Source organism: Hirundo rustica, chromosome 4 (genome assembly GCF_015227805.2).
Source record: "Hirundo rustica isolate bHirRus1 chromosome 4, bHirRus1.pri.v3, whole genome shotgun sequence".
Taxonomy (NCBI): domain Eukaryota; kingdom Metazoa; phylum Chordata; class Aves; order Passeriformes; family Hirundinidae; genus Hirundo; species Hirundo rustica.
Genome location: NC_053453.1, coordinates 29,922,218 through 30,066,396, shown reverse-complemented (window position 1 = coordinate 30,066,396; position 144,179 = coordinate 29,922,218). Strand labels below are relative to the sequence as shown.

General features: G+C 37.7%; 1 protein-coding gene across 1 annotated transcript; it reads left to right on the top strand.

The window, feature by feature from the left end:
* Positions 1–32,786: 32,786 nt before the first annotated feature.
* ADAMTS20 (ADAM metallopeptidase with thrombospondin type 1 motif 20) lies at positions 32,787–120,995 on the top strand. Its single transcript, XM_040063046.1, has 39 exons — positions 32,787–32,899; positions 33,191–33,537; positions 45,408–45,570; positions 48,749–49,008; positions 60,529–60,612; positions 61,322–61,446; positions 62,267–62,307; positions 62,619–62,724; positions 63,811–63,957; positions 64,710–64,851; positions 66,139–66,243; positions 73,169–73,314; positions 74,692–74,873; positions 74,970–75,106; positions 76,233–76,350; positions 79,906–80,001; positions 81,202–81,368; positions 81,477–81,606; positions 82,662–82,788; positions 83,475–83,685; positions 84,203–84,367; positions 85,040–85,204; positions 86,863–86,985; positions 87,852–87,959; positions 89,041–89,205; positions 89,431–89,721; positions 90,055–90,216; positions 91,664–91,840; positions 109,203–109,370; positions 110,577–110,750; positions 113,203–113,373; positions 113,992–114,192; positions 114,327–114,456; positions 114,611–114,705; positions 114,804–114,898; positions 115,304–115,437; positions 116,115–116,206; positions 118,746–118,850; positions 119,484–120,995. Exons 1-39 carry the CDS (start codon positions 32,809–32,811, stop codon positions 119,571–119,573), a joined length of 5,736 nt encoding a protein of 1,911 aa, XP_039918980.1. The 5' UTR covers positions 32,787–32,808; the 3' UTR covers positions 119,574–120,995.
* Positions 120,996–144,179: the final 23,184 nt, after the last annotated feature.

The following is a 144,179-nucleotide window of genomic DNA, read 5'->3' as shown; positions in this document are numbered from 1 at the left end:
CATGTTTAACTTTGTTTTTGTAAATGTTCCAGGTATGAAACAAACCAAACCAAACCAACAACCAACCAAAAACAAAAACCAAAAAACACACCACCACCACCACGACCCCTCTCCCCCCGCAAAAGCCCAATCCCGAAGAACTTAAAGAAGTCCCCCAAAACCCTGTCTTAAAAAGAAGGATAAAAAAATAACAATTTATTATTTCAACAAGTGAAAAATATTGGAAATCAATGAACCAACTCCGTTTTGAGTAATATTAACATTATTTTCTTCTGATACTGCTTTTAACTCTTGATATATCCTGCCTCTGAGGAAAAGTGATACTGCAGTCGCTAGTAGTAATTATTAGATAAAGGTTGCAAATGTGTGCTTACTTTCTTCCCCCCTCCCCAAAAAGGTCTGATTGTTAAAACATTCTCTGAAGAAGCTGTTTCAAGCTTTTCTGCTATGCTAGGCTTCATCTGTGGTGATTAGCAGCCTCTTTCCTTTGAAGATTTAGTGCAAGCAAACTATACTTCTGTGACCTTTCACTTATGTTCTGAACTCTGAAAATTCTTGCTTGGCACAAAAGAAGAAATGCATATGCCAGCCTGATAAAAGGGAAAGAGCCTTCTCAAACAGAAAGATATAAATCAGGAAGCAATTCCTTATCCTTGCCTATTTAGATATTCACTTTTTCTAGCCCAGGGAATATAATTTATCTTTAGAAATTGCCATTTAGAGTTTGCCCTCACAGTTGAGCTGTGGGCATGACACACCAGAAATTTGTTTTCAGTTTGTGGCTCTGATTTAGATGTGCTGTACAGCCTTGTCAAGTGACCAGTGACAAGACTAATTGGTCATAACAGAGATCAAAAGATTGGCTTTTAAATCTGAGTGAGTCACTGTCAGGATGCTAATTTGAACTGGACACTCTTTATAGGTACAAATTCATTTTCTCATTACACAGACAGCTAGAATAGATCAGATGAGTTGCCTTGTGACAGAGTTACTTTATCTACAGTCATATATTCCCTATGGAGGAGCTCCAAGGTGACAGGGTCCTTCTTAGCCTTGCCTCTTAAAAATAAACTTTTTGGTGAAGACTCCTGCTTAAAATCTCTCTGGTGCTATCAGAAAAAATTGTGGTAGTATCTTTCTATTCTTTGTTTGCTTTTTAAAATAGGACTGTATCGGTGAAAAAAGAATGCTTTATCATGTGAATTTGTGATGCCTACCATAGCTGGAGAGTGGAGAGGAAACACTGATTCAGAGAGGATTCTTACTTCTCCAAAAATACAAATAAAATGCCATGGGCACAGATTTTAATGGATATAACGTTTTTGAATATGATGCACCACAAGGGGTAAAGGGTACCAGGAAAGATTGCAATGCTCCAGAAAACAATTCTTGTGGCTGAGAACTTTACATAGTGGAACTTTGGGAGTGGTAAAAGTTCATCAGTAAAATCTGTGCCCCTTTGGTTTTCTGAAGTCAGAAAGTTGGCTTATCACCAAATACACCACTGGAGAGTGGTTGCTGAAATTAGATTTTTGTTTTCCAGCATGCAATTACTGGAAATGGGGGAGAATTACTTGGCTGAAATGAGCTTGCCTCTTGCCATAGGTAATCCATGTCCAGTTCTCTGAAAATGCACTACCACCTCTGATGGGTAACCAAAATAATTCAGTAATTATTTTCATTTTGGCAGAGCTTTCTTTATGGCAAAATATTTACAAATATCTACTTTACTTTTCTAAGGCCTTGTTCATGTGCCATAATATATATCGCATATATCGAATCCCTTTCTGGTGGGTTTGTACAGCTGTTAGTTGATATTTTTTTTCCATTAACCTGAATAAGTCTTGTTTCCAATGTTCAGTGTTGGAATGAATATAATTTTTCACAAGTACTTGTCAAAAAAATTTTATTTTCTATCCTTTCTGGTGATTTATAAATATTTCACAACTGCCTGGTGATATGCCTGTTGCTATCTACATTTTTCCTTATGGAGAATCAGAGGAATACTTCAGTTAATCAGTTTCCTTTGACACTATTCATAGATGGATAAATCGTATAAATTAATTCCATCTGACTGTCTCTCATGTAAGAGAGAGCATAAGGCATAAATCCAAATATTTCTAGACAATTAAGAGAGTGAAGTTATTCTTCCAAAAACACTTCTGCTGCTTGCCTCCATTACAGAATTGAGTTTAACTGGTCCAGGCCAGTCCTGGTAGAGCTAGTACGTGAGAACATGCAGTGAGGTTGGTTAGTGTGGTTTGATAGATAATATGCCTTCCTCTCAACAACAGACATTGTCCTTTCTTTCCTAAGACTTCACTCTCAAAAAGTAAAATGCTATGGAATAATAGCTCTGGTCCAGCAGGAAATGCTTGCTCATGACATTGCAGCAGAATCAGAAACAGTCATTATGACAAAAGAAGAGGTCTGGGAAAAAAATTTCACCTGGTAAGGTGGAAGAAGATTTTTTAATAAGTGAAAAAACAACGAGACGAAAAAGCATTTTTTTGAAACATTATTTTGAAAAAAACCCCCCAGAGATAGAGAGTACAGAGAAAAAAAATAACACTAATGTTCAGGAGTGGAGTGACATGGAAAAGAAAGGAACAAAGAGAACGAGCTAAAGGGAGAGCAGGGCATAAAAATTAATGTGTAAATGTTTTGAAAGGCTTTTCAGAGGAAAGACATGAAAAATAAAAATACAAATGAATAAAGGAGATTGAACCATGTGTTCTGACATATGTAGAGATCAGTTTCATTCAAAATATGATGAAAACTTTTATTTATAACAGCACATTCTGCCAATACTTAAATAAGTCTTAGCTAATTCCATTAACATAAGGAGCTTTCCATGTAACAATTTTCAAAATAAAAAGTCAGAAAAGTCAGATGACTCCCCTGGAATTCATGAGATATGCAGCCATACAAACTAAAAGAAGAATTCAGCGAGGTCAGTTGAGTCAGTGCTGCTAATAACAATTTTTGAATTGTGTCATAAAGACATGAGGTTTGTTCAAACTTTACTTTGTGGTGTTACTTTCCTAGTCCTAAGAGGTGTATTTTTGGGGTTTTTTTTGAAAAAAATTCTAAAAATACAAAAAAATGAACCCAAGTCTGACAATTTCTGTTAGTAATGTTAGTAAAGCAATCTAATACACACTTAGTAGATAAACATTTATTAATCAATTCTCACTCAGCTAGTAATGTACACTCACATTTGAATATATAAGCTACTTTTTTCTTCACATTTTTTTAAAAAATGCTACTCGTAAAATATTTTCATGTGTGCTTTTCCCATGTTTTCCTTTTGGGATCAATAGTTCCCTGAGGGTTACTATGCTCAATTTGTCTTTCTTGCTGGAGGTTGCTGCAGGTCCTAGAGACCATCCCTCTGAAGTGGGAACAAAGGCAACAGTTGAGCATATCCCTTCTAATTGAAGCAAAACAGTGGGAAAGAAAATTCCAGCCTCTGGGACTGGGGTGAGAGGCTGGATTGTAGAAAAAGTATTAACTTCTCTTTATACAGGGAACAGAGATAAATAAAGGGCAGCTATTGTCCCACAGATGTATGCTGAACTAAGCCTCTATCAATCCAATCATCATTGCATTGATGAAGTGGGATAAAGAGATTGCCCCGAAAAAAGTGACATAAGTCACTTTTCCCAGCTCCCTAATAATTTCCTTCCTTGGTTTTCTTTTATTGCAGTGCCCCTATTATTAGATGCCAAAAGGTCAGCGGATTTGGCAGACTGCTGCTATCATGTGGCAGCCCCCTTTGGTGCGCAGTAGATATGTTGTGGGTTTACATTGTGTATGTCCTTTCCACATGCTTGAATCAGAGGACCCTTTTTATCCCGTACAATGCTGAAACACTGCCACAAAACTGCAGCTGGAGCTGTAAAGAACACCATCAGCTTGAAGGCCAGCCCTCAGAGCAACTTTATTGGACAAAAGGCAAGATTTTTAAAAGAAAGGAACCAAAAAAGGCAACAACCATAGCAGGATTTTGATTCCATTTATTGAAAGTGGAGTTTTCCAGCAGGGCTGCAGATTTCACTTACCAGTGGACTTTACTATTTTGCCAATGGTAAGCACCTGAAGTACCTCAGATGTGACCATTAAAAGTTCTATTCAGTATATGTCAAATTCTATTACTGTTACGGAAGATGAAATCAGCTGTTCTCCAGACCATGCTTGGAGGGATGATTTGACTGTTTGCAGCGAAGGGACAGATCACATCCATTTACTGTAAGATCTTCAAGTGAGGGATCTTCCATCTTATATTATAGCTATTAAAAACAAAAACAACAACAAAAAAAAACCTAATAAAGTAGACCATTTGGAAAATGATAAAAACCTATTTTTATATTTAGTAATAGAAGTACTTAAAAAGCTGAGGGCAGCAGGGTACCCTCTGAAAGACAATGTATTTATACTTTAAATGTGGTTGGTAGACAAATCCATGTAATGGATAGATTTTTATTTATCCTATTATCAGCTAGAGAACAAGATAATTAATTTAATGTATGACTGGAATCCTCTATTTTTGTCTCTACAGTTATTATGAATTTAACCTTTCTTAAAATTAAAAATAATTCTGTTTGCAGCTTTGTTGTATGGAAAGAGGACTTTAGAAAAAGCGATTTTTACCTAAATTAAAGAGTTTCTTGTCCTTACCATGTCCTTACATCTCTTCAGTCTTGTTCTCATCATACCTGAGTAAATTCAGTTTCCCATAGGCACGAAATCTATTAATGAGTTGGCTGTAGCACAGTCAGGCAATTGCATTCTCTGAGTTCCTTTCTGTCTGGAAGAAACAGCAACTAAAGGCAGACTGCAAACTTGAGCACAGGCTGAAGGTGTGCAAAGTCAGATTCTAAAAGGGAAAAGTATAAATTAAAATACAATGCTATACTTGCTAAAATACAAATTATAACATGATGCTAAAAATGATTTCTGAACAGTCCCAGTGATTGAATTAATTTGAATCAGCAAAAATTTTAGTGTCACGAGCAAGCATTTGACACTGGCAAATATTTCCACAACAGGAGTTATTATGTCAGACCTATTTTTGACGTGTTCATGTCATAGGACTCAACTGCACCTCCGTAAGTGTTCTGTAAAGAAAATACCTGGGTAGGTGAATACTGAACAGACTTAATTCTGTCTGATTTTTTTTCTGAATCCTGTTTATGTTGAGGATGCACAGAATGTACTGCTTTACTAACTTTTACAAAATATTCAGTTTTAAATTCTATCACAGCTAAAGTATGGTCAAATTTTATGAGTAAATATTTCTCTTTTTCTTTTAAATAAAAACTAATTGAAGAGGCCATGCCTGCAATGTACTGGATAGCTTTCAACTCTCTCTGAAGTTGAGAGAAGTCTCACTTTGAAGGAGTGGAGTCAAAATAGCTGAATATAAGTTCTTGAAGAACAGTCTTAGAAGATGATGAGGTGGACTTTAACCTTCATTAAACCAGTGTTGTCCTTTACAGAGTCATGACTGAGATCAGAGTCTGACCTGCAGACTAAGGAAAACACCGTCTCTCATGGTGGGAGCTGCTTGGCTAGAGGCAAGTTGTCAACACTGGCAATAAAAGGCAAAAGGCCAAGAAAAAATGTAGTTGCCAGGATTAAAAGGATTTAAGAAAGGTCTAGAAAAGCCCATGGGGTAGAGAGATGCCAAGATAAAGCCAAAATGTGCCCCATTGTATCCTTCCATAGTGTGAGATAATGGGGGTCTAGAGTCTGACTAACGGTGTGCCTGAAGAAGCTGGACTTGAAACACTTATATTCACACAGTTGGAGAGGATCCCACCCAAGGAGAACTCCATGGGCTTTCCTTCATTCTCCTCATTTACCATAATAGAGATTCAAAGGATGATGTGACCCTTCTTCTCGTCACACTTAGAAGGACCTTTTGTTTGTGGTGGACATATAAGTGAAAGTGAATTTTCTTCTTCCTCTTCCTAGAGCAGATTTTGGATATATTCCAAGCTGATGAAAGAAATGCAGATTGTTATTTACACAAAACCTGAAGAACATCAGGGTATCGCCTGCAGAATACTGAACCACAAGAATGCTGTAAAAATGTTGAAGGAGATCTGGAGGCACTTTTCAAAGTGATCATCTTTTATTTTTCTTCTGCTTTAGGAAAAGAAAGAGCTTAAAACTCCAGGCTTCTACCTTCCCTCCTTTCAAGTCACTCTAAGACTCCCACTCTTGTGGCTAACCTGGACACCCTGTAGATAAAGAGGCCCAGGGTGGTAGAGTGGCCAGAACCAGTATGATATATTCAACAACTATGGATCATGGGGGGGGGGGGGGGGGGAATAAATAATAAAATTTTAAAAAATTAATTAAGATACAATGGAGGCTTAAGGACACCAGCAAGAACTATGGGTGCATGACCCAAAATGCTCCTTACCTTGACCCAAATCACCAACAGAACAGCACAGTTTATATTTGCAGCACTAACAGATACCAGTTGAAATTTTATCCTATAAAAATTTTTGTTCACCTTAAGAGTAAAATTAAACATAGAGAACTGCATTATGAAAGTCAAGAAAAAGACCACAAAATGATAGACTTTTTTGCTCTGTGAAGTGTACTGTAACAGATAAATAGGGGAATATCTGTGAATCTATCAAAGCCCTTCAAAGACCCCATAATAAAGAGCCTAAACAATTTCCATAAGTTGGAATTCCTTCTTATCGGACTTGTCTGACTCTACAGAAATTTAGCCAGAATAAAAGTAGATTCTGATGTTGTGATATTGTGTAGTGTTTCTTTGAGTTCACTATGAATTAATTTTTTACTTTCAATGCAAGCTCAGATGGTAATGTGAAACATATTGAAGGTAAAACCATGAACAGAACAAGCATAGGAGCTATCTAGAAGCTTGGAGCCCAGAATGAAAATCAAGTTCAGTACATCGTATATAATTTCCTTGATTTATTTGGACTCTATTGTTGTTATTGTTAAGATTACTTTTTTGAAAGTTTAACTGCGTGCTTGCTACTGCAGAAAATATAAAATGAATATTAAGCAGAGATGTGACACTGAAAATGAATTTCCTAATTACTTCCTGATGTTATGATTTTTGGTATTTGAAATAGTCATTATTTTTATGTCCTTGGAAAAGATATACCTCAGCAATACTACAAATAAGGAACTAATGTTTTGTTTGGCTGGTAATAACCATCCAATTTTCCATGGATGCTCACTGGTAATTGTAACATTGTGTATTCTGGCATCTCATTCACGAGGCTACTGTTTTTAAAATGCCAGATTACAGAAATGTGGATGCAAAAATTCCACTAATCATCTATTTATAGAAACATTAACAGACAATTAATTGGAAATAGAGATTTTCTGGACCTGAATGGTAGAAGGAAGAGTCTCGATTCTTGTGTGCTGGAATAAGGGAGTTTGGGAACAAACTGTGAGGCAGAACCAGTAGTTGAGGATGAAATAAAGGAGATGAAGGAGTGGGAGGAAGACTGGAGAAGGAATTTCTCAGAGCAAAGCTGGAAGGAAGATAGTTGGAATAGTAGAAAATTACTGGGAATCTTGGTTTTGTTCTCCAGTCAGCCCTTCAGCAGAGTGGTCCCAATAAACAAATAAACAAATAAATAAACAAATAAACAATCATTAAATTAAAATAATTAAATAAATAAAGCCCGTCATGATGATCAACAAGAGGTAGACACAGGAGATTTCCAACCAAACGAAATCTCCCTCCAGCTGGATGCTCTAAGTAACAGGTGTGTTCCAGAGTGATCCTCAGGCTGGATCTTGTTTGTTCATTTTGTGTCAAAATCCAGTCTGACCCCTTTTAATTCACCAGGACATTTCTGCCTTCAGGATTTGAAGACACTGAGTGAAAACAGCAATTGTTTTGGATTTTTCTCGGGCACTGTTTGGCACAGAGATAATCCGAAAGAAGACTATTTTGTTTGGTGATCTTGTCAGAGCTGCACCCTTGGGTTCACTCACCCTCCTCTTCACAGCTGGCCTTGATCGCCCCTCTAGGAGTGGGGAGCTTGTGGAATGTGGCAGCCAAATGCACACAGAGCACAACATATGCAGAGACATGTAATTCCTCAGCGTAACCTCCCTGAAAAAATGTAGTAATGTCTGTACTAGTAAATATTTTAGGTCAAATCCTAGCCTTGCTGAAAAGACAAAATCCCTGGTGAATTCATGAAAACAGAATTTTCATCTTTGTGTTCTCTCATGGGTGCATTTTATAAGGAGAATTAATTAACTGCCATAGAGTTCAGAGTTAGTGTAATTTGAGTTAAAATTATTGAAAGAAAGGGAAAGGAAATATTCCTTTATTTTTCCTCTTACATTTTTAACTGATATGGCAATTTAATAAGCTATATCATTTTGATTTAAGAAAATAACCTGCTTTAAATAAGAGCTTGTCTCATTTTTTAATAATGGGGTAATTTACCAACTGAAGACACTAAAAATACACTGCAAAGTCTGTCAAATGGAATGAGCCTCCAGAATTCTGGTAACTGTTGTTAGCATGCAAAGCTGTGTTCGTGAAAGAATTTTTTCATACTTGCCTGGAGTTTTAGTATATCATCCGTGCAACAATAAAGAATTTAGTTAACAATTTGTTAAATTGAAACAACGTGTACTTAAAAAAACCAACTTGCTCACTCAGTCACCAAGAAATACAACCATCCACTTTCAAAAAACTTGCATTTCAGTCATATCTGGAGTTTAAAGTTTGGAAGCTGTTTCAGGCATCTTATCTGCAATGCCATTCTTCACTAATAGTTTGGCTCTGTTTCACTGTAGCAGATCTGCTCAGGGTGAAGAACTGATTTGCACCGATTTACATTACCTATAGTAAAGGTGAAGCAAGAGGGTGCTGAATGTGAACAGCTTTGAGCAGAATCGGATCAGTATTTGAAAGCCAACTAGGGTTAAATGCATGGAAACTTTTGTTACTGTGTGGACCACATTTTGCCATTTCATTGTAGTCAGCTGTACATTCCTCTTCACTTTTCTTTGAAAGACTTGGTATAAAATACAAATAAAAAAACCCATCTCTGATTAAAAAAAATAAGGCCTTGAAACAGAATAATTAAAAGACACCTGAGAACATAAAAGGGTAAAAAGAAAGTTGTCAGGGTAGATCAAACTTTGTTGCATTTTGCTTCATGTAAAAGATCTGTATCCTGTTCAGGGAGCTGCTGCCTTTCAAGCCCGCTGTTATCCTATCCACAGGGAAACATTAATAATACATAATCTCTCACTGTCAATGGCACTTGCTAGCTTGCTATCTCATTGACTCTGGCCTATAATGATATTTACATATATTTCTCCATAGTGTAAGAGAATATCGAACAAATGAGAAAAGTGAATACCTCAAAAAGATCTGTACATCTGACCTGAAAGACATGGTCATTTGCTTCTGCCATACCATCATCTCCCATGCTTTAAAATCTTTTACAGAAAGATTTTTTTTTCCTCCACAAAAATATAATGATAACACTGACATCAAGAAATTGGAATTCTGGTGATATACTCTTGGCTCACCTTTTCTGTATCTTTTGATGACAATAAAGTCTTGCAGTAGAAGCATAGATAGAGTTGGTGACCTTCTTTACATATGCTGTTAGGGCTGAATAATTTCAGACAAGAAAGATGAAGAGGAATGAAGGCTGAGCTGTCAAAACTGAATGACATGACAGCTGTGAAGTTCAGTAAGCACCATGAAAATAAACTGTTCTCAGGGAGTCTACTAAATACTGTTTTCAGAAATTAGTAGTATTATACTACACCAACATACCAATCTAAATTCTTTTAGGTCATGAATAAAAAGAGACTCTAGAATAAATCAAAATAATGCTAGCAGAACTAAAACTGATGCCACCACAAGCAGAGTTGCCTGGATTTCTTAGAAACTGCAGAGATTAGTGAAAGCTGGGGATGAAAAAGACAGTTTCTTGGAAATGGCAACAGTAAAGACAGCTATAGTCAAGAGTCAGATTGGGTAACCTATCAGAAAAGGGACTTTGCTCTGCCCCCTGATTTTCTTTGCAAACTGGATTGCAGGGTAATGGATCAAAGTGTCTGTTGCACTGTAGCTTCACTCAACCAGAAACATGAAGGGCACTTCTATGCCAGTACAAATCCCAGCTACTGCAGAGCCAGGAGCTGCTCTTCAGCCTGACATCTTCCAAAAGCTTTTCAGGAGCAAGGCTGGCTGCAGCAAAACATGCCTTCTTCTATGTGGAACAGTGCATGTCCAGCTGTGTGATCAAGCTCAGACTGCAATTCAGTAAGTTAAATAAAGTTTGGAAAGGGCATCAATTTTTCTGAGCATCCAGACAGCTCTACTACACTAAAATATTGCCCTAGTGAATGAGTGAACACAGAGGAATGATGGAAGGAAACACTTCCTTCAGCACACAAATGCCTCTCGTATCAAAAGAGATAAGCCCATTTTTTTTCACTTCTGTACAGCCTAGGTTTCCACAGTTTCTCCACTACAGCTTTAAATATTATACACATTTTAAGCATTTTCACCTAGAGAGTTAAAAAATGTTTTCACTTTTCTGCTGTAACTCTATTAGCATATACAAGTTTTTTTGATAGTTCTGAAGAATGAATTCTGATCACCTCCAGAACAGGTACAGCACACTCAGAAATGACGCATTTTTTTTCCACATTGCTGTACCAATAAGTTTCAGCTGCTGTTCAGAGTACTTCTAGGAACAAAAGGACAGTTTAATCTCCATGTTCATTCAGTTTTTGGCCTCTGTAAAGAGACTGCCAAAAAAGTTGCCAATTAGTGCTAATTGTGGAGAAGGTTTTTGTGATGCGTGATGTGTGATGTGCACCCTTCTCCACTGAAAATTGGATCACAACCATCAAACTCATTTCTATGCTGCTGATATATTTTATTTAGGTCATCAGCATTTCTGCCGTTAGCCTTTTTAAAAGTAGTGCCTGATCAGACACAAAGAGAACAGAGGTTGAAAACTCATCCTTGTATCTAATTCTTTTTTCTCTCAATGTATTAGATGCATTTGTGGAGATTATGTTAGTTGAATATTCTTAACCACAATACACAAAAACCAAATAAGACTTCAAGAGCCTTTTGGTTCTCATGTGGTTATGTAATAATACATTCATGTAAAGGATTTCCATTTTTAGACATCAAGCCCCTGACAGATGTTTTTGGATCTAGTTGCATTTAGTTGGTCTTCATTATTATGGCACACTTTGATCTGGAGAATTCCTTGTCTGTGATCAAATGTAAAATGAATTTAGATTCATTCCCTTTCATCTCATGTGAGCAAGACGTGTGAACCATTTACTTAGCCCTGCAACTCTGTATGATGAGTATTGTCTTTTTCACTAGTTCCTGGTGAGATTTTTTTCTTTTTCTGGTAGATGAACCAGCTCCTTTATATGATCTTACAAAAGACACAGGCAAAATGTCACTTCACATTTGTCAAGAGCAAACTCCACAATCTCTTTAACAAATGATGTTTTACAATGTCTTGCAGGAGATTTTTACAAACTGATGTTAATTAGCCCAGAAAAAAAAAAGATAGCAATTAAGGCATCAAAACTGTCTTTGGAAAATCTGAAAGGTTTTACTCAACCTTGGAGAGGTAGATATTATGAGGGCTAACAATACAAAAGACCCTTTAACTCATCTCCTTATAACTAAGCATTGTAGTAATTAGGCAAGAAAGTTTACCCTTGTTTAGGAGCCTCTGCTGCCACTATTAAGTCTCCACAGAGTGCGCTGAAAGAGTTTTTCAGTAATATTAGTTTATTTGTTTTCACAGGTTTGCACCACGTCATTATCATAGCTGTGTGCATTTCCTATACCTAAATGTTGCTATTACAAGGAATATGGAAAGGGAAAACAGGTGGAACAAAAATACTTTTCCCCACTTTTACCATCGGTAGTTTAAAATAAGTTTTGCTATATATATTGGACATTATATGTCAACCATTTAAATTCTGAACTCTCAATTCACTCATAGTATTATCTTTAACATATTAGAAAAACTAATGCTCACAGAAGCTTTGCAGAAAATGTTCTTACATATTTATTTTTGTACATATGATTTTTGTTACCCATTTATTTGCAAATTATTTTACACCTGACCCTTGTGCCTTAGGCCAACAACTTTAAAAGCGAGATACTATCATGGACTAAAATCCTCCGATCATTTAAGCATACGCATAATTCAGCCATTTAAAGAGCTCCCTACACAACAAAAGGGGTGCACGCACGGCGCTCACAGGAGAGACACCATTTAAACAGGATCGTTTTAAATGTGTCGCCCTAGGTGCTATAAGTGGCTCAGCTTCAGCTGAGATTATTTCAGTAGCCCAAACTGAGGCTGGCACTGCTTGACACCTCTGTCTTTGTGAATTTCCAGAGGAGGTTTGGTTATGTTCTTTCTGTGTTTGTCTTGCTTACAAGGTCCTTGGCTTCCTTCAGCATGGGGATTCAGCCCAGTTCTCAACTCTGCAGTGCTACCTGGAAATCAGCATCTCTGCCAAAGAGGTTGAGTGTCCACAGCAAGAGTAAAGGCCCCTACATCCACCCAACCCCAGGCACCCTCATGCCCCTGGTTCATGCTCAAAAGGTGGATGTCTCCCCATTTGAGCTGAAACTCTTGAAGTGAGTTTTAGATTACCCTAGACTGTAGGAATTGTATTTTGCACATCTGCGACTGAGCTATGGCAATATGCCAAATGTCAGTACTAAAATGGAGTACAAATTCAACTATTTTTTCCCAAATTATTAACCCTTAATTTAGCAGTATCAAAGAAAAAGGATGATGTTCTTGAAAACAGCAGCAGTTATTTAGTTGAACATCTGTACAATGTTTTAGCTTTAATCTCAACCCGTGTTTATGATATCTTTGCTTGCTTTTAGTGTCAGCTTAGTGTATATGAAATACTTCTTCAAGGAAAGCTACTTTAATGCCACATTATATTGTAGGTTAGGAAGGAGAAGTAAAGTTTATTAAATTCTTGAAAAGGTCAGTGAAATAAAACAATTGCTGAATTGACCCAGTAGAAAAACCCTGTGGAAGGCTAACTTCATCTTTTCAGCCCCTGTAGATCTGTGTGGGGTCTGCTTCTGGAAGAACAGAGAGATTGCTGGACAGTCTTTTAGAGTGAAGAGATTTAAAAAATAATTGTCACAGCTGACTGGACTGCACAAGCAGAGGCCAGGGGTGCACTGTGAGGGTGAAGAAGCAGTTTCTGTAAATACTTTACTAAATAGCAAAAGGTGAGTTTTGTTTCACAAGTAGAAAGATAAAAATATTATAAGCTCTCTGTTGCTGTCCTTTTGGTTGATCAGAAAGTGCAAACTTCCAGTCTGAGTTAGAAGAGACAATAAGTATTGAGAATTCTGTAATTTTTTAAATTCTGCTGTTTTTTGAAATAGATGGCTAAAAATACAACCAGAAGGAGCTGATAAAATCACCATTTTGTCTGGTATAATCCAAGAAAGTACCCAAAGTGTATTGTTGCTGCTGAGCTTACATGGAGATACATCAAGTCATGAGAGCTGAGCCCCTTTCAAATGCATGGAATTCCAGTAACTGTCCAAGGCAAAACTGTATTTTCTCTTTCTTACTACTTTTTAAATCTTTCTTCTGTTTTGGCAGGAATTCAACACAGTGAGTCCTTCTCCCCAAGCTAAAGTTTCAGCAGCACACATTATACATAGGGCAAAGTGCAGCTATCACTAAAGGCAGTACTTAAATGTAAAGGAATAAAAAGATACACGTGGTATGTATGACTTGAAGCTCATTGGCACATGACTGAAATAGCTTTCATACGCTCTTTTTACTTAAGTTATGTGAACTGGTAAAATCTTAGTGTCAAACCACCTTACTTTTATCATTGCCTTCTCTGCCATTTTCTGCTGGAATGAAAATTCCATATGTCAAACACACTCCATCATTTCTACTTGCTTTCTGGTTGGCTGAAAAGCCTGATTTTTTTCTTCAAACATTTTCTGTCTCTAAGGCGTTGTTTACAAGTTATTACTATTACTATTACTATTACTGTTACTGTTACTGTTACTGTTACTGTTACTATTGGGTAATTGATTAATGCCTCTGGATGGCATGAATCCATCCAAAAGTAAAGAGGCTGGTGTTAGGAGAGTTTTTTCACACACGATATTTGTAGGCCACATTGTGTTGAACATTACGTCAGGAGCTTTGAATTCCCAAAAGCTGCAGTTCTGGGATAATAGGAAGGCAGGGAATCTCAGTCTCAAACTGAAACGTTCCAGTCTTCAAGAAATATTTCTGGCCCAGATTTTCTCCCAATAAATCACAACCTTTCTGGCTTGCACACAATTCCGTAGGTTATGGCCAAAAAATTTAATGCCACTTGAAATCACTTAAATGTCATGCATGCTTTCGCAGCACATGCACAGAATAAATTGAAACAATCTGAAAATTAGTTCCCGAAATGGTGGGTATGCCTGCTATATCTTATTGCTTAGCCAGCGGATAGAATATTTTTACAGTCAAATTAATGGTCCAAAAGATCAAACGTTTAAAATAAAAATGAATTCTGCATTTTGTGTAGCATTACATCTTGGAGAAATGAATACACAAAGGCTATTTTGCAGCTGTGGAAAAGACTGCAAATAGTTTTGTTCTGCCAGCAACTGTCAGCCAGAAAGGGCATGCAGTGTTATGGGTTCTTGTTCTGTATGGCCCTGGTGAAATTTTTTGTGCATAACAATAAAGCGTTATGTGTGTAGACAAATTTCATTCAAAATAGTAGGGCCCACAGAGGGGCCACAGTTTCATCTCATAAAGGGGGGTAACAAGAACTGTGGGGCAGGCAGACAGGGAGCCTTTTGGTGCTCACAAACATGTTGGAATTAGTTCACTATTTTCTTTCAGCAGCAGGATGTTGGGATTTCCCCTTGGATTTTATGGGGAGGAAGGAAGTTCAGTGACTGTCAAATGTCATCATCTTAAGCAATTAGACCACCAGAGAGCATCAGGACTATTGCATTGAGCCTAGAAATTGTTGTGTGCAGTTTCTTCAGAGACACCTGCAAAAGGTAGTGTCAAAGGCCTCTCAGGGATCCTGCTAAGCTTGAAGAGAGAGTTGTAGCAGGCAGGCGTCTTATATTTCTGTGTTATAAGTATCTAACAGCAAACCTCTGTTCCCAGAGGAAGGTGTCATCCCTCAGTTACTGCCAATGAGTAATCATCTGATGGTATCAGCCATCCTTGCATCCACTGCACTGTGCAGTGCAGGGATCCAAGGGGCAGTTTAGGATCAGTGTTGGTATTGAAATCATTTCTACCCAGGAGAAGCTACTGGAGAGCTTGAATTCTTCCAAAGAACACATCTCAGTAAGAAATCTCAAAATTCATAGAAATATTTTGCAGAACTAGACCTGTCTTCTACTTAGAATTACAGCTAGGCATTCCTTCCCTTCTGTCAGTTGACTTGGGAGAGCTTGCCTTTTAGAGGAAGCCCAAATCAGACTGGGGAGAAACGCATCTAAATTGATAAAATTCTCTGACACGCATTTTTGTGTATCTGTTTATGTTACGGTGTAATCCCAGCAGCCATTTTCAGAATCTTGCCAAGGCCCTATGGAGGAAGGCTTAGGTCTGGTTTCACCTGCGATGTATGTGTGTATGTATGTATGTATGTATGTAGTCATGCATAAAACATTTTGTAGTTGGGCTATTTTTAATGGGATATAGCAAGCAAGTTCTCTAAAGTCACCTGTGAAGATTGGTTCATCACTTCTCCGCATGTAGGAAAAGCTCATTGTCAGTGTCTGCATGTAGGAGAAAATTAGGAAATGGTTTTGTCTGTTTACTCAGTGATGTATAAATCTATCAATATCAGCTTCTGACACAATTTCCAGAATTAATCTTTTTTCATAAAAATTGAGAACTAATTAGGTGAATAGACCACTTCAGTATGGCAACTTCCTGAGCTTATTTGCTGTTCCTGGTTCCTGCTGCAAGTATTGCCAGGACAAGATATCTCTTAAGTACTGTTGGAGTGGGATCATTACCTTCTATTCAGCATATTATTCTTTGGCTATTCCATTTCATTTTTCAGCTGCCACAATGTGGGCAGCATGATCTCTCTTATGTGGATGCCTCATGACATTTAGGGGAGAAATGAACATGTACTAGTGTCTCCCTTTCTGTCACTTAAAATAATGGTGTAGAAAAGTTGTGACAAGGTATTGTTGGAGTCCAGGGCATTCCTTTGGTCGCCCTGGAGGGTCAGAAACCTGGGCAGGGGGGTCTGGGACCCCAGCCCAGAGCCCAGAGAGACACTGGCTTTGATCTCAGTCCATGGGAAAAACTTCCTTCACTGCAAGAGGGTTTACAGGCCACAAGAGTGTGAAATACAGTAGTTTAGTAAATCACAGGGTGAGAAAACAGTATATTTGGGTTTCTATCATTGAAGTGAATGGGGGCAAGATGGAGAATCTGGGGCGTTGTCTCCTTCTTCTTCTTTCTTCCCTCACTCCACTTCGGCAGTGACATTGGCACAAAGTAGTTAGTGAGGATTGGGTCAGAGTAGAGATGAACTTTTTAGTATTAGTGATAGACATTGGTAAGAAATAATAAATAAAGAATACGTAGCAATTAGTATAAAAGATAATGACAGCCCAGTTCGGGAGGAGTCGGGGAGTCGTCAGAAGTCCAAGCCGCGGCAAACATCTTGTTGGACACTGAGAAAATCGTAAGATAAGAACAATAAACGAAGTATGCAACCTTGAAAAATCTAAACCTGAAGACTCCGTCTCTTCCTTCGGTTTGGCACAGAGCTGTGCAGAGGGCAAAGGACTCTAAAAACAACCTGAATGCCGGGGTAAGCCCCCGACATCTGGCGTCCCTGGTCGGGCAACAAGGTATCTCATGCTTTTATAGGCAAGTCTGTTTATACTATTGTCATTAGAAAAACTTAGAAATTCTACCAGAGTTCCAAGTACTTTCCCAATGTTTTAGTCTCCAGAATTTCAGTCCTCAGCTTTTCAGAGTCTCTTAAGGTTTTTTCCTTTCCTAATGGAAGCAGCCACTCAGAAAAATTAACAGCTACTCAGAGAAGAGAAGGCTTTGGGATGACCTAATTGCAGGCTTCCAGTACCTGAAGGGAGCCTACAAGAAAGAGGAAGAGCTACTGTTCACAAGAGCAACTTGTGACAGGATGAGGGGCCAATGGCTTCAAACTGAAAGAGAGTAGGTTTAGATTAGTTATTAGGGGAAAATTCTCTGCCGTGAAGGTAGTGAGGCACAGATTGAACTAAGATGTGGATGCCCCATACCTGCAAGTGTTCAGGGCCAGGTTGGATGGAGGTCAGAGCAACCTGGTCCACTGAAAGGAGTTTCTGCCCATGGCAGGGGGGTTGGAACTGGGTGATCTTTAAGGTCCCTTCCAAACCAGGCCATTATATGATTTTATCATAACAGAATTCAGACGATACTTCAGGACTGGAAACTCATAGTTGCTCTGAAAATCAGTAAATAAAACACAAAATACCACGGTCTGATAACTGAAGAATACTTCTTTTACATATGCCTATTTCTGGGCAAACCAAAACACATTGTTATTCAGGAAAGAAAAAGAACGCAGCACACTAAGGTCCCTCTGTGTGTCTAGAGAGCATGACAATTTGACTAGTCTTGGGTATTTTTCAACAGAAACACTTCCGAATTAAAAATACTGTCTTGCTACAGTTTTTATCCTCCACATTTGGAAAAAGTAACTAACTTTGTACCCATCATACTGGAATATAGAATTACAACCATAAAAATCAGGGGTTTGGATCTCACTGAAGTACATTCCTCCCCATCATGCATGCCCCACATAACCTGTAGGGCAGTCAAAGAGGGGTGTTAAAGTGGTCTTGCTCAGGCTGGAGGTACAAACTAATGTATCTCTCTAAAGAATGTAAAGCCACATACCTCACTCCCTCTTCACTTTAACACCATTTCTGAGATCCATGCACGCTGTGGTAAATGATATAATAACAAGGTGTTGATGATTTAGCTAAAGACATTTGTGGGAAAGGTATGTTCCTCTTATGTTCAAAGTCTCCAACTATGTGAAGAGTGTTTTCCTGCAGGCCACATAGCATACAAATGGTAAGGCTTCAAAATGGGAGTTTAAATTAAGTTTGAAGTTCTGGACAAAGATCAAATGCAAAAGCATGTTGCATTTAAAGTGTAAGACTTTGAACTGACAGTTTAAAATGTGAAGTCCTCATATCTAAACACATTTCATGGCTCTGCTACAGGTTTCTTGAGTGAAGCTAAGCAAGTCATTTAAATCATGAAGTGTTACAGTGTCTTGATCTCTGAAATAAGGATAATGACCCCTGTTCATCAGGAAGGTTGTGATTATTAATATATTACTGAATAATTTTGGAATATCTACATGGAACTTGATATATAAATACGCAGTGATTATTGTTGTAAGTGGGTAATCTATTCACTCTCAGGGGATGCTACAGTTATAGTTTAGATACTACTTTATACCTTATGTCTCTTCCTGACTGTCTTGGACTGCAAACCCTACCTACCTTAACAAGAAAGTTTGAAGGCATGCTATTCAGCTCTTATCAGAAATTAAAAAAAAAAAAAATAAAATTCTTTCAGCTGTTCTAGAAATTGAGCAGGAATATTTGGCATTTGGCTTCTAGTGTGCATGTGCAGTAACTGCCACCATGCTGCTTTATTAAAGATAGTTTAAGATCCAAATTCAGTTATCTTTTTCATAAAATATATTCTCCTTACAAGAGAAAACAAAAATTGCTTGTGGCTTTTTTTGGCTTGTATTAAAAAGCTGTTTCCACATCACAAGCTAAAACAATATAAGCTTAGCTATAATAACTTTAATAATTAACTAGCATGATCTTTTTTTCCTCCATATATCCTATATCCACTCTGTTGCTTTGGTGATGCCTTAGCAGAGGAAGGTCAGTCCCAGCAGTGGGACTGATATACAAAGCTTTTCAGCGTCATGTTCTCGACAGATCAAATCAGTCTTTTGGTTTGTGAAGATAAAAAAAAGAGACAGGTCTGACTTTTATGTCCTTTCATACGAAGAGGAAAAGAACCAGCTAGCACAAGTTTAAGAAAAAAATACAGACAGCCATGTCTGGCTTTTTGTCATTTTCCCTAGAGCTTCTGTCAGTCTAAAGTTACAAAGTATCAAATATTTCTTTACTTACTTTCTAGTAATGGACATAGCTGTGGTAGGTAGATCTTCTATGATTACTTAGTATTGACACTGTACAAGGATCCTGCTTGCAGGATCCTCTTATTATTATTCTTAACTTTACCACTGTTTGGGCTGATTATATTTGAAAAATTTCTAATAAAACATTGTAGCAATCTCTGATTCTTTGGTTATGCAAACAATAAGTTGTTTTGCACCTGCTGACAAGGTGCTGCTCACCTAAAAGAAACTTTCTTGGAGCAAAACAATTTGATATATCATAGTGGATTGCATTCTCCCAGATTTTGGCAAATTAGAAACTTATAAAAATTCAGACTGCTCTAGATTTCCACACTATACAAGCTAGATCCTTTACAGGCTTTTTTTGCCAAATGGAATTTGCTTTATTTCATTGCAGCTTCAGTGCTGATCAAATTGCAATCCTCATCCTCACTTTTCTGAAAAGGATACTAGATAACTCCTTCTAGCATTTGGTTTACTAACAGTGCAAGATAAGTTTGAAAAAGCTTTTTTGCTCCAAGTAATTTTGTGTCTTACACATGCATTTTTGTGTCAATACAAAATGACAACAAATAGATCTTTTAAAATAAGAGATATGCTTCAATAATCAAGCCTCAGCATCTTTGGAGGTACATTTTAGGCAAGTGTAAAATTATGTTCTGGCATTTCTTCAGGACACTTTCTTTCTTCTTGACAGTGCTTTATTTTCAGAAGCGAAAAAAAGTGACAGGTTATTGTGTATGTAATCATGGCTAATTTTTAACTTCAAACAATCCTCTGTGATCTTAAAAGCTTTTCATTTGTTCATAGGCACAGGTTTGCACAAGCCCTGTGCAACATCTGTATGCTGTTTTAATAAATAGCTATAGTGATGGCTCTCATTCCCAAAAAGTTTCATTAGATCTGAAAAACAGTTTAAGCTCTTACATGACTTTAACATGGATGAGCTTCATCACAAATGTTCCCACTTTAAATTGCAAGGTACTATTGCTTTCACAGAGAAATGCATCCCCCAATCCTGCTGAGATTGGTAGGTTTCAAGGTAAACAATCTCAGATGGGGTCAGTTGAACCGGGAGTATCTGGGAACTTGGAAGTCTAAGCCCCTCATGCACTCTGGTGCACTTGGTGAATTTTGTGCCCAAATACTTCGCTGATATTTCAATGATATTCAGTCAGTAATACAGTTCATTTTTAAACAGTGATCAAAATTTACTGCTTCAGTGTAACTATACCTGCAATTGGCAAATTTGATACTAATTTTGTTCAAGCAAAACCACATTATCACTCTGAAAAACATGGTTTTAGGATTCTTTCCCACTTAATTCAATCCCATAGTCTATGATGTTAGTTGTAGAACTGCTGCTCCTGCGCCAGGAGCAGCACTGAACCTATAAAACTTCTTTTTGTATGGTTTCTTGTGTGGATCCGTCCCACTACCCAAAGCACAGAGCAAGGGGTGAGGCTTACAGTAATACCTATTTATAGATCCTCTTTGCTCCATGAGAGAGCAAGCAGAGAGTGAAATGAGATACATCTGTCTGGTTTGGTGGTTGTAACCTTTAGAGAAGATAAAAAGTGAGCACAGCCCGGGCTACTGAGAGAGAGAGATACATGCTTGAGTCTCCAACAGACCACCTGAAACTACTGGGGGCAGTCCACGCCCACTGCCCACTGTCACATTCACTTTTGCATTGGTTACTGGATGGCAGCTTTTGATAAAATGTTTAATTTCCAAGTTTCGTCTTTCATCTCCTCCTACCGAAGTGCTTTTTGACACATCCTAAAAGGGTTGCAAATCTTGACTTGGAGGTCAGATCTTGATACAGATGAGCCACTACCAAAGGTGCAACAACTAAGCTAATCCCTTTCCCTGCATTAAAAAGGCTAGGTAAAAACAGATATTAATAAAGCACCTGTTTAATGTCTACTTTATATGGTAAAGCTCTCTTGATTGATTGAAAGTATTTAATTTTAAAAACCTAGCAGTGAAGTAGGAAAATGTACTTAATCACCCTACATGAAGATCATCTCATCAATAGTTATTCCTAGATGCTGAGACAAGTCTGCTGTCATTGCTCTAGAAGTGCTGTAAAGTATCCGATGGAACTGTAGGCATGTTCTTTAGCACTGCTGTGAGTCAGGATGCTATGCACCAGCCTAAAACTGACTTGTTTAATCAACCTTCCCCCTTCTGGCAGGATCTCAGAGCTGTTGCTCACTGTCACTACTTTTAGATGGCACTCCAGCATACTGTCTGTCATGCCTTTCTGTGCAACGAGAGGAACACACCACGCTGCAATCCTTCTGGCTGCTGCTCTTTTTGGTGGCACCAGACTGGCAGTCCCACAGCATGAGTGTTTCCCGTGTCCCCCCCCCCATTTTTCTCTATACAGGAGGAGGTTTGAGAGGAGAACAAAGTCCTTCAGTTTGGCATAACTGTTGGAATTAACTGCTCATGGTAGATACAGTTGCATGTCACCCCTTTATCTTGATACCTAAACAGAGAACTTTCAAAGTACCAGCAGGAGTTTTTCAGGGCAAAAATAACTCTTGAGTATTTTCTTTCATGCGTGCTCACTGCTCTTTCACTTTGCACATAGGAATTCACCACAAGAGGCTTACCTTTCTGCATATTTACCTGCAAGAAATCAAGGAAGTTCCAAATGAGAAAAAAGTGAACCCATTGATTTCAAGTATCTGAGAATTTGGAAAGAGACATTCACTGCATTCAGCCTGCTCTGCCATCTCATAAGGGCAAGAACTGTATGCTGTCATTGTGCCTGGCCTCCTGCCCTCTTGTCTCTGACATGGATGACCAGTGGCTCTGTGCCTGATTTTCACCTCCACCCTGATGCCAATCCTCCTTACCAGCCTTCTGTCAGGTCACCGAGGTAACTGCTGATCCCTCTAATCTCCTGCCGGGCTATTTTGTTGGCAAGAACCCATGTTAGATACATGACATTTGGTCTACTTTTACTTTTAGACTGCTCATAAAGGACACCTCTTTCCAGTTCTCTAATTTTAGGACCTTTCTGTTTCATTCATATTTGAAGCTTTCTGCTGCAACCTCCATTTTTATGACACACACTTATATAATGAGTACATTAACTGAGGTCCAGAGTACAATACAATAATGTTACCTAGGAAATACTCTAGTTTAAAAATAAATTTCACATAATTTATTTTTTCATAAAGTTTTTTATTTTATAATTTGTTGTGTTGGAAAGTCTAAAATCATTAAGATATTAAAAAAATGGATATGCATGGATATATAAATGGATATGCAAATGGATACATAAAAAAGTGGTGATTGCAACTTGCCAGTGGATAGGCAGAGGCATTTTCAGAAACTGGAAGATTTTATAGCAGAAAATGGAAAACTACAGGGAATAAGCCAAGCAAAGCTGAAGCAACATGGTTTATAATACTATACTGCTATGTGTTTGATAAACAGTTTTTAATGATAATTACTAAACCATAAGAGATCTTCCCAATATATACAGATTTAGTAGTTCAAGGATGTATCTGCTGCCCTGTAGATTTTTTTTCCCATGGTTACAGAGATCACATTCTAGCTATTTTATTGCTTACTAGAAGGAATGACCCAAGCGAGGTAGATTTCTGATTGTCTAACAGTCCGTCACAGTCAGTCTTGGCAGCTAATAGTTTCCACCTCTAGGACACTGTAATAGGGTTACAGATAATTATATTTAAGTGCTCCTCTGCAAGGTATCAGATATCTGTCTGTAAATGAAAATGATACCAGACAAAGGTTGTTGAGCTCACTAGGCAGGTACGGTGCAATTTGCAGAAAGATTTAGTCTTGGATGTTCTCTAAATGGGGAAGGAGATAATTATTTTCCAAATTGGAATAAGATGCAGTAATAACAGTAATATTATGCAAGCAACACGGTTTAGTTTCTACTTCCAGATAAATATTGTGCTTGACATATTCCTGAGTCTTATAGTACACCTGAAATATTATATAATTCATTATGGAGTGAAGGCAGGAGCATGTTGTTAAGACATTCACCAGTGTAAGCTATTTGTGTCCAAGCAGAGTGCTAAAATCTCTAGAAAATGTTTCCATATATTATCAAAAAATGGTCTTTTAGCAAATAGAAAATGTAATTCTCCATAGTATGCTTTTGAAAAAATTAGATGCAAATTCAGAATAACTGTAACTGAAAGCCATGGTTTATGAGTAAAAGGAAATCAAATACTAAACATAGTGTATAGCTTTGAGCCAACCATTAGAACAATGTGTGTGTGTACTTGCTAAAAAAACAAGAAGAGTACATTTATCAGCAAAATCCTTTAGAAACAGAAGTTTAAAGTAAATTCATTATTGAAAACAAAGTTATCTTTTTTGGAAAAAAATATAGAGAGAACTCATAGAGGTATATCTATTGCATTTTTAAAATCTTTTTATTTGTATGTTTACTGCATACATAAGTACATGAACTGCAAGAAAGGAGAAAAATTCTAAAAAAAAAATTAGAAATATAAACAATAAAATAATATAAGTAAAAAGATTGTTTAGTAAATGGGGATTATAGAGCAGTTGACATTACTTCATTGATGAAATATGATTGGATATTTTAAAATAAAATTATCTTGTTACAATGCATGTAGGAAGAGGAGAGTTACCAGCAAGTCCTTCATGGCAATGTGAGCGGAGAAATTTGCAGGCACAGATAGCGTGTACACACAGATCCACTAAGTCTAATGAGAGAACAATCATAGGGCAATGGTCATTAGATAGCATTTATACTAATTTTAAAGAGCAAATAATAGTTTGAATATTAGAAAAAAAAAAAAAAAAAAAACCCTAAGCAAAGTAGCTAAATAGCACTGATATGTATAGTGACAACTTTATGAATTTAAAGATTACCTGTATATTTTTGAGCCACCATGGCTAGTTAGATAATTTCTGAAATGACTTACTGAAACACAAGCTAAAGTGGAACTGTTAAACTTTCTGATGAGGACAATTTGCTTTTTATGAAACGCCTGACTAATGCCACCACCTGCTAACTTGGGATCATTGTTTCAGATGATTTCCTTTACCACCTGCTGTATGGCATAGAGATGGAATCCAGCTGATGTTTTGACATTCTAGTGACAAGATTGTAGCTGTTTCTGTAGTCTGTGTTTTAATCTAAGTATTTCCACTGGAATGTTCAGCTAATTTTAATTAGTTAAAAATTCTGCAATTTAATGGATTTAAAAAACTGGAACCTGGTGACTCTGGTTTTAAGAATGATTCTTTTCTTACTTATAATTCAGTTTGGTTCCATACTACATAAAAATACTGAATTTACTGTAGATCTTTTAGCTTTTTTACTCAATTTGTGCTTGGTAGGTATAGGGTTAATTACCAAAAAGATGCCAAGCCATGGAAGATGGCATAGTATCTGTAATAACATCTCATTATGTATGAATTAGGATGTAGACTGTCCACGCCTTCTAGAAACAGAAAGAGGCAGCCATTCAGAAATTACCATAAGTACTATTTTTGCCTGAACAGTTTTAAAGGAATGTAAACATGACAGAGCCATGTGTAATTTCTCCCTGTGAGCCCTGATTTGATGTTGCCAGTTTTAAAGAATGGCTAATTTCTAGGTAACTCACTACATACACTTATCTACAATTTCTTGCTTTATAGCCGCACTTTTCAGGAGGAAATGTGTGTGTGAGCAAAGTACACATATTTCCTTCAGAGGTCTGACAAGCACTTAAGTCCCTTCAAGGACTCTAGGTTATTCTGTGCCTAGGAAACAGCTTTACAATTTTACTAAATACCAAATAAAAGTGCGCACTATTGCCTCAAAGTCTAATGAGAGAGCTTATCTTTATGCATGTGTGGGAGATGTTAAAATTACGGTGGAACTACAGGTTTCTCATCCTTTAGTAGTAAATGCATTACTGAGTATAGAAGTATAATACTTGTCTGGTTTTAGAAATATAAGCGCTTAAAAGAAGAGGGAATTAGTCTTGGGAAGAAAAAAAAGAGGGAACTAAACTGTCTTGTTGACTCAAATTCAAAGTATTTTTGTTTAAATTACTGTTATTTAAATATTGTCTATCTTGTGATTCACCAGGGTCTGAAATCAAATGACCAGATTATTTTACTTCAGTGTTTAGCAAACAGGGCCTACAACGCAACACCCTTTTCTGGGCAGGGAAGTCTTAGGTTTGTTAATAAGTTATTTGAATTTTGCTAGTAACATTAACCTTCCTGTCCTAGGTTGCAAAAACCACACATGTTCTCTCTCAGTACTTGTTTTAGACAAATGCGTCAGTTTTGTACCTCTCACTGCCTGGAAGCGGCTTTATGGGTCTTACATAAAGGGAAAAAGTGGCATCTTAGGAAAGCACTGTAAATTTATTAAATCAGTTTTTAAAGCACTGAGGAAAGTATCCTTGTGCTGCTATACTGAATTCCCACAACTTATAAATGACTTGGTGACCTGTCCATTCAGCAATATGAACTTCAAATCTGTTCAGGACAGTAAGTACTCAAAGCGTATATTTAGGTCCTGCTTGGCACTATATAAACCTTTTTGGTTTGGCACTATTAAGTTTTTGTTCAGTGGCTGAACCATTTTTTGTAGTTCCTTTGTTCAAACTTAATCTAAATGTTTTTGTCCTCGAAATGCTTGATTAGAGGATATAAAAGAACTGGAAAATCTTTCAGCTTGATGCCATTTCTTTCAAGCTCGTGAAAAATAATTTTTGCCAATAACTCTGACTTAGAGACCTCAAGAAGAATGATGTGGGTTTCTTGCATTCATTTCTTTTTGGTGTCTTAATGAGATGTGAAACCATGCAACAGAAAGCAGACTTAACTGCTATACAGTATATATTGGTTATACAGATCTTCTGATAGTGAAGGGTTGAGTTTTTAGTGTATGAGGAACATCATTAACAAAACAAGTAACAAGCATGCCCAGTTTACAGTAATTCAAACAGTTAATGGAAACAAAAGATCAATTTTCCTTTGTAAGAAATAGAATTAAACACGGATTTTCTGCTGAATGAATTCTGTAACTGGTGGATGGGATAAAACCACTCTCCTTAATTAGTTTTGTAAATCCAAAACTAAATTCAGATGAAATCATCTCCTGAACTTGCATTTGTTTATTAGAATAACAATTTCTCTGTAATCTCCTTGTGTAGATAAGGCATCACAACTTTCTGCAATATCAGCATTTTCAATCTGGCTATCAGGAGATAATCTTTCAGAATTACTAAAGATGGAAAGACAACATAGCTCTTTATACACAGCTTTGTATTACTTTGCCATGGATACTCTCTTCTGTCCATTGTCTTGGTGATCAGTTTGGTATTTTTCTTGTGAGCCTCCCAGCTGGAAAAAATAGTGTCTGAAGGAAGATAAAAATATCCTATATCTGAGAAAAACCCAGAATGAAGATGGTAGTTTCTGATATGCTAATTCAGTGACTACCAGCTGGTAGAAAGCTGACAACTCTTTTCCTAGAAGTTTCTTGCAAGACATGAATCGTGTACTCTCTCCAGGAAGCTTGTTAGTACTATACATGATTTTCCTCTCCTTTTGTCTTCAGCATTTTCATAGTCAGAATTAAGAGTTCTAACACACAAATACTATTCTAACAATGAATAACAACATTTGGTCAAGTAAGATACTGCAATGATCCATGAATTTGTGAAGTTCCCACATTTGTGTCATGTGACTGTAATGTCAGAACAGTGAAATTAATGCAAAACAAGCTCACATCTCCTTTTGAAACACAGCACTGGGGTATGAGGATGTCTCATGTTTTGTTCTAAGTAATCCTTTTCATCATGCTATAGAACCACACCTAGCAGGTGTTTGGAGTTCAGATACCTCTGGATCTTTCTAGTCTTTTTGCAGTTCACCACACACACATATATTTTAATGTAAATCTCTGATTTTGAGGAGTGTAATTCCTGCTAAAGCCAGCATTTCTAAATGGCATAGTGCACCACTGGGCAAACACTGAATTAGCACAGTTAGGAATCGTTTCACTTGCTATTAATAATTTGATGCCAAATTTTATGACTGCTGTTAGTGTCTTGGAATGTTAAATTTATATTCTCTTGTAGACAATTTTAGGTACTAACCAGAGTGGGAACTCTGTAAAAGGCTGGTAGCTAGGAGAGTGCTATGTGAGCCAAACTATCCTTGGCATACCTAACAGTGTTGATATGTCTCTTTACTTTCTCTCCAGCCAGAGTAACAGCTGCAGTGTGCTTGTGACTTAAAAAATAAATAAATAAATAAATGCTTTTTGGCAAAGAGTGCACATCTTCGGTTTCACACTACAGTGATTTTTATTTTTCTGAATTAGTTGTATGAAACCTGTTGTACATGTCAGGTTAGAAAGTTGTTTTGTTTTTTTTTCTTCTGCGTGCTTCTCTAGGAGTTTGTGGCGACCTACATTTGCCTCTCCTTGAAATTCTCCCATTCAGTTCAACAGGTGCTCTGTACTGATGGAGCTCAATGACAGAGTGAAGTCTGGAGCAGGATTCCTGACCCAGGGTTAGCAGAAGGCACAAATCAGTCTGCTTCTGTCCTGGATCCCTGAGCCCCAGTGGGTCCTTGGTACTCGCTTGCACAATACTGGGTGCAATACTTTGTAGCTGGCATACGCCTCCTGGCTTCCCCTCTCGGGGAATTTGTGATGATATCAAAGGGCTTGTCTTCATTTGTAACACAAAGAAATAATATTAATCAATCATAAGCTTCTTAAATTAGCAGTTATGACTGCTTGGTATATATCTCATTGCAAATAATACTTTTTACCAGTAAGTTAGTATTTAATAGAAAATGTTACAAAATTATTAATATAAAAGGATCTCAATAAAACTAAGTGAAGCAAGCTTAAATTACATGTTATAGTATTCAGTACCTTTCACTGTCTATATAAACCTATATTTCATAGGATAAATCTTGACAACCTCACATTAAATAATATAAAAGTTAGGAACCTTCTGTTACTTTTGATTAAGGAAAAGGTAAATTTACAGACATTAAGCTTAGAGTAAGTCACCACTGTTGAAAAACTACTGTAGTGTGAATGCAGATAGTAGCAGAAATGTATACATATGGTGGGGGAAAAAAAATTTAATGTTTTTTTTTTCTGAAGCAGTATGTATCAAAATCACATGTCTGGTCATGCAGGAACAGCCCAGCTGCCAACACACAGAGAATACTGACCGATCCAGCCAGACACCTCCCTCCAACAAGCCCAGCTCCCGTGGCTCACTGCAGATGGAATTGTGCAGGAGGCATGGTGGGCACAGATGGGAAGGGCTGTGGGACAGGCAGTGAGCCGCCTCACGGCCAGGCTCAGCGTCTGGACAAGGCCATCCTGCTCCTGACAACAGGAGCCTTGGGCAACAGGGACTTGGGCCACTCTTGTGCTGGAGGCCAGGTGGCTCCATGGTGTGTGTATACATACATACATACATACATACATACATACATACATATAGCATTAATATCTCAGGGTGAGTGTGAGATAAGTGGATGAGTAAGAGAAGTGATTGCAAACTGGGCAGATATGTGCAATGTGCTTAGTGTCCTGTCAGGAACAGTAAATAAGAGCCTGGAGGTCTGATTTAAATTGCATTCCACAAGACAGAAAAATACGAAGATATAATAATAAAGAAGTAAAATATTTATTTCACACAGTCTCATTTTAAAAGTAAAATTAGTTCATCTTATTTAAAAAAAAAAAAAATCACTTGCTTGTGAAAAGTTGTCTTTGCGTTTTCTGAATGACTGATGTTTACAAGTCTATTTTCCATCTTGTGATTTTCAGCCAAAACCGTTTACAAAAGAACAATTAAATTAAAAATGGAGCAAAAAACAAGTGAAAGGATTTAATAGCTAATCTGTGGTTCTAAGGAAGAAATTTATTAGTTTTTCAGTATGTGTTTTTACAAATCCTACTGTTTTATCTGATAAGCCTTATCTACTGCAGCATTTTAAGTGCAAAATAAAAATATTTGAGTAATCATGACCTAATTGCAATTTATTTTGTCCATGAAATATTAGAGAAACCCTAAGGAGGACAAGTGATTTCAACAAGCACAGACTATCCTTCTATTTCATTGACTTGCAAAGTAGCTGGTGCAACATACTTCACTCCAAACATATTAAATGAAAGAGATAAGTGAGAAGAATAAGTACTGTAAATAGTTGGATGTATTTCACTAATGTAGGAGGCATTTTAAAGACAACTATTCAATAGCAAGCATTAATGTCAATGCAGATTTAATTAAATCAGAATACATTACATCTCTGAGGACTGCATTTGCAGATGTAAACCAGCATAGTTCCATTGCCTTTGTTGGAGCTTTACCAGTATATAACTTCTAGCCTTGAAAAACCTTGCTAAATATTCTCAATTGTGTCTCTTTTCTTCAACTTTTTTTTTTTTCTTTTTTTTTTGTAACTGAAGCTACTTTCTCCTGATTTTTCCCCTACGTCTCTGTTATTTTAATAGGTATTTCCCTTTGTTTTTTCCTTTCCACTTCAGTCTTTTCAGCTTTCTACAAGTATCTTTTTTTTAAATTTTTGTTTCATAGAATCATAGAATAACCTGGGCTGGAAGGAGGCTCTGGAGGTCACCTAGGCCAACCTCCTGCTCAAAGCAGGACTAATTTAAAAGTTATTTCAGGCTTCTCAGGGCTTCCTGACCAGATGAGTTTTGAGTATATAGAAAGATGGAGACTGCACAACCTCTGTGTCCTCTGTTTCTGTACTTACCCCCCTTTTTTATTTAAAAAAAAAAAAAAAGTTTTTAATATGTCATTATGAGTTTTTTTCAGTTCTGCTTCTTTGAATAACTTCCATAATTCTTCATTTCATCCTTATGCCTGTCTCTACTCTTTTACCTCTAACAGTTGTAGCAAACATACTATTTCCATGATTTCTGAATTTTCTGATGTACTTATATTTCTTTGTAATAAAATGCACCTCTTGTTTTGATATACAGGGTTATATTTGCTCCTCACAAGATTCAAACTGATGCCATATGGGTAGAGGCCAAATGACTGACCTCAGCCTATTGCCCAAAGCCATTCAGGTAACATGAACACTACTAGAAATGCCTTAATCCCCTGCCCTATTGTCCTTTGCTCCTGCACAGCTAACCCATCTTGCATCTGAAAATCAGACTTATGCCTAATACCTGTAGAGCTTCAGTAGTTTTTGAAGGAGTGATGGCTGCTAGGTATAAAAAAAGGTGTTCCAATGTCAGCCCTCACATTGCTTGAATTGCCATATTCATATTTAGAAAATTACTTTTTGTTTCAGTTGAAAATTTGGAAAAAAAGTGCCTTAGCTGGCACTGATTTTTGTCCATGGCACTGACAGGAACATGTGTCAATCTAAACAAAGGCTGTCAATTTTAAATTGTTCTAAACAGTCAATCTTCAGGGAGAGATAAACCTTCAATGTTTACCATAAAAGAGTTGGGATTCCATTCTCACAAAGAATACGGGGAAATTTATACACAATAAAATGAGATTTAGAGAAGAAATTTCCTTACTTTTAAAATATTTGCATTTGAAGAAAATGTCTTTCCTAAAATACTAAAAGTACATACATTGTTATTGAGTCATATTTGCTTTGAAGTGGTCCACAACAACCTTAGTGCTTGAATTGGGATCACTGGACCTTTGACTTTCCTGGTGCTTAGTGCTTCTGTTTATTTTAACAAAAAGTAATTTTGCAAATCATAAAAAAGTGAAACATCACATTTGAATCAGTGGGCATTTGCTTCTATTTAATGAAGTAGTGCCCATTTGCTTCATCACTGACAGACATGTAAGTTGACTGGGAAGGAGATAACTTGCTGCACTCTGATAACTGCTTCAATGAGTAAAATCCAAGAAACAGGAAAATTCTAATTTACTGAAGAAATTTGAGGCATGTACAACAATTGCTCCCTTCAATTTAATGTCTTACTATTGTTTGTACATTTCATGCCAATAAAATCAAAGCACTCATCCTTAAACTTTGCTCTACTCTGCTTTGCCTGTGTGTGTTCTGCAACAGGACATCTCAGGGTACCGAAATGAATATTGTACCTTCATGCTTCTGTGGTTGGCAGAATGGACCTCTCTCCTCACACCTCCTTTCTCACGCTCAATTCTCAGAACAGGAGTTCTGTTTAGCTATCATGATCAGTCTTCTCTGGTATATTCAGTTTAAAAGAAATATTTTGAAATTCTTGCTTCTTGCTGTATTTCTTTGATATTCATGGTATTTGGAGACATACGTTTTTTGTTTGCTTTCACTTTGCAGAACTCTTCAGATCACAAATATTTTTTTTCTTTTCATGTAACTGTGGATATCACTGACCCCAGATAGATAAAACAGTTTCGTATCCGTGAGCTTCTGTCGTCTGAGTATTCAAGAAGAAATACAGTATTCCCAACAAGAGTCAATATTCTCAAGATTATGCTGGATAACAATATACACTGAAACAATCTAGGTATTTCTTCTACAATCCTGGAGGTATTCTACAATCCTTTTGACAAGGGATGTAAGATTTTTTTCTAGCAGTGAAGGCTGTTTCACACAGCTCCACTTAAGGCCTGATTAGCCCATTCCCTCATTTCAGGAAAAAAATATTCATGTAAAACAGATAATTCACACACTCCATGCCAGGGATGCCGGGCTCCCTGAACGCTGGGACGAGCAGTTTTATGAAGACCTTGCCCAGAGAGAATAACCTAAGTAGGGGACCTGGAGCTAGAACAATCCCTGTCTGTCGACACCGTGGTGTCTGTCAGGCTCTGCCCGGACATTCCCTTCCTTCCAAGCTGCGTGGGGAAAAACGGCTTCTCCCCAGAGCAGCGGTGCCGGGGCAGGTGATCAGCGGGGGCAGCGGCGAGGTCGTCCTGAATCTGTGGGACACTGACACAGCTGGATTTCACGGCACGGCCCCTGCCGCTCCCGGTGGGAATGCGGCGTTGCCAGGCTTCTCCGAAGCCCGCAGTTTGGCCGGAGCGACACCTCTCGCGTGCGGTAACGCCGCCTGCACCCGGGGCGGGGGGCGGCGGGACGGGGCCGAGACCCCCGGGCCGCCCCTGACCCCGCCGCGGAGCGGGGCCGCCCTCCGCCTCCGGGCGGCCCGCGCCCCGGGGGCGCCGTGAGGCGCGGGGACGGCCCCGCCCGAGGGCAGCGGGCATCTCCGCTCCGCGCCGCCCCGCCGGCCGCGGGGGCAGCGGCACGGGAGGCGGAGGCAGGGACGGGAAGGGAAGGGAAGGGAAGGGCCGCCCTCGCCCACCCCGGCGGCAGAGAGCGAGCCGGAGGAGCGGAGGCGAGGGGCGGGAGGAGCGGGGGCGCGGGCGCGGAGCGGCTTCCCGCGGGCGCGTGCGGGGCCGCGGAGGCGGCGGGAGGCGAGGAGGGGCGCATGGAGGGGCGGCGCGGCGCGGGGCCGGCCCGGGCGGCCGGCGGGCGCTGAGGCGGAGGCGGCCCGGGGGCGCCGCGGGCACGGCCGCCGCGGAGCGAGCCATGCGGGGGGCGAGGCGGCTGGCGGGTCTGCTGTGCCCCCTCTCCCTGCTCGTCACCGCGTCGTGGGGAGTCCGCTTCCACCCCGGACAAGGTAAGCGAACGGCAACAAAGGCGGCGAGCGGCCCCGGGGTCCTGGCCCTGCGGCGGGCGCCGTGCCCTCCGGGGCGGCCGCCGCTCCCCGGCGGACGGGAGGAGGGAGCGCTCGCTCCCTGGGGCGGCCGCCGCCGCGGGGTCTCTCCGGGAGTGCTGGCGGTGGCCCCCCGCCCCCCGGCTGTCAGCGCAGCCCGGGCTGGCGCCACGAGTGCCGTGCCGGGAGCCGTGCGGGTGCCGGCCAGGGGTTGCTGCTGCTGTGTCAGGCTCAGCCTCCTGCCTTCTGTTGCAGAGACCTTGGTGAAGCAGCTCTCCTCTTACGAAATCATCACACCTGTCCGAGTGAATGAGTTTGGAGAGGTTTTCCCGCACACGCATCACTTCAGAAGGAGGAAAAGGAGCTTGGAGGCGCCGCTGGAGCCCGCTGCTTTCCGAACACATTACCGGCTCAGAGCATACGGGCAGGTCTTCCAGCTCAACCTGAGCGCCGATGCAGGCTTCGTAGCTGCTCAGTACACGGTGGTGCACGTCGGGGCCCCGCAGAAGCAGTTGTCCCCTGACTTGCGCCACTGTTTCTATCGCGGGCATGTCAATGCCCAGGAGACGCACATGGCTGTCTTCAGCATCTGTGGTGGTTTGGTAAGCATGTTGGTCACTGCTTCCTGTCCCCATTCATATTCTCCTCCCTGAAAGAAATGTAGTGGGATGCCTTTGCTGGGGAGCTAAGCTGGAAATTCTTGGGCATCATTCCAAGTAGCTGGTCATGAAATGTCTTGGCATCAGCAGTGTGCAGTCATGATGATACTTCTCTGGTGGGGTATACAAATGCCGCTTTCAAAGGATCTGCTGCTGGCCAGTAATATAGTTGGTTGATGTAACTCCTGACACCAAGAGCATTATAACGGAGGAAAAAGCCTGCCTTAGAAACACAGTAAGCTATTGACGTGATAAAATGATGCTGTAAGTTGGCATCAGTTACGTGTTTGTAGCTTAACAGATATTGTGGTTGTGAGTGAGAGTAATGGTAGTTGAGATGGTGAGAGAAGAGCTGGTGTTGATCAATTTCTTCCTCAGCTGTCAACAATACTGTCAAGGTATGTTATAACCTAAAAAGTGTGCAGCAGTGCTCTCTAAACAAATTTCTGCTAGAAGGGAAGAGGAAATTTCCTAACTTCAGTGGAAATGTGTCTGTGAAATACTTAAGAATTGAATTGAGTAGACAAATCAAAACTGCAATGATATACATTCTGTACTTATCCCTTTATAGCATTGATTATGTCTTCCAAAGTGATAAGGAGAAATAGTATCACGCAACTGTCTTTGAAAGCAGTTGTATTGTGTTGCTAAATTTTATAGTTTTGTGCCTAGAGATGTGAAGACTGGTACCTTGTGCTTTACCACATCGCTGCCTATTGAAATGCCAAGGACAAGTTGTGTGACATGCACACTGTAGAAATACAGCATTGTAAATATTATGGCAAATTTAAGTTGGGGTTGTTCCATTTTTTTTGCAGTCACTCAGGAAACTAAAGGTGCCAAGGCTCTTATTTTTGGGACCTCAAGAAAATCCAACTTCATATACTAGGCTTTTTCTAGTAGCCTACACAAAACAGAATGCAATTGGTTGGATGTCTTAAGGACTGTTTAACGTGTATTAAAAGAAGGTCTTACACAAGATAGAAGAGAGAACCAGAAATAACTGCTATTTGAGAGACGCACCTCCTTCTTGTTCTTCTTGGATATTTGGATATATACCATCTTGTCTCTGGGTTGAGGTGTGTGGACTTTGGATAGCCCTTGAAAATCAGTGGAGAAGCAAGCATTTGGAAACAGTAATTCTGTATTCATCCTAAGTTTTGTCAATATAACTTACTTTACAAACAACTGTCATTGGTTCTTGACTACATTATCCAAAACCCAATTCAAAACGATACCAAATAACTTAATATGTTTACTAAGAGAGGGAAAGATGAGGTATCACAAATATCATTGGCTTAGGTTTATTTCTTCCATGTTTTAATAGAGGCTGAAATGCCATGTCATTGAGAATAGTGGCATACTTTATACAGAATATATATGAGAAGTTCTGAGAATTTCTACTTTCATAACCTTTGCTGCCTGTTTGAATTCTATTCCTGTAAACTGTTGCTTTGCAATACTTGAAGGGACCATGTACATTGAAAATAACTTCTGCAAAACATGTACTTACTGCTGTTAAAAGTTGTCTTAACTACCTTATTTATCAGTTCTCAAATTCTTCATCACAAGACCACCTTCTTGCCTCCAAAAAGCTGAATGTCTCACTTCTTATTTCTCTCCCCCCTCCTCCTTACTGATACTTTACAGTATCATCATGTATGGTCAGAAATCCCTGAGTGCCTTTAAATTAGACCTTTGCCTCTTCTAGATGAGCCTTGTGAACTTTTCACTGCAGCTTCCAGCTCATGTCCTCAGTCATTGCCTGGTTCACAGAGTGCTCAGCGTGAGCCACCAGCAAAGACCTTTCTGTCTCGCTGCTCTCAGAACTTTCTCTCACCTTTCATTTCACTTTCTGTCTGGGCAGAAAAAGCCTTGGAAGGTATGTAGCATAGCCAGTGTTGTGTCTGCTTTCCCCTTGGTGGTGGAGGTTTTCAGATGAGGAAGCAGAGCCTCCATGGATGCTGTTGCACTTCTGTGGGATATGCCTATAATTTTCCAGGGAGGGATTGTGTGGTGGTCATAGCCAGCTGGTTGCCTGTAACTGCACAGAGTGTCCTCCAGTCTGATTTAGAACCTTCAAGCTAATGTTCTTCCTCATCCTCATGGATTCAAAGCAAATGTTTTCTGCCTTGTGTGACTGCCAAAGGAGAAAACTTTTTTGGAGTTTAGAGAAGAATGGTTGTGACAAGAGGGAACAACAGTCCTCTTGATCTTAATGCATTCCCTATTCCTAGATTGGACTACCATAAAAAATAAGTAAAAAGATGTTTTTACCCTCAAAGTTTTTAAAATTTCATGAGTTTGTGCATTCAACAAATGTACCTGCAAAAATACATTAGTCAGTATTGCTCTTTTAATGGACAGTGCCATGCTTCATTAGTGCATCCAAACATTTAAAGTCTGACTGCTGCTGAGGTAAGATACTATTTATTGGGAACAAGAGAGTTAGAAACCAGGGTAATGACTCAGTAGCCTTGCATTATATTCATTTTGAGTGAAATTGTTTCTCTTTGTAGGATCGCTGAACTTGAGCTTAGTGTATGGAAGTTAAAATACTGCTTTGAACTAATAGGTATAATTTTGTCTTCCAGCTTTGCATATATAAGCAAATTGCTTATATTTGACCAATGCTGTAAAAGCTAGGGGAAAAAAAAAAAAAAAAAAAAGACTTGTACTTAGTTTTAAAGGTACAGAAAGTGTAACAATGGAATTTTAAAAATTGGTCTGGATATGTGCCTGAGTCACGTGAAGTGAAACCATGTACTTGTGTTCACTTCATCCTGTAGGCTTCTATCCACAAGGTCTGACTGCATTAATTCACAGCTTCATCCCTCCTCAAATTCCTTTTCTTTTTTTGCATTCTCAGGTTGAGTGTGTTGTCCCCCTCCACTCTGCTTTGCCATTTCAGGCTCCGTTAAGCCTTTTCCTTCATGTGCTAAGAGCACCTACAACCCAGACTAGCCATGCAGCATTGCTTAATGGCTCCTGACACCCTGTATGCAGTTTTGTTGTGTTACATTTCAGAGCATGCCCTGGGTTCAGGGGTGCAAATGGCACAGGGAGGTTAGGAGGTCAGCAGGGAGTCTGTAGTAATTGCAAGGAGGGAGTGTATAATTAGGGAAACTTTGGGATCCATCAAAGGCAGAAGGTCATTTGGAATGATGGCCTGGGTGCCTAACTGAACATCTGATCACATACAGGCATATTTCTTGCATCTTTAGAGGAATTTTTGAAATTTCGTGCTTTATTTCACTTTATTTTCTTAAGTTCCATCTTTTTTACTTTTACTGCATTAGTCAGTTATAACTTCCTAGGGAATGGGTATAATAAACCTAGGGAATAGGATCCATCTGCTGAGGGTGTCCCTGGATGCATGTAGACTAAAGAGACCTTTCAAATGTTATGCAGACAGCAAAATCAAAGAGGTAAACCCCCAGATCATTAAAAATCATTTGACTTTTGAGAACATGTGACTTATGAGTTTAATGACAAATACAAGCTAATGCCACTGAATGAAGTGTCTTATAAATGATATAGAAACAGTTTGTTTAGTCTTTTGAGAAACCTGGTATTTTTTCTCAGGGGTTAGGAGGGTGTTGGCTGATGCTGAGGATAATTAAAATCAGTTTTTGTGAGCTAGAAGAATGCTTAAATGCCAAAGATGTTTTATGTGACTACAGTGAGAGTGGAAAAGGTAAGGAAGAAGGGAAAAAAATACATTCCTTTGGGTGTCTGGTCTCTTGTGTGTAGAGCAATTTCACATGCTCACTGACTGGTAGAAGTTAGGACTAGAAAAGTATGCATGAATCTCTTCTTGCATGGATTTGCCAGCTGTCAGCTTCCTGCAGTCCAGAGAGGCAATACCACTTTGTTCTAATGTAGCTTTGGAGTGTGACAAGCTTCTTCTTCAGCAGCTCAAGGAAGCCTTTTGGTAATGCTCCCTTACTCCACATCAGACACTTTTGTCTGAAGAATGGCAGGAGTATGAACCTAAGTGTGGATCTTCGCAATCCTCAGTACAGGAGGTTGTGTTTATTTTTTATTAGTACGGGTCAGCGAATCACCTTTCTGAGAGGTTTTGAAAACAGCTCTATCGGCTGCTATGAATGGGTAAAGTGGCTCCTTTTAAGGAAAAGTAAGCAGTCCTGGAATTTGTCTTAAAAAACTGTGTTTTTTAATTGTTTGGTTAAAAAACCCCAACAATCCAAAGCGCAAAAACTTGCTAGAAGCTACTGCTAGCATAGTAAGTGTCTAAGTGTCTAGTTTCTAGTGGAGATCTAGTGCAGGTAACAAACTCCAGATATTTGCTCCTTGGTTTTGTGCTCCTTAGTACTAACAATCACAATGAGTGAAACAACATTGTTTTTTCTTCAAAGAAACTTTAACACTTGTAACCGAAAAGTATGCTTACCCTGATGTAATTTAATGCTTTAATTTCTAAACTGTCACTTCAGAAAAGTTACTTTCTAATCTGGAAGGCAGGATAGTTTCAGCATTTGGGTTACATTTATAATGCTAGGAGCATCCATGAGGCACATACTGGATTTCAGGTTTTTTATCTTAATGTACCAATTCCTTCATAAGCTAGGAAAACAATCCTATTAAATTTTCAGCTCAAGGCAATTGATTCTTGCTTGAGGAAGCGAAGTCTTTCGGCTGCTGGCTGGGTGATGTGAAGACTTCCACTTACTTCTGGTTTCTTGTGTCGTACATGTATATAAGCTGAGTCTTTGGCTCTGGATCTGCAAAACAGAAGGGTTTCAGTGCTTTCATTATAACCTTGAGCATTTGCTCTGTCTCTGATCAGCACAAAATAGTATTAAGGAAAAGGTTTTACTTTGCAAGTTTAAGATAAAATGTTCTTTCTTTTTGGCTTGTTACAAAATAGTAGGACAATTTAAGTCCCCCCTACAGCTGTGTTAAAAATGCTGAAACTTCTCCAGTATGTTTTCCTCAGGCTCTTTGCATCTCAACTTTCCCTGGAAATATTTCCACAGATGCTATAGCATCTGCACCCTTCACACATGGGCCAGCACAGATCAGCAAATACAGGTGGTAATTGCAGTTGTAAACTGAGAAGATACATGGAGTTGTGCATTGTGCCACTGAAGGTCTGTCACAGAAGATGTTTTAGCAAAAGCAGTACGACCTGAATATGTGTCTACCTGTTCTATTCTTCAGGAACTGTCCTTTCAACCCACTGGATGTGCCTATGTGATGTTTTATGTCAAGGGTGCTCAGTCACTGGTGGCCTGCCTTCTGCCCACGTCCTGTGTCTACTGGCCTTTCCTTGATGGCTACTTGGGCACATTCTTTGCCCATATGTTTGCCAAATAAATATTTTGATGGCTGCAGCTTGTTTTCAGCTGCTGCTTTTATTGTTTGGATCTGTGTGACACAGGTGAATTTGCTCTGTGTAGCCAAAGGAACTTCGATTTACTTTTATCTGTGTATACACACTCACACACACACACGTTCATAAAACTTTGAGGAAGTACGCAGAAGTTTCTGTGTCAGGGAAGGGCGGAGTACACAACATATGGCCCTTTGCTGTCACTCAAGCTAAATTACTGGTGTGCAAATATCTGTGTTTGGAGGGGGAGTGGGGGGGAGGGTTGTGTGTGTGGGTTTTCTTTTTTTGCCTGAACTTAATGCTTCCAGTCCCAGGTGGCAGTCAGCAGTTAGCTGTCATGGATTTCAGGAAACTTTGTACTCTTGGGGAATAGATAGGATTTCCATATGAGATAGTGTATCTGCAATAGTCTCAGTTCTCTTTCTGTTTCAGACATATCCTCATGCAGAAAATGGCAAGATTAAGGTAGCAAAGCCAGACACTGGGAACAGTTAATACCTTCTGGGAATGCACATATTGACAGAAGTACTCAAGGTAGCTTACAGTGTGGCTGACTAAGGTGAAAATCTAACCACAGCTTGTGTGCTCTTGAGTGATAACTGCCTGTGGTGGTACTTATGAGGTCGAAAGGACTGTATGGAGCTATTCATCTTCCAGTGAGAGAAAAATGTTCTTCTGCATTTACTTAAAAACATCAAAACTAGGAAGTTCTCTTTAAACAGAGATAAACTGTAAATATAAATTTGCTTGACGTTTTCTGAGACAGGCAAGATTATACGATGTAGTTTTCTCCAAGACAAAGTTGGATCCTCTAGGTCTGTGTTCTGTCAGAATTGTTTAGGTATTAAAACCAAATCCTCTAAAACTCAAAAATAAAAGCCAACAACCTGCTCCTCCCAAAGTAACTCCCAAACAAATAAGAAAATACCTTCATGTGTGTATACATTTTGTTTTGCTAATTTCAACAGTTATTGCAATATAAGTGCTTTTCTGTAATGGAATCTCCATGTATATATATCTATTTAAAAGAAATTGTTATGCATATTTTTAGTTGATTTGTCTAGCTTGTTTACTGTGAATTGTATATATAGGTAAAAATAAACAAATGACCCCTCTCTCTTCCACTTCAATGAATCTTGTTAATTTCCATGAACTTCTCCTCTTTACAGGTGGTTTTGATATTTTTTTTTTTAAAAAAACATTCCCTCAAATTGTCTGCTATTTAGTCCCTCTGGTTTTGCTACAAATTTTATTTAGAAAATCCTGGAATACAATTTTTGCCAGTCTTCAGCCAGATTTTCTTGCCTAGAAAACTTCCCAAAGGAATCCTCAGGGTACCTAGTGCCTGTACTTCCTACAGGAATAATCTTTCCCCCATATGTTCCTTGTTCCTCAGTGAAAGTAGCTTGGCAGTGAGGACACTGGATCCAGTGCTATGGTATCATATGGTTATTGGTAAGGTGTGGTCTAAACATAAAAATAGGTAAAATCTCTGAGAATTTACATGGGACTTAAATTTCAATCTGGAATTAAGAAATTTTATCTAACCAATGCTTCGGTGTCTTTGCAGACCACAACACTTCCAGCCATAGGTGAATGCCCCATCAATAGTTTTAATGGTGTGATTATGGTCAGCTCATGCAATCTTAACACCACAGAATTTGTAAGATATAGTTATATTTTAGCATTTTTTTCTCAAAGAACTTCAAAAGTAATGTTGCTTTCAATCACTTCTAAAAACATATTGAATTTATTACTATTTTCTTATTTCTCTTATATTAGATCTGATCTTAATACATTAGCTTGAATTGCTATCTCTTATTGTGTTTCTAGATGAATTATCTTCTAGTAGAAATACTTTTTCCAGATGTTGGCAGTGTACTATGATCACTCAAGTACTTTTTTCTTTAATTAGGCAATGCTTCTTAAGTCTTTAATCATAAAATATTTAACAGTGAAGCAGGAAGAAAAAGGGGGAGGGATTCTTTCATGATTCAAGAGATTTGGATAAACAAAAAAAGAGGGATAGTAGGGGGGAAGAGAATAATATAGAAGGAAGGGATTTAAATTTACTTTGTCTGTTAAAGTGCTCTTGCAGGTTTTTAAGTGAGTTAAGAAGTCATACTTCAAAGGCATGAGAAGTACTTGAGCACAGGGGTGGAGCTTACCTGGGAGGGAGTCTGCCAGTTTAGAGCCAAGTTTTCCAGAACTTCAGTTTTCTTTTAGTTTTTATGAAACGGTTCCAATTGTGCTGTTGGACATATTAATTCCTCATTTCTGAAATCTACTATATATCCCTTATGTTTTCCATCTGTTCTGTGAATTTTATAGACAAAGATGTAATTTGTATATGGGGATGATACATTCTTTAACCACAATTTTGCAATATTTACATCTGTAACTCTTGCAGTAGAGTTAATATTCGTTAAGACTATACAGTTTTAAGTCACTTTAAACCACTAAGTCATACCATATAGTGAGTAGCTGTGTTGATCTCCTGAACCTTGATTGAGATCATCCATAATATTTTAAATCCAAAAAAATAAATTATCATTCTCATGTGGGCTTTCTCATAAATTTTCTCAAATCTATGCATATGCATAGCTCTGGGTAGCACTCCCTCTTTGGACCACTTATTTATGATGTGCAAGAGACTGTTTTCAATTTTGTGCTCTACTTCTACTGAAGAGATCTTTTAAATGTGCTTTTATCTCTTTATCTGAAGAACAGAAATAGAATGTTTCAGGCAGATTTCTTGTTAGATGATTTGAGAGGCATCTGTAGATGATAAATAAATCCAGTTAATTTCTGATTTAATTTCCTGCAAATGCTTGGGCTCCTGTTTTAGCAACCTGCCTCTGTACATCTAAGTGACTCTATTTCATTTTACCAAAAGTATTCTTCATTTGGATCTCACAGCTCTTTTCCTAGTGTCCAAGATGCAGCAAAGCTCCATTCGTATCAGCAGAATCTGTCACCATGTGAAGTATCACATTCCTGACTGGAGTGCTGTAAACACAGTGTTTGAATTTCTGTAGATGCACGTGTTAGGAAAATGAGGAGCTAACCATGTGTTTTCACAGTGGATTTAAAGGATTGGAATGTGTCACTACAGGTTCAATATCTCCTTTGGCTTTGAATGACAAATATCAAATGCCTTTCTTAAGATAAAGCACTGTTTGCATCTCTTAAATTTTGCTCATTCTCACATACAACACTGTGAGTTCTTTTCAGTTGAAACAGATGTATGTGGTATCTCTCTCCAAGCCCCGGCTCCATTTTTGCCTTGGCTAGCTTGAGAGACAAACCACAGTTGGAAGAATTTTTTCCCAGGGCCCCAAAAACCCCAGAGCGGCTGTGAGCCTTTTCCTTTAGAGAGAGCAAGTCCCCATCGATGGCAAAGGAAAGGTCTGCACTTGATCCAGGGGGAAATCAGGGCTTTATTCTGTCTTTCTCCTGTGGCCCTGCCCCTGCCTGGGTCAGGAGCCCAGTCCCTGTCCCTGAGCCAAGAGAGCAATCCATGAGGTGTTTGTTTTTATCCAGGGGAAGGGGCTAGATGCAAGGACAAGCCACTACCCAATCAGGGACAAGGTGGGAGTGGAACAGAGTTGAGTTACATTCCAGTGTGGGAGAATGGACGGGGAGAAGGAGCAGGGACAAACCTCGGGATGATACATTTTCCAGGGAGCAGGAGGGCGCAGAAGAAACCATTACAAAACCCACTATAAAAATGAAATACAATATAAACCCAAATAATACACAACAACAAATGTGTAAAAATTTATCGTAGACTACTGGTAAGAGTCCTTCATAACTACTCAGGAGTAGTAATTACTTCTTTACCCATACATTGTTGAAGAGGAGAGAATTCAATGAAGAAAGAAGGAAAGGTTTTTTTCACTATAGATTTGTCCTCAGCTGTTTCTTCCATATCTAAACAGGTCATTGATCCTGGGATACTGTGTGAGAATCAGTGGGCCCAAGAGTGAGCAAAAGGAAGCTTGACAGCTTGATTCTGTTTTTCTAAAATGGTTGTTCCATGTAAAGGTGTACTCTCCAGTCTTAAGGACAAAATTGTACCATCTTGTGTTAATCTTTTGATGTAAAAAAACCCTAAGAAAAATTCTGAGACCATGAATCATAATAATCTGCCCATCCAACTGTCTGTCTTAACTTTTTGGCCTGTGAATTTGTGGCCTGTTGTGAAGTTTTTACCTGAGGAGGCTCAGTCAAAAACATATGTCTTAGTGTTTGGGAGTTTTTACTTTTTTGGGTTTGGTTTTGTCTTTTTTATTTTAAGAATGAAACCATAGAAAAAGAACATAGCCTTGTTCTTGCAGTTAATATTTTCCTGTGGAAGTCTGATATTCTGGTAAGTTTAGTTTAGAATGTGGTACAAACTCTTTCCTTATTAACTCTGGGGTATTGTTCTTATAATCTTACGTGTGTTGTAACTGGAACCATTCCTTTGTAAAATCTGAAAGTCTGTTTTTTTGGAAAAGCCCTTGAAGAAACAAACCCAGATTATCTGCTCCACCTGCTTGAAAGAATAGGAGGGAAGTAAAATGAGTGTGGGAAATAAAGAAGGAACAATAAAGTTCTTGCTTAAATCTAGAAGAACATACTTCAAATCTGTATTTTGTGGAAATATGGGGTTTTGGTATATCAGGAGAAAATAATTAATTAGCATGTTAGTGTTGACAAATAGTATGGGGCCAGATTTACTATGTTTTGTTAACTGGGACTTTATTAATATATGTAATAAAACATGAATCTTATCAAGAAGAATAGATGCTTTCAGTTGATGTCTCTGAGTGACAGCCTCTTGTCTGTCCCTGTCATTTACCCGAAAGGTTGTACCTTAAGACTAACTGACAAGCTGTGGCATGTCTGTTTTCCTGAAGCCCTTTCCAGGCTGTTCTTGGTATGCTCAATCTGCTGTCCTCTACAAATTACATGCCCTGGAAACACTGGATGTGAGAAGGCTAAACTGAATGTATAAAGGATCCAGCATGAAGTCTACTTGCAAAAAATTTAAATGAAACTGAGGGGGAAAGTGTTTCTGTGAGTTAGGTTTGAACAGTCTTGAAATGAAAATGCTATTTAGCTGTGTCATTTTTCACTCTGTGAAAAAATTGGTGCAGAGGATTCATCCACAAGATGTTGACAATAGCTCTAATAATATTATGTGTCAGGAAAGATTGCAGATGGGCTTCAGACATGTGTCAGACTAACAGACTGTTACAGATTGACAACTGATAGCTGCTTAGAAGGATCCCACATTCAAGGGAATATTAATTCCAGCACAAAACCCTGGACACTGAAGTCGTTTGCAGCAGTTTTTAAGACTTAGTAGGTTGTTTGAAAAATCCTTCTTCTTGCTTCTGTTCTCATTTATCCTGCTCTGCCATTCTCTTTATAACCTTGAGTTTCAAGGTTGACATGAACATTTGCTTCTCTTAAACCATATTATATAGTTTGTTGCTATTGTCTTATTGGTCAATCTTATGCCTTACTGGCAAAACATTTATCGGGATGCAGTGTATCTACTCACTTGATGTGTTTAATTTGGCTGAAACGAGGACATTGCTAAAAAGTCTGAAAATAATTTGATGAAATTCTTGCATGTTTTTTCCTCCTCATAGTCTTCTGAGGTGGAGTACTTAAGCCATAGGAAATTACGAGTTCAGTTGGAAGTGCAGTGAGAAAGAAGAGAGTCTGCTTTAGGATTTCATAATTGAAAGGATTATGGGGCAGGGTGCTGGGGGAAAGGAGCTTAATTTTTGTTCTTTGTGTATGTGCCAGTGCTTTTGTTAGTAATCAAGTTACTGTGGTTCCCACAACATAGTTATTCATGTGTGTCTGTGGTGGCCGGGGACAGGGGGTGTGTTGGGGGACTCAAGGAGGAAAACACTTTGATGATGTCAACTTTGAATTTCTGGTGCTCCAGTCAAAAACCTTCAAAAATAATACCATGTTAACACTGTTTCTAATCTATGGCGAAAATGCAATTTTAGAAGAAGAATATGACATAAATTATGTTAAAGACAGAAGGCAACAAATCAGTCCAGAATTTGGACAGCAGTCAAATTCTGAAGTTTTTGATGGCTTCTGCTCTCCTTTGCATAGTTCCCAACTGGTCCTGCTTGGTTATACTTAGTTTCTCTTTATTTTTGTGATCTTCTTTGTTTCATAACTCTTATAGTAATTACCTTTAATAAATACATTGTTAATATGCAAGGTAATCTGAGTTATTCTGGTGCAACAAGTCCCTGAAAGCAAACTTCTATTGCCTTACCTTCCAGCTTTCACTGGAGTTTCCCCTGTCGCATGTGGGTGTATATGTATGATCATTAACTTCAAAATATTGTCATAAATAGCTTTTTATTTCAATGAGGATTATTTTTATATCAATATTTTCAGTGGAAAATAATTCAGTTACTTCTCTTACTTTCAGATGGGCACCTTCAAGGCACATGATGGTGAATACATCTTAGAACCTCTGATGAAAGCTGATGGAGGTGAACATGAAGATGAACATAACAAGCCACATCTTATATACAGGCATGATGAACTTAAAAAAGAGTATCAGAAATCCCATAAACCTTGTGAAGTTTCAGGTATAGTCATCCTTTAAATTTCATTGTGCCTTTTTCAAATGTCAGATGTTCTAAAGGGGAAAAAAGCGCAAGAATTTATTTAATAAATATTTTTTCTCCACAGTGTGCCATTAGTACCTACACATTTCTTTCACCTAGGCTTGTCAGGTGTTCCTTTTGTTTGTCACCGTGGCAAATTCAAAAGTAGGTCAAAATGTGCATATAAAAAAATCCATGATATAGCAAGAATTTTGGTGTGGGTTTGCTTTTACACCTACATCATCCCTTGTGTAAACACTCCTGTAGATCCACAGAAGTTGTTGCTTACATTCACAAAAGATGATGAACTTACTGCAAGTCTAGCAGATAATACATGACATCTGACTTCCTTAATAATAGAAGTATCTAATATTACCCATTAATTTATTATAATCTAATGTTACCCATTATTGTAAATGTTTGTCCTTATGAGTATTTTAGTAATTTATTCACGCTACATATTTATAATATTTTGATTTAAGGTTTAAGGAAGGGTGTCAACAGAACCTCTGCCTTGGACTTCAGAGGGTGGACTTTGGCCTGTTCAGGGCACTGGTTCAGAGTGTCCCTTGGGAAACAGTCCTTAATAACAAAGGGACCCCGGAAGGCTGGACATAATTTAAGAAAGAAATTTTACAGGTGTAGGGGAAGGCCATCCCTATGTGCTGAACCAGCAGGGAAGACCAGCTCCCTGATCAGTTCCTGGGCTGAACAGGGAACTTTCACTGGAACTCTTCTTAAGGAATATCTATGTTGATGGTTAAAAATATAAAATTAAGAAAAAAAAAAAAAAAAAGCTTGGGTGACTAGTGTTATTAATTTTGGAAAATTCTTATAATGTATTTTATACTTGAAAACATTATTTTGAGAATTCTGCTTTTCCATAGATACTAAGGCCAGAAAATAACCATTATGTCAAGCAAAGCAAATGTTCTTATTCCTATGGCTTTTTAAAAAATTATAAGTAGTATGTGCTGAACCAAATTAGAGGTATTTCAGTTTGTTTTGTGTCTTTTTTTTCCTTTAATCTAAACAAGTTAATGTGACAAAAAGCTTCAAGCATTAAGAACATAGTAATTTTCTCAATTTTCTTTTTTTGGAACAATTACAATTCCATAAGATTGTGAGCTAGGGCTTACTATCATTTCAAGGGGAGTGAGGTTGCAGAAATGTTTGTGAAGAAAAGCTTTTAAGTTTCAGTTCTTCTAAAGAAGAGATGTGTCTCCTTTAATGTTAGTCTTGCTTGGTTATTCATATCCATTCATATTCATATCCTTTCTTCACACAGGAACAACTTGCATCACTACTTGGAACCATAAGAGTTTCTCTTTCTCTAGTAAGGGAACCTTGACAGAGGATATGGAGGAGCATAGCATTCAATACATGTTTTTAGTTTGAAATTGGGCCATGATGGTTCTAAAATTGTGCACCAAATCTTTTCTCCACTTCATTCTGTTTTCTTCTAAAACTAATTTGCCAATTAAAACATTTTAGTAACCTGGATATATGCTTTACTCAGGTTAGGATAAGATACTTATTTTATTTCCTCAGCCCATAAATTCTGTTTCCTTAATGCGTGGAAGCTCATCAGAGTTTGCCAGAATATGTTTTGGATAAATCCAATAGCTATTGCTTATTCATTTGTTGATTTCTGGTGTTTGTAAACAAAATTAATTTGATTTGTTCTTGATTTGTTTGGTCCATAAATTTAGATAATCTTTAAACTCTCCCTTTAAGTATGTGTTATTTCCCATTTTGCCTGTACTCTGGAATCTCAGATACCTGCTGTGTCCCAGTAAAGATTGTGTGTATGAAATTGCTTCAGCCAATCATCTTCAGTGCATCCAACTTAGTCTGAACACACAGAGTATATGTGGATACTCTTGGACTAGTTCCTTTTCAGAGCCGGTCCTTGCTTGCTATTGTTAGTGCTAATGGTTTGACAATTACTATAGCTTTATTTTGTGATTGATTTTTAAACAATTACTCAGTGAAGTGCTTGCTGTTGTCTCTACTGCTTTATTTCTGGCCATATTATGTTTAAGCAAGACAGACTATGGATCTCTCAAAAGTAGCTTAAAGTGAGGACTCTTCCCTTGAATAATGGATGTATAAATTTAAATCCTCTCAAGCTGAGGGTGACAGAAGTGTTATCTTAGAATTCTTGGGTCAGTGCTGTAGTCACTAAGTCATTAGAATAAAATGACTAGGAGACATCTCCTTTGGCTGCTACTCTTTAAGAGGGACATCTAGTTTCCAGAAATACAGTGGAAGTTTCTTCTAAAGGAGCTGGAGTGTCCAGTTAGCTGCTTAAATTCTAGAGGGTAGTGAGAGTTCAGATATGCTAATACTCTCTTGAGTACTTTTTATGTGAGCTAAGATGATTCTGCTAAAGGAGCTGGTTTTTCTGTATCAGGCATCAGAAACCACTGGACTATCCAGTGTAACTGGAAGTATTACAGAATTTGGATTGGAGATATCTGAGTAGATTGTATATTTCCTTTAGAGCCTGATTCTACATAATTAATACTTACAAAACTGTTCAAAGAGGTCACTTCAGATTTTTGATATGTGCTTGCTTATGAAGTTAAATTCCATATTTATTTATTTATTATTTATTTATATTTATTTAAATGTAATGTTATGTAAATTTGAAAGTCAGCAGGGACTTGATTTCAGGAGCCAGACCTAGTTTGTTTTTATTTCTTCTGCTGGCGCCAAAAGTTTGAGAGTAAAAATGAGTTTTGTTTAAATAACTTGTGTCCTTTGTTGTAAAGATTAAGCTCTAGTGCTTATCTCCTTCCAGCCTTCCTGTTTGGATTATACTGCATTCTAGGAACTGCGTAATATTGCTGTCTCCTAACTAATTTGTAACATATAATCCATTTATGATAGAATGACATAAAAATATACAAGATGTTTAATTTGATGTTTCTATTACAGTCTTCTGTGGGGGTTTTGGGGGTTTTTTGTTTGTTTGTTTGTTTGTTTGTTTGTTTGGGTTTTAAAAAATTCCTTCACAGTTTCACTTGGGAAAATAAATGTAAGTATTTCTATTTTGGGCAGCCTTTTGCCTTTTTACTATTTAGCAACTCAGTAAATTTAGCTAAATAGTAAACTATTTAGCATTAAACAGTAAATAGTTTTTTCTACTTTACAGAGAAAGAGTTGAAGAAGAGCACTTTTTTACATCCAACCTTCAGCAGTTTAAATGAAGAGAGCAGTGTTTTACAGAAGTCTCTCAGTTTAGACTATGCTTTAAATAACCTCTCTACAGAGGATGGTGGCAATCCACATTCCAGGAAAAAACGTTTTCTTTCTTACCCAAGATACGTAGAAGTGATGGTCACAGCTGACACCAAAATGGTTCGTTACCATGGACAGAATTTACAGCACTATGTTCTAACATTGATGTCAATAGTAAGTAAGTTCTTAAGTATGAGGAATTTTAATTATTTCTGTTCTGTTTTCTTTTCTGCAACTTCTCTGTCTTCTAGTTTGATCAATTTTGTAGAATAAAAAGAGACTACATAAACATAAATAAAAAAGTTTGGTCAAAATTTAACATTATGGATCTTTTCCGTTTAATGCAGTGTAGGGTGTGTAGATGAAATTATGTGACCTATTTCCTGATTTTCTGTTCATTTAGAAGAATTGTTAAGCTTCAGGGAGTGAAAAATACAAACTAATTGCAGCAGACATGTTAAAATGGCATTGTGGGGAAAAAAAAAAAAGCTTGGTTATAGTTATCCTATTTTTTCAATTTCTCAAGAAACTTCAGATTAATATGGGTCAGACTTTGAGTTGATATCATTCATTTGTGATCTTTATGTGGTAAATTCTTTACTGAACCACAAGTCACTAGTTGTATTGATTCAGATTATAGTACAGTAAGCTCTATAATCAAAAGTTTTACCATGACATCAGTTGAACCATCTGTTAGGAAAAAGCATGCTAACATATTCTGCATTGTAATTATTTCTAGATTTCTGTCCTTACATCTATTCAAGAAGCTTTATTTATATGAAACTGCATCTAGCTTGGGGGCTAGCAAATTAAAATATCTCTCATCTAAGTATCTATAGAGACATCTGCTTTTTAGATGGCTATTAACTTGACCAGTTACAGACATCTGCTTTTGGATGAACAGAATTGCACTCTAGTTCTCACTGTGATTAATTAATGTGCTTCATAGAAGTGCCCCATCTCATTTAAGATGTTGTAGGACATCTGATGTGGCCTCAGCTGCTGCTTCACCAAGCTGTGCAAATCCCCTGTAAATCCTGTGTTGTATCTGCCGGTTGTGCATTCTGATAACCTGTAATGTGTAGGGGGATGCTGGGTAACAGGCAGTTAGACAGCTGAGCTGAATTCTGCTCGCTCTAAAGCTCACATCTCCAGCTGATGACAGTAGAGGTGTTGCCATCTATTACACAGATGATGTAGACACCTGAATTTAGAACATGGAGATTCCTTTAATTAGTTTATAAGAAAAATAATATTTAAAGGGATATTAACATATATTATTGTGTCTTCTGATTTTTTCTACTTTTAATGCTGTGAAGGTATGAAAGTTCATGTATTACCAAAAAAAAAAAAAAAAAAAAAATCCATACTGTAAGTTGTTTTTCCCTTATAGTACATACTCAGTTTGGAATTCCTTTCAAAACAATTGATCCCTAAGATGCCATTCTATTACAGTTACTTCCTTTATTAAAGGGGTGTACTAAGAAAAAAAGTGGTGAAGAATAACTTTAAAATAGAAGCTGTTTTTTACTGAACTTTACAAAAAGATGAAATGGAACATTTATTACATCTTTTTCATGAGGTCTTGTGATTATAGGTAGTGTAATTCCTGTTTTATTGGGGTGTGGTGTTTGTTTTGGTTTGGTTTGGGTTTTTTTTAAGAAGAAAACATTATTCCTGCATCTGTAGATGTTGTACATTCAAGTACTATTCCTTACAATGCAATATTTGTCTTTTTACTTATACCATTGGACTTCTAGGTAAATAAGATAAGCATAAGATATAATTGCTTTTAAAGAGATCCTATATATGAACTGTTTTTAAGATCTAATATTTAACATATGCTGTATGAGTGAAAGAATACCAGTTCTTTTCTAAAAAAACCTTCTCATTTCTTTCTTGTGCTATCTGTACTGTAAAACTAGGGTTTTACACTTATTGCTGGTTTTGAGTAACAGCCTTCAATTAGCCACTACATCTTTAATGTGAGTTTAATATCTCTGAATACCACTGTAGGTGGTAAGATCTATTGCTTGCATCTGTTGGCATCTCTATTCCACACATGTATATGCAAAAGGTAATCTTGAAACAAAAATTTCGTAAGATGTTATTTCTAGTAATGTTGATCTTATATAAATGCAGATGTAAAAACTATTAATCCAGATCTTCATTTTAAAAGAATTTCTTTACAGTTCAGTTAATTTCATGCACTCTCCTTTCCCCTGCTGCTATTTCCCCCACAGAATAGTTATCCCAGCTTGTATCCCTTCTCCTTGAAGCATTTCACCAATGGCTTAGAATCACAGAACAACTGGAAGTCATCTGATCCAACCCTCGCCTGACATATATATGATTTGTCTAACAAATAATGTGTATGAATAGACAGCCTTCAGTCATTTCTTCTCCATAACAGTTATTTTTCAGTAAACTAATAAAAAAAGTGAAGGATAGGAAAAAAATGACTACCATTCTTTGCTTTGTAATCTGCATTAGAATGTATCAGTATGCTGGTGGGTTATGTCTTGACCCACAGCCCATTAGTGTTTAAAATAGAACCATTTTTAGTCTTATTTGATTATCTGTAAAAGGAAGAAAGGAAATTTTAAACTTTATCCTTTCTGTCATTATACAGATAGCTTTGATTATTAAATTTTACTGCTGCTTGTGTCTGGTCAAGCAACTTCTGTTATGGGAAATTGTCAGGTTGCTGGCCTTTTAAGTGAATCAAGCATTATACTTTACTCTTGTAATAATTCTGAAACTTTTAAGTTCAGATCTGGCTGGGATTTTAAAGAAACCTAAAAACTTCAAGCATATAAATCACATTAAATTTTAATGAAACTTGGGCATCTAGCTCCCAGAAGAACCTTTGAAATTCTGGCCCATTTTTCTTTTATTTTCTTTGGGGCTTTTTTTAGCATCAACAAAGCCACCACAGTAAACTTACTGCTGTTTTATGAGTGGAAAATAAGAACTGAAATATACTGCAAAATATTTTTAGGGGTTTAAGTGTCTTGTCATTCATCCAATTCAACCTGAAAAGGCTTAGCTCTCAGCATGCAAGTAATCCCATTGAACTGGAACTGGAATGCATTTTCTCATTTTAAACTGCATAAATGTTGGCAATATGAGTATTCACATTACTTACATTATATCTTGGAAATACTTACTCGTTCTGAATGAAATACATAGTTCAAGATAGAAGGAGTACCTTTGCCATAGGATTTTATGGAAAACTTTATTGTATTTCAACACAGAGTAGCATTATTTAATGTGAAACAATAAATAAATAAAACAATAAGAATACTGTATTTGCTTAACTTGTGCTGTTTCTTCTTGTTCCTCCAAGCATTGCATCAGCAGAGAAGACAGTAGGCACTGTCTTAATAGATTTAGTAACTGGAGGACTTTATCTTAGACTATGTTCTGAAGGTTCAAAGCCCTAAACATGAAGGCTTGCTCTTAGCAACTGAAATAATTCATTAAGACCCTGGAGTTTACGATAAAAATTCAAAACCACCTGAAATTTGGTTCCATGAAACATTTTGTCCTGATTTTCTGAATCAAGAAGCTGATTATTGACATCATTTTAAATACTGTACTGCTTATGTAGTTTGTTTGGTAGTAAAAAAACTACTTGGTCTGTTCTTAGTCTGCTTGCAGCAAAAACTTTGTAATCTTGCCTTTCTGAAAAGAAATCATGACATGTAAAACCACCTGTGGTAGGGCTATGCCAGCGCAGATTGTGAACTTGGCTGCCTGCCTAGTCATGTGAGTGCTAAAGTGGAGCATGGGAGGGGGCAGCCATGCATTCAAGGATTGAGACATCATCAGTTTAGATCATTTAACTTGCAGTGAGGCTATGAAACCATATAGTGGTGTTGGATCATGGTAAAACAGTACTATTATAATATGGTGTTAAAAGCTGGTGCTTTTGATTTTCATTAAGACAAAAACTTCAGTAAAGTTTTACAGATACCATCTTTTACTGATGTATGAAATGAAAGGTAGTGAGTAGTATGTCTTAACAGCAGAAGATTTTTCTAGTTAGGGTCTTGTTTATACTTTTTTTTTTTTTTTTCCCCATTGTCACCATCAGCACTGTTCATGAAGTATGTTCTATATGGAAAGACTGTGTGCACCAATGTGCCCCATCTTTAAAGCTGGACAGATTATTTTATCTTAATATATATGGGGTGAATTTAAAGACTGCTTTAATACTTTCTTTGTAGTTCATACTCTACAATAGTCAACAGTTCATATTTGCAGAACACAGTGGGAAAACATAGATGATCCTGGCCTTTAAGAATGTTTGGTATTATTTATTTTGCTTATAGTCATCATTTAAAAATAGGCAGTAGACCTATATAGTTTGTAGGTGAATAATTTAATTTGTATGACTACCATCTGAAAGACAATGAATACAGTTACATTCAAAATTTAGATGTGAATATATTGTTTCTTGTATCTGTTCCTTAGAACCTCAGCAGTCTATTTTGCCCCTTTCTCATTCAGATAATTGTATTGGTATTAAAGCTACAGGAATGTTCAGTGCTTTTTATCTCTCATCTAGTAAAATCTGGAAGGCCAGGACAAGGCATACTTTTCTTGGCGGTAAGCCAAGAATATACCTTGTTAGGTTTCTTCCATGCATATTAAACCCCATCATCTTGTGCATTTGGCGTGGTTAAAATGAAAGTGGGTATTTTTTTATGTACCTATGAATATACATAGCTGGAAACAATTATTTTCAAAGTATCATTCATATAAATTCTCTGAGCTAGCCTTCTTACTTATTTTGACATATGGGTATCTGTAGGGGTATAAAAGCCTTCTATTTCAATTGTGACTCTCCTTGTATTGCAACTCCAGGGTGCCCATATATTGAATATCATAATGATACGTAACTACATCTTGAGGTCCACCGGCTAATACAGAGGTATTAGTGGACCCAGGTAGCCCAGACGGCCAGTGGCATCCTCTCTTGTATGAGCAGTAGCGTGGCCAGCAGGGCCAGGGCAGTGATTGTTCCCTTGTACTCAGCACTGCTGAGGCCGCACCTTGAGTGCTGTATCCAGTTCTGGACCCTTCACTCCAAGACATTGAGGGGCTGGAGCATGGCCAGAGAAAGACAACAAGGCTGATGAAGGGTCTGGAGCACAAGTCATATGAGGAGCGGCTGAGGGAGCTGGGGCGGTTTAACCGGGGAAAAAAGGAGTCTCGAGGGAACCTTGCCACTGTGTCCAACTACCTGTCAGGAGATTGTAGTGAGTTGGGGATCAGTTTTTTCTTCCAAGTAACAGGTGAAGGACCAGAGAAAATGATTTCAAGATGCACCAGAAAGGTTTAGGGTCATTGATAGGGTTGTGAAGCATTGTAACAGGCTGCCCTGGGAAGCAGAGGAGTTACTAACCCTGGAGGTAAGTAAAAGATGTGCATATGTGGGGCTGAGGGATAGAACTTCACAGTGGACTTGGCAGTGTTTGGTTGAACTCAATGATTTTAAGGGTCTTTTCCTACCTAAGTGATTGTATTTTGTAGTATGTAAGCAGGCACATACGTGCCTGTCTTTACGCTTGCTGTTAGTACAATTTACTATTTTTATCTAAGTGGTGGTTGTTGTTGATTAGATATTCACTTATTAGACTTGTCTCCATGATTTTATCTTCAGTAGTATTAATTTGAGAAGTGTTCCTAAGGTGAAGTCTTGGTACTGTTAAATTATGACAAAAGCCTTGCTTTAATCTGTCTGGGACTCATCTCATATAATAAGAATAGGAACAAGGAGACTAAGGAGACATGTTGCCAAGCAACACTCATGTGTTTCTCTGGGTAGTTTCTAACAGCTAGAGAAGCTTGTCTATGGCTGTGTCTTGTGAAATGATCTTTTAATGTAGTTTCTTTTAGATTCTGAAAGGAAGGATGCATTGACATTGTGCTGTACATGCTAGCATTTGATATGATCTGATTATAACTGTGGTACATTATTTTCACTGAAGAGTTGTAGATGGTGACAGTCATGACTGTTACCATCTTCTGAGTTATTGCCATATTAAAGGGATACCTTTACTTGTAACCTCAGTTACCAGTTAGAGGTAAGACAGAACATAGACATTCCTGATAGGGTGTCCCCAGCTGGCAACTAAGCCCCCCACTTGCTCACTCCCACACCACCAGGGTCAGGGAGAGAATCAGAAGGGTAAAAGCTAAAATCTCATGGGTTGAGATAAAGACAGTTTAATAGGGAAAGCAAATAATTAATTCACTGCTTCCCATGGGCAGGCAGGTGTTCAGCCATCTCTGGGAGAGCAGGGCCCCATCACATGCAATGGTTACTGGGGAAGACAAACTCCATCACTCCAAACTTCTCCCGTCCTCCTCCTTCCCCCCAGAGCATACAATGAGCATGATGTCACATTGTCTGGAATCTCCCTCGGTCGGTTTGGGTCACCTGTCCTGGCTGTGTCTCCTCCCAACCCCCCAGACACCCCCAGTCTCCTCCCCAGAGTGGCAGTACGAGAAGCAGGAAAGACTTTGGCTCTGTGTAAGCTCTGCTCAGCAATAACAAAAACATCTCTGTATTATCAACCCTGTGGTCAGTAAAAATCCAAAACACAGCCACATAACAGCCACTGTGAAGACAATTAGTTCTACCCTAGCCGAAACCAACACAAAAGGCAACTCAGTTTTTAAAGGGGGCTTTTAGGGGGTTTAACCTATTTTCTTTCCTTTTGCCTCCACGAAAGCACTCCACTAGATGACTGACAAGTCGAACCTCTACTTGGTTAACAGAGGGGATAGTAGATTGAACAGGACTTGGGTGAGGGAGCAGTAGATGACCTAAAATTTACAGGGGGGAAAAATGGTAAGTCTGAGGCATAGGTATTCTTGTGCAAGTTTGCATAAGGCATTTTTGTTGCCACTAGGTCCACTTGCGAAAAGCCAGTTTTGTACTGAAATATGCGTGCAACAGAATAGGAATAGTGCCAACAGAAATAACACGGCTCTTTCTCTTTTGCTGAAGCAGTAACTTCTCATATATCTCATGACTTCAGACAAGTTTTGGTCTTAAGAAATATATGATGGAATGACACTGGAAAAGGTGAAGGAGAAATCTCCCAGATCCTGGATATCTTACATGCTTTCAGCACTACAGTGCTACATAAGAGATTTTGGAGCCTTTAAAAGACATACAAACTATGAGGTGATACCGTGTTTCTTTCAGGAGACATGAATGTTTGTATTTTCTTGGTACTATGGTTGTGTGTAACAGACAAGAGGAAAGAAAAAGAGGTCTCGTGATGCAATGTTTAGGGGGAATTATAGGAAGGGAAAAAAGGAGCTGAACAAGATATATGCAACTGGATTTGGATAAATAATTTACTTACCTTCCAGCCTCTAGGTGTACTTTTTTATGAGCACCTTTTCTAAATAGAGCATTTTGCCACTATTCACAGTCACACTTTCATGGACAGTTGCAACAGGGTTGTCAAGAGAAACTAAACTTCGTCGCAAAGTTGCTTCCAGTCAACCGGCAGCCACAGCTGTCTGACTTAATCTGTCAAAATTCCATGAAAATAAAAGCTGCGATCCTTCCACCAAAGTGTAACTGGTTTCATTTATATAATTTTTTTCCCATTCTTTGTTGCCTCTGGTGTGGAGACTGGTTTCAAGAGTTTGAAAAAACTAATTTCACATTATCTTGGCTATTACCTCCTACTTCTCTGAAGCCTGTATTTAGATCACTGTAAAGCAAGTAGATCTGGAAATTGTAAGGAAATGGTGTAGTCTATTAAATTCCTAACCCCTTTCATCATTCTTTTTCATGAATGCGTCCAATAAGGATGATTGAGAGATGTATCCTTAGAATACAGGAGCAGGGAGTACTTAACCTTCTTAATTTTTTTTCACTAAAAATAAGTATTTTATATTCCAGAGCTTTGATAGTTCCCTGCATCATTATACCATTCAAAGTTTCAGTGGATTATTTTGGTCTGCCTAGTGCCTCAGGTAAATCTTCTGGTTTGATTTGTGGTTATCAGTTTTCAGGACTTTTCCCTTCATATGTGTTCAACCATGCTGAGAATGTATACTGAACTTTACTGGTAAGGGCATCTTCTTATCAGCATCCAACCTTGCTCTTTGATCTTTTGAAAGCAGTAGTAATAACTAAATGTTTGGAGGTCATGAAAGTGCTCAGGAGGCAAGGGATCCAGAGTTTGACTCAAAGATAGGGTTAATGAGGGCAGTGTTATTTTACATATAGCATGAACTTACTTGGTCTCATAATGGAAATAGGTATGTTTCAGATTTTGGCAGGAACTGCTAACCTCTGGCATCTACATGACATTATTTCAGTCCTCAGCTATTCTCCAGAGAGATAACCAGTACATAATTCAGATGGTGCATAGATACAGTGTTGAAAGTCCTGCCACAGATTCTCTTCAGGAATGCAATGAGATATTTTTCTCTCATATACTTACTCAGTCTAATGCATCTGCTCTGAGGTATGAGTAACTATTTTTGTGTTTTGAAGATACACTTTTGATCAAATATTTTAAATTGACTTTAGGTCATCAGGCAGGAAGGAGGACCCTTGACTCTGTGTTTTGTGTTGGTTTCTTTGCCTCTTCTATGTTTCCAGATTTTGTTAGCAGGGTAACCTTGACAGAAAGCACTTGCACAGCAGTAAAAGGTTTTTTTTTTTTCCCAAGGAACTATTAGTGTGTATGAGGGAACATCTATAAACTACAGTATATGTACTGCTACAACCATGAGCAAGAACTGCTAAGTTTTAGTTACAAGAAGGCTTCAGCCTCACCTCCTTGCCTGGATTATTCTAATCACCCAGGAGCAGAAATTATCTCTACTATGGCAGAGGAGGAATTTGGGAAACTTAAGGCTAATTTTGCACAGAAAGTTGAAAGTCACAGTTTAGGCAGTCAGGCATTATTTGGTTTCAGTTGAACCTAGTTAACTGTCCCATTCAGTTCTCAGTCCCTTTGTCTATTCTACCTGATATATATCGCCTTAGAGTACTGGACAACCCATGTATTGGTTTTTGTTGGTTGTGTCACTCCCTCAGATGACCTGCATGATCTTTACTTGGCAGCCAGTGAAACTCTGGTTCCTGAGTTTCAGAGCTTTCTGGTCCAAACCCAGACATAAATTAGACTGATTAACTAATTAATTAAGAGATGTTTCTGGCTAATCTAGTGGCATTCTGTGATGGAGTAACTGCATCAGGGGCAAGGAAAGAGCTCTGCCTGGTCATCTCTGAAGCCTTTGATACAGCTCCCCACTACAATCTGGCCAGTAAATTGGAAAGATATGGATTTGATGCATGGACTGTTAGATGGATAAGGAATTGACTGGATGGCCAGAGAGAGTTATCATCAATGGCTCAATGTCCAAACAGAAACCAGTAAGGAGTGGTGTCCCTCAAGGGTCCGTATTGGAACCAACACTTTAGTATCTTCATCAGTGACACTGACAGTGTGATTGTGAGCACCCTCAGCAAGTTTTCAGATGACACCAAGTTCAGTGGTTCAGTTGAGTTGCTTGAGAGAAGGGATGCCATCCAGAGTTATTGAGAGGCTTGAGGAGTGGGCCTATGTGAATCTCATGAAGGTCTACAAGGCCAAGTGCCACAACCATGTCCAGTGAAAGAAGTCTGTGTTAATGCTATACACATTTAATCTTCTTGTATAGGTTTATGCTGTAACAAATTCTCAGATGTAAGTGCCTCTTATATCAGCTTAAAAATGGTATTAGAATCAATCCTTGGAAAAAGTGCCTTCCAATCCTCAGAATAAGCCAAAGATCTTCACAGATCTCATTTCACATTCCTCTCTGACATAATGTTGGAATGCCATATAAACCCATATTCTGTTTCTTCTTCGCTGAAGAGGAATAAAACTTGAAAGGGCTGGGCTGGAATTAATCTGCCTTAGCCTCATACATCTGAAAATTAGACATCTTGTCTCCTTCCATAGTAAAGGGATGAAGAAGTGAAATAGCTGCTCTTCCTGTCTTGTATGAAAATATGTTTAAATACATATTTCTAGACAGTCATGTCTACAGAACAGTTCATCTCTTCTCCTTCTCAATTCACCATTGATGGAATTTGCTCCCTATTAGTTCCATGAGTTAAGATGGATGTGGTAATTGTGTTATTGTAAGACAGCAGTTCCTGCAGGAACATGCCTTGACTGTGGGGAGGATAAATATCCAGAAATATCCTTTCTAAGTTTATCAAAGTGGACCTCAAAGTATAGAACACATTATGAGCTTGATGGTGGTAAAGTAATTTTGATAATAGAAAAATGGTAGTTTATTCCAGTCAAATTCTGCCTAAATTGTGCTTGAGCATTTCAGATACCTTTTGTAAAGGCTTCTGAGCTTGTCCATGCCCAGTGGATTCAGCACTTCAGTGTGTATTTGAGAGATGTTCCTTATTCCCACCTAAGAATAATTGGATACTTGCTAGTTAGTAACCAAGAAAGGAGTTCATATGGAAAGAAGCAAACAATAGCTGTACTCTGAAATGTGTTCTCCACATGGGCTCTGAAGCTCTGGCTCCTCCTCTGCTCTCATTAAATCCTCTACTTCCAGCTTGTTTGTCAACAAAGGAATGAAGGGCAGTGCTGCATATTGTATTCTTTCCAGTATAGAGAAAGGTGGGGCATGAGTTGGGAGCCAGAGCTCTGTCAATTCTAAGTTTTAGTAGCATTACTTGACCTCAGGTAAATGGAATTTATATACTGCAAGGCTGTGGTTTCACAAGCAATTTGAGCCAGTCCAAATGGCTCAAAAGACTTCTGAAATAAGTCTGTTCTCCTTCCCCTTTCCCTCTGTCAACACTTGTGCTGGAGACTGCACCAGAAACAAGAGCATATTGACCAGTATAATGTGATTTTAAAAAAATAGTTTTGCAGCTGGATCAGTTTCTTGATCATTTTCGTAGCCTTGCAGCCTTAGCACAAGCTTGAAGGGAGGAAAGGCAGTACTTCTGTGTTTGGTGACAACTCTTGTTTACATTAGGCTACTGCTTTAATTCAGAATTCACATGAATGAGATATCTGAAGTTGTTACTTGTAAAGTATAAACATTTTTACTGCTTTTATGAAAAATAACTTTCAAAGTAGTTCACTTTGGTGTATGGAATTGACTCATGATTTTTACTATAAAAATTTTATGACTGTGGAAAGATGCATGTATTTTCAATATGGTTTTACAACTCAGTCCAGCTTCCATTAAAAGCAAGGTAAAAACTTAATTGTTCAAAGCTGCTTTTTAAAACTCTCTAATATTTCAGGTATTGATTCTAAAAATCATCTATATAAAGCAGCTTATGCCTCACAGTCAAAGTAACATTACATTTTTCCTTTCTTCAATCTCAATAAACTGTATAATAAGTGTACGTTTTACATTAGCATATCAACATGGTGTCTGTTTGGAAAATATAGAATTGAAGATATTCAGATATTAAAAGCTGAGAAACTTTTTTTTTTTTTTTTTTTTTTTTTTTTTTTTTTTTTTTTGGTCATCGTGTCCTTGGGTAGAAGGTACAGTTGGATGCATGAGATACCTGTTGTATAGTGGCCTGGTTTTCTTTGGTAATTTGTTTGTTTCATTAAGAGAGATAGTTTATCAGGTGAGTTTAATACTCTAATCTTCTTTTTTTCTCTTTAGGTTGCAGCAATATATAAAGATTCAACTATTGGAAATCTTATAAATATAGTTATTGTCAAATTAATTGTAATTCACAATGAACAGGTAAGAAAAAGAAATATTTAAAAGATTCATTCTTATATACGAAACAAAATGCGTGAATTTGTGTTGTAATTACAAAATTTATATTTTTCTAGTTTAAATCTAAAATGCTTTCTTAAACAATGCAATTTTGTTTTAAAATAGGAAACAATACGACAAATGCAAGGTGAATTTCAGGGTCTGTATTTAATGCTTCTATTTTCCTGTCTCTGTATTAACGTGTGCAGTTGACCTATACTGACATAAAATCAGATAGTATATGGAAGCTTATGTGAGAATTATCTGAAGTGTGGTTCTACTCATGGAAACATGGCAGGAAAATGGCAGTTTTTATAGAGGGTTTAGATGGAAGGCTTTCAGCCCTAACAGCTGTAATATTTTAAGACTGTAAGAAATATTTGCTTTTCAAATACACGGATTTCATATTTATTTATCATAAATGTCACTATATTTTTCTAATATTTAACACATGGTAAATGCTCACATACATTGTTTAGAATAATGGGTTCTTGTGACTGATGACTTGTAGCTAAATTCAGATCTGACCCTTCAAACAAATCTGCTGAGGGAATTCTTATGTGGGGTCCTGCTGACTTTCTTTCCATGCGCAAGTCATTACTTTGCAGATTAGCAGCACCAATGACAATGCAGTAAGTGCAAGTGCATGAATATTAAAGCTCTTTTAAAATATTTTTGGCCATTTCTTGCTTAGGAAGGACCAGCTATCACTTTTAATGCAGCTACCACTCTTCGTAATTTTTGCTTATGGCAGCAAGCACAAAACACTTTGGATGATACTCACCCTTCTCATCACGATACTGCTGTTCTCATCACTAGGTACAGTATCCAAACCAGCCACAATACTCAGCTAGGTGAGACAAATGCTTCAGTTTTGTTTTACGGTAGAATCTTTTAACCATTCCACTGACATTGTTCATAGATAAGTGAATAACACTATCTTGCCCTTCCAAAACACTGATTATCAATATGTGAACAATTATTCTGACATTGCTATATTGATAGATAAGCATCTGATGATCCTTCCATTAAAGATGATAGAAATTAGTTAGACCTGAAAGTGCTGCAAGGAAATTGAATCTTCAGCTATACTACCTACCTGTGATAGGGGAGGAGTGTTGTATGTAATAGAGTCACCTGAAGGATGCAGTGACAGATCTGGATAGCCCTTATGTAATCAGAAGTATCAAAATCTTTAAATGTAAAGCATATAAATATTAGTATGTTTTCTTCCTGTACATCAATGACCTCAGTGAGGGTTCTGATGTTCATTCATTGGAAAAGTCTCTTTTTCACTCTTCTTTTTCACTAATTTTCCCCCCGGTGTTCAAGTTTCCAGTATACTGCAAACCACTTGTTTTTCAGCATCATTTCATACTTGATCTACCTTCTGCATTGCAGAGAAAGAATGTAATAAGTTTTTATTCTTTGCATGCTAGATAAAAAGCAGTACTGTGGGCTTACTCTGGTGAATTTAAATTACGTCTTTTCACTAGAATTCAAATTGTTTGAATGGCCTGTAACATTAAAAATTGAGAATCAGATTTTCAATTGCTGTAAGTAGTATAGCAACAGTGAAATACTTTTAAAGTATTGTTTTATATGCTGTAATGTTTTGAAATAAATCTTTTCTTTCAAGGGAAGATATCTGCAGAGCTAGAGAGAAGTGTGATACTCTTGGTGAGTTACTCTTTTTTCATCAGTATGATTTTGTATATGAGAATATCAGTGTGAGGAGAAAAATATTTGTTAGCAATAAGTCAAAAAATAGATAAAAAATTCAAGCCACACAGACAAAAATAATGGTTTCACATTTCTTGTTGCTATTCTCTCCTGGCATGTACTTCAGTGCAAGGTAGTTTTTCGTTTTGTGTAAACTTGCTGCACATTTGAGGCACTTCTGACTTGAGTGCCATAGCATTCACTGTAATACATGGCAGTAGGTGAAAATTCATTCTCTTAAGTTTTTATTTAAGGATTCAATTTTGCAGGTTTAGCAGAGCTAGGTACAATGTGCGACCCACTACGCAGTTGTTCTGTAAGTGAAGAAAATGGATTGAGTGCTGCTTTTACTATAGCACATGAGCTTGGACATGTGTAAGTACTGATTTCCTGGCAAGTAATTTTGTTTTTTTAATTTCCTTTTCAATATGACCAGCCCAAAGGTGGGCTTTGCATTTCTAAGAGGGTGTAGTCTGATATGTCCTTTTAGAAAAGTCATTATTTTTGCCCCTTGCAGTGGGCCAGGTAAAGAAATTGTGAATTTTATAACTTGGTTGGTATCCTGAATTTTAGGGAAAACTATCCAAAGGGATAAATTTTGTCCTTTTGTTATATGAAATGGTTGGGACACGGCACATACCCTAGGCTGTGCAATATAGTCCTGTTAACACTAAGTGTATTCTAGCCCTGTTAGGAATTTACCTTTAAGAAAAGACAATTGTTAATATAACACAGAAATATTCTTCCTTGTGTTTGCTCCTTTCAGAATACAGTAGAGTAACACAAAGAGAAATACTTTACACTGAAAAATAAGAGGAGATGACAGCATTTTATTTTATGAAGCATACCTCATCAGTGATGGCAGAAAGGTGCCATACTCTAGCTCCATGAGCATGCCACAGTGTAGGTAACGACGACGTTACAGAGCTCAGTAGCTAGCTTGTTCATTTTCATGTCCCTGCAAGGCCCCTTAGACACATGCTATTTGTCTTGGTACTTGAACTGAGGTAGTAGAATAAGACGTGCTAGTTGAATTAAGTATGATATTGATGTGCTCTGCAGTTTCTGTTACTGAATAGTTAGAGTTATGATCTGAGTATTGGGGTTGCATGCTGTGGGCAAACCAGCCACGGTCTGTTTATTCAGCTGAGGAAATGGGTAGTGTCATTTAAAGTGGCACACTCCTAAAACACTGGAATTTTTCTGGTAAGCTGAAAGATTATATTAATTGTAAAGTTCTTCCTGTATCCACCACTGTATAACTAGGAGCATTTGGATAAGGGAATAGTTATGTAAGGCACTTTAAAGATACCTATTGCCAAAAGGTCAGATAGGTGTATTGAGTCCCATTCAGTTTTAAGACATTTTCAAACTCATAACTCAAGCATTTGCTTCTACAGCATAGAGAGTTTCAGTTAATTATTTCTGAATTTGTTTTGGTTTATCTGTTTTGCTTTTTAGGTTCAATGTACCTCATGATGATAGTTATAAATGTAAAGAAGCTGGAATTAAACACCAATATCATGTGATGGCTCCAACTTTAAATTATCATACAAGTCCATGGACCTGGTCAAAATGCAGTCAAAAATACATCACTGAATTTCTCGAGTGAGTGTCAATATAATGCTATGGTTTGGACTGTTTTTTTTGTTATGTTTTGGTGTGTTTTTTTTGTTGTTGTTGTTTTGTTGTTTTTTTTTTTTTTGTGTGTGTGTGTTTGTGTGTTTGTGTTTTTGTTTGTTTTTATTTTTAATTTTAATTATAATTTTTAAAGTTTGTTTGTTTGTTTGTTTCTGTTACCAATTTAATTTATTTCTGAGAAGTATTATAAAGGTATTGCTTAAATATGGTTTTTGCATTTTCTTTGGTTTAACAACTGACTTGTAGGGCCTTAGTCCTCCAGAAAAACACATGTATTTAACTTTTTCTGTGAATTACGATTTCATTAAAGTTGCACTGAACATGCAAAGCTTAGAAGATTTTTTTTTAATGTAGTGGTATTGTTTATTGAAAATACCTTTAATAGGTTAGATTATGCACCCTTTATTTTCTAAAGTTTTTACATTAAAAATAAACAATGGTTTTAATTTAGGCAGTACCATTTTTTCCACCTTTTTAAGAAAATAGAAAAAAAACCCACTTAATTTTGTTTGGTAGATCAAAATGCAAAATACAAAAAAGGAAAATCAAGTGACCTGTTACATTTCATTATTCAATAATTCAGTTAAAGTCCTTATATAGGGAAGTAGGCATGCAAACCCTTAACTCCACTGAGATATGCATGTGTAATTGTGAGAATAGTGAGAAGGTTCCCAATGAACTGAGTGATTGATTCACATTTTGTTCTTGTTTTACAACAGTACTGGTTATGGTGAATGCCTCCTAGACAAACCTAGTGGAGGAACATATGATCTTTCCTCTCAGCTGCCTGGGTCGATGTATGACGTCAACAAGCAGTGTGAGCTTACGTTTGGTACTGGCTCACAAGTATGCCCTTACCTGGTGAGTGAAAACCAGACAAAGTCATGCTTAATCTATACTAAAAAATTACTGAAAATTACTGGTTTGGGAATAATTTTTTCCTGAAATAAGTAAAATTCTGGGTTACATTGTTTTGAAGTGGAAGACTTCAGTAGACAGGATTGCAATTTCACATGTGAGAAATCAATAGCTATAGAAAGTAGGTTGCATTCATTTTGATTTCCATAGCTGTGAATGTGATAATTCTTTTAAAATATCTAAAGCTGCATAAACTAAGGTGTCCTGCAACAACTTAAAGGGATTTATTTCAGCACTTCCTGCAAATGTTTTCACAGTATAGGACATATCTTATATTTGCACACTTTTCTTCTCTGCTTATTTTAATACTTGTTAGAGACTTTTAACTTAAAAATAAATTATCTCAAACATTTTTTCTAAATGTTTGTTCCAAAATGTAGATTCCCTCTACTTTTTCAAAGTAAAAAAATATTTTCATGCCTGACAGAGTGCATATTTTGTATGCAAAACTGAGATATGGAAATACAATTTGACCAGATTAGTACTGAAATTTTGTATTTTGAGAACTTAATGTAATTGCAATATAAACACAAATACAACATTATGACTTTATTCACTGCTGACAGGATTAAATGTAGAGTTTGATTTTGGACCAGTTTGTAAAATTCCACTACCAGTATTGTATGTCTTGTTGGAAGTGTTTAAAGAAGAGCATTTAAGATTCAGACTGAATTAAGTGGATATTTTTGGTGAGGTAAAATGTTGTTTAAAAGGAATTAGGCTTTCTGAAAAATATTAAAGAAAAGGAAAAGGAGGCTTCAAACACCTGAAGATGGTGTTACTGAAGACTGCTTTGTAAATTTTGTAATCCATAAGGGTTATTTGTCTGTTAAGAGTCTTTTAGTATTTTGAAAATGAGGCTTTCTGCTTAATGTTCTAGTCAGTACATTTAATCCCTGTTCAATTCTCTTACAGTCTTTTTCTGGGGGATTATATGGAAACTGTGCTGCATAGTATTAACCATAACATCTTATATATTTTTAAATAAAATTTTCCACTGAGGTAGAAAATGAAGTTATCTATTAATCTGATGGGATCAGTTTTAGATATTCCACATTCCTGCCTGGCTTTAAGCAAAATCTCTTTTGGTTTTGTGGGGTTTTATCTGTGAAAAATGGTAGCACAATAGCAAACACTAAGCCTGCACAGTGTGAGAAAATAAAAATAATCACAGTTAATGTCTAAAATGTTATTGTAGGTGCAACAAAAGTAATCTGGTTTTCTTTTTAGAAACAATGCAAACGCTTATGGTGCACGAGCACAGAAGGTGTTCACAAGGGTTGTCGTACTCAGCACATGCCTTTGGCTGATGGAACAGTTTGTGGTGTAGGAATGGTAAGCCTTGGTTTTTTTCTTTGTACTTGCAACTTTGGATGTAGGTTAGAAGGATCAGTGTTTGCTGTGTGGCAATACCATGCCTATAGAATACTGGTTCTGTGAAAATTGTCCACCTGACTATACCTGCAGTTTCTCTTAGTTCTATCATCTTGTGACATAAAAACCCACAGTTTGTCTGTTCAGAGTAATCATTAAAGTTTACACATATCACACTGGTTAAAAATAGGTGAAAGAAGTCAGGGAAAAGTTGACATCTTTCTTTCTGTTTGAAACGTTCAGCTCATGCATAATAAGTTGGTTTTTTTCCTGATCAGTAGTGTCCAAAGTAGAATTATCTGAAATATGACATCCCTAAAGTGTGTTTCCTCCAGTTCATCTTATTGAGGCTGTTTGTTGAATGAGAACAAATTAAGTATGAGTCACTTAGGTACAGGTATGTGCTTTTTTGTAAAGAGGGAGTCTTTTGCATTAGCATCTGGCCTCAGTAATTATTTGTATCTGCATTGTATCTGTTTCAGAGAAAATACTAAATCATGTATCAATACCTCTTCACCCACTCCAGAAAGTGCCTTAAGCACACATAACTTGCGTTCAATTTCTGTCTTTACTTTTGTAACATAATTCAGGATACTTGGGTCTGTTCAGTGCTAAAAACAGGGTCTCTCTCTCTCCTCATTCATACCCCAATGTGTAAGACTGCCTGTCTGCTTGAAGTGTGGATTGAATGCTTCGACAGATTTAAAAAAAAAAAAAAAAAAAAAAAAAAAAAAAAAAAAAAAAAAAAAAAAAAAAAAAAAAAAAAAAAATTAGAAACTGTGTTTCCTATATTCTGCTCATTGGTTTATTTGGTAAAGAGTTTTTGGGTGATAAGGATGCCACTCACTGCTCCCTCATTTGCAAGTCTTTGAATGCAGATCCTGATCTGTAAACTTGGACAATATAGCCTCTCTTGGGCTGTCCATAAGGGTCGTAAATATCTAATTAGTAGATATAGTCAAGGCACTTACAGAGCCTTGAAAGAAACAGAAGTAGTGGTGGAGGCCAGTTGTATCCAGTTTCCAGTGAAGATCTGAGGCTTTTAGTTTTGGATTTTTATGTAGTTTGAGAGGTGAACAGAAATTAGGTGCTTAAGTTCTTTACTGGTCTAGTATTTGGCTTCCTCATGTCTCACTTTACCATCAGAAAGTGGTTTTTTACTTGTCAGGATGTTGTGAGAATAAATATTTTTGAGATTTTTTTACATGGTCAGGTATGACTGATTATCTTAATTGTGGGTGGTTTATTATGTTGAGCTGCTTTTATATAGTGGTGTGCTTTGGCACCTTCAGGAGCTGTGGGAACAATGTTAATTAAAAAAAATTAATTCTATATGTTCAAAAATTATTAAAAACTCTAATTTAATTTCTCTGGGTATTAGGCTGCTACATTTCACTCAGTTATTTCTAAATTTCCCCCAATAACTTTTAATCTTTAAAGATTCTATGTTTGGTAAGGCAATATTAGCGAGGAATTTGGAAATAATGTCTTGATGGATAACAAGTGTAGTGGGTAAACTGTCTCAAATTGCTTCTTTCTGTCTTGCAAGATTAGAAAAAGCTACGTGAAGGCCGTATTGGAAGCTTTGCTTGATTATAGCCTATGCATGCCATTGGTGTTACTGTGTTTAACCCATTTTTCAGTCGGTCATTCATCAGAAAGGAAGTTCATCTTTTATGTAGACTTCATTTGTAATCTTCAGTTAAATTGACTCTAATTTGCCAACATCAGAGGATTTCTTTTATATAGGAATACAAAAACCTATTTTATGTAATTAGTGTAGTGGAACCATTTTTCTTTAGGAAGTAAGGAGCTAATTACAGTCATTACCTCTGAAAGATGTAAGAAAGAACAGCAATTAATTAATCTGACAAATTGTCATCTGTTCCTGACTAAGGGACAGTTCTTCTCAAGCTCAGACTGCAAGTTGCTGCTGATGTTAATTGGCATAAGACATGATGACTATTAATTGTAATTAATATTTTCCAGCAAGCTAAATTGATTTATATTTGGTATTTATAACATTGCTGCTGTGATGAATACAGAAAAGACCCACTTAAGGCATTTGTTATTTTAGTATCAATTTTTAAGCTCAGATTTCAAATGCCACGTCATACTGGATCTTGCTCTATGGACTGCTCTAACAACTGGATTTAGTGAAGCACATCTGAGTCAAAAAAACCCCCACCTCCAAAGAAGGAAAGTTGTTGAAAATACCACCTATCTTCCAGGAGTGACATTCTTAGAACAAGTCTTTATTGCTATGAAAATAACAGTAAAAATACCCAATAATGTGTGTCTATTATTATTATTATTATTATTTTGAGGCACTCCAAAAGGTTGCACTCTGATCCTTCCTGGATTCCTGAGGAATACAGAAATATGCCCATATTCTCTTGATTCCTTGAGCATTGGAATGGAGAGGTGGGAGGTAGCTAAATGATTTTGACCCAAACTTTTTTATGTCCTGGGGTTATCCCAGTGCTCTACATAATGGCAGTTTGCTACTTAAACACTGAAAAACAACAATTGTCACTGAAGTTTGGAAAAACCTCTTTAACAGCAAGAAGCAATTCACGTGATACAAGTAACTGTTGAATTGTAAAGCATGTGCCTTTTTGTGTTTTAGAGAAATGTTAGTTCTATTCACTGTAGATTTGTAATGCATATTGAGCTAGCATCTAAAAATATTCAGAATAGCTATCAGGTAAATTAAGATTTCATCCTAGTCCTTTTGGCATAAAAGACAGGGATACAGGGACGACAGAGAATGGGGATGCAGAGCAAGAAAGAGTTGCTTTGAACAATAAAAGAAATACCCATCTAATTCTGAAGTATGTTTGCTGTTCTTCACTTGTAGCTAGTACCCAATTATTGATTACTATTAAATTTGTTACATAGGTTGACTACCTCATGAATGTAATACATGAAGATATTGAATCTGAAAGAACAAATCATTTTATGTGTGTATATGTAAAGTATAAAAAAATCAGGTGGATTTTATCAGAGCTGGGGATAGGGGAATATGTTAACCATCTGGAAAGCAGCAGCAGATCTTTTGAACTGTAAGAACAGAGTAAAGTATGGGTTCAAACCATAAATTTTTTCTGTAAACCGTGATTTCTGTGAAATATTTTTCTATGAGCTATAATTTCAGAAAATTTAGACGTTTTAAGGGAGATATAAAGTTCACAGATTTTTTGCAAGAAAAAAACCTGAAAATATTGAAAAAATTCAAATAGTGTGGGTTTTGTAGACTATATTAACTATATTAACTATATTATAGTAGACTATATTAACTATATTATAAACTATATTAATAGTTTGAGTAATAAATGTGAACTCTTCTGAGAATCCCTGCCACAGAGATAAAGACCTGAGATGCTGTGGACATCTTCAGTTAGACATCTTTCCAAACTCCATTTCTTCTGCCTTATATGCTAATTTTAGTAACTGCTCTGGCTTAGCTCCTTTTGTGTGCCTTAGGGTCCTACTTCTCCTCTTGGTGGGCTTGATTTCAGAGGAGCTCTAGTCCTGTTCTGCATGCATCTACCACTCTCCTGGTGTCAAAGCTGGGCGTAGCCTGTCAATGCTTTAATAATTTCTTTCAAGGTTGCTTTCCTGGAAATTTAGCAAGTTCAGTAAGAGGTAAATTGGAAGCTCTCAAAATCAATTTATCAAGTCATAGGTTAATCCATAGGAAAGAATTGAAGTGCTTATTATAAGGAGATTATTAATAAAAACAAATTTGGGTACCCATACATTTATTGATTACAAATTTGAAGCATTTCTAGGTTTTTTTGGCAGAATATCAAGTGTTGATCTTGACTAGAGCAGCCTTGCCACTTGCTGCAATCTGTATGTTTGGAATTGTGTCTGATACCCACTTTACATGATGCATGTGCTATATTTGCCGTTAAAAAAAAACATAGAGAAAATTGTTAGCAATTATATTTAGGTTTATGAAAGTTCTGAATATCATACTATTTTCAGTGAAGCAATGACTCAAGCGAACACAGAGAAACATCTGGAACATGTCTGGTGCTGGAGTTTTCTACTGTGACTTCATCGTGTTGCTTCTGTAGGAATGCAGCAGAATAATAGCTGAGACAAGTTTGTTGAATAAGCCGTTAAAATCCCAGATGTGAGCATATGCTTTGCATTTTTATAGATCAAAATTATACTGTTGTGGGTATAAAATTTCGCTTTGCAACTCTTTTCTTGAATTCTCCCTTCAAGTAATTGTAAAAGTTTTTCTGGATGGAAGAACCTAAATGCTGCATCACTGTCTATTAGAATGCAGTATTCATTTTGTGAAGGAGGATTTAGACTCTTCAGCCTAGAGTGTAAAAAAAATATTTCCTAAGATGCTAAGGACAGCTTTTTGAAAGGCAAGTTCTCAATGTTCCTCATTTACCTTACGCATGGACTATGTAGAGAGTCTGTGATTGCTAGGAATTTGATGTTAGGTACCAGAAGGTTCGGCTGTAAAGGCCATCTTGGAAAAAAAAAATACAAAAGCACTCCAGTGAGAATTCATATGCAGTGACATAATGGTGGCTTTTTGGTTTTAACTTAAAACATTAGTTTTAGTGTTAAGTGATGATCTGGCTAATTGACTGGATTGTTTACACAGTTCTATGCCAAGATCTAGCTTTTGTTCTGAATTTGCTTTGGGTTTGAGAATCACCTGGAATGATCATATTCATAGGGGAAGGCACTCAGAGCTTAAAAGAAATGGTCTATATGCAAGAGTTGGTATGACAAGGAATTCATGCAGGCAGGCAATTTTATCAAGTTGGATTAGGAACTCAGTCAGAAGCCTGAAAAGAGAACCTGATTCTGTGACAAATTCCTATTTTGAGAACAAAATGGTTGATAGCATGTGAATATAAGTATCGATATAACACATGCATATACTAATTAGAAAAAAAATGTATCTAGGAGTTATTTTAGGCAGTAATAAAACCACTGAACACATTTTCATGCCAGTCATCTATATTCAGAAAGACTGCACACAATTTTTGTGTTTTGTGTGTTCAGCTAAGCTGGTTTCTTCATAGTTTCTACAATAAATTTGTAATAAATCTTAAGAAATTCTATGTAATGTTTAAATTAATTGTAAAAGAAGGTTTAGTACTTGTCTTATTATTTAATCTTTTGTGTATCAGAGGCTCTTAAATTGTTTTCTGTGCCAGAGACTTTATTTATCAAAATCTTTTTAGAGTTTAAAGTGATTTGAGGCTGTTTTTTCTTGCAGAGAGGCAAAGCCTAGGCCTCAAAAATAACGAGTAGCTGAGTTGATATATCCTGTTCCAGTGACTGATCTATATACTGTATTTACTGCAGAGAAAGATGGAATGAGCCACACCCTGTCAATCTGACCAGCAGAATCCCTTCTGACAACAAACCTAATTAATGGATAGTCTAATCCTGAGTCTGCAAACAGGCATCTAAAATAAGTAATTCTCTCTATTATGTATGAGCACTGACCCCATGTATTCAGTCCTGGCTGGTGTCCTGTCTCCAGATGAGGGCAGTCTTTGATGCCGCAGAAGGTGTTTGAAGTCAAGGATAAGTTGACACGTTTTCCACGTAGAAGTCAGCAGGACTGAAACACAGTGCTGAAATTATAGTATCTCATAAACATTCTACTTAGTATGTTGTCCTAGGGCGACTATTCCACTATGCTGTGATCAAATATACTCCTTGGGATTTTCTAAAGGATACAAGTCAATTAGAATTCCAACTTCCATAAGTCATCAGTAGGATTAGTCCTGGTAATTCCTGCAGATTCTTTGGAAAAAGTCACACATGCACCAATCATAAGATTCTCATTTAGACTTTTTGGTCATGTACTTTTTGAATAACCACTGAAGTAGACACATATTTGCAGGGGATAGTAGATACTTAGAAGCAAGAGATCAATGCTCCTGGGGGGGGGGGGGGGGGGGGGGGGGGGGGGGTGTGAGGGGGGGCGTGGAATTACTTTTTATAAATAATAAATGCTTACAGTTACAGTGTGGTGAAGTCTCATAACTGACACGACCACAACAAAAATAGTCTTGCAGTCTTTGTCATTTCAATAATGTAAATCCCAGCAGATGAAATGAAAATTCTTCCTTTAGGTACTTTTTTAGTAGAAATTCATCATTCTTCACCAAGAATAAGATCTAAAGTAACAGAATAGGCATTGCAATGTAGTATCTTGCTCTAAGAATTATTATTTCTTTACTATTATTTTTTTAAATTTAATTATAAATCTCCAATTTAATGGTATTAGCTTTGTTAAATTAGAAGTAAATAAAATCATAAAATAAAAATAGATTAAAATATTTTTCACCTTTTGTTATAGATGTGAAAGTCTGAGTTCAAGAATGAATCTATAGCATCATCTTGTTTTATATAATCAAGGTCTTAAAAGCTTGTCTGCTTTTCCCAAGCAATCCCACTAGACAGTTAACTTTTGAGATTTTGAAAACACCCTGAATTTCTTGGCGGTTCCTTATAACTTTTCACTTTTTGTATCAGCATGAATCCAAAATTAAACTGAAAAATCTTGTACATGAAAGTTGTAAATCTGTTTTTGAACTTTCTGCATGAAAATGTATCAGAAATTCAAGATCATTTAGAGATATTTGGATAAAGTGACCAGACAGATAAATATTCAATATCCAGTAGATTTCCTAGTGATCAAAGGACTCTAGATAGCATTTTTAATAACTTGACTACTGGGTAAGTTATCTTAAAGGAAATGGAACATTTTAGAAAATATCCAGAACCAGATAAGAGTGGTGAGCGCTTAAATTTTGTTCTTTTTGTGCCTAAAATATACAGTAACCTTTTGCTTGAATTATAAATTTCATTTTGTTTGTCAACTGTGCAGCACTGCCGCCATGGAATTTGTGTGAGCAGAGAAATGGAGCTGCGTCCTGTAGATGGAGAATGGGGACCATGGGGACCTTATAGCTCATGTTCAAGAACTTGTGGAGGTGGAATCAAGAGCACCACCAGGCTGTGTAATAAACCAGAGTATGTTTTTTAATAGTGTTTTACTTTTTTTTAATTATTTGATGTGTTTTGATGTGTTTTACTTTTACATAATGAAGATATTATAAAATTATGGATTGGCTCAAAATAAAATAGAGGTGTTGTGGACTGTGCAAATCACTTTGAAGCACCAATAAAAAATGCTTGTTTCAGCGCTGTTTGGAAAGAGATAAGTTTACAGACTCTAATATCTAAAATAAACTTTTAGATTACTTATGTCTTTCAACAATATTATCCGTTCTTGCAGATGTTTCTAAAAACTTAGTTTGGCACTGTCTTTTTTCTAGGTTTACTGTGACTGTTGAGGTTTCTTTAAACATTAGATGCTTTCTTTGCTGTTCTTACTGCAAAAATAAATATATGCATTCCCTACTAATCTCTTCAGTGAAACACTTGATTTGCTTTGATTTATGCTTTTTCACAGCATCGCCACCAATTAACAACCCACAAGGAGCAGTGACTATAACAGAGGCATTTAAAGCTTACCTTTATAACTAGAAAAGTACATTGAATGAATAATTCCATGTGGGTTTCTGTAATAAAATTCAAGGAGATCTTTAACTTGTCCAAAAGCAGAACCGCAGCTGGTGCCTGAGTAGTTTCAGGGTTTTTCTAGGAAGTCATGTCAGCTTGATGTTATCAATAAGATAAATGAACTTCAATCAAATGGCCCAGGTTATTTTATTTTCTCTGATAAGTAAGAGGCAGTAGACTAGATTGACATTAGATAACACCTCTTTCAGTCTGTAGTGATTGATAGTATTAATATGCTGTTGATTTATTCTTTTTTTCTTCCCCAAGAACATACTAATACTGAATTATTTTGTGTCAGGGTTTATAACTGTTAAAATGTATTTTAGACTTTACAGTAAGTGGGCTATTTTTCACAATTTTCCCTTTTTATTCTTTTGATCCCCAAAGTGAAACCAATAGTAGGACTACAGGAAAGACTGTGCCAGCTCCTAATTGTCTTCTTTCTTTGTCAGTATGTAAAATAATAATTTCAAATTACTGAGGGAGGTGCTGCTTGTGTAAAAATATGACTGTAACCTCAGCTAAATTGATAAAAGCATTAGAATTATTAATGCAAAATAGTTATAGCTGTAAGAGAAATAAAAATAATAATGCATTAATAAATATCTGTAGTGAGATTACCACCTAAGCAGCTGTATTTTACAAGGATTGTGTTTATTTTGGGTGTAATTGAATGCGCAGTAGAAGCTGAGTGTGTGTGTAAGTCAGTTGCACAGCTGACAGATGTGTGAGATTTTCCCTTTTAGATCAGTGGCTGAGACTGCTTTTTGTGGAAGAAAACAATGATTTTAGAAAATTAGTGTCTTACATTTACCTTTTTTTTAGGCCAAAAAATGGAGGAAAGTACTGTGTTGGTCGCAGGATGAAATTTCGGTCATGTAATACTGATTCATGTCCAAAAGGTGAAAAAGATTTTCGGGAGCAACAGTGCTCTGAATTTGATGGCAAACACTTTAATATCAACGGTCTTACCTCTGCTGTTCGCTGGCTTCCAAAATATAGTGGTAGTAAGTAATTACACATCTTTTCAATTAAAACTATGAAAATGTTACTTTAAGTAAAGTTTTAAAACAGACAAGAAACCTCTTGGATTTTCTTTCCAGTTTCTGTGAAAGATCGCTGTAAACTTTTTTGCCGAGTTTCTGGAACAACTTCCTACTATCAGCTGAAGGACAGAGTTGCTGATGGTACTCCCTGTGGAGCAGAAACCAATGACCTTTGTGTTCAAGGCTTATGCAGGGTATTTAAATCTAAACTTATTAATTATTAAAACCAATTTCAACAGGTGGTAAAAGTAGATAGTAAATATTAATACAAATAAACATTACTGAAAATATGATGTTCTGAGTTCACTTAAGCTAGTTTTATTACCAATAAAATTAAAGATCTGGAAATGGAGGCAATTAAGTTAAAAACATATAGTTGAACCTGAAGACCCACAGTCTTGCCTCATTAAGCCTCATATGTAAAAGAGTTTATATTGTTCAAGTGAGCAGTGAGATCCAAAGTGAGCATAAAGAGAGGAAAAAAGCATGCTGTGTGATTATTAGCATTGTATTTCTGCTACTAAAGGAGTAAATAGTAGAAAGTCCAAGGGTAGATAGATTACGTAATTATTACTTTACTGTAAAATCAGGAGGAACTGTGCCTTAAATCAATTCAGCACTCTTTGCTTAGTAGCAGCTATGGCATTGCCATGAGAGTTTGTTAGGAGAAGCAAGATGCTATATTCTAACAATTCAAGATTTTTTGTCAAGCCTTGTTGAGGTTTCGCTGATTGCAGTGAAACTGAGTAAATTCAGAATGAGGAGAAAATATAGCTTTTATTTATATGGTTGAATAAAGAGGAAATGTCAAAGAATTGTCCTGTTTATCATGGTTTAAAAAAAACCCTACAAGTTTAAGTAAAGATACATAAACAAAAATTGTGCTTATGTTAGTTTAACCAGCACAGTCTATGTGTATTTCTTTGCTTCTTTTCATTAATGACAGACTTTAAATGAATTGATGGCCATATATATACATACTGCGTTTAGACTTCCAAGAATTTTAATGTAAATATAAATTAAAATTTAGATATTATGTTGATTTTTTAATACAAAATCTTTATGTACTGTTATGTATTAGGCAGTTCTTGACATATGGAGTGTATTGGGATTGCACCATTCTATCTTGCCCTTGCAGTGCAGAATCCAAATTCATTGATGGCTTTTAATGAATTGCCAAGGAAGACTAGATATATACAGTGAACAACAATATTTTGGGATATCGGGAAGCTTACATTACTTATTTTCATTGTTTTCCATTGGGCTAAGTGACACAGGGCCTTTTTATTTTTGGTTTTGTTTTGTTTTGTTTTCTTGTAGCAAGCAGGCTGTGATCATGTTTTGAATTCGAAGGCAAGGAGAGACAAATGTGGAATCTGTGGTGGTGATAACTCTTCATGTAAGACACTCGCAGGTACTTTCAACAGTGCTCGTTATGGTATGTTTGTTTTGCCTTTTTTTAAATCTCAATGCACACTTCACTATGGCTTAGAAATTATTATTTACATTTAAGGAGGCAAGATTTCAGTGTATGTTCTTTAGGGCCTCTATCTACAAAAAAGATCTTTGATTTTCAGTCACATTCCCTCTCCAGGATGCAGAGACAAACACTATGACATACTAATCCATTCAGGTGAAAAAAAAAGAATCAATCTCCTCAAAGGTCAAAGCCAAAAATAAAATAAATTATGAGAGTAAAAGTACTTTAAAAGGATGAATGCTTCCTGCTTTGTACTTTGCATTCTCTGGTCTGAAACTTTGCAGCTGAAGGGCATATTCCAACGTCTCATTTTGGTTGTGTAAAGAGATAGCAAGAAGTTTCTGTTGTGAGCAGCTGATGAGGTTCCTTTTCTCCTTGAGTGAAAAATACAGCCTGTGAAATGTGAGCCTCCTTCCAGAGAACAGGGGTAACAATATTTACGCTTTTTCCTCCTCATTGACAGGTAGTGAATGAGAAAGTTTTGAATAACCCTGGTATTTCTTATTTATTTGATTTAGTTTCTCTAATAGAGCCACTGATAGTTCTTCTGTATGTAGTCTTTTCTGTGAAGTATGGAGAGACTACTGCACGTGTGTAGCAGTGCAGTTAAGTAGTTAGAGCAAAGAACAGAAGGACAGAAGTCCTCAGGTTAATATCACCCTAGAGGCTCCTTCACTCCACTTCACTGGTTGAAAGAGACCACTGGTTGAAAGAGGTGAAGTGAAAATTATACCTGTAGATGTGCCAAATAGGATCTTCATTGAATAAAGGGACTGTTGTTGAAGAGAAAAGTATGCCAAGTATTGGATTTTATTTTCCCCTGGCAGAAGGCACGCACCCATTGAAAATTACCAAAAAAATTATACAGCTACCCTTCCCATACAAATACATGTATTTTTCTCTCGTGTCTGTCCAAATAAGTTGCTTATAGATAACACATGAATTTTGTTACAAGTCAAGTAAGTGACCATTATATGAAACTGCCATTATGCAAATACGGTCAAGACTGTCACTCTCTCCTTTTTAATGACTTTCCATTGTCACAGACTTATTTGTTTTGAATTGAAGTTGGAGGGGAAAAAATCCCCCAAGTTTTGGGATGAGGAAAATCTCGAGTTATTATTTGGTTTTATAGTTAGTGGAATGTTGTAAATTATGTTCAAATTCTTGAATTATAGCATGTAAGAGATAATACTGAGTTACACCAATGAACAGTATGCTGAACATTTGGGATTATCACGAGGTGTGCTCAAGGAGGAATACAGCCATGCAAGCAAGGAATTGCACTTAGCAGATCATAAAACTCCAGTATCCATGGGAGGTATAAGACATCCCTAGACTAATGACTGAAGGCATTGTCTGAGGAGATACTATTTTCAAAAAAAAATCTGAATTAGGATCGCAAGCTAAGTACGCTGGTATGCACTTGATCTTTTTCTTTTAACTTCATTTAGTTCCCTTTCAAACTGAAATGAGCCATTTTACTAAGGCAGAATTTGGAACTGGCAATAGCAGCCTGTGGTGTGTACTTATATTCATGCACTTATGATGTTGTCAGTAACTGGGTAAACAGTAGTGAAGAAATAATCAAAAATTCATTACAGCAAAATACTAATTTACTTGGCTTCTATTTTAGGAGATGGTAATCTAATTATGTATACATTATTACTATCTTGGCTATTATTGCATAAAATTAGAGTATCTGAGGTTTTCCTGGACCATGGTCATTCTCTGTGTCCTAGTGTGTGATTTATTCTCCTTTTGTATCCTTGACAACATGCTAGGCAATTTTGTTTTAGTTTCCTCCTGTATTTTGTCTTCTTTCATTCTATTACCACAAGGTCTTCAGTGTCTGAGATGAGGGGCTTTTTTAACTGTGTTTTGGTTTTCTTCCCAGTATGTTGAAAGATTGACAAACCGTCATTTTATCCAGTGCATGCATCTTGTCAATTTGTAATTGCAGTGCTGCCCTCAGCTGGTAAATGTGATGAACCTGTAATTAGATTAAATCTTCATTTAAATGCATGGCATAGATTTAATAGATTAAAAGCATTTGGAAGTTAATGAATTATGAAATTTGTCATGGCTTAAGCCCAGCTGGAAACACACAGCCAGTCACTCACTCACTACCTCCCAGTGGAATGGGAGAGAAAACTGGAAGAATAGGAGTGAGAAAATTCAGATGGTTCAGATAGACAGTTTGATAGGTAAAGCAAAAGCTGTGCGCACAAAGCAAAGCAAGAATTGGTTCACTGCTTCCCCTGGGCAGGCAGGTGTCCAGCCAGGAAAGAAGGGCTCTGTCATGTGTAACTGTGAATTAGGAAGACAAATGGCACCACTCTGAACATACCCCCCCTTCCTTCTTTCCTCAGTTTTGTGTGCCCAGCATGAGGCCATATTGTCTGGGATAAGCTGTGGTCAGCTGGGGTCCATATGTATCCCCTCACAACTCCTTGTGCACCCCAGCTTCCTTGCTGGTGGAGTGGGGTGAGAGGCAGAAAAGGCTCTGAAAACGCTGCTTGGCAATAGCTAGAACATCCCTGAATTATCAACATTTTCCAGCACAAATCCAAAAACATCCCCCCCCCACCAGCTAATATGAAGAAAAGTAATTCCATCCCAGTCAAATCCAGTACAAAATGAAAAGGATAGCACCATTTAAATTTTTTACCCACAGAGGTGCATCAACTAAAGCCACAGTAATATTGTTAAACACAGTGAAATAGGTGGAAAAAAAAATCAAAATTGTTATTAATACTTCAGATTACATTTGTATTTATTATTTGTTTCCAATGTTTGCCGTACTCAGTTTTTCTCAGCCATAAGTATCCTTTTGAATTTGTGGTTAGCATCTGTGAGAAGCATGTTTGGATTTTTTAACCTAGGTTTTTGTGCAGTGTGACTTTTTAAAGAAGTAGATCTTGATGCACCTTATTTTGTTACCCAGTGGCAAGGCTACCATAATATTACTTGGAGATATTACAAGAAATGGTGACTCATTTGTGAAGCATTTGTATTTTGAAGAGAGTGAACTCAATATTTTAAGCAGAAGAAGGTAGATCAAGCATGGCTAATTTAACAGCTGTATCTACCTATGCATATGACATGCAACACTTCAATATTTTAGTACTTAAGACTCATTCTTTAGTGTGCTGTCTTGAAATACTCTTGTGAAAGAAAAGCTACCTCAGTCGTGTAAATGGGGACGGAGATGTTTCATGTAAGTGACTTACCCAAATTTCTGTAGAAGTTTAAATTTCGAGCAGTCACACTGTTTCCTGAGTCCCTCTTGATGTAGCTGACTGCTTTTTGGCGTAGTTCTGCTCTCTAAGGATTTTTCTGAGTCAATTGAGCTCATGTTAGGGGTAAAGAATTCACATATCTGAACACAGAACCTAACACGTGAAGGCATCCAGTATTGGTTGTCTCTGGCGCACTGTAGCGTTCTGCAAATGAAAATGGATTTTCATATTTACTAATATTTGACTATTTTTGTACAAAATTAATTTGCAGGTTACAATGTTGTAGTAAATATTCCCAAAGGAGCAACAAACATTGATATTCGACAGCACAGCTACTCAGGGAAACCAGAAGATGACAACTACCTCGGTAAAAGCCTCAGTGTACAACGTTGATGGATAGGTTTTGTGCTTTTGACGGGGATCTGCTCTGGATATATATTATGAGAACTCTGATAAAGGCGTTGGAGAAAATATCTAATTACTTTTTTTATTCATTGGCCTCAGTCTCTCTGCAGATACTAGTTTTAAGAAAACTGTGTAAAAGTGTAAATCAGTGAGATGATAAGGTTTCTAAGAATTATAGCACCTTGCATCATTTTGTCCATTTTTTACTTTGTTGTCACCATGTTAATTGGAATTCCACAAATGAACTCAGGAATAATGCAGATATTTGTTGTTTTAAATCTTGGAAGGATACACTTCACTTATGAACAAAATAGTCTGACCATCAGCAAACTTACCAGTTGTCTTATATATCTCTTTTTCTGTTATGTCTGGGACATAAAGAGTATAAATGTCGTCATATGCTGATAGATTTGCAAGTGTGTGTAGGCAACAAAGAATTCATAAGTACATCGTACCAAAAATCTTGGTTGTTCTATTTCACAGTAGATATATTGCATCTGAAGTGCCCGAAAAAATATTGAAGCTCACTTGCCTTCTGCCTCTTCTTCTGTTGTCATCCTAGCCAACAAACTTCAGAATTCTCAAAGTGTCTTCCTTGTCACCTGTTGCCCAGAAACAACCCTCGCCCCCCAACATTATCTTCCATTTCAAATGAAACAATGCCTGAATAGCATCTTGTACTACAAATTTTACTTTATTTTAAAAATGCTTAACTTGTCATTAATCTTTATTATTGCAAATAGGTCATTATATTAAATGAGCATCACAAATGCTTTTTTTTTTTTTTCAAGTTTACTTTTAAAATCCATTTCACTAGAAGTAGCTGTAGCAAATACAAGGATGTAGAATAGGGCAGAAATACCAATAATTATTGTTTCCTTCTGCAGTAAAAGAACCTAGCCAAATTTAAAAGTCAGGACTGCAGTCAGCCCTTCAGCAGAATAAAAATTATTTAATTACTATAATTCAGAGAAAATCCATGGCTTAGAAAATCCATGACCACTGCTCAGGTGAAAGCTACTGATGATTAGGATTGAATTCGTTAATTTGAACCATTTGGTACAACTTTTTACATTGACTAAAGTAAAGCTGTGTGTTGGTGAGGTTTTATTGATATAACCTTTTAACTAAATAGATTTCCAATATTTTATTTCACTTACAGCTTTATCAGATACCCATGGAAATTTTATCTTGAATGGAAATTTTGTTGTAAGCATGTCAAAAAGAGAAATCAATATACAAGGAGCCATTTTTGAGTACAGTGGTTCAAACAATACAATAGAACGAATTAACAGCACTGATAGAGTTGAAGAAGAATTAACCTTACAGGTGCATATTACTTTTTTCATATGTTTGAAAATTTCCTACATGATCATTATGTTCATAATTTTATGTTCAAATTCACTGAAAAACAGCTATCATTCTATCTCAATCAAGGTTTTGTGTGTAGGGAATTTGTACAACCCTGATGTGCATTATTCATTCAATGTCCCAATAGAAGATGGAAGCGATCTCTTTACGTGGGATCCTTATGGACCCTGGCAAGACTGCAGCAGGATGTGCCAAGGTACTGTGAAGTGTTTTTTTTCACCAGAACCAAAGACCTGATGGGATTAAGGAAGGAACTCATCCTAAATTCTCTAACGTTTCATCATTACTTGAAAGGAGAAAACTTGTTACCCTCAGTTAGCTTGAAGTTCACAGAGTCTTTAAGGGCAGAATAGCTTCTGATTTTTGTTTTTGCTATTTTTAGTACTTACGCAGTACAATTCTATATTCAAATCTACATTTGGAGACATACTCTACATAGGAGCAGTTTATTTAAAAAAAGGTTGAATCAAATCTAATACATTCTTATAAAGTGGTGCTGTATGTCTATTAATATTCATTAGGCTTCCATTATACCATTTCCAGGCGATCACTTATTTGTCCTTTTTGATTATCTGCTACATGGGACAATGCTGTTTAAAGATATATTTGACTATTTTAAACTGTTACTCGCTAGGCCATTCCAGAATAAAGCCACACCATTTATGAAATATGTATATAAAAATGTATGTACACAGATTTTTGACAAACACTCCTATTAGTGGGTGCTAGAAAAGCATGAAAATATGTGATGGTGAGTTTCTTCTGATTTTGAGTCAGGCTGTATACATGCTCACGTGCTAGAGAAGCAGAACAGCTGTCAGCTGTAGTATTTCTTTGAGAACTCCAGATCTTCTAGGTACCCTGTGGTCATATTTTCTGCTTCTTTGAGGGAAAGGATCACAACGTCTAAATTAACATAATGTTTTAGGAAATATGTTAATTAGCAGGACATACATGATGTCTCTGGAATACTTAGTCTGATGAGTAAATGGACTGTTGCACTTTTGTAGTTCTCTGGATTTTGCTATCCTGTGAGACCACTGTAGGATAGCTGGGAGGTGGAAAAGGTGACTGGGAAAGGTTGTTCTCCACCTGGAATGCAGTGAGCTGCACAAAGGAACATGTTTGTGCAGCATCTGCTGTATACAGCAGTTGGTGTTACTGGCGTATCTCAGTCCATACATGATGAATGGAATCCATAAGGCAGACTTATTTTAGCCCTTTATTTACTTCTTTTGATGCTTTTTTAAGGGATTCGAAGAAGAAGAATGTTATGTATACGTAAAAATGATCATGCGGTAGTGTCTGATCAAAGATGTGAACTTATACCCGCTGTACCAAGTGTCTTTGAGGAGTGTAATACAGAGTGTGAATTAAGGTAAAAAAAGGTTCCTAACTGATGGAGTTATTATGGTCTTATATGGTTTTATTGATTGACATTGAAACAAGGTAATTCAGATTATTTATCCTCTGTCCCCCATCCCTCTCTACCTTCCTCACCCTTCCCATCGCTCCTTTTCCTCAAATCTGTTGGTGTGATGGTTTTTTATACATGCTACATACATCTTCAACTCCATGAAGAACTAGGGTACTTTTCTAATTTTTATTGGTAAAATACAAAATCTCTTGTTAGAATTGTGAATCTGCTCTGTATATTCTGGCACAAAAACTTGTATTGTGGCATGAAATATACTTTCCACTAGAATTGTACCCACAACTGGAAATAATGTGAAACAGACTTGTGTTTTTGCGCTCCAAGATAGCCCTCACTGAAATATTCAGAGGATGAAGAGTTAGAATTATAGCTTACATTTTTCAAAGTCACCTAGGAGATAGAGACAAAAGTTCCTTTAAATTTAAAAAGTTCTTTTAAGCCTATGAGTCAAATTCTTTTATATTGCTTTGAAAATCCAGTCATGAGATAGTGTTTACAGTTTTATTTATTCCCTAAAATGCACATCTATGTTTACATTATAATTCTTGATACATTCTCTGAGGGCTTTAATTGCCGTAGTCATATTTTTTAAAATACATTTAGCTTTCTACAACAGTATGTCATTTTAGGTGGCACAGTGTTGGCAAAAGTGACTGTACATCAAAGTGTGGCCCAGGACATCGGTCTGTTGAGATCCACTGCATAAAGTATTCTACTGCAAGAGGACTCAGTGCTCCAGTGGATGATAAGTACTGTGCTGATCAGCGGAAACCAGCAGCCAGAGAGCCTTGCCATGGTGACTGTATGTTAAGAAGTTGGCACTACACAGAATGGTCAGAGGTACAGATTTAAAACTTTGTAATTGTACCATTATAGTTCTGGTTAGCATTCATACCAAATTTTTATTCCTCGATGGTTTTTTTTTAGTTTAATAAATAAAAGGAAACAATGTTTGACCAATACAGGCATCTAGAATCAGCCAATACCAACCTATATATTTCAGCAACGTCCTGATATTTTTGTAAGAATAGGTAGCTTGTTTGCAGCTTGGTTTTGGATATCGGCAATGAAGATCTGGTAATTAAAGGTGTATATTTTATTTACAAGTCTTAATCATTTAGTTCTGTACAATTTTGGTTTTGCTCTTTATTAAGGTTTTATCTTGGAACTATTATACGAAGTACTGAATTTATCTCAAATGAACATATTAGCATTCTGTGGATTAAATGGAGGACACTTTTGTCTGATGGAATCATTAATCTTTTACCTGAACAGTCTTTTACCTTTAAGACTGATAAGGTATTATCAGCCTGGTTTTATTGCATTCTGTTTCCTAATTCATAACTATACACCACAGTGTTCCAGGAGCTGTGCAAGAGGTGTCAGAACCAGAGAAGCTTTTTGTATGAACAACTTGGGTCGTCATCTTCCTGACAGAGAATGCCACGAACTTCCAAGAGTTGTAACACAGAGTTGTAATGAATTCTTATGTCCAAGTTGGTCAGTTACTGACTGGAGTGAGGTAATGAAACTGTGCAAAACTTAAAGTACATTTGGTCCTGGTCATTGATATTAAAATTAGATGCATGTTATTATGGTTATATTTTATCTTGAGCCATATGGTTATGAAAGTTCCAAAGTCCTATGATTTGTCTGATACATATCACACATCTGTGAATAGTGTGAGAACTTCTGTAAAACAATCCTAGAATTTATTTTTCTCCTTAATTTACATTAAAATGAGGTACTGAAGATACATAAATGTATTTGCAATAATTTTCATACCTTCCTTTTTTATGAAGAAATGAGAACTATACAGCCATCTGTTTAATTGAATTATTAATTTTATTATAGGTTAGATGGATATAAAAGATTTGTGGTCAGTTTAAACATTTTCCCAGTTTAAGTTGTGATATATGCACTATTATTGTATTGGAAATAAATGATCTGCACATAGTTTTCATAATATGTAGCTTTAGAATTTGAATATTAACTTCCTTGTACTAGCATTTGAGTTGAACTTCACAGGATATGAAAAGTTAATTAAAAAATAGGGGGCTTTAGACTACTTACATTCATGGAATATTTTTGTTATTTATGTGATTTTTAAAATCCAAGAAGTTACTAAAAAGAAATTGAAGCCATTAATGCAGATTCATGTCTCTGCAAACTGATGTTTATGATAATTTTACAGTGTCCTGTGACGTGTGGCAAAGGAATGAAGCATCGTCAAGTATGGTGCCAACTTAATGATGAACAACTGAGAGATGATTTCTGTAACCCAAATGACAGACCAGAGTCAATAACACCATGTGAACTTCATGAATGTGCATCTTGGCAAGTAGGGCCTTGGGGATCAGTGAGTACATAAGGATTCCTGGCTTCTTGTTTTATAGCTTAGCCTATGAGCAATCAATACTTTTTAAACATTTTAGTAGGCAGTTTTAGTTGAATTGGTTCACATGTTTTTTTGCAGGGTCCTATTGGCTATCTAACTTGTAATTTAGGAACATCCATATATAAGCTAAATGCCTAAAATAGTAATTGATCCTGAGCCTTAGTATAAAAAATGCTTTTGAGCATCAGTGTATTACATCACCAGAATAATGAAAATGAGGGTAGCAAACTCTTCAGATGAATGAGACAGATAAAAGACCAAATATTTATAGGTAAGTGGGCATATTCAAGTGGTAGGTTCAATTAATATAGAACAATCTTCAATCTACAATATACTTCAATCAATCATAGAAATGTATACGCTAATAATAGCAGGGAAGAGGACTTAGCATTTTATTGTTACATTTTACCTTGATAAAAGATCTGCTATCTCTTTATGTGAAAGTGCTGTTGAAAAATATGTTCCTGTATGACATTCATCTAATGTATCCCAGAGTGGATTTAAAATGCTAGAAAAAAGTGAATTAATTTTGTGAAGGAAACTTTTGTCAGTAAATAGATGAGAATTAATTTAAAAAAACAATGTACTCATCTTCATGTGGCTTTTATAAGATCAGGTTACTCAAACAAACAGAAAATTATTCAGTGTTTCTTGGATGTTAGTGGGAAATCATAACCAAATAACAGCCGATTTTTATCTTTTTTACATACAACCTGTTATTAAAATACTGAATAAATATACTTTTGGAAATTAAGTATATTTTTAATGAAAACATTTATTTTACTTTTTTACCTTAGAGATAACCCCATTTTATCTAACATAATGTAATCTTGTGATCACAAGGTGGTGATTTTCCATTCTTACAAGCTAAATGCAAAAGTTAAATAAAAAATTAATTTGGTCTCATGATAGAATTCTTATGAATAAAAAATAAGTTTTCTGAAATAGCTTGTACAAGTAATTTGCCAATCTATGTTACTGGAGCAGAACTTTTCATTGCAGCTTTTCCATTGTACCACCTGGTAATAGCCATTCACAACCAGGTTTTTACAAGTATTTGTGCTTGAACGACAACATTTATAGGGATAGGATTTGTGTCATAATATTTTCAGCCATCTAATGTAATAGGTGGCTTCTTTGAGTGTACTCTGGTCAAACTCTATAGTGGAGGGAAAGACATTTAACAGCTACAGTTACTGTTTCATTTGAAGCTACTCCTTACTCCTCCCTTTCCCCTCCTCTACTTTCTCTTCGCCAGTTTTATTGCTAAGCATGACGCTACAGAGCATGGATTGTCCCTTTGATCAGGTCAGGTCAGGTGTTCTAGCAGTGTTCCTTCCCAGTCTCCTGTAAGGTCTCCTCCCAGCCTCCAGCCTACTCACTGCAGGGGATAGAAAAGGGGAAAGAGAGAAAGCCTTTGTCGCGCACAAGTGCTGTTCCTCGGTGTGCTATGGACACTGGTTAAGTATCTGATGGTCTGCCACAAAGGAAGTTAGCACCATCTCAGCAGTCATTGCTATTCATTCTGGAAACAGTTTCAGAGTAGAAAATGTAATTAAAAGTGAAATCTGGTTGTAAGTGGCACTATTTCAGGTGTATGAAACTCCTGCCTCCAACAGTGTGCTGTAACATGTGGACACGGATACCAGGTGCGCGCAGTCAAATGTGTTACTGGGACGTACCGTGTTATTCTGAACGATGACAGGGAGTGCAATGCTGCCACTCGTCCTACAGACAGTCAGGTGAGTTAAAAAATGCCTCTCTACTTCTCTGTCTACAGCGTCTGAGTACAACTGTTTTCTAATGACTCTATGTGGGAACTTGGAGGAAATCACATCTAAAGTGAGAAAAAAATACTGAAACTATGCTTTTCTTCACAAACATCAAATTTTGCCTAGGGATTTAAGTAAAAGAAGGGTAATTTTAAGACTGGATGTTTGAAAGTTGGTATGTGATTAAAGACTATATGACTTCAAGGAATCCAAAGGCCTCTGATTTTTTGGCCGTGGGGGAAGCTTCAACATAGAATATTGTAAGGACGCTGCTTGCTTAAGAAATAGTACCCAACCAGCTTCTTTAATAAGCTTCTTAATATAAAAACCTGTTAATTGGTTATTAACCAATATTTAACCAATATAGTTATTTCTGCTTAGATGTGCAAACACTGGGTTTGAAGATCCTTTGCATTTTTAATTATGGTACCTGTTTGGCTACTGACTGAAATTGGGCAAATTTATATTCTCAGTAGCTGAAGGTATAAAGGACAGGCTCACACAGCCACTGTCTGGGCTTGGTCCTCTTGTGCTGCCTGTGGCTCAGAAGCAGGACACTGTCATGTCTATGCTCCTTCCCTCCAACAAGTTGGCCAAAACTGTTCATTCTCAAAGTGCCAATGTTATTAGTTATTACTAATGCAGTTTTAAGATCAAATTAATTTTCTTTGACACTCAATTTAAAACAAAACAAAGCATTTCAATGAAAAGTCTTTGAGTAATGCCAAGGAAAATGTAAAAGATGGCATTTACATGTTGATTAATGCTAACCATTTGCTTTACATTTGGCTCTTCCGAAATGTACATTTAACTTTTTTTTTTCCTCACCCCCACAGGAATGTGAATTGCCCTCTTGTCCAGAAAATACAAAATTATGGACTACTTCACTTCCTCTAGTTCATGTGGGGAAGGTGACCCAATGGAGATATGGATCATGGACCCCAGTATGTAATGTAGCAGTCACACCTTGCAGAGCAGTCCTCCACTGATTCATCCATTTTTCCATGAAGCTGTCATTAATATTTTTTTTCAGACTGATAACTGGTTGGGATAGATTAAAAAGGAGTTCTAATATTTTCTTAAGAAAAGAAACTGTTTCTTAAGGAGCAGATAGACACTCGCAGCAAACTGTGTGCTTCAAATTCAGGAAATATAACAGGAGAAAGAGTAGAATTCTAGGAGCTGGGGTTCTGAGTGAAATAGTTTTCATATGATTGACAGTGCACTAGGAAGTGTAATTTTAAATGTAATTGGTTAGTTTTGAAGTATGGAGAACATCTTAGATTTTAAAATATTATTTAAATCTTTTACATGAATAGTATTACTAAAGAGTTGGAGTCTTTAAAGGTCTAAATTGACCTTTTTTTTTTTTTTTTTTTTTTTTTGGTAAAATAAGCATTAGTGAAACAGTTCCCACGTAAATTTTCTTCAATGCAATGTGGTTTTTTTTTTTTTTTTTATTTTGATAATGTTGAAAGTTAGTTTGACTTGATAGCAATGTCAAAATTTAAAATTGCCTTTAAAATGTGGACGTGTATGTTAATCCCTTGAGATATTTAACAAAGCATAAAATGCAGTTATACTTTTGCACAGCTCTTTTAACTAAATAGCAGTAAAGGGTGCATAAACTGAGGCTACTCAGCAGTTCTTCATTAAGTCCACCTTGAACTTCTCAGGCATAAAGTCTTCAGAAGCGGCTTAGTGGAATCTGCTAAAACAAACCATCATGGCAAATGGATTGTTAATATCAGGTTTTATTTTAACAGTTGATGTAAATATTGGGTCCCTGTGTAACAACTGAAGTGTTCTGGAAGTTACTGATGTTTCAGTTGTTATTTGCAACTTTGTAATTATTCCATGTTATAGTTTAAATACTGTCTGTTTATATATACCAGAATGCTTCATGAGAATTAAGGCCATGCATTTCAGTCCCAAGCCAACAGAAACTATGTTAGTATTTTAGATGCTAGCATGATCTTGCTTTAGTCTTCTGAAGTGTGACGACCTTGAATTGTTCACTGACAGTGCTCTGCATCCTGTGGGAAAGGCGATCGTGCTCGCTATGTGAGTTGTAGAGATGCTCATGGAGAGATAGCAGATGAGTCTCTGTGTGCTCATTTACCACGACCAGCTGAAATTTCAAGCTGCTTTAGCCCATGTGGAGAGTGGAAAGTTGGAAACTGGTCCCCTGTAAGTATTAATTGTAACAAATTTTTAATGTGTGTATTTAGATTGTTGGCTAAGTTTTTGTTTAGAAAATGTGATTTTTTTTTTTTTTTTTTTGCATGGATGATTGAAATTGCACCCCTTGAAAAAGCAAAATACATGTTTGTTCTTGTCAAAAGTAAATATAAATGTATTTATTTATTAATTGCCAATGTTCTGTGACAAACACTGTGTTAATCTTTTGGTCAGTGCACAGTTACATGTGACAGTGGAATAGTAACAAGACAAGTCATCTGTGTCAACTACCATCAGCAAATTAATGAGAATTACTGTGATCCTGAAGGCCGACCTCCTAAGGAACAAGAATGTAGCATGCCACCATGTCCACCAGTTTATCATCATGTTCCAAAAATACATGATCATCCAAGCCATTTTCCAGAAATAGGTTACCTCCCAATACACCCTCCACAAAACAATTTAAACCAATGGAACCGTCCTTCTGTGGGAGGATATCAATGGAGAACTGGACCCTGGGGAGCAGTAAGAAATTTTTTTTAGAATATATTAATTTGTTCTGTCACATGTGTGTTAACATTTCTAGAAATGTTTTTGCAGTATAGAATTGGTCAAAAGAGAAGCAGATTCATTTTAAAGAGTATTGTTATTCTTATTTGTATTGTTATTCAGAATATATTAAATTCTAAGTGTAATTTTATTGTGAGTTCAAATTTCAAATATTCCTACATAGTAGTAATTTTTGTTTGCGAATTTCAGTTTTGAAAGTTACGGTAGAAAACCAAGCTGTTTTAACCAACATATTTGACATTTCTTTGATCATGCAATGGCAAAATGTATGTTTACCTGTTTTGGTAGTGCTCTAGTACTTGTGCAGGTGGATTTCACCATCGAGTTGTAGTATGTCAAGATGAGGAAGGAAGAAGTGCCAGTAACTGTGATGAGGCAACGAAACCTTTGGAGTCGAGACACTGTGATTCTGGACCCTGCCCGCAGTGGAACTTTGGGAGCTGGGGAGAAGTAAGAGCATTTCACCTACAAAAGGGAACCTGTTTACCACATAAGCTTAGAAGTAGAAACATAACTCTGTGACTGTGAGTGGAACTGAACACTTTATTTTCCTTATTTAATAGAGTTTAAAATTTAAAAAGAATGAGTTCCAGCCTGTTTATCTAAACTTTATTCTTTGATCAAATCCGGAACTGTAGTGGAAATATGAGTAATGTAAATATACATCCAAAAGAAGTAAGTATAGTGTGAGGCTAAGGATATACAACATCAACAAATCATATAGTTGTTGTACAATGTGTTATCTTGAGACGTAGAAAATTATATTCTGTTACAGAAAGCTGAAAGAAAAACCACAGTGCAATAGCTAGTCTAAGAAAAGAAAAAAATGAGCATAAGAAGCCATGGAGAAACTTTATTCCATGTAATTCATAGGTACTAACATTAGTAACTTCAAGTCATAGTAGCTACTGGATTGTAGTTTCAAATTCGAAGTATGCAGATAGGATCATCCCTCTAAAAGTTGTACCTGGGTTAGAACATTTTGATGACACATTTTATGTTATTGGACAAAGAATAGTGTCTCCATGCTGTGTGATGCCAGATTTTGACCACACATTCCTGCTCAAATGCTACAGAAAGAGTTAAAGCTGATTATTTTTGCATTGATTTGATTCTAATCTTGTGATTCTCGCCCACTTTTCTTACTTTTAAAAATCAGTTACTGGAATTGAAAAAAAGAAGAAAAATTGGTCGAGTGACTTATTTAGTTACTTTTCTCCTTGTTTTGGCCAGATTTAGCCATTCAGTTCTCAAGGTCAGTCTAAATGTCATATTTTTTCTGTCCAGAGCCATGGACTTGGGATACAGTTTATGCAGATGATCTAGGTTTTTTCTAATTTAGAATAATTGAGAATACAGTAAAAAGTTTTGTACTATTATAGATTGGTTTTAAGAGCTCATTAGGAATGAGAATTGTTATTGAAGAATTACAGACAAACTGAAACCCAGAAAACACATCCTAGGAGTATTTCACACTTAGTCTGTATAAATTGAACTGTGTAAAATTGTGCCCAGTATCTGAGTTTTCTGCCACTGTCTGGCAGGGAAAACTACTTTTAATACAAATTTCCATCTTTTCCTCTTAATAAAGAAAGAGATACATGCTCATTTATTCTCACATTTACTTCTCCTTAATGGAGTGTCTATAACTGAGACTTTCTGCAGAAAAGTCTCAGTTTATCACATGATAAACCATAAAAATGTAGTTTGGTAAAGGTTTTGGTCAGGGAATTACGTGAGATTAGACTTTACATCCTTATTTTTGAATAGAGTGTCCAGGGAATATGGAAATAGACATAGTAAATAAAATTATGTACTGATTATTGCTATATCTTTTTGTTTAATTATATGTGATGACTGTTAATAAAATCATTGCATATAAAATTCTGTGTTTCAGTGTACTCAGACTTGTGGAGATGGAATAAAGACAAGACTGGTGATTTGTCAGCTTCCCACTGGCCAAATGTTGGGTGACCAAAACTGTGAAATTCTAGACAAGCCACCTAACATGGCACAATGTAATGTGCATTCTTGCCCTGGTGATGTTTCTTGGCATCGGGGACCGTGGAAATCGGTACGATAGCATTCAAAAATATTTTTTCCTTTCTTGTTCTTTATGTCACTCTATTTCCCATTGTCTTTTAAAAGATTTTATCTCACTACTTTATTTGATAACAGTGAAGTAATAATGCATGTGGAATATAGTCTATGTAGTTTTATAAAGAAATTGTTCCTGCAGTCATAGAATTAAATTAGTTCCTTCAGTGGGAACAAAATCATGCTCTGTAAAACATCATAGGGAATATTTTGAAAATTACCTGAAACCATCGTAACTGATAACAGTACCTAATAGGTGTTCCATTTTGGAAGGGTTACAATTTGATATGTGTTTAAATTTAAAAGTTTATGCTGTAAATTATGCTATAGTATTTATATTTGCAAAAACACCCTGAACTTTGTAGTTCATAACTTTTTTCCTATAGTATATTTAAGTATAGAATAACTCACACCCATGTATATTATACTCTGTCATCAAACATTTTACTCCATATTACTTGTACATTTATGTATAAAAGTTTAAATTAGTGGTTTTAAAACAGTGACTAATTAAAGTTATCTGTGTATAATTATGTATGTAACTATAATATGTTATTGTCTACGTCACTGTCTATTAATATGTAAAAATGCCTACTGTAATCATCATTAATCTTTAAAATTGCCACTAGCAGATTATTAACATACTGAATCATAGCAAGCTCTGCAATATCGAGCACATTATAATTCCCAAGCTGTGCATTTGACAACAATATTGGTTATTGTGCTAAATTCTAAGGGGAATCATGGCAATCAAAGGAGGTTGGATCCAGTTCTGGTCCCATCAAAATCAGCAAAAAATCTGTCATTGGCATCCCTGGGAGATGGTCTGGGACAACACTTATTTGGTGGTTTGTGTTTTTTTAATTAATAAAATTATGTAAAATGTCTCTTTGAATTAATATGGCAGCATTTTAAAAAATTGTCCGGTTTCAACTATAACAGTTGCTAATGTTTATATAAGCTATTCTAATTTATTGCAAAGAGACTGTAAAATGTAATCTTGACTTCATGGTTTACCACAGTTATATCTTTCTTCCACTACACAAAACAGAGTTTAGGGTTTGTGTTTAGCAGACACCAGAGCATCTTATTTAGCCATTTTCCAAATAATTAGCGGTGATTCGCTAATTAATAATCATCAGATGCTGAGAAGACAAGGAGGGTTCAGCACACAATTGCCTTTGAAGTCAATGTTTGTTTTCCTTTTAGATCAAGAATTATTCACAACTTTCCCTGAGTACAGTTTGCCCTACATTAGTAGATTACCGTAAGATCTTGTATTTTAAATGTTGCATAGTTTTATAAAGATTATCTGTCGTGTTGGTTTATTTCTCAAGCACCATAAAAAGCCATTTTAATCCTCCAAAAACTAAGTTTAGAATGGATTCTATTTATCAGAGAGAGAGGCCTCTTTTATATTTGATTGCAAGCTCTATGGTTGAGCCATAAAAGATTTAATTTCATCACACTATCTCATGCTGCAGAAACAAACGTAGCAGATCAGGAAATAAAAGCAGGCTCACATATTGAACATGCTGTCACATTTTTGTAAATTAGTTAGTTTGAATGCCGCCAACACAGAGACTTAGTTGGTTTTTTTTTTGCTATTTAAGCAGAGCAAAATTTATTCATTAAGGATGTGTCTTAGGAAGGAGCAGTAAAAGCTTTACTCACAGGAACGCTGTTGTATCCTCGTACAAACAGCTTTGTTTAGCCATGATTGACTAGTGACTTGTTAGTTTGGCAGTAGTTTATGGCCCTGCTTATCTTATCTATATGCTCTAATATAGGGAACTGTTAATGACTAGATGCTCTCTGGCTGCTGAAGTCCTCAAGCCTGTCACATCTGCACTTACCCCCTTCTCTGTAAGATTACAAGAACCAGACAAATAACTATTTATATTTTTCATAGGAGTATTGAGTAATATTTCTGTGCCAGGTGAGCAATGCATTGAGTTTTCATATCTACTAGTGGGATTCCAGTGCTAAAACCTAAGCAGAAATTGTGATGCAAGACTAGATGATCTTGAAAGTCCTTTCCAGCTCCCATGATTCTGTGATTCTAACTTCTTCCACTAGCTCTCACTATATATTTGAGAACAGAGGACTTTCAGCAGCATGCCTTCTAAATACATTTGTTTTATCATTATTGTAGTTATTGATTAATTTTACACAACATAATTATCATAAAACATATCTTGTAAATGCACAAAAGGGCCCTTGCAAGGAAGGTTCAGGTTATGATTTGAAGCCAGAGCTTTGGCGGATGCTCTCTGCAGTTTAGCAGCTGTTGGCTGTTACACTTCATGGTGCCTGCAGTGGCTACTGGAGCTGACTCTCACAAAGCTTAAAGGCTGTGTACGACTCTGCTCCTGGTTTCTGCAGTTCTCCAATTGGATGTGAGGCAAGTAAATCTCAAATTCTAAAGGTTTGTACCTTTAACTTTTATATATTTTCTAAAGATTTTAGGAAGCTTGGGCAGGAATTACGTTGAGGAATAGAATAAGTTATTCATATATGGGAAGACAATACCTTCAGGCTTTGTGTAGTGAGGAAAGTTTGTTCATATTTTTGGACAACAAGAATTTTGATAAATTTAGGAGTTTGATCTTATTTTTGGCCCCCTGTACTTTTTCAGTGCCTGCAAAAACCCTTGAAGATCCAGGCATCAAACAGCAAGGTTTCTGCTTAGGCAGTTGGTGGTAGCAGTTGATGTTACCTTGGAGGCTTTGTATTTCAATTGGGCAATCAATTCTTGTATGAGTGTTGGTAGTTACCTAATTTTACCATGAAAATTTTAACCAGGTATGTCTCAACCTGAAATATGTTTGGTTCTCATCCCTTCTTGTTTCTTTAGAAAGAATAGATAGCTCCTTACAGAAGATAATTATATTTTGTTTGCCTGAAATATTTATAAAATAAAGATTTTATTTCTTTTTCTTTTCCTCACTCTTAGGATTCGTATGCAATTAATAAGTATTAGTTGTAATTTCAGAGAAAATAGGCATAAAAATAATGGCTTATTTTCAAAGTTAATCTGAAGTCTCAGAAATGTGTTACTGCTATTTCTTAGTGCCCCTCAGACACATAATGTAATAATTCTTTGAAGTGGCTGTCTTTATAGTGCTTCCCTTTTGTACTTACTTGGTCCAGAATAATTTAGATGCAATTCTGTCTTTGCTGTAGTGGAAGAAATCTGCTATAAGTTTTAATGTATATGAATCTATCTTTTAGAAATAGTCCCAGTTCCCTTCCAGTGTTGTTACTGCCAGGCATCCCATTGACTTCTCCAGAAGCAGAAGCAGGCCAAACTTGCATAAGTGAAATATTTATTTGTTTTCATTTTAATGCAAAAATTCTCGCTATGTATGATAAGTGCCTTCATTCACTTTTTCTAATGTGTAAAAAGTATTTATATGTTTAAAAATAATCTTTTATATTAAAAGGGAATTCAGAATCAGTGAATTTGGTTTTCAAAACCACCTTCAGTTTTTTACCTCTACTTCTGCTGCTGCCTAATGTTGAACTTCAAAATACCTCATTGCCAATACAGCACATTAAATTAATATCCCACTGCCTGAAATCTTGATGTTAGCATCTGCTATTCATTTTCAGAACTTTGGAAGTGGGAGGGGGGGCTCATCAGAGATAACTGATAGCAGATGTCACTGCCCAAATAATGTCATAAAAGATACTTGGGATAGTGAATTTTATTTAATGTCATTCTGATAAAAATGAAAGAAACTACTTGTTTCCAAAATTCAAAAACAAAATATTTGTGTAATGTTCATTGAGAGGAAAGTTCTCCTGTTTGGTGCTATGTTGCCTGTATAGCTTGAAATAATAAATAAGTTATAATGTATGTGTAATAATTTAATTTAATGACTGTGACTTGTGTCTGTGAAAATACAGTTGCATTTTAACCCTTCTTTTCCATGCATGTTGTGTGGCTTTGTGTTTATATTTATTGTGCTCTTTATTAAGGAATGTTAGTGTTTAAAACCCTTAAAAAAATAAAGGGTGGGACTGGTACTAACCACTTTTTGCTGAAAGTGAGGGTTTTCTTTAACCTGTGTGTTGAAATTAACTTCATGTGATACTTTAGTGACATTGTTTTCATAGGGAAAGCTCATATATTTGAACACAAAATAAATATTGTTACCGATAAAATCAGCAGTTGATGCTATTGAGTAGCTGGACTGAAATAGATAGTTGGCACATAGTCTTTGATGGTAAAGCTAGGAGATCCTAGCTCCTGAATCTTCTGCTGGAGATTTAATTTTGTGGCCCAGTCCACTCCCACACAGTGAGTGACAAAACACAAAGAATGAGGATTATACTACAATGCTCAACTCCCTATTCTCAAAGACTTAACATGGATTTTTACATTCCTAAAACACTTTCGGCAGGAAGAGGCTGACAGAACTTTCAGACCTTCCATTTAGAAAGAGTACAAGTAAGAATGAGACATAGTCAAAATAAAAACAATAACGAATAATAATAATAAAATCACACTCACAACAACAACAACAACAACCAAAAAAACCCCACCAACAAACAAACAAACAAAAAAAACCCCCAAACATAAAACCCCAACAACCAGAATATAATGAAAGGGGAACAACCAGAATATAACGAAAGGGGAAAGGGAGCAGGTGATGAGTACTACCATGCCTAAATACATACAGTCATTTAATGAGAATGAAAAGAATGTGAATCTACTGGTGTATTTATCAGAAATTTCAGAAAAGGTGAAGGGTTCTAAGTGGTCAGATCCTTGTGAAAATCATTCTGAGCTGCCTATATGCATATGGCAGCTTCAAAAACCCCAGTCAGAACTCATAAATGTTGGTTCAAAGTGGGTTTGGAACTGAGATTTAAAAGTTATTGAATAGATGTTAAAGTATTAGCATTTCCAAACATTTGTGAGGGTCAGTACATAAATATTTTTATTACCTGGAATGGGTTAGGAAATGAACAATATGCTCTGTAGTTCTCTATTTCAGGAGTTCCTAGTTCTTTATTTGAAAACCAGTACTATTGGGAGACTGGTGAGTCCCCTAAGACAGGCTGCTCTATTGATCAGTGTATGCTCCAGCATGCATCTATCTATGACCCTTTCACTTCAGTGACAGCAGGATTTAACACTTAGATTTCCTGCTGAATCAGTCCTTTGGAACCTTCCATGCATGCTCATATTTATATACAGGAAATGTAATGTTGGAAATATTGTTAGTAAATTGAAAATACACAGAAAAGTGGTTTAGGTTGAAAGGAAACTGGATTTCAACATGTGAAGGTAGGTAAAATGTTACATTTCTCTTCCAAAAAATATAATATTTTCATGCTAAAATCATACTTAATATAAATGGGGGGTGGTAATTCTTGAAGTTATAATTATTTATGTGCCATATATTTTCTATGCTTCTGAGAAGTGTAAAAATTTTCTGACACTACTGTGTCAGCACATATTGTTTTGTATTTCCAGTTTTTTAAAGTTCAAAACCAAAATCTTAGAATTCAGTCAAATGAAAAAATTGACGTGATATGAAGTAATACTTTTATAGAACAGAAAGGCATACACAGCTCATGTATTTTTCATTCCATTAATTTCTGAGCTACTGTTTTGCTGTTGCTAACATGACTAAAAGTGATAAATAAGAGCTTGCACTTGCTGGGATCCAGCCTGTCTTTTGCTCACATTTAGATTTTTGCAGACAGCTGAAACTAATTCATCTACTGTTGTAAAATTGTCTTATGTCTACTTACTTTTGTAACTGGTTGATTGAAAAGGCCCTATCCCTTAAGATAATAAAATGAAGTTTTAAATTGTTAAAATATTACAAGAAAAGGCTTTTTAACTGTTCAACCCCTTTGTGGAAATGTAGCTTCCATAACAGGTGTCCTCCATCATATTAAAAATGTGCTCCAGCTTTCATTATGAAGACCTCTGAACAAAATGTCCCTCTCAAGGGGCCAAAGTTACTTTTCAGTGAGAGTGCAGATTATGTCATTCCTTTGCATTTATTCCATTTTCCTCAGCTTCACAGGAGGCTGGAGGCTAACCTACCTGTGATACAGTCTCTTAAACTGTGTCCAGTTTTTGGAAGCAATAAATGGATTAATTTTCGGTTGCTATTTGGTATTCATGGAGGTTTTTGAACACAGCTGCTGGATGGATTTGTTGTTCTCTGTTTGAAAAATATGTCCATAAATTTATCCATTTATTTGAAACAGAGAGAAACACCTGCATTTCTTTTTCTCATGGTGGATTTCCTTAAGGTCTCGTGTATCCATTTCTTGATGCTTGCATTTTACTCACGGTCTCCAGTGCTGCTGCTTTGATCCAATTCCATAAAAGTGTTACTAGTGCTACTAGTTACTAGCGCTACTAGTAGCATGAATGTGGGGTACAGAAAAATGAGTCTTGCTGAAGTTTGGCCAAGTCAGCAATTTGACGTCAGCGATGTTGTAACGGTGAAAGTGCCCATATGAAGCTCTTGCAGAAGCTATCAAAGGCAAAGATACATTTGCAATTTTGTAAACTTGACACAAATATATACTTGTAGATTCGATTTTCAAAAAGACCTAGTGAGAGTCTAGCTCTCTTTCTGATTGCCACTGATTTCAGAAGGAAAGGTAAGGCAGAATTGCTTGTTGGAGATGTTGGGTTTTTTCGCTTTGTTTTTTAATTTACTAACGTTTCTGTATTTTTAATTGTGATTTGTCTCAGCCATCTGTTGTATATATCGTTCAACTGAAAGATGATAAAAGGTACACATATGGGATAAATTGCTGCAGGAATGCTGGCAGAACACAATAAGTTATCTGTTCTCTCACTCCCAGCAATTAATAAGCTGATCGTACTTTTCATTGTTTTAATATATATACCGTTATGAATGGCAGTTTCAGTGTTGCTTGAATGAGGGCTGATGGTGAAGTTCCTAGCAGAGGTACATGCAGAAACTTCTGTGACAAATTTAAGACTGCACATGAGGTAGCTGAGCCTGCAAAATGGCTGCTGAAAGTAGGCACAAATCCCTCTTGGTTACCAGGTGGTAATCAGACAAAGAGGACTCAAATCAAGAGCATGTAAGGCAGAAAGAATAACCAGACAATTGAATTTTTACTGTAATTGAGAGATGAAATGGAAGATATAAAGGAAGAGGTAAATGAGATAGCAAATATGATATGTCACCACTGTTGAATGAGAATGCATGAAAGTAGGATTATTATTTTTAAATTTCCACCCACATTAACTTCTCCATAATTGGTTGTTCTTGTGTTATTGTAATAGCTAAAAGCTTGTTTGAAAATCTAATTGTGTTACGTGAGTCATGTAGGTCAAACAAAGAGAAGGCTGCTGACTGGAAACGCTCAGTCTCATCTATGAGATCCATGTAGACAGTGTAGGAATACACGGCACAGTGAATAAGGCCTGAGTATCACAGTAGATGGGGAGCTGGTCTGCCCGTGAGCATGGTCTGGTTTTCAAATGCTCTGTAGTTGGCATCAAGAAGGATGTCAGGCTTTAGTCAGTGATGGGCGGAATAGTGTTCATCCTGAGGGGGAAAGACATGATGGGACTTTTCACAGAATGACCTGTTCATCTGTTTTATTTGTTCTGAACTTGGAGAAATGGATAGTATTTGAGATGTCAGAAAGGTAGGCCAAATTAAGACTTACTCACAAATCTAACTTGACTGAATAAAAGACATTCTGTAGATAATCATTAAGTGGAATCTCAAGGGATCTGGTTTTGATTTTTTCCAACAGCTGCAAAGAGTAGGGTTGTTCATCTGACATCCAGGCAGATTGCCATTTTCTGGCATTAAGGATACTACCAGGTGCACTGGACAAAAGAATTTAGACCATGTGCTGTCAGCTTAAAAAAATATAATCTAAAGTTTCTCAGCATCATCAGCAGAGTGTGGCTTCTTCAGATGTGAAATCCTTTTACCTTCAATGTACACGCTGATGGCTCTGACTTTGTTTTAATCAGGATGTCTTTATGTTTACGAGGAATTACACATTCCTAGTAGATGCCAGATATATCCTCTCATATCAGTTTTTCCTTCCTGTTATCCATATCAATCCCAAAAACTGTCTTTAATCCTCTTTATTCCTCCATCATTCCTGCTTTTTCTGTGTTTGTATGTAGATGTATGTAGCTTCTCATTTATGTCCAGCTGTTACACAGATATACTTCAGCATGTTTGGAAAATGGTTATTCAGGAGGTTTTTGTTACCCTTAAGATGACAGTTGAAAAAAATTATCTAAAAAGGAGTCCAATAGAAGCAGCATTTTTATGGAGCATGCAGCACTCAGTTCTGCCAGAAAAGGTATGGCTGGGGACAGTGGCCAGGCTGGATGACCTCAGAGAGTCACAGCAGTCTCTGTGCTCAGCTGCCACTTGCGATCAGCTGTTAGGCTGTACTGCAGCGCACTCCGGGGGCTCCTACACACACCCTGCGACCGTGTGAAGAGCCCTGGGGTTACCATCCCCAGCAGGCACCTGGAAGCCCTGGAAAACAAGGTGCATGGGAGAAACTTAGTGTGTGCCTGCTTCTCAGCTTGTTACACAGCCAAAATATGTAGCTAGACTGAAAGGGGGAGGGGCGGGGGGTGGCAGGGGGGAGAAGTAGAAGTCCCTCTTGGGCTGACTAGAGAAAAGGATTACTGCCTTCTTTTGTTTCTGAGTTAAAAATTTCCAATATTAGATGACAATACTTGGAGCAGATTGTGCTCCAGTCCATTCCACTCAGGGCAGTAGGTAACGGCAGTTCCTTTGCACAGGGCCTGTCCTTCCTGAGCTGCTCAGCTGGAGAGAATGGCTTCTGAAAAGTAAAGTTAAAAATGTCCCTCATAAAAAATAATGAGAACTGACCTTCAACAGTACTTCTCATTACAAAAGTCATGTATACGACACCACACTTGTGAGTGTTTTAATTAATTACAGGTAATTGAGGTCAAATCGCAGGGGAGGTGTCCTGAAAGGTGGTCTTCAATTAAAAGCTTTTGAAGTAACACTGTAAGTTTAACTTGGAGCATTTCTCTTACTTGAAAGATATCTGGATAGAGAAGAGGTGGTGTTGTAAGTACTGAAATTCTGATGCAAAAATAATATCCAGTGATTCTTTCTGGATGAAGTTTAGGCCAATGTTAACTAGAAAGACATGATTGCAATCTGCAGAATCTAGTTATAAATAACTCAGGTCACAGAGGAAGGTTTTCTTCATATGTTAGAATAAAGTGGCTCTGGGACTCTTAAGCTTGCCTACGTGTTTCCTTGTAAAAATATCCTGAGAACTCATGGCAATATATTGCTTATATTGGATGGATAAGGATCTGGGATTAAAAATTAATTTCAAAGTCTATGAAAATTTTTCTTTATAATTAAGGTGAGGCATGGCAATTTTGGAACCATAATCCAGGTTTGGCAAGGATTGAGAAAGGTCTAAAGGTCCTAAGGTCTAGGCAGGTCTAAAAAGTACATCGAGTCATGGACAGATAACTCAAATCTGTATTTTTTAGGTAATAGTACTTGCAACAGGTAAAAATTATGCCTTTTTTGAAGCCTGGGAAAGGAGGAAAAAAAACCAAAAAACACCTTCATGCAAGTGAGGGTGTAGGATCCCTGTCATTGAAGACAGACTGGCAAACTGCTGTCAGGAATGTATGCTGATTCAGGTCCATGTATAGCTGATTCAAATTGAGCAGCATCATGTATTGGATGATGTCTGTAAGTCCTTCTTAGTCTAGCCTTCTTGTCTTCCATTTCTGTAGCTGCAAAAGCACAGTCAGAAAAGTGGCAAAGCAGGCTTACAGATTGCAGAGGGAAGGAAACTTAATCAAATCAGGATATCTTCCGAACATCAGAGGAATGTGATATAACACTGAACTTTTGATATCAAGCCATACTCAAGGAGAGAACTTAAAAATATCTTCAGTGTAACTTCTGTAGTTGACATAGATATAACTTAGATGTAATGGTAAATAATACACTTCTTGGAGTTCAATCCGTTCTTTCTCAGGAGTGATGGAATGTTTGATCCTTGGTCCTTTCTGGGTACATGAGCTAATGGCATAAATGTTTGCACTTGTTTTAGCAAAGACTTACTGACTCTGAATCAAAGAATTCATTAGGATCTAATTACAGAGTCTGTGTTGCTTCTTAACTGTTGTCGACATACTTAAAGGAACAAACAACTCTTTGAGCGTTTTTTATCTGAAAAATGCATATTGTGTTCAAGCATCACAAAAAACCCTGGGGAGATGCAGCAAGCAGAGGAGGAAGACACAAGAAGATCTAGTTCTCATACAGAAAATGAAAAGTTGAGAGTAATTCTCAACTAAGCGATGTTCAAAGTGTTTTATTATTGTCTTGTGCAGTTGTGATCCCACTTTACTTCTAGACTATTAAAAGAGTCCAAACAAGATTTTGGGCCAATTAGAGATCATCAAAATGCAATTTTCCAGACAACTCAAGCAACTGCCGTGTTTAATCCTGTTTTAAACTGAACTTCCTGACCAGTCACAGAAGTTCCTGACCAAAAAAACAAAGGCAGAAAAAAAAAAAAAAAATATCTTTTAACATTTGTAATATGTTTTATCCTTTTTCAGTGCTGCTGTTGTGGAATTGAACACCACACAACCACTCCCTCCTTCCCCCTTTGTGGGATGGGGGAGAGAATTGGAAGGACAAAAGTAGAAAAACTCATGGGTTAAGAAAAGTAATTTTTATAGATAAAGCAAAAGCTGCACCAACAAGCAAGGCAAACCAAGGGATTTATTCACCACTTCCCACAGACAGGCAGGTATTCAGCCATCCCCAGAAAGGCAGGACTTCATCATGCATGATCTTTTTTTGGGAAGACAAATGCCATCACTCCACATGCCTCTCCTTCCTCCTTCTTCCCCACAGCTTTTATTGCTGACCACGACATTACTTGTTCTGGACTGTGTCCCCTCAAAACTTTTCCACCTCCAGCATCCTCACTGGCCATGATGCTGTGTGACACTGTTCAGCCATAACTGAAATATCCATGTGTTTTCAACACTGTTTTGTTCACAAATCCAAAAGATTGCACTAACTACTATGAAGAAAATTACCTCTATCATATTCTACTCACTCATTTATATTTTAAGTCTCTGTATATCTAATACAAATACAAAAAGAAACTATTACATACCTTCCATTTACTGGTCTGCTTTTCAGTATCCAGAGGTCCACTAGGCTACCAGCTGAACTACACAAAGCACTTCCTTTAGAGAAAAGGTTAAGGAAATTTGGTACAAAATCCACCAAACAATACAAGGTCTTCAAATTTTCAATGAAATAATAGCAAAAGAATCAAAAATATTTTAGTGAAGTTGCATGTCTGCTGCAGAAAGAGCCCTAATTTGGTAGGAATTGATGATGGCATGCCTGTCTGAGAGTCCATCTGTGCCACAGAAAGCATGAGTTCTGTCAGGCTGATCCCTACAGAACTTTACTGCTATGAAGAAAACACAAACAGATGAATCCTAGTTACCAGTGTTATGGAATGACTTTGAACAATAGTAATGAAATCCAGCTTTTTACTTCAGATTTATGTTTTTAAAAGAACATGACATATGGGAAATATTACTTTATCCAATGTTGAGACAAGTTCTAGAAATTCTGTTTAAAATGGTTACAGGATGGAATTTTTTCAATTCAGTTTTTTTTGAGGAAATGTTCATATTTCGAGATTTAATGTTCTTATGGATTTTTTTCTTCCTACATGGTTAATCTGCAGAAAATATATGGAATATTGTGCTCTCTCTCCATAAACCTCCAATTGTGTGGAATGTCATAAAATGAAACCCCATTATAGACAAATTGAGCCATGAGGACCATGCTCAAGTAGTCAAGGACCGCGTTCAAATTTGAGTGGAGGGTGGTCAGGCAGCCAGAATTACTGCAGTTGTACTTTCCCTGGTCAGGAGAGGTAAACCTTGGGAAGAACACCATCACAGCAGGGTGGGCACCAAGCAGTGAGATGACTGTATTTCAAGGAGAGCATGTAATAACACGTTAGGAGATTTAAGAAGGAACACAGGCTCATGGAGGGTAAGAAATACGCTGTGGGCTCGATGCACTAAGAGCACAGGAGTGGCTTCCTGAGTACAGGACAAGGCTTTGTTCCCGCACCACTGAGAATCTGGCACTTCTTACTGATGTTACAGAGCTGAAGGAAAGCCAGGCAGGCAGGTGTCTTAGGCCAGGGCTCTGTATGCAGCTCTCTAAAGAAAACATGGCCTGGTGAGGATAGGGGTCAATGCAAGACATCTTCCTGTAAAGCAGCATTTAGATGCCTTTAGGCACTTCAAAATCCCACTCAGATCTTCCACGGAATCTATATTTTCATTCAAGGAATTGAGCAGGATCTGTGCTCTGTCCTTACAGAAATGTAAAGTCACAGCCCCCCTCCCCCCCTCGATATTGATGAAAAGTTTTTATTCAGCAATTGAGTGATTTGATGTTCTGTCATTGCTATTTGTTCTCTGTAATGGAGGGCAGGCAACACCTACCTACTTGTCAGAAGTCTCCCATGAGAAATGTTTTGGACTGGAATAGTCTTCTCTTGCTGAAGGTGGGTCACTTTGCAGTAAAGAACACAGCTGAGCCTGCCTGCACATGATGCCAAAGCACTTTGGGGGGAAGCAATCCTTTTAAGGACTTTTTTTTATGTATCATCTAAGGAATGAAACCAGAATATACCACATTTCTGAAGAATACTGTACATGTAGAGTAATATGCCCTCTTGAATTTTCCACTGATGATCCTGGATCATCCATGACAAGTGTATCAGCTTTTTCATGTGTTTAAAAAAAAAATAAATAAATTTGGAGCATTTATATTTCTTCAGTTTCACTAAATGTCATCTATCAGTGTGTTTTGCAATGTGCTTCATTCACTTTCTGTGCACTCAGCGTATACTTAGAACAATTTCTTTCTTTAACTTGTTATTAGAAGTAGAGGAAATTCTGTTTTCAGGATGTTAATTGTCCTTAAGGGTTTGTAAAGCACTGAGTCAGCCAATCTGTTACAAAGATTGTGCATGCATATAGAATTATACTGTTAGCCCTTTTTAAGAGAACTTTTTTAAGGTCCTTGGCTGCGGCTCAGGGCAATCTTAAGTGCTTCTGTCACCGATATGTTTGCAGGGCTTTAAGAATAACAGTCCTCAAATCAATTGCCTAAATTTTATTGAGATCCCAGTGAAATTGTAAAGGATCTGGTCCTTAGAGATATTTAGGTTTCTATTCCTCACACTGTGATTGGTGTGAGATGGTCACTCCAGCAGAGGTACGAATCTGGCACTTTGGAACCACTCTGAAGTGGGCAGGAGCAGCTCCATGAAATTCCAGGAGATGCAGTAACCTCAAGCACTTGGTTGTAGCAAAGCTGCTTAGAAGCACATCTTGGTTTAGTGCTTTATTTGTTTTTAAGTTTTGGCAGTTATATTTAAGCAGAAGTTTATAGCTGTGTAATATCTGTGGGGTTTTCTAGCTTTTAGAAGCATCAGGAGTTTCATTCTTCCAGAGCAAATCCACATTAACATAATGAATTGCACATCAGCATTCTTTCATGAATTAAGGAAAACAAACAAACAAACAACAACAACAAAAAACAAACAAAACAACAACAACAAAAAAAACACCAAAAACCCCACCACCTACACAAACAAAAAACCCCACCAAAACACAAAATAACAACAACAAAAGAAAACCCCACAAAAAAACACAACCAACAAAAAAACCCACCACAAACAAACCCACAAAAACCCACAAAAAATCCCCAGTTGAAAAGCTCTTAAGTTGAAATCTGTAAGGGGATACAAGTGAATCACTTCCTGCAGACTGATGGTCCTTTTTCTCACTGTAAGGTTCATTCATCAGAAGGTTTGGATACATGTAAACACACAATCAGATCTCGATGAATATGGGAAAAAATAAGGTAGCAAATCTATATGCAGAAATGCTGTCTCTGTACACTTTTAAGGATTTAATGGATTTAATTAATGTTTTCTAATGGAGTCCCAGCATGTTGAACACATCTTAAGTTTTCAACATAACTTAAATTAATATAGGATGAAAATCTCCCTGGAAAAAGATATTTAAATGTGGATATTTACATGGTATGAGTTGACAATATTTTGTAACTTATTGTCATTTACAGCAAAGAAAAAAATAATTACTTATACAAGTTATATTACTGAAAAGATAAACTCTGTTCCCTATTTTTTTTTTTTTAATGCAAATATTCTTAAAATAATTGAAAGTAATTTCTGCCTTCAGATTTTAGGAATCTTTTGTTTGTGTTTGTTCATTTTTACATTAAGATACCTAGGTTTCAGCTACTTTTAGTCATCAAAGCGAAGCAGCATTTGAGTGAAATATTTGAAATAACTGTTCATAAAACCTCTGTTATCTCTAACATCTAAGCTGGTATTTTCCTTTCTGAACTCCCTCTCTTAATCCTGTATAATTGTATTCTAATTACAACATTAAGTAGACCATCTTTATAAAAGAGAAGCAGGTATTGCTCTGTAACTGCTAATAATACCTTCTAACAAATTAACACAGAAATCTAGGTTTTTCTTAAGAAGCAATAGTACAAATTATAAAGATCAAATAAGGACATTAAAACATAATAGAGATATAACTCTGTTGAATTTGAACCAACAAAGAGAAAAAAACCCAGGCCAACCACACAAAAATTCTGATCAAGTTCTCACCTGTGTAGAAGTCAACATGTAATGCTGTATCCACTGAGAGGAGAAATGCGAAGATCTTTCTAAGGCTGAGATGCAGGACAAGACATTTCTTTACATAGTTTATTGCTGTTAGCAGCCATGAGCCCTGTACAATAAATAAAACTTTTGCTGAATATAAGGTATCTGCACAAAGTGTATAAACAAAGATGCATATCTGCTGAAAAGTGTTGTCTTAGTATTTAGTACTTAATGTTGAGGGCAACAAAAAATTAGAATGAGACTGTGCTGTGCTGTGAGATTATTCTGTGCTGTGGCAGCCTTACCTCCTGGAGTGGAAACTTCCTAGGAGAGTTTCTTTTGTTGCAGCTCTCAGCCTGGAACGCTGTCCCCACACAGTCCCCGGGTCTCCTGGGAGCTCTATGGAGCTTGATTTATTCTGCAGAGGAGGCCACTGAGGAAGGAGGGACACAGAGTATTTTTCTAACACATCATAGGAGGACGTTAAGTAACCCTGTGCTGCACTTCATTTCCTACTAAACAATTAAAGGGGAGAACCTTTAGAGTTTAGGAGTCCTTTGTGTCTAAAATTTAAGTCTGAAATTCTTGGGAAAAAAGCTTTAAGGGAAGATAGAATCAATTTTCAGATAGTAACAGAATTTTAGTTATTCTGCATACAAATTATCATGCCTGCTTTAATAAACAAATTCGAAGCTAAGTTTTTTGAAAGAGTTTTATAATTATACTATTTGAGTGTTTTAAGGTTTCTGACCTACATTAGTCATATATTAAAATTCCAGGTATTTTTTGTTTTCTATCTTAAAGTATTTTCCAAATTAATAAAACATAAATTGTAAAACTACAAGAACATTATTTAAATAAAATAAATTGAAAGGTTTTGCTGAGAGCAAAATATTTTAATTTAGAAACAATCATTCTTTTATGGAGATTTTAGAGCAGACATATAAAAGACAATCTGTGGCCAAATCAGTGCCCTTATTTTTTTGTAAATATAGTTGCATAAGAGAAATATGCCACCCATACTATTGTGTGATAAATGTATTGCTTCATTCTGCAAAGATTTAATTTTAAACACAGTGGCATTTTCAGTTAAACCTTTAAGGTTATACATATAAATGTTTAAAGACATAGAAATCCATGTGATATTGAGGACAACTGAGTAAGCTGAGATTCTGTTTAACAAACTGTTAAACAAAAATGTTTCTTACCTAGCAGATTAATGATTACAGCTGCTTGTTCTCTATTTTAAAAACCTTCATCCAGCTGTTGTTCTCAGGCAAATATTTACCATGTTTTGTACTGAAAGCTGAATGACCTGTATTTAATTTCCTGAAAATTGAAGACATATGTATTCTAAAATGCTTTGTTAAGTTAGCATGTAATGCTAATGATATAGATGATGATGACATATAAAGAGAAGATAAATATTTTATTGCTTTTGAGGAAAGGCTATATTTAATTTTTTTATAGCCACTAAAATGTTCCATTTTTATTGGAATATATATATATATATATATATATATATATTTTACCTGAATTAATTATTTCTCGTGGCAAGTTCTTTTTCAAGCATAAAATAAAGCACGGAGGAAAGCCCAGAACAAATTAGGCATGTTCTCTTTCCAGACAGAAAACTATAATCTCCATTGATATAAACTTTTTAATAAGAGAAATAAAATAGGATTCATTCCAATATTTAAGAAAATACTAAAGTACTTATATTCATGCTGTTCATGTTTCAAGAGAAATCAGCTGCGTAGCTAGAGGCCTGATGTGATGAATTAAAGTCAAACCTCACTGAAGTGTGACAGCAGTGCAGCCGTTTAGCAGAGGAATGGCCGTTTCTCCAGAAGAGCCTGATCCATCAGGCACGCTGTGCTCTCGGCTAGGGCGTACTGCCAGGGTGGGCTTCACAGAACGAACCTGCAGCCCCCTCAGTTTGGCATTGGGGGAAGGAAGGCAGGTCCTAGAACCAGCTGGGGATATTGTAGCAGCTTTCTGGAGAAAATAGGATACTGGGGTGGATGGGCAAGTCCACGCCTCCAAGAACTGCACTTCAACTGGCAATGTCTACTTCACACCTCTTCTCTTGCCTCTTTGCCACATACTGTAATATATCCAAAGCTCATGGAGGGGAGTTGGCAAGCAAACATGACTTTGTAGCCTACTAGCTAGAAACACATATAGCATTGATATTGTATTTTCCTTTCTTTGGTGCTTGTGATAAGCATCATGCCTACATGAAAACAGCATGCTGGAAACTGGCAGCTGATAGAGCGTGTTCTTGTGAGATCATACCATCAAGCTGTCTTTTGCATGGGTTTGGATGCGTGCAGGTATTTCTTGATGATGACATCAATGAATAAACAAGATCTGAGAGATATTTGGCACCTGATAAGTAATGCTCAGTACAAGAGAGCTCACAGAGAAATTTCAGACACATACAGCAGATGTTGTGTCATAATACAGAAACTCCTATAATGGCTGAGTCCATTTTGTGTGGACACAGCTTCTTCTGGTTTTCTTCTTGCTCTGAGACTTTTAGCAAAATAGTGAAATAACACTTCTCTTTTCAGTGTTCTGTTTCCTGTGGAAAAGGTTTGAAGTTTCGTGATGTGCATTGTATTAACAGCTTACAAGCAAAAATAGAAGAAGAAAACTGCAAACATATGAAAAAACCACGAACATACAAAATATGTAGAGCTGGAAGATGTCCTTCTTGGAAGGCCAGCAAATGGACAGAGGTATTTAAAAGCTTCCATAATTATGTTTTCCATGAAAATACAAGACAAGGTCATAGTCATGACACATTGTTTCACTAGGAATAATTGCCACTAAGCACACCCCAATGAAATTTACAAAATAGCAAGTAGTATTTTCGTAAAATTGTATTTTATTTTCCTTCCTTTTAAGAGTAATGAAAAATACATGTCTATGAAAACTGAAATTATTTGCTAATCTGAATTTTGTACTGAATAGCTACTTAGGACTTTCCTTATCTTACCTTGTAAATTAACAGTAAAATTTTAAAGTTTACTTTTTACATTCTGCGATGAATTCAGCAGTGTTACTATTTTCTATCTTAGTCTAAATACTGAAATGAATCCAGGTTTGCAGGTGTGCACAAATACTGGCCTTTTCCCTGGTTTGGTCTTATAAAACATCTTTCACCTTGTTGTAAAATTGTATGTAACTGAACACATGACAATATTTTGCATTTCCCTCGCTCTTTCAACGCACAATTCCCCGCATTGGTAAAGACATAGTAGCACTCTCCACATTTTGGCCACACCTGATAGAACAATATGAACTTTAGGATTGTGCTTGGGTCTTTAGGTAAGTTTTGGGACACAATCGTGCTTCTCTGTAGGATAAAAGGCACTGTTTATCTCAGCAGTGGTATAGTGAAATTCCTTTGGACAGGAAGAAAGAAAATAGGTATTTAGCATTTAAGCATTTAAGCTCTTCAGGGTTCAAAATTCTTAGTAATACCTGCAAAAGGTAATGTCCTCACAATGTTACACTTTTTGCAAAATTTTTCCAACCTTAAAGACTGAGATTTTTTCTCTTTTATTGTAGTACTTGCATTTTAAAACAACAGACAAGACTGTCAGTCTCTAATAAAGACAAGATGTAAACTCAGAACTTCAACTGTTGATCTTGCAAAAATGTAAACTTTTGCTTTGCATATGCCTATGATTGTCCCTACCATGAATTAAGGTTGGCAGAGAGCTCAGTTAGGTACCTCAGTTGCAATTTTTTTCTGTATTTTTAAAACATTTTAATTATAGTTTTGCATTTTCAACGTAAGTTTCTTTAGGTACAGTATTCATCACAAGGGCTGTGAAGTATATTTTAAATAATATCCTAGGAACTTCTAACGACAGCTGCGCTCCCTTCTAGGGACTGTCTCGTTTCACAGTGACACAACTAATTTTGATCAATTTTAGTGTTCTGTATCCTGTGGAGTGGGGATTCAGCAAAGGGACGTCTCCTGTCAGGTGACGGGCCTGGGGCGGGTGAGTGAGGCGATGTGCAGCCGTGACCTGCGCCCCGCTAGCTCGAGGCACTGCCGCCTGCTCGCCTGCCTCCCGTACCGGTGGCTAGCACACGAGTGGGAAAATGTAAGTAAGGTTTTTAACTTGTCTGACTTAATTGAGTTATGTAATATGGCATAGTGAGTTTGGATTTTTCTGGTTTTTTTTATTTATTTATTTATTTATTCTATTTTTCCCCCCCACATCTGGATGTTTTTCTAGCAGCTGCTATGCTACAGTATAACAAATGACCATGCTGGAAATTTTGAAGGTCAAGCTTGCAAAACTTAAAAAGTGACAAAAAATGTCAAAGACTTTATTTATACTCTCTTTTTATAATCTCTACAGGATTTGTTTGTCTATTGTTGTAGACAAAAGTTCTGGTGGAGTTCTGAGCAGGATAGGACTGTCTCTGCATACTTCTTGACATAGTGCATAACATATTTAATAAATCCTTATTATGAAATATCTTTTTAAAAAACAGCTTTTTAAGAACACAAATGCAGAAGAAATGTCATGTGGAAGTAAACACCTTGGGGATAAAATCTTTGGACAGCAGTGTTTATAAGAAGTTCTGTATGGAAGATTTAAAGCATCTTAAAAACTTGAAGCACCTTTTCCTATTATAGAAAAGATAAGAAGCAAAATAAATCTCATTATTCTCCTACCAAAGAGGAAGGAAGATAAGAAAATAAAACTCAGCATTCTCTTACCTAATATGCTTTTCATTTTTAAGAAAATCTACAGATACCTTCAGGAGAGAGCTGTCATTTCTAAAGGTGTAATTACTATTTTCTACATGCTAAATTTTAATAACTTTTGGGGGTTTTTTGCATAAATACAAATATGATGGGGAAGAAAGAAAAAACAAAAGTTATGTATGGTACCTGAAACGGTGCAAAGAGACTTTCCCTAACATTAAACAAAAAAACCCATTTTGTGCATTTGTGTCTCATTAATAATCTGCCATGCCAAATTTTCCAGGGCAACCCACCTTGAATATGAAGACTCTAAAGTCTCAGGGACACAGTACTATAGAAGTGACAACAGTTAATATGTAAAACATTGGCTGGTGCTCTACAGAACCTGGATTATATTAATGCACTTCAGACATGTTTATTCCTTTGTTAAGCTATATTGAGGGAAAGCTGACAAATACATGTTTCTTTCAAGTGTTCTATTCCCATATGTAGCTGTCAAAATCAGGAATAATTGGAAGTGGTTCAGAATGTGCTTTTGGCACAAATAAACACTTTCAAAGAATGAGGGTGAATTTTCCTTTGCCAGCAAACATTTGTGTATTCCAGCTGGGCATTTGGAGCTCTCCACTACAAACACATTGTGTTTCAGTACGTTCTCCAGCTATTTCATACCTTCTTCTGCAAGTATATTGCTGTTTTCTTGAAATTCCTGTGCTCTGTTCCCTTCTCTCACCACATTCATACACAGCCCTGTACATGTTGTGTTAGTAGCTCAAGTGCTTGTCCATTTGCGTGCCACTCTGGGTGCAGGATGTCCTCCACCAAACTTGTACTGTTTTGCCCGCCTGTCTTAGCTCTGGATGCTTGTGTGTAGATTTAACATTTCTCCAGTTTGCAGCCAGTGGACTGGGTGAAAGCATTTTTATCCTACGGAGAAGAATGCCTACAAGGCTAAGATATAAAATATCACGGAAAGAAATCTTCTGCCTATCCCCATTAGCTTGTGATTGGAGTATTCTTTATATGTCTAATATCCTTAGCTGCTCCATGCCATTAAAAGTTAGATTAGTCAGGTGCCCATAGCTGGGGACATGCTGCTGATATATATTACTTGGCCTGTACCTCCACTTTTCTGGATTCTGGTGGCAGCAAGGTTCTTATTCTGTCCTGGCAGAGCTGTGATGGATCACCATTCCACTAGCTTGTCACAGGGAGAGGCCTGAGGACCCTCAGGGCAAAGGCACAGGCTCAACAACTACTGCTGCTCAAAGTTGGCACTGGCACTGGCTTAATTAATAAGCAGTTTTCTCTCCCTCTCCCTCTCCCTCTCCCTCTCCCTCTCCCTCTCCCTCTCCCTCTCCCTCTCCCTCTCCCTCTCCCTCTCCCTCTCCCTCTCCCTCTCCCTCTCCCTCTCCCTCTCCCTTTCCTTTTGTTTTCAAGATCAACTTGTTTTGTTTTCTGGACCTACTTATTCCTTTCATGCTTCACTGAAATAATTTTCTATCTCTTTCCTTTTCACATGGAAGGGCTTTTACACTCAACCTATCATCTTGGCTTGACATTTTCATTTTCTCCTCTGTCTCACCCAACAGTTACAGTGTCATTGTTATTATATGCTGTTGGTTTTTTGGTTTTTTGCGGGTTTTTTTCAGTTGATTAGAAGTACCTGAAATATGAAAATGAAGTAAAAGACTCTGATTCAGTGAATCATTTAGTCTGACATTGATAGCAGATGTCAAAAGGTGTTGCTGTGTGGGTTTTACTGGTGTGTGGAAATCAGTAGGTAATTTCGTTCTGTAAATGTCTAGTTAAACTGTGATTGATTTTCTCACTTTTAGTGCTCAGCATCATTTAAAAGAAAGGAAGTATACCGGAAAGTTAAATGTGTGAATGAAAACCAGCTCCAAGTGGATGAAAGCTTCTGTGATCCTGCCACAAAGCCTCCATCATCCAAAACCTGCAGGGTATCTTCCTCTAAATATGTTGTGCTCACAGGCCAGCTGTCACAGGTACATCAATTATACTGCTCACACATCTCTTATATATCCTTACATTTAAGTATGTTATTTTGCTGTAAAATTTAGGCTACGTGTGTCAAGAAAAAAAGAAGTATATTTGCATTTGAACATGGCTGTCTAAACTTTCTCCAAGGTGATTTATTGTAAAGGCCGTTATGAGTTCTCCCTTAACCCCACAGGACCTATGATCACAAACTAGAGGAGAGCTGCCTCTACCGTAGGATTCATTTGCTTGTTTCCAGGAAACTCTTGCAAGCTGACATAGCTGAAGTAACCAAAAAGCTTTTCCTTGATTTCAGTGAGGTGATTGATCAGTGCTTTGTTTCCCTTGTGCATCTGCACTGCCTGTGTGTGCATGTCTGTGCACATATCACAGCTGGGAGGGAATGACTCTGGAGCCTCTGAGGAAAGGGCACCATGGGGTCTGTGGCTCCTTGCACATGTCACTCTTGCAGGCCTTCACTGCTGAGCACTGATGTTCCAGCCCAAGGTGGCACAAATCCAATGACAGGCTTTTGCAAGGATCAGAGCTGACCTACCTGCAATTCTGCAGAAATGTCACAGAAATTTTCACCGAAATAATGTCTGTGCTTGGGGACTTTATTTTAGTGCTCAGAAAGCTGTGGGCTTGGTTACCAGCAGAGGATCACGTATTGCGTTGGAATCCGTTCCGTTCAAAGTCGGCACGTCCATGGCCTTCGGACTGTAGCGTACCGAGAATGCCCAGTAGAGCCATCCAAGTACATTTATAAATGCAATGTCAAAGGATGTTCACAAGCGGCTACGTGGACAGTGGGGAAGTGGACCAAAGTGAGTACACATGTGCAAGCTCATTTTTTGTAGCTGCCTCTAAAATGAACAAATTCCAATAACAACTCGCCGACATAATGATGCTAATTACTTGCTTCTTTCTAAAGTATGTCTTAATGGCTATCTGTGTCTAGTGCTCAGCATCTTGTGGAGTGGGGATAAAGCAGAGAAGAGTAGAGTGTATGACTGACAATGGCGTATCTAGTGACTTGTGCCTGCCACATTTAAAACCAGATGCTAGGAAGTTCTGCCACGAGAAAGAATGTAAGTGATAGCTGTGATTTTATGCAGTTAATGCTTTCCTAGGTTACTTATATTAAAGCTATAAATACATTTGGACTACAATTATGCAAAATTAAGTCCTAAAGCTAATCTCTGTTCCTGAAATATTAATATGATTTAATCATTCATTTTGAAGGTGAAATTCTTACCACCTGCAAAGATATGCAGATTAAAAAAGGGATTAGAAAGGATGGTGAATACCTACTTAACATTAAGGGAAGGATGATAAAGGTACTGTTAATATTTATGAGTTTTTATGAGTACATATTTTTATAAAATATCACTTTTCTAATAAAGATTTTGCTAAAGGGTTGCATTTTCTCTCCCAGATTTATTGCTTGGGCATGCACTTAGAGAATCCCAAAGAATATTTGACATTGATAAAAGGTGAAGCAGAAAACTTTTCTGAAGTATATGGATACAGGTACAGAAGTGATTTTGTAATTTTACAAATTGCATTTATTCCTTCCAAAACAGAAGAATAAAATAATACTTGCTTTTTGTGAGAAATATGAGTAGGATTTTTTTTTTCCTTGATTTTCTGTTTTAAATATCCAGGCATATGAGCACACAAACAGAAATGTAGATACTTCCAGCCTGAAATGATGTTAGTTGTACTAAATGTTTATAATTTTTTTCTGTCTTTGGTTGAAATGGCTTTGATCCACGTTAGTGTTTCAGTTGAGACAAGATTAAAAGCTGCAATTCTTGTTCAATAAAGGTTGTTTAATATTTTTTATGTGGCATAGTGCAATACATTTACTTTTCATTATGATACTATGTTGAGGAAACATTTCAGAAGGAAAACTAAATATTTGCTATTCTTTAGGTTGCAGAATCCATATGAATGTCCTTTCAATGGAAGCAGAAGGCAAGACTGTGCCTGTCGAAATGATTACCTTGCAGCTGGCTTCACGGTTTTTAGCAAAATAAGATTTGATGTAGCTTCTATGCAAATTAAAAGTAAGCATTTTGTCATTTTGTTAGTTTTAGTCAATTTGAGCATTCTATTGAAATTGTATGTGGTCACAATTACCAAATTACCATTTTCATCCACTTACAGACCCAGTTGTGCCATATTGGGGCGAACAAAATTCTTAATTTAATTGTTAATTTGTCCCAAGTGGTCAAGTGGCATGAATGTCACAGATTCATGCTTTATATGTGAACTAACTTCATTTTATAAGGTTTTGTTCCCATTATTTCATTTTATTTTAGTCCATGGCTTATTTTTCTTGTGAAAGTCTTAGTTTCTATGCTCTGCTTAGTCCCTTCTCAGACCTTGGCAGACACCAAATAAATGGACAGGGAATCTTGCAGTGCTTTAAGCCCCTGCCTGAAGCTGGCATGTTGGCCCTCAACCAGCTCACTTGGCACAGCGTCCAGGTGCACATCCATCTTCCTCCTAGCCCACTCATATCTCAGAGAGAAATCTGGACTTGTAGGTTGGACTGGTGGTGCAATAACCAAAATCCAAACCATTGTTTCTCAATTCAAGACAACTAACCTTTCCTTCCAAACAAACAACAAACAAAAACCCCACACAATGCAAACAATAAAACACCCATGTTCACACTTTTCACTGTTTCCCCTGAACGTCAAATGCAGCAGTTTGTGTAGAGTAATTTTCTGTTTTCTAGCCACAGATTTTCTTTTTGCTCAGACTATACTTGGGAGAGCAGTACCATTTGCTACAGCTGGAGATTGCTACAGTGCAGCCAGATGTCCACAGGTATTCACGATTTCTACTCCCTTGAAAGGATTACATATAAGAGGGGAAAAAAAATGTGACTTGTTTAGATCTGTAAGGTTCTAAACCAATCTCCTATTCTGTGAGGTCTGTGTACATTAGGGTTTTTTTTTCTTACTCTCTTCTCTCATGTTCCACCATCCCCTCCTCATAGTTTCTCCCTCAAATTGTTTACTACACCTTTTCCCTGTAGACTCCATGTATGTGTGTCCAGCTTTCTGTGTGTTTCATGTATCGCTCTGCCTCCCTCTGGATGTCCTGTATCCTTTGTTTTCCCTAATGCTTTCTCATTCTTTGTTCTCCTCTAGTGACTTTTCTATAATCCTGCATAATTTTCCTTATCTTTTCTCGGTTTCTCTCCTGATGCTTCATGTCTTTGAAGACTACCAGAGGAACTCAATCTTTTTTAGCAGTTTACTTTAAAATTTCTACATGCATTGTTGTGTCTGTATTAGTGTTCTTGTTGTATTGGGTGATGCTTTTTAGATTAATCTCTACATTGTCCCAGTTTGCTGTTTGTTTCACATCATAGAGTAGTTTTGAAGGACATGAACTGGATCCCTTCTGGATGAAGCTAAAGCCAACAAGGAGCTTCAGAGGAAGGATCTTAATACACTCTAATGCGATTGAGGATTCAGTCCATGGGACTAGGGGAGAGTTAGCCCAAAAGAAACCCCTGATTTGTACATTGTCTACAGACATTGGCCTCTCTGGGCCAATTTTTACTTTTCAGGTCTGCTTATACTGCGTTGTCCTTCTTGATGATGCAGATGTAGCCCTAGTCTGGACTAATCAACCTTTGGAGCCCACTGGGAGAAACAAGTTTCTTAGAAAACACTTCAGCTTATCTTACTGTAACGGACAATTTAGGATGAGGTCAGCTGTTCTCTGGAAGTGAATTTCTTCTCACTGATTATAAAGGAGTCAAGACCGACTGGCTCACACTTCCTTGGAAGTGAATCCCTGTTATCCATCTCTCCTGGTTGCTTAAACTTAAGACCAGTTATGTGGGTGGACACAGCCAAGGGCAGCTAGAGACAATTTATATGCAGCTTATGTACAAACGAAGTGCATAGGTTTGGCAGACTTAAACCCCTGACAAGAAAGTTGTTGAAGTTCATCACAGTATTGGATGCCTTCAACCTGCAAATCCTTTGGGTGCAGTACAATACAAATCTGTTTGCCACGTGTAGCTTCTGTTGGAGGTCATTCTGCTTCCATGACTTGGCACTGACACATTTCCATCTATAAGTTCTGACTGAAGCTAACACTTCTGATGCTGTCAAAAGGCTCCCATTCCTGTACTTTTAGTCCTTGAAATCTGTTCCTGGCCTTGCATATGCTGCATGATATATCAGACAGCTCTTGAGCTGTCATTGTAATTGTAATAGCATTTCTCATTTATTTTTGCAAAATTATATCAGCATGAAAGAAGTTACTCGGAAACTGTTAATTGCGGAAATCATTCCACACCATTTGTATGAATTTCCTCCTTCATTAAATGGAAGTCTTCCACTTTGTGGATACTTGAAGAACAATCTGCCCTACCCATATGAGTTTCTATTAGCTCATTCCGAGTTACACGGCTGCTATAAGCACAGCAAATTTACATACAAGTGCTCTCAAAATAAATCTGCCATACTGAGCAATATAACTGAATTTTTGCAAATGAATTTAAGTGTATCATAATAATAATATATATATATATATATATTTATATGCATGACATTATTAAGCAATAAAACAAAGAAGCTACCATTTGCAATAAAAAATTGCTAGGTCTGAATACAGAAATCCAGGCTTTCAGTGAATAATGTGTAGGTGTGCAGTTTTCTGACTGTAGTGCTACCTGAAGTAATCATTAGGCTCTTTGTGGAGGTAGTACTTCTTTGTAGCATATTGCACTTCTCTCTGAATGCGATTTAATAATTTTCCATATCCCAGTTTGTTTACCAAGGTAGTGCAATTTGTTACTTTTAATATATTTCCTATTCTCATAGGAACTGACTGAAGCTAGTTTTCAGAGTCTGTATTTGTGCAGGCAAAATGTTTTAGAATCAATAGTTTCTATACCTGTTGTGAATGGTTAAAAGTTAAGGAACTTAAAAAAAATTAGTCTTTCAAGAAAACCAGCTTCATTCTTGCCTATTGCAAATCTGTACTTCTTGTAAATTAAAATTTCATTTGTAGAAGGGCAAAAATAGTTTCAGTTGTCTGATGCTAGTTTTCATCTTCATACTCAGATGCTACAGATCAGCTGATGCACAGCTATTGCAGAACAACTTAGTTCTGTGTTGTGGATGTCCATAGAAAGGGCAATGTGCAGCATAATCAGACAATATTTTGTACACACCTTTGAATTCATCATGTTTAGACATATCTTAAGTGGTATGTGCAAATATGCCAATGTAAAGACTTTTAGTGTTTTGTTTTGAACTCTGTTTATCAGCTCAGTTGGGGGGGGTTGGGTTTTTTTTGTTTATTTGTTTGTTTGTTTTGTTTTGTTTTTCTTCTTCCCTAGGGACAGTTCAGCATTAACTTGGCTGGCACAGGTCTGAGGTTATCCAGTACAGTGAGGTGGATTGCTCAGGGCAACTATGCGACTGCTGACATACACAAATCCCACGTGAGTCAATGCTGTTTTTCTTTACCTGCTCTTAGGCTTGGACAAGAGGTGCAAGTGCTGACTGTAGTGAAAGCTAAAGTTATTTTTGTGAATCAGAAATAGCATTCAAGGTCTCTGACCCATTTAAGTCATCTTCAGCAATGTTTAATCACACCGTCCAGTATCTAATTTAGATCAGCACTCCCTGCCTACCCTTCTCTTAGCTGATTTAAAGAGGTTATTGTTGTATTAATTGGATTTATTAGAAGCTTTGAAGATGCCTTTAAAAAACCCAAACACAACATCCAACACTCCACATTTTGTTCAAGATCATTCTACTCCTGATGATCCTTTTGTTGCTAACTTTATTAGCATGGGAAGCCAAAAGACCAGTTAAACAAGAACCAGTTAAACAAGTAAGTGTGCAGAGTTTAAGACAACATTGGATTCCCTGGTAACCCTGGGAACAAGGTGCAGAGTGGTAGTGATAAAGGATCTCTGCTCCTGTTTTGCTAATGCTGCTGTCTCTTGATTTAGTGTTTCTAGGTATGATTTGTCAAAAGGTCTGTTGCGTGCAAACCTCAAGAAGCCTTTTGTGCAACTGTGATTTCAATGACTTTTCTTGATTGACTCTTCTCTTTGTCTAATTCCCAGGATGGTACTAAAATATATGGAAGATGTGGAGGATTTTGTGGAAAATGTGTTCCTAACACAATTATTGGTCTCCAGCTTCAAATACAGTGAGAACTCTGATATATTGGGATCATCAAAGCAGGGAAATTTGCCATTTATGTTCAAACTGTAGGTGCTCTGTATATGTTTTTTTGGTTTGGTTTTTTTTCATGTCTCCAGTGCTCATTACTGTAGTGTTCACTAATAAGAATTCCTGTTTCCTTCAGGATTTACTCAAGGTTGTTTTATCTGTTTCTGGGCTGGCAAGTCCACAAATCACAATCAGAAACCTTCAGGTTTTAAAGGAGAAGCATTTAGTCAAAGTACAGTACATACTAGCAATTGAATTGCACTGGGACTACTCCCATGGGTAGCACTCTAAATTTTATCACAACTGTAATTCTTTACCTGTAACTTACCAGTATAATTCTTTATGCAGTACTCAGTAAAATTTATATTCTACTGATCTTTTTGATAGATTGTGCTAAAATATAGAAAGGAAGGCTTTACGGTTATATAAAGAGACAGGTAATTTCAAATACTTCAAATTTTGTTCAAATTTGTAGGGATTATCTGTCAATAACTAACAGCAGAAAAGTACATAGCCAAAATGCTTGAGATAGTTTTATAGACCTGTATGTTTCTCTGTCAGTGAAAGCATTTTCCCCCATCCCTTTCATTATATTCTTTGTGGTGCTCAAAGCCTAGCAGTAATACTGAGAAGTGTGGTTTAACCTCTGTAGTCTCTGTAGCACATGTTAAACATCAGATCTTAGGTTTGCTGTGGTTACAGGAAAAGAAAATAAGAAAACAAAACCCTTCAAAACCTGGTTTTAAATCCCCACCTCTCATCCAAGTAGACTGTGAATGCAGTGTATTCTCTTTACCACAGGATCTCATGTATAATTACACAAATAGGTACTTGCTTAAACACTTTCCATATCCACCTTACTCCTATACCCTGGCCAATGGCATGTCAGTAAAGGCTGTATTGTGCATCCTTCAAAGTCTGATTCAGAATAATTTTCAATAACCTTAGTGAAAAATCTGGACAAAGGCAGCATCAAGCCCCACAATGGTTTTGGTGTCCATCTTTAACTCAGTTTGATTTTTCAATGTTTGTAAATACAGTTCTAACATCTGCTATTTAAAGAAGAGTTACAAGGTTTAAAAAATCATCTAGCTCTTTGATTGGTTGATTTGTGTAAATTTACAGTGCCGAATTGTAGAAATATATACAGATAATGTGGTTTAGGGACAACTCTCAGGTATTCAGAAAAAAATTTTCTACCTGCATAATAATGTATAATATTGTACCAGATAACTATAATGTACCAGATAACTATATATGCTTTTTCTGACTATATGCATTCTGTAAACCAAATATTTATTTTGCATGCCAGTACAATTGGTAGATCAAGTGGCAGCTATATCATATTTTTACCCACAAAGAATTAGCCATGAATTAGCAATATGTATTAATTAAAAACAATACTGTACCACAGAAGTTTATGCAGCTTCTTTAAAGATAACACATATAAGTAATTATTTTGTGATCTCTGCATCAGAAATGTATTTTTGCACTATGTGCCTTATAATAGTTGTAAACATTAATAAGACTATAAAACATTATTTTCCTAGAAGTGTTTACATTTGCAATTAAAATCTTGTAATTTATAAAATATTTATATAATAAATATGCTTGTGTGAATGGTACCAGGGTACTTTTGTTTGGGTTCTTTTTGGTATTGTACTCTAAGTACAAAATGTTGCAAAAACATTTCAGCTTCTTTATGTACAGAATAATTACATTCTTAATACTTCTTTACAGCGGTATACATTGACTTATACTGGAATAACTGGAGGTTATAGTAACAGGAAAAATTTCTATAGAAGCAAATCCTGCTTCAGAGGGAAGAACTCCATGTCTGTCTGCTCTTTCCAGTTATCCTTCCACTTTAGCTGTATTTTGGGGGGTTTGCCTTGTAAATTGTTAACTGAAATAATATAGAAATCTGAAAGAATTTTCTTCTCTTTCTGCTAACTCAAACCTTTATAGCATGGTCCCTTTGCTGCTTTGGTAGAAGGGCAACTGCAGTTCACCTCTATCCACAAGAGGACTTTTTTGCTTTTCAGCTCATTTAAAGGCTATGAAGTGGTCAGCTCTGCTGCCCCCAAGTCACTCTGAAAATCCACTGACAAACAAAGTGACTTTTAATGTAGTATTCACTACATCATGTTTTTCTTGGATAATAAAAATTATTTTTTTAGTAGAAATATATTTTCTATACTTCTAGCATATCATGTGGTCCAACTTCTGCATAGAACAACACTATATTGTATTGTAGTTTTTTGCATCTTTTCTTTCTTTATACCCTTGATTTAGAGTTTTAGCCCTGCTGTAGGGAAAAATTAATCATTATGTTCCGACATTTTGTGTCTTCAGTGTGTAAGATTTTTTGGGGGGGGAGGGGGAGGAAAAAGGGCTTAATCAGTCATCCCATTTTCAACTTACTAACTTTTTATCCTGAAGGCAATTTAGGAAAACATGGGCCTGATGATCAGCGCTGAAGAAACTAGAGACTTGATGATGCTAACATGTTAGGAGGCCATGCAAACAAAAAAACCAGATCATGGGTTGTACTTGCAGTAAGATGTTTCCATATCCTTTAATTGAAATTAATCTGAATTTCCATCCCACTGGGCAGATGAGATGCTTGCCAGAGTGGCAGGGTGCTCCATGACAGTGCTATGAGCTCCACCTCCTGGGTCTGCATGTGCTGAGCTGCCCATGGCTGGTCACAGTCACACAGCTCTCCTGCTTGGGTTCATGTCCTATCACTATTCCAAAGAGAGAAAAATAATAATAATAAATCGCAATAACTAAAGAAGATTGTAACAATGCTTTGTTAGATGGCTTCTAGGATCTTTTCAATCCCATCAATGGCATCATTACATATTAGGCAACAGAACTGCACTTGATTTGTCTGTGTGCACACATACACATTTAATGCTTATCTGAATATTAAGTTCCGAAAGGGATTAGATGTGAAAAAACCCCTGTTTCTCACATTTCTCTAACAAAATGTCACTTGATGTGTCATGTGACATTACCTGTCACTTCTGACACTACCTGTCACCGGCTTCTCTTGATGAATTCATCCTCTAGACACCTTCTACTTGTACTTCCCCAAAGGTTATATGTGGGAGGTAGCAGAGGAGATGGGAACTTTGGCCCTGGGTACACTAAGAGGTTTCTGTTCTAGCAGAGACCTGGTCTGTTGTGCCACTCTCCCTCTGCAGAGAAGCAGGATGTGCCCAGGTGTTGGATCTGGAACACGTGTGTTGTACAATCAGTCAATCCTGCACTCGTGGGCAGAGTTGTGACTGAGGGATTTCAGCACTTGTATGTGTCTGTGCAGGTTTCTGACGGACAATCATGTGGTTTTTTATCTAACTGAAAGGCTGTAATATTCAAGACATCCTTGACAAGATGAAGGAAAGGTTTGGGGTTTCTTCCACTTCTGTAACCTGGGATATGTTCAGCGTAACTTCTGTGTTTAGTTGGCTATTTGAAATGAAGGTTACATGTAGCAGGGAAGGGGGTTTGTGTCTTTGCATTTTTATTGCAGTAAAACATGAGATTCCTGGGAAATTCAGAATATGAATAAAATAGTACTGTCTTGTAAGTGTTTTCTACATCTTGCAAAGCTTTAAATAAGATTAGGAAGGAGTATGTGAGGTTGTTTTTATAGTTTCCATAATGGAACAAATATATATGTGAAAGTTAATGTTCTGTGGCTATCAAAACTGAATTTGAATTATAAGTGGATCAGAAATATGCTGCAATATTTTAACTTTAACTGAAAAAATATAAATGGAAATTATTTATAAAAATAACTTTGAAGGAAGAGAACCGCATATTTAAAGAAGGAACATTAAAATTAACATCACATATCACAGCTGAGATTTCAAAGTAATCCATGTTGGCAGTTAATCCACGTTGGCAGTTAATCCATGTTGGGTTTGTTTATTTATAAATTGAAACAATTTCCTACCGCACACCAAAGAAGCCTGTCAAAGCATTTTTCAAGAATTAGTTTTCATGATATGATAGACTTCCATATTTCTACTTTTGTAGAAATTGAACCATCTAATACTAAAGGCTGCACTTAAAGGTCTTGAACAGTTTCATGGTATTTTACTTGAAGCAGTTAAAAGATGACTGGAGGTCACCATGGCAGAACCAATATGAAATAATGTCCTCTAAAGGGTAGAAAGTGGCAATTCTGGGGAAGTATTTGTATCCTATAGATGTCCTTATGGTCTCCCTTGTATGGTCTGTTTTGCTCTCCTATAATATTTGTCCATGATTTCCTGAGCATTTATGACTTTTCAAGATGGTCTCACTAATCACTGTCTAATCATTAAACTATGGGGGGGGGGGGAGGGGGGGGGTGCGGGGAGTTCTCTCTTTCTGGTGTGCTTGAAAACAAGATTTCTATTTTGTGATAGTAGGGGTAAACTACCTGCATTTGTTCAAACAGAAGTACAAACTATCTGACTTGGAGTTTCACCTGACATTTAATATTGCCATCCACAGAAGGTGGTTCGCCTTTGCACAGTTAAGTTTATTTTGCAATACTATAGCTTGAGAGACTTTTCTGAGCTTTGTTTATCCTGGCTTTAAAGAAGCAATCTGTGTTCTGTTTCTGATAAATTTCTCCTTGTGTTCAGTTATGATAGATATTTCTTTGAGTTGATTGTATAAAAATACTGTAGCAGCAGAGCAGAGCAAAGATCTAACTTTATTTATGTCTATATTCTGCCTTTAAACATGAACAGCTGTGCATGCATTCATCTGTCTCATGTCTGACTCTGTGCTGCCATCCAGAACTTTTTCCTTTTCAATAAACAAATGTTTCCCTCTTTAATCTGTGTGTGTGTTTTCTCTCTGTTGCTGCCACAAAACTTTCTTGTCCACATATGTTTTTCAAATCTTATTTGCATAATTAAACAAAGCATGCAACATGGAGAACCTGAGCTGTAAATGGCAGCAAATGACTCCGAAGAGCTGAAATAAAACAAGATACTTCTGTCTTGCTCATCATTACTACTTTGTTTTGGAAAGCAAACCCCCTCATTTATGAATACTGAAATGCTTTTTTTGAAATAACTGTATGGGCTAATTTTGCTGTCTGGTTTACAGAAGCAAGAAACATTCAGGGAGAGCTCATGAATTTTCTATTTGCAGAAGACTAGAGTGATTCATAGCAGCAGCATATATTTACACCTTGTAGGATGAAATCCTTTTTTGCAGTTCAACTGTCTCTGGCAGTCATTTATTCATCGTGTTAATGACATTCATGGTCAGTTCACCATGAATTCTCCATGAGTTTTTTTATTTACTTTTGGAAGATGAAATAATTAAAAATGTGGTTGTACAGAACATAAATAGAAATTTCTGCTTGTAAAAAGTTTTAAACTTTTTTTTAAAGCTCCTTTTTAGTGTTTTGTATTTAAAATATCTTGTAGAAAAGCTTGTTGTAAAAACATTTATTCTACACCTGAGTAAAGAAAACAGCAGCCATGCTAGTGTTTGTATTCGTGGAAGCTCTGCAAATCAGACAGGGCTAAGAAGGCTGCCACCAGTAGCCCCTTTCATCAGGGTTTAGAGGGTATTTATCTTAAGAATACTTTTGCTCTTCAACTGTTGTTTTCTGTCTTGGGTTTATTACTACCTTTGCCAGAAAAGTAAGTGTCTCCAGTTCCTTAACTAAATTTCCACTTCTAACTTCTGAGAAAGAAGGGGAAAGAAGTGAATTCATAGTTGCTACCTCAAAGGAAAACCACACAACCTGTGTGCTGACATAAAAGCAGGACCAGAAAGTGCACAGCTTCTATTTTGCTTCTAGAAGCCTCTTTTCCATGGCAGGATTAGAGAGTCATTGCTGATTTTTATTTTGTGGACAAGTGAATTTTTGGTATCATGCTGCCAAATATTTAGTGAGAGATTATGTTGAGACAGGTCTCTGGAGAATGCAGAGAAGCAGGTATAAAAAAGGGAAATAGTCCTTGGGCTGGAAGCTCAGCCTCCTGCAATGCATTTGTCTGACCAGCTGTCGACAGCATTGCCTCATATGAAATTCAATGTTCAGAGTATTTCCCAAGCAGCAAAGAAAGTGAAGTGGGGAGCACTGTTTCCAGCATTATTGCAACACCCTGCTTAAGCAGAGGGGGAGAGAGACCTTTAATAAGGAAATGTGCTTCTGGCTATCTGAAAATCTTACCTAGCCCATATGCAACCAACCGCCTCACCATTGTTACCAGTGTTGTGTTTTTACTGCCATATTAAATTGTATATAAGCTATAAGAACTATAAAAATTTAATTAAGAATATCTATCTACAGGCAATTTTGCACTGCTCGCCGACTTTTTCTCTCTGTTTTGTTCTGTACACTGTAAACATTATTTCATACCTCTTGAGTGTGCTTGACTTTTCAAACCTAAAAATAATTCTTCTGGAGACATTAGTTCTTAATTTTTTTTCTTTCTGCTTTACTCACAGTAAAAAGTGAGATCCCTTATTTTAATGATATTGCCCTAGAAACACACATTCAAGCAACCAGATTTAAATATTTTAACCGCCCCACATTTACATTCTTGATCAAGCCAGTGGCATTTTCCATATCAAAAGGCATAAGTCAGCACAAGCATGAGAACCAACCTGGCAAAGTTGTTTGGGTTTCTTTGTAACATGGTTCATTACAAAAAATGTACGTGAATTGGCATGAACACTCTTCAGTATAAGAAAAGATTTCTGGGTCTGATTCCACAAGTCAGCATAGCAGGCTGTACTTCTAGCCCTTCACTGAATCCCAATAATACCCATGTAATTCTGCACCGGTGCACAGATCTTGTATGAGGATCCAGTTCCCCATGCTGAGACCTCAGGCTTTGGGGTTTTTTGGATGTTTGTTCCTGGCCATATGCTTTCCTCTAGCACTTTGTTCAGGCCAAAGCATGTGGTTATTTTTCAAAATTGTTATTTTTCAAAATGTGCCATTGCTGATCGAAATACAGGATAAATGGTGTAACACAGTTAACTCTTGTGTTATTTTGTTTCATCAGTAATTGTTATTTGAAACTTCTGTCTTATTTGAAAGGCTGCCAGTTAAATTCCCCATAGCTATACAAGAATCACTTGCTTTGAAAGCAGAAATTTCATGCAAATCTGAGGGCATATTTTGCTTTAAAGATCTAACTGTATACTGGGTTGCTACTTCACGCTGTCTGTACCATATGAGCCAAAGCTAAATCATGTGATGCCAAATATGTGCTAAAGATATCAGAATAATATAAATGAGGACATTAAAATGACCTCTTGACATGCAGGAGACAGGTTGTCATCCCTGTATAGCTTCAACTAGCAGATGATTGTCTCAAATCTAGGTCTTCTTCCTAAAAAAAAAGCATGATACCATTTGCTGAACTAGAGTATGTCCAAGAATCTCCCTTGCATATATAAAATCCCTGCTTGTTCATCTGGGAAGTGATCCTCACTCAGCTCATTGACCCCATCCTTTCTCCAGTGATAATGTGCTGATTCTTTGACATCATGAGGACTTGGCCATGAGGTGGGAGGCAGGGAGCTGCTCTCTTCCAGCCTGGGCTTCTGCAGTCAGCACAGATCTTGTGCCTCCACATCAACCCAGGGGCACTGTGGTAGCTGGCTCCCCAGAATCAGTCTCATAGTTCTTCCTGCAGGTGCTGTCAAGGAGCCCAGGTGTCCTGTGTGCAGCTCCAAGGCTCAGCACTGGGATGTTTGCTGTGTCCTGCTCAGGACAGACCTCATTCTGCACTGCTGAAGGTCAGGAGCCAGCAGTCCTGCTTGCTGGACAGAGAAAAACACCTCAAACATGAAAATGCCTTCTTCAACTCTTGAGTGTGATTTAGGATCCTTGACTGCTCATGATATTTATTACATGTAACAAATTTTCCAAGTTCAATAGTGTAATAAGAAGATGCTTCATCTGACATCAGTGGTCTATTTTATATAGCCAGAGGCTTTGGGACAGGTGGACTGTAAAACACTGAGCAATGGAAGACATAAGGTAGCATGCCATTAAAATCTGGGAAATGATCTGATGATTTCCCATCCAGCTCTCTGCACACCTCCATTAGAGTCAAAGGTACTTCCTAACAAGAAAATGTGACTCAATACAGACAAGAAATATTGAACAGGTCTTGCCAGGCATCAGTTCAACTCTTGCCTTTATGGATGGCCACATCTGCCCTACTAAGTTGTAGCACAATACTGTTCATCTCCATATGTCTATGTGTATAAATCCCCACTCCAAGGCAGGGTCCCTGCTTGCTGCAGGGAGGTTTTGGCTGCTCCAAAATGTGCCCACATATTTTGTTCTGCTTGGAGAACAGTAGAGACCAAAATAGCACCAAGAAATGTGTCAATAACTTAATACCAGAGCCAGCAAGACAGAGGTCACCCAATGTTCCAGTTCTGTTTTGTTTGCTGGCCCAGGAGCAGCCCTGAGGCTGACAGCAAAGAGATTCTCCTTGTTCCACTCACAGACAACTTACACTCTTTACCTGGGCCACGGAGCATCATTCCTAGAGACAGTTGCTGCACAAGGTGTGGTAAACAGAGTGATGAATCTCTTGCTGATATATCCCCAGTGCACAGTATTGTGCTGGGTCAGTATCAGCCTTCCCTCTCTCATAAACAGCAATGCTAAATTGGAACACTAAACTTCCCTGGGTAAATTTTGAAGGAGAAGGATGCTCACTCGATGAAAACACTTTAAATTTTTAAGAAGCTGCAGAAGTCTGTAATTCTGGCATGTTGTGGGAGAGGGGGAATTCGTAGTTTTGAATAACACAAAGTGGTGCCAGACCCTCTACTTTTATTTCATGGGAAGTTTTATTAATAATTATGAAATTCAATCTGATTCCAGATTTCTCTATCCCAAATCTCCCAGATACAATGTCCTTGGCTGTCACAGCAGCAGCAGGAGGCTGGCTGTGAGGTGGTTTCCATGGGCAGAAGTGGTACAGAGGGATTGCCATAATGAGCCCACCCAGGCTTGACACCTCTCCTAGAAACACACAGTATGGTGTGTTTGTTCACTACAAATATATTTTGCTATACTGAGTGCTGTTCAGTGGCCCTAGAAAGAGAGAGATTTGTGTTTTGGTGACCAAGCCCAAGAAGAAAAGTGCTGCAACACTGAAGGGTGTCTGGAGCAGTGCACTTACCCAGACACCCCTTTACTGCTGTGCAGCTCTCTTGCTCTGCCTCAGCATAGAAACCTGGGACAGAAGTTCACAAACTAGGACTGGGAAACATCTGGTTCACATTTACCCAGAAAAATTTGCATCAGACACCAACTGCTTGGGTTGATGGAGAGAGAGAATGTATTTCTTAAGCATCTTCAGACTAGGAACAGTTTCTGAATTTGAAGTAATAAATTAGGAGTTAAAGAATCTATGTGAAATCAGATGGCTGAAACTGAGACATTCTCTGAAAAGACATAGCTGTTTATGCTAGCAATCTGATTACTCTTCCCTCTTTATTGTGCAACACTTATAAGTGTTATAGTGATAACTTATCTGTAACTATAATGTTATAAGTGATAACACTTATCTGCATACACCCTGTGAGAGAAGTATTTGCCTGAAAATCGGAAAGTTTGCTCAGAAGCATCATAAAGCTGCAGGAGCCCTGAAGTGCACTTGAAGTGATCTGAGATTTTGCAGTATGGTTTGCATATATTACACCACTGTAAGATTAGAGCAGTGACTTTCTTACCATTTTCTTCAGCACACATTGAACCCACCAACTGAAATCAGGAGTAAGCCAGATGTTACCCTCATGTCACACAAGGTGGTGACAAAACAATTCTAATAACGCAACATTTTGATTTGTGCTATGTACAGACTTAGCCACTCCAAATATTTTCTTACCATGCAGTTGCATTAAAGTGTGCTTATATAATGTACTTTGGGCATGTTTTAATGGCTTACTCATTTGGCAGATGTTCATTCTTTTTAAGTACTTTGTTGATTGTAGTTTAAATTAACTTCAGGACTACATAGCAAGTTTCAATCCTTCCACATTAAGAATTACAAGTTCTGTAGATGCTGGAGAAGGAAAAGTATTTTCATTGCTTCTGATCCATCCCTTTGCCAGACTGCTTCCTTTCCTTTCCCTCCCTCCTTCCGTGATTTTTTTTTTTTTTTTTTTTTTTTTTTTTTTTTTTTTTTTTTTTTTTTTGGTGAGAGGTCTTTTGGTCCATAAATTCCCTCCTTTCTGAATTAAGCATGAAAAAGTGCCATGGTTTGTGGCATTAGGGGTAAGAAAGGTAGCCAATGAAGAGCAGTGCTCTCCAGAGGCAAGAGCAGGAGCAAATATGGTGGGGGAGAAGTGAGGTTCCAGAAGTGAGGTGCTAGGAAGGGCTGGAAACATTCTCCCTTACACTTAATCCCAAAATATTTTATTAGTTTTTTTTAATATTTAACTGTGGTCAGTTTGGGATAGTTGCTTCTTTGGGCAACCAAGAAGAGGAACCTGAATGGGACATGAACTGCAGAATTTACCTCTTGGATGTTGTGCCATCAGACTGGGTATTGGGGATGGAGAAGGTGTTCCACATTATAGACTGCTGGTCTTTGAAGAGTAAAAGTCCAGTATTAGAAACAGTTGTTTCCCAAGGTCCTACTGTTTTAGAAACAATAAAAATTACATTTTCAAGGGACAATGTAAATACAAGCTATTTTGGTCAAGGCCGGAGAGGAGTTTAACACACTGAATGGCTCCAGCTTTTCAGATACTCGGAAAAGATTATGAAGAAAATACATTCCCAGCTGTACATGTGAGTTTCTATCAATAGGTGACAAGATCAGATTAATCCTTGGGCTGAGATTTACAGAGGCATTTCAGTGACTTGAAAGGCACATGACCAGATTTTCAAAGGTATTCAGTCATCTAATTCTCTGTGATTTAAATACAAACTTGGTCTCTTAATATATTCCATTTCTGGCAAGAAGTACCACTTAAAGATTATTTATATATTCAGGAGCCAAAGCTTTTGTGATAAAACAGGGGTGTGCAGACACTCAGCTTGTTCCAAACAAGCTTGTTTGACTATCAGACATGATGCATCCACATGAGCCCATGCAGGAAAATCATCCCTGCTGAGGCATGTGCTTAGATATGTGCTTAGATCGCCTCCAAAATCCCACCTCCTACCCTCTGCACTGCAAAGACATTTGCTGTGAATTTCTTTCCTATGGATTTTGGCCACAACCGACACAGGCTGATTGTGATATGCTCATGATTTTTAACACTACATATGAGTTTCAGTCGGGTTTTTTGAAGCAATATGCACCTCCTAGTCTGGGAGATGGAATGCAGCCAGTTGGAAAAGCACACTTTGATGGCAATTTAAGTGGCAGCAAGTGCAATGGTTTGAACTTGGGGACAGCCCTGTCCTCAGCAGCAGTAGCTTAGCAGGATTTGGCAGGACTTACCATTTTCCCACTTTAAATCTAATTTTATGGGTTATTCTCTCCCCCTCTCTCTCTCTCCCTCCCTCTCTCTCTTTGCATCTCTGTATCTTTTTCTTCAAATGGCACATAATCTCCATCCCATACCTGCTCCATGGCAAATTCCCACGCAGGTGCAGCCTCATGTTGTAGGCTCCACACCTCTGCTGTTGTTTGATGCTGCATTCAAAACCTGATGGTGGAGGAAATGCTCCCCTCCCCTGCTGGCACAACCATGCTGTATGAGTTCCTGCTGTCTACACCCACTTTTAGCATGTTTTTGCATATGAGTGAAGAGGATGATCACAAGCATAACCACGTTTGTCTGGAAGTGGGCTATTCACACTTGTATAATTTTCATATAAGAAGCTAGATGCCTAAACCCATGTTCTACACATAAATAAACATGCCCTACTTTTAAGCATCTGCCATTTTCACGGTCTTTGCAAATATCATTTAAACGTGCAGTCTTTGGCATCCAGCTGGGAAAGTTTTGCCTTATGTCTCCAGAGACCTGTAAAAAAGACCTTAATGTGTGCCATTATTTTAAAGGCATAAATGCAGCGATCTGAAAGCAGGCTTCTGGGCTTGCCATCAGTTCTGGGCAAAGCATCAGAGTTACTGATGAAAAGTTCTCTTTGCAACTCAATGCTATCAGCCATGCCACTTGATCTGGCTTTATGGAAAACAGTTCATCAGGCTCACACAGAACATATTTCAAGCTATTTTAACACAGAAGCTTTAGCAAAATATGATTGGTCAGTAGAGGCTTTAAGATTATAAAAATTATTTAGGCTTCTGTAGGGCATTTAGCACAATCGTGGGATTTTTCATTAGCAGAATCAAGGAAAATGTAACTGTAGAAGAGAAAACAAGCATCCACAGATGACTCTTTTTTTTTTTTTTTTTTTTTTAATCAGGCCTCACAGGGACTAGTTCTTGGCCCTGTACAAGAATGAGGGGGGGAAATAATTAAAATGTGAATGAAAAATACCACACAAAATGCAGAGCCCCACCCCTTCATTCCTAGTTGCTTTCCTACTAGAAGGCCAAGTAGATCAGGTTGTTCAGGATCGCATTGGACATTCGAGTTTTGAATATCTTCAACAATGGAGATTTCACAGTCTCTGGAAGCCCTCTTCCAGAGTTTGACTACCCTCATACTGAGGAAAAAAATTTTATCTTGCTATCTCATTGTAATTTGCTGCGTAACAACTTATGTCTGCTGCCTTACACACTCCCAAACAGAATATGGTTTCTTCTTCTCTACAACCCAAATAAATTTTTGCAGACAGGAATAAAGTCCCTTCAAAGAGATCTCTTCTCTGGACCAAACAAGCCCTGCTGGTCACCATCCAATGACTCAATTTCCACATATCCTGTACTTGAAGGGCCTTTCCCATGTCTCACCGATTTGCCTCCAAGGATCCTGTAGAAAGCCTTGCTACAGTCAAAGAAAACACTATGTCCTGCTCTCTCCCTGTCTGATTCCCAGTCACCTCAGTACAGAGGTGTTCATCATTCACTCCATTCTGGCTGTTCCCAAATATTTCCCATCTTTTATGTTCTTTAAGATGTTTTCCAGAAAGAACAGCTCCATAACCTTCCAGTACGTAAAAGGCACCTACAAAGAAGATGGAGTCTCTCTCTTCACAAGGAGCCACACAGGGAAGTCAGGGGACGCCAGATACAAGTTGCACTGAGAGGTTTCATCTTGGTATACAGAAGAAATTATTTCAGTGAGAGCAACCATTTACTGGAATAACCTTTCCAGGATGTGATTCTCCCTATCATTGGAGAACTTCAATAAGTGATTGGTCAGTATGCTACTGCCGTCTATAACCTGTCTTTCCCACAAAATGTTGAACCAAATGATCATTTGAGGTTCCTTCCAGCCTGGGATGTCCTATGAATCTATGACTCTGATTTACAGGCATTAAGACGGGCAGATGCAGCAGCAGGGAAAGTGTCCTTTCACTTTCTGTCAAAGCCTGGTGAAAAGACCAGCCTTCTCCTGACTGGCTGCAGGCTGGATGTGAAACGCAGCCCTCCACGCCACAGCATCCCATGTACCAGGACAGGGGCTTGGGCAGGGGAAGGGGATGTAAGGGGGCAGAGAAGGGACAAGCTGTGACCCCTCGAACTGCTCTGGCAGGATCTGGCAGTGCTCTGCTGACAGAGTGCTTCAGCGTGACAGAGGGCTGGCATGGTGTGGCAATACCACTCCCTCCATGTCTTCAAAACTGAGCTCTGTCATCACTGCTACTGCCTCCCTTGCCTCCCAACTAAAGAAAAAGGGCTTCTTTGTGAAATTTCTGGAGCAAGATGTTCCCTGAAAGCTGCCTTTTTCTGATCCCACCCTGAAAACACATAATGTTCAGCATTTCAGAACATGAGTGAAGAAGAAAAGCTCAGTGCTGGATTAAAGCCACTTTTGGCAAAAGATAAAAGACAGTCTCTCTCTCCCTCTCCCTCTCTCTCTCATGCACACACACAGACAAACAGGAAGAAAAGCTCTCAGGGGCACAATCAATTACAGTTCATATCTCTTCTGAGCTGTCAGAGACAGTCTCTGGCACAGGCCCTGCCGGAGTGCAAACCCAAAAGGGATTTCAAAAACAAATCCTCAGCTGGTGTATACCTTGTATACCAGTACAGCCCAAAGCAATTTGTGGAACAGGAGGAAGACGATTAATACATGATGATACGTAAGCACAAGGAATATTTTTCTCTTAACTGAATTTCCTCTGGCCTTCTGTAGTGAATTGACTGAAACAAAGGCTTTGCTGTTTCATGCTGCTCAAGAAAAGTTTAAGATTTTTAAAAATTTGACTCTGTCCCAACCAGGACAGACATATTTTTACACATAGCTGTATGTATAAACACAGACACAAATAGAAAACTCTAAAAATATTTACCTTGGAAAATTCAACATCCAATATGAAATGCAGACCTGCTGCAGGTGTATGGGCTTGTCCATTCTGCTGCTGCTGGAAGTGGCTGTAAAACTAGCCAGAGTATGGATTGGAAACTCAGAGAGATAGCCCTCTGGAAGGTATGGTGAAAATGTCACCAGACCTTCCTTGACAGAAACGGCAGCTCCCATTTTATCAATTACAACTGGGAAGAACAACGCCAGTGCAAATATTTGCAACTAACCCAGACTTAAATATTTGTTCTCTTATCAGGGGATCACCACTAGGTTATCATGACAGCCCTGTAAATCCTGACTAACGTGGCTGACATGAACTATAGAAGATTTGCTACAGCCATGTAGGAAAATGCCTACACATATTTGTTAGACCTTTATACCATAGAGCGCAAATCACCATGCAGCAGCTTGTGAAGGTGCTTGTAAAGAATGATTTAGGCCCCTGTGGCTGCAGGGTGTCATCCTCTGAAGCTAAATTCAGTTGGAGGCTCTGCAAGGGGTTGTACATGCTTGAGCAGACCAGGAGAGCACTAATGCTGCTCATGGCTCCTTTGGCTCTATCTCTGAGGCTTCCCAACACTTCAGGTTGTAGCCAGCAGGTAGCTCAGGCCTGTGTGATACTGCTGTCTATCTTCAGCAAGCTCCCTCTCCCTTCCCACCCACCTGCTTCTCAAGCCTGATGCAAATATGTTGCTTATTCATTTTGATGTTTCTTTCAGTTTATCTTGCGCCCTTCTGAAATACTCACTTCTGGCCTCACGGCAGATTGTTGTAATCCAAGCACAGGAGCGCTGTGTGTGAGTGTAGAAATTAAGAACCTATCTAAGGGGAGAGTAGGGACAAATCTTACCCCAGGGGATCTGTGAAGAGGCTTCAGTTTTTAGGATTCCAGGAGACCTTGGCCAGGATGGTAGAACTGCAGTAATAAATTAAAAGAAACCACCCCAGTTAAAAGTTGCAACAAAGACAAATTGCAAGTGTAAATTAGAAGCCTAAATCCTACTCAACAGCTCTTTAGATCTGGAGCAATGAGTTGACCCACATGTCTGATTACAGCAATGGAATGTTCTAGTGTTGCTTGTTGCTAAGCTTTACCTTCAGTGTACTTGGCACCTCAGTGTCTACAAAGGGCTACAAGCCTGCTACAAGCTTGGGCAGAGGAGCCCAAGAATGTTGGTCCAGGAAATGGGGTCAGGATCTGACCTCATGGTTCCAAGCTAAGACTGATGGTTTCTGTGGTTATAGGAGAAGAGAGAGCTGCTAGGGCGATTAACAGCCTGGTTTCCCATCATCAGACCTTTCTAAGGGCTGTGGAGTTGTGTCTGAGCAACAGCTTCAAAAGTAACCCAAGACATGCAATGCTAGGTGGATCCTGTCACCTGTTTCGGTGATGCTCTGCAGAGCAGGACTGATTTACCAAGACCCAGTCAGGAATCCAGGGCTCTGTCTGTGGCTACAGATGGGCCTCTGTCCCAAGGAAGAGATTGCAAAACTTTATTCATTCAAATATTCACCAGTTGTTACTGATTACTAATATACATGTGCTTCAAATGCTGCCGGTCGTGGCATCTTTTTGCATTGCTTTTCATGTGATCACCACAAAGTGAAACAGGAGTTTCTGAATTCAGAGAGGTTATTGAAAAAGAAACCATCTGAGGTATATAGAGAAGAAATTGGGAGGGGGAGCTCAGGTTTTCTTTTTCTTTAATATTTTTTCTAAATATTGTGGAGCATGTTGTAGGAAAAAAAAAAAATAGCCATCTGTCTGACAGATATTAGTAAAGTGGAGACTGTGTTAAAAATAAAGTGCCAGGTTGTCCTCTGCAGAAAGTTAATAAAAAGAAGGAAGTGAAAGACTGCTCATTATTTTTAATGACTTTGCTTTCCAGCAGAGTGCCTGTATCTCCCAGCCTTTACATTCTGCCTTATTTCAGTTCATTATGGCACATTCAACTGCCCTGGAGAATGATGGCTTTGTTCTAAAATACCGAATATATCAAGAGGCCCCCGGCCTAGCCTGGCTGGGCTGTTAATCACAGCTCCAGTGCCAGGAGGAAGATGGTGAGAAGAGCCTGTTGCATGGGGAGTCCAGCCTGGATGCTGGGAGTGCTTTGGCAGCGAGAGCCATGGCAGGCATCGGTGCTGCTGAGCGCTCTGTGCAAAGCTGCCAGCAGAATGGATTAAGTGGTGCCTGGCAACTGCCTGATGTTTCTGCCTGCACATCTCTACATTTGTCTCTCCTCCCGGCTCCACCTGGCATTAGCATCTCATTCCCTGTCAACAGGTATTTGCTTTATTAACTTTGAAATATAGGATGCATTTTGCAGTTCAGAAGATGAAGATTCATGAGTGCGCAATTCAGAACACAGTCCCAAGCAAAGCACCCAGAGCATCCAGCTACATCTGCAGGCTCCTTGCACCCAGCAGGTAGAAAAGTCGAAAGCAGAAGCTGCATTTCCAGATTTGAGAACTACTAGATTATCTCAAAAAGTGTGCTTGAAAAAAATCCATGCTGCCATTCACTCAAATTTTTCTGATATGCTCTTTGGTAAATCAAGACCCATGCTATAGCCAGATTACAGTTACAGTGATTTGTTTGGAAAGAAGATGCGTATTTTCTATGACTCTGAGGAAACATCTAAAAAAGGTCCACAGCCAGGCTCCAGGGTCTTTGTGGGCTTTTTCTTAGTAGCTCCTCAGAACCGCATTTGCCAGCAGATTTTGCATCATGCTCGGCCTCCTACTCTTCCTTACTGATGGTTGAGGCCCTGCAGCAAAACCTGCATCATACATAACGTATAAAACTTAGTGAAAAAATTCCAAACACCAAGAAGAAGCCCCTGCATGGCTTGGGGCAGTAGAAGGGGATGCAGGGAGACCTCACACAGCTGTGCTCACAGCTGGAGTGCTTCCCTGGCTCTTTCCATGCCTTTCCTGTTGTTGCCACTCCCAGTCTCAGCTGCTGTTCCTGGGGGAGCAGAGGCTCTGGGAAACCACAGTGGGCAAATTCATCACCCTAAGGGTCTTCCAGAGCAAATGACAATCCATTGGAACAATTGCCCTCATCAATCAGCCTGGAAAACAGGGGGAGGGTTGGATTTTCCTGACATTGAAGCAAGGCTTGGATGTGACGTCGGGGAGTCGGTGCTGATCCTTTAAATTCTAGCCACAGCAAACTGGCTGATATTTTGAATTTGCTTACCTTTTAACACAGAAAAAGGCCAAAACTCATTTATATTGGCTAACCACATTTTTTCTGCCTGTCTTAATCCAGGGAATGAAAATCATGACCAGAAATTTGCCCCCTTCTCTAAACACCGGCATGCTGGTGCTTGTAAAAAAGATCTCCACCATGATTCTTCCCAACTGCCAGAGGAGAGCAGTGTCATCCAGGGAGGAAAATCCTGTGTGAAAACTTAGCACAGAGTCAGGCAGAGTATTTTTGGAGGTGGGATGGGCTGTTTGTTTGTTTTCCAGCTCTACCAGACACCAAACTTGGCTGTAGCCTGACAACATGCTACAGAGGACCTTTTGTCTGTAAGTTAATGAGAGAAACGCTTGATAGACGGCTACTGGCAAGCTAATTAGGAAAGAAGGGATTCCACGGACTGCAGAAAAGAAAGCAAAAGGAAGGGAAACAAAATGTTCAAGAAGATCATTTAAGGTCCTTATTCTGGGAGAGAGAGAGTAATTGGTTTCACTTCCCAGAGGCTAAGCCTGCTCTAATTGACTTATTATTGGAGTCTGAAGAAAAACAATCCATGTGGCTGTGATAGCAGAGCCAGGGGAGGCATGACTGTGGCTGCTGAGAGGAACATGGGGAGACAATAGCTGCAGTGTGTGAAGTGACATGGGATAGCATGTGCAGATCCCAGCAGTGTTAAGGGCCCTAACTGGGCACACTGTTTAGTGCATGGGGAGCACTGAGAGCAGGCTCAGGATTCATTTCCACTCTGTGGTTTCAAACACTTCTGTGAGAAAAAGCTTGACCTCTTCCCAAATGCAGACCAGACAATCAGGGATCACATGTTACCAAAAAACCCAATGTGCAACCTATAGCTTACTCACAAACTACAAAAAACAAACAACACATTTAGAGCCCACATTCAGGACAGTGAGATCCTGAGAGGTGACTCTATGCACACGGTACAGTAGAGTTCTAAGATGCATCAAAATATAGTAAATCTGGCAACAAAGCAAAGGCTAAGGAGATTTGCATTTTTTTCACATTGGGAAAATCAGTTGTCCTTTCTGTTAACACGGCAAAATTACTTTGAGTGCCTAGTTTGCATAATTAAAATACACAGCTAGAAAGGAATTCAAATTTGGGCTCAATTACACGGAGGAAATTACATTCAGTTTTGATCATTTTGCTTGACATGGACTTTTTTTGGTATTAGAAATGCATAGAAGATATAGTATTACAAAAATAAGAACTATTATGGAATGCCTAAGGGATGCAATTCATTATCCAGAAAAACTTTCAAATAAGCAGACACAAATGCACACTAAATTACAATGAAATTCCAGTGGAATTACAGCTTTCTTCCATAACAGGACAGATGACCTCATTTCATGAATGTTGTTACAGTAAGTCTCGTGGTTCTTCAGGGAACCTGAGCTTTGATAGTACATTATAAATTAAAGTAGTCAAACACAGAAGAAAATCCAGCAGAAAGTAGGAATGTGTAGAAAAATACCTTTCTCCTCTTCAGATAAATTTTAACCTAAGAAGTATTTTCCTGACTGAAATCGGTGGAAATGCCTTTTCTCCAGAATGACTTGGTGATCCCATCAGATTGGATAAGTAGCTGTGGTTTGGCAAGGAAGGTGTAAAAATCTGGCATCTTCTGATGAACCAGGTTCTCTGAGACTTTGGGCCAGGCTTTTCAAGTAGAGTTAAGAATGGAAAAGTCTAAAATTAGCTGACCAGAAGTATTTTATATTGTTGGAGTACATGTATGTGCAGGCAATGGGCTAAGTAAGGGAATGGCTCATTGGAAAGCAGGGAGACGAGACATCACTCAGGTTTGCATTTTCTCCTGGGATACAGCTACAGGAAGACCAAAAATTAGTAACGTTCCTCTCTGAACACAGCGTGTACTATAACCCTCCCTGAAACAGGGGTAACTTGTTAATAATAGATCCTTTGGGGTGGATTAGAGAGAAATGACACAAAATGATCAGCAGGTTTATTTCAGAATGATTTCGTTGAAATGGAAAGGAGGTATTTAACCATTTTGCTTGTTTTATGCAGAAATACAGTGATGTAAAAGCACAAAAAAACCCCAAAAACACTTAAGAAAATGTATAGGGAAAAGAAAAGAAGAGAAAAGAAGATAAGGATACAAAGATACCACCACCTGTGGACCCAGCAGTGAGATTGCTGGAATTTCAAATTCTGTTGGTAGAAGTGATGGTCTCAGTCTTGATCCTTTAGGAGCGAGGAAAGCCCACAAAATACAGGAGTTCAATAGGTTTATATAAGTTTATGTTTATAGAATGTCCAGGTATCCCCCCTGGGTAGGTTAGAGTTTTATACCATCTGATGCAACACTGTGTATCACATGCAGTCCTCTGGTGGAAGGCCTCAGAAATTAGTCTGGGGGCACTTTGGGGGTCTTTGAGACATGACAATACAGCTGCCTCTCACATCAGCGTAGTTAAGCCAGTAACGCCCCATCAGAGGGGACTAGGTCTATGTGGGAATGTGCTGATACTTCCCCAGAGGGGAGTTTTCACATTTGAGCCAGTTGTGCAAGGGAGGACATTGGCATGGTAAAAGCACCCTCCCACCAGGCAGGATCTGCTTCTTTCCTTACCTGGCTCAGACTCCAGCACACAGCCTCTGGTGGTGGGTGCTCACACCCTCTGCACTTGGGCTGTTAACTCGCACATCGCCAGCAAATCTCCCCTGCTTTTGCAGAGGTGACCATTTGAGTCATTATAACCCTTAATATTTCAGTTTCTCACAGCATGTTGCAGAGAATGAGATGTGTCACCCAGGTGAGTTCAGGAACTCATTTCACTCCACTGATTCAAGATGGGGACCCTTCTGCCAACACTTGGGGCTTTGCTTGATGACTGGGTCAAGTGTTCCATCTGTAGTTTGTCAGGGAAGGCTCACAATTCTATGAGCTGCTCCAGAACCATGTTTTCTGTTGTATAGACAAAGAAACACGTCTGGAGATTTTAGTATAGTACTCCGAAGTTAGAAAATTTCAGAAATTCTAAAAATCCTCTCCAACCTTGGTCTTACTGCACACTTTTTCATGTGAAAGAACCATCTGCTGTACCACACAGAAAGGAAAAAAAAAAAAAAAATAAACACAGGTGGTAGAGGTAGGGCGAAAATCTCTCAGAGAAATTAGTGCATTTCTCACTTATTAGGACATTTCCTTCATTTTGAGCATAATTTATTCTGTTTCAGCCACATGGTTTCTGCACATTTCCTTTGAAACATCTGTAATTCTTTTTGGCAGAGATCCAAGGCAATATAGTGCAGTCTCATCTGGGAAGAGTATCCCAGGAAAGTGTAAATGTCACAAAGCTGTAAAGAAAATAGAAATAATATGTTAGCGTTGAAGGGCCTGAAAAAAAGTTGGACTAGATCAGAGATAAGGGAAATCACCTCACTGGGTGACTTGGGCAAGGAGGAGGAGGAGGAGGCTGGTGTCAGCCCATCCTGTGGGCCCAGGAGAGGTGTCCTCTCTCAAACCCTATTTCTGGTGGACTCGCCTTTCATAGATGACTGATTTTTAACTCAGTTGTAATAAGAGTGAGACATGAACTCTCTCCTCCGTGGAATCCACCCAGGAGACAGAAATGAGGAGTCAGTTATTTGGAGATTACTAAGGCAAAGCCCTGAAATATGTTTTGGGCCTGCCAATTGCTACAGGATCATTCTCTTCCCCAGGAGAGAACTCCAGCATGAAAAAAAGCACACAAGCTGCTCAGTTAGACCAAGTCTGGGGGTTCAGCAAGGGCTGAGCACCAAACAAACACCGCGAGTGCACTGTCCACGCCCCTCACAGCACAGGGTGGCCTCTCAAATCCCATCAAGCTGACAGGTCTGTGAGGGGCAAAGATGTGCAGAGACACTTGCTCAGGTCCCAACGCACCCTGGCCACATCAGCATAGCATCCTGGCTGGCCTAATTAAAGAACTGGAGCTAATGAGGCTGGCCACAGCACCATATTGATTAGATGGTAAAGAAAAGTCCTGATATCTAGATGTGCTAGGGGGGAAAAGAGCATTGGACTTGCATGTTACCTGGGTGAATCAGAGCCTCTATTTCCTGTCACTGTCAGTGTGGCCCTGTTCCCAAGCGCTGCCTTCACACAGATTTCAGTGCTGCATTGCAGTTTTTAAAAAATGTAATATTATCCAAAACTCAACAGCCATCTCCCAGCTTTGTGGGCACCGTTCCTAAAATAAGATTAACTTTGTCTCCAGGGGTCACTTTCCAGCCAGCAAACCAAAAGCTGTGCCGGAGAATGAAAACAAGGCAAAGAGAGACCGAAAATCAGGCTGTGCTGCAGACTTGAAATTAATGATTAAAAAAAAAAAAAACAAAACCAACACAAAAAACAAACAAACCAAACCAAACCAACAACAACAAAAACCACCACACATTCAGGAGCTTTGGGGGGAAATATTTAAACCCACAGATTAGGATTTTTATACTGAAGCCCTCCATATTCTCTATATTCATCTAACTGCAAGGAGGTGGTGATTTCCCAGCCAGTGGAATGCAGATTGCTCCCAGCCGAGCATGCAGATTGCATGAATCCACCTCCCAGTGGGTCCTACCCCAGAGCATTCTCTGTCCAGAGCATCCTGCAGCACAGTGCCCTGACAGAGCCCTGCTCTGCAAGCTTGGCTCTGAAGATGACAGCCCACCGATAGTAACCGTGGGGGATCCCTGCTCCTGCTAGTTGTTGGTGTGGCTTCCATTTGCCACTTCCATTCTCATCACCTAGGACATTTCAGAAGGATAGATATATCTTTTTTTTTCCTATATTATTCTAGAGGGGCTGTAAGAATGTTAATATTTATGGGGGGCTGTAAGAATGTTAATATTTATGGGTCTGACTAGCTGGGAAATCAGACTTCTTCATATTGTGGTGTAATCATTTTGAAGATCCTTTCAAGGAAAATGAATCCCGAGGTTCGAGCAGGGCTGAGAAAAAAGGGAATATTTTATCATCTATGATCTTTCTGATCAAAGCAATACCAAACACATTTCTCCGTCTGCAGAGAAAAAAAACTGAGGAATGTGGAGTAGGCAGAAAAACTAATATTACACGTGCCTTTTGAATCTCCTTCCCACTGAAAAGGGACAGCCCAACCTTTCAGTCTGCAAGTATGTGCAGGCATCTACATTTATCATGCTGTGAACTTCTCTATTTTATTCCATTTCAGTCAGTAAAGAAATGCAAATGGACTGGTTGAGCCAAAGTATTGTGTTCTCCTCACCCTCCATGGAAAAGATGTCAGAGCTGTTTTACTGGAAAGCAGACGAGAGGGGGCACTCATAGAATTCCTACATCAGGGCTTTGCTTTATGCTGTGTTGATAGGAAATGTATTTGAGAGAGTCCTTGTTGGAAAAGGTTCCAGGAAAAATACCACATTAACATAACACCATAAAGAAGGAGAAAAATTTGTCAGAAAAAAGAAAGAAGAAAAATGGGAGTGGGTGGGTAATGTAGGAGGACGCCCTGGCGCACCACGCCAGAAGCCCTGACACCATAAATCCGCTTGGGTGGGAGGACGGAATGCTGCAGGAACAGGGCTGGAAGCAAGATCCTATGGCAGTGAGAAAAAGGCTGCGTCCAAAGTGTTGTCCAAGCAGTGAGCTAAAGCTGGTCTCAGGCCCCTTGCAAGAATTTACATTTGCACAGTAATGAAAAAGTTGCAGGATGGGGCTGAGAGAAGCTGTAAGAGATACAGTTTGTAGGGCAGTCCTCATTTTACTAATTAAACATTTTGGATTGCCTACACAGGGTCACTTGGGAAAGTTAAATAAATCAATCAGCTAAAGGTGTGAAGTCAATTTATGTAAGTTATAGCATATTCAAGTTGCCTGTGAATGGTTTCATTCAGGGTAAATGGCTTTAGATTACTACAGCTTAATTTTCTGCATTAGCAGAAACAAAATATGTTTTGATAGCAAAGTAAAACAAGATGGAGGGAGAATAAACATCCTGTTAGTAACTTAGCCCTGCATCTATGGTCCCTCTTTGTTTTTAGCAGCAGAAAATCCAAAGCTACCTAGATAGACAAATAAAGTTTACCATGCATTATAAATATCGTCTAACAACCTTGGCTGCCAAAGGCTGTAGGGAGCAGAAAGTGTGTTACAACAGCAAGCACAGACCTCACAGTGTTTGCTGTGCCCCCACCAGTCCTTTTTGCTGCCCGTATCACTCCATCAGCACCCAGCTGGAGCTGAACCACATCCCTGCTGCCAACAGTGGACTCAAGTAACCGTGGATTAACTTCTAAGTAACAGAGTTTAACCAAATTACCAGAGAGTGGTATGAGTTATCAGAAACATAACTGTTTTATTAAAAACTACACTCACATAACTGAAGTACCAGTCAATCAAAAGCTCTGTCTTGCCCAGTGAACTTCCCTTCTCTGCCCTTCACTCACCATTAGGATCTCTTCAATTTAATTTTGAACCTGTTAATTAAGCCACGCTTGCGTCTCTTGTGCATCTTCTAGGCTTCTCCTTTTGGTCTCATCATTGCTCCAGGCTCTTCAAGACTTTTACTCTGCTGTAAAAATGAAGAACTTCTGTTGTTACAACTAAATAAGTGAAATCAAAATGAGGGTATTGTCAGGGGTAGGTACATGTTTATGGACACCAGTTTCTGAATTGTACCTGTGTATCTGCTTCAAAAGGAAACCTGAATTGTGACTTCCAAAAGTAATCTGTTCCCCGCTACAACTTTGTAAACTTCCCATTAAAACCAAGACTGGGATTTTTTAAGCAAGCGAGTTTCACTGGTCGCTTTAGACACCTGAATCAAATCACTACCTGAGGGTGAAATTTGGTTAGAAAGGAAATATTGTACAGCATAGATGTGATAACATTATAGTTCTGAATTTTCTCACTGGCCATATGGGAATGGATTTTTCACTGAACTCCTTCAATGTTGAAAATAAAGTCCTA

What these genes read in the sequence shown, in the direction of transcription:
- ADAMTS20 (XM_040063046.1), top strand. Translation starts at nt 32,809, where the DNA reads ATGCGGGGGGCGAGGCGGCTGGCGGGTCTGCTGTGCCCCCTCTCCCTG. An exon ending in GTGTTCAAGGCTTATGCAGG is followed by an intron (nt 75,107 to 76,232) that starts GTATTTAAATCT and finishes GTTTTCTTGTAG; the next exon opens with CAAGCAGGCTGTGATCATGT. An exon ending in AGCTTCTATGCAAATTAAAA is followed by an intron (nt 115,438 to 116,114) that starts GTAAGCATTTTG and finishes TCTGTTTTCTAG; the next exon opens with CCACAGATTTTCTTTTTGCT.